This window comes from Doryrhamphus excisus, linkage group LG2 (genome assembly GCF_037039965.1).
Source record: "Doryrhamphus excisus strain RoL-2023G ecotype Guam linkage group LG2, RoL_Dexc_Guam_v1.1, whole genome shotgun sequence".
NCBI lineage: Eukaryota > Metazoa > Chordata > Actinopteri > Syngnathiformes > Syngnathidae > Doryrhamphus > Doryrhamphus excisus.
The window spans coordinates 25,154,819-25,281,366 of NC_136358.1; the positions used below are offsets into that span (position 1 = coordinate 25,154,819).

At 40.3% G+C, this 126,548-nt stretch overlaps 5 protein-coding genes across 11 annotated transcripts; 2 read left to right on the forward strand and 3 right to left on the reverse strand.

Moving 5' to 3' along the window:
* Positions 1-1,544: 1,544 nt before the first annotated feature.
* LOC131109346 (myosin-1B-like) lies at positions 1,545-24,255 on the forward strand. The gene is made up of 39 exons (XM_078788907.1): positions 1,545-1,678; positions 3,448-3,665; positions 3,737-3,880; positions 5,316-5,472; positions 5,540-5,567; positions 5,652-5,766; positions 5,849-5,941; positions 7,051-7,114; positions 7,189-7,287; positions 7,362-7,465; positions 7,528-7,666; positions 9,298-9,416; positions 9,644-9,793; positions 9,869-10,039; positions 10,112-10,418; positions 10,497-10,582; positions 10,660-10,747; positions 11,740-11,857; positions 12,046-12,169; positions 12,644-12,780; positions 12,853-13,108; positions 15,304-15,546; positions 15,616-15,792; positions 15,862-16,007; positions 16,079-16,169; positions 17,934-18,323; positions 18,413-18,539; positions 18,606-18,724; positions 19,997-20,193; positions 20,268-20,451; positions 20,523-20,688; positions 20,799-20,923; positions 21,996-22,304; positions 22,379-22,582; positions 22,681-22,806; positions 22,884-23,054; positions 23,123-23,323; positions 23,396-23,527; positions 23,617-24,255. Exons 2-39 carry the CDS (start codon positions 3,462-3,464, stop codon positions 23,632-23,634), a joined length of 5,829 nt encoding a protein of 1,942 aa, XP_078645033.1. The 5' UTR covers positions 1,545-1,678; positions 3,448-3,461; the 3' UTR covers positions 23,635-24,255.
* Positions 24,256-24,423: 168 nt separating this feature from the next.
* On the forward strand, positions 24,424-62,104 carry gas7b (growth arrest-specific 7b). Its single transcript, XM_058061268.2, has 14 exons — positions 24,424-24,778; positions 36,144-36,261; positions 43,509-43,586; positions 44,333-44,409; positions 45,876-45,929; positions 49,890-49,979; positions 51,586-51,701; positions 51,903-51,977; positions 56,350-56,428; positions 58,231-58,359; positions 58,682-58,805; positions 61,027-61,106; positions 61,396-61,494; positions 61,590-62,104. The coding sequence occupies exons 1-14, from the start codon at positions 24,599-24,601 to the stop codon at positions 61,701-61,703; spliced, it is 1,413 nt and encodes a 470-aa protein (XP_057917251.2). The 5' UTR covers positions 24,424-24,598; the 3' UTR covers positions 61,704-62,104.
* Positions 62,105-62,740: 636 nt separating this feature from the next.
* LOC131109347 (putative uncharacterized protein MYH16) lies at positions 62,741-95,561 on the reverse strand. 4 transcript variants are annotated; one of them, XM_058061262.2, is made up of 23 exons: positions 95,377-95,561; positions 91,036-91,194; positions 86,264-86,491; positions 85,261-85,347; positions 85,031-85,176; positions 82,610-82,700; positions 76,939-76,995; positions 74,861-74,947; positions 73,199-73,444; positions 72,971-73,088; positions 71,409-71,536; positions 71,090-71,286; positions 70,883-71,015; positions 70,589-70,805; positions 69,267-69,403; positions 69,069-69,172; positions 68,667-68,859; positions 68,393-68,596; positions 67,289-67,414; positions 67,041-67,211; positions 65,331-65,531; positions 64,141-64,287; positions 62,741-63,759 (listed from the first exon to the last, which is right to left on the reverse strand). In XM_058061262.2, the coding sequence occupies exons 1-23, from the start codon at positions 95,443-95,445 to the stop codon at positions 63,607-63,609; spliced, it is 3,399 nt and encodes a 1,132-aa protein (XP_057917245.2). In that variant the 5' UTR covers positions 95,446-95,561; the 3' UTR covers positions 62,741-63,606. The 4 variants fall into 4 exon arrangements, with proteins under 4 accessions (XP_057917245.2, XP_057917246.2, XP_057917247.2 ...); XM_058061263.2 differs by lacking the exons at positions 91,036-91,194; positions 95,377-95,561 and adding an exon at positions 89,009-89,554; XM_058061264.2 differs by lacking the exons at positions 91,036-91,194; positions 95,377-95,561 and adding an exon at positions 87,842-88,521.
* Positions 95,562-97,268: 1,707 nt separating this feature from the next.
* Positions 97,269-102,381, reverse strand: pts (6-pyruvoyltetrahydropterin synthase). Of its 3 annotated transcripts, none has more exons than XM_078788908.1 (6): positions 102,163-102,381; positions 99,943-100,022; positions 99,401-99,442; positions 98,886-98,942; positions 98,618-98,688; positions 97,269-98,099 (listed from the first exon to the last, which is right to left on the reverse strand). In XM_078788908.1, exons 1-6 carry the CDS (start codon positions 102,323-102,325, stop codon positions 97,976-97,978), a joined length of 537 nt encoding a protein of 178 aa, XP_078645034.1. In that variant the 5' UTR covers positions 102,326-102,381; the 3' UTR covers positions 97,269-97,975. The 3 variants fall into 3 exon arrangements, with proteins under 3 accessions (XP_078645034.1, XP_078645035.1, XP_057917254.2); XM_058061271.2 differs by having other exon boundaries at positions 97,274-98,099; positions 99,401-99,423; positions 102,163-102,359; XM_078788909.1 differs by lacking the exon at positions 99,401-99,442 and having other exon boundaries at positions 97,270-98,099; positions 102,163-102,379.
* A 1,377-nt stretch (positions 102,382-103,758) lies between these two features.
* On the reverse strand, positions 103,759-111,826 carry glp2r (glucagon-like peptide 2 receptor). 2 transcript variants are annotated; one of them, XM_058061267.2, is made up of 13 exons: positions 111,640-111,826; positions 110,401-110,497; positions 109,521-109,625; positions 109,258-109,379; positions 109,054-109,160; positions 108,299-108,455; positions 106,762-106,921; positions 106,341-106,401; positions 106,200-106,266; positions 105,539-105,603; positions 105,024-105,162; positions 104,911-104,952; positions 103,759-104,498 (listed from the first exon to the last, which is right to left on the reverse strand). In XM_058061267.2, exons 1-13 carry the CDS (start codon positions 111,730-111,732, stop codon positions 104,133-104,135), a joined length of 1,581 nt encoding a protein of 526 aa, XP_057917250.2. In that variant the 5' UTR covers positions 111,733-111,826; the 3' UTR covers positions 103,759-104,132. The 2 variants fall into 2 exon arrangements, with proteins under 2 accessions (XP_057917250.2, XP_057917249.2); XM_058061266.2 differs by having other exon boundaries at positions 105,539-105,627.
* Between the last annotated feature and the right edge of the window lie 14,722 nt (positions 111,827-126,548).

The window sequence follows — 126,548 nt, forward strand, 5'->3', positions numbered from 1 at the left end:
ATTCACATGTGTGGTTTCATGTTTTTGGAATACTAAATACAAATGTATATGTATACATATGACTTTTTGTCTTTGTTTATTCGTCACAGGACGGAACAATATGAAGCATCTGGAATAAAGTAAGTTCATACAAATAGCGTGCTCGAGGAATTCAACCATTCATTTTCACCTAAAGGAATCTTGTTAAGTCAGATTCAAATGGGAATTTCAAGGAAAACTGAACATATTTCTCTTTTCTGTGCTTTCTAAAGATATAAAAAGAGATAAAAATAGGCAGCTCATTAATGCACATAGTGGGACACACCTCTAATACAATATGAAGCATCTGGAATAAAGTTAAGTTCATACAAATAGCATGCTCATGGGTTATATAAGAGCCGGGAGGAATTCAACCATTAATTTTCACCTAAAATAATCTCGTTAACTCAGATTCAAATGGGAATTTCAAGGAAAACTGAACATATTTCTCTTTTCTGTGCTTTCTAAAGATATAAAAACAGATAAAAAATAGGCAGCTCATTAATGCACATAGTGGGACACACCTCTTCTAACCTATAATAGTGGACCTATACAATTATAGGTTAAAGGTTTTATCCTTTTATATACAAGCTGTGAGCATGTAGTAAAAAGTAACATGTAATACTTGCAATATTTTGCTGTATTTGGTTTGTATTTTTGCTGGCTAGTAGCTTGCCAGTGTGGCGTGGTGAGGTGTCACTCTGCCGACAATATTAATAAAATTATAATAACAATGCGCCGCACGGTGGGTGAGTGGTTAGCATGCAGGCCTCACAGCTAGGAGACCAGGGTTCAATTCCACCCTCGGCCATCTCTGTGTGGAGTTTGCATGGGTTTTCTCCGGGTACTCCGGTTTTCTCCCACATTCCAAAAACATGCTAGGTTAATTAGCGACTCCAAATTGTCCATAGGTATGAATGTGAGTGTGAATGGTTGTTTGTCTATATGTGCCCTGTGATTGGCTGGCCACCAGTCCAGGGTGTACCCTGCCTCTTGAACGAAGACAGCTGGGATGAATGAATAATAACAATGTCGCTGTAGAGTGGTCAAAGTGGTCATCAGCAGTGTAGTGCATCAACGGTGACAAACCGCAAATTGAGCCACACTTTGGACACCCCTCCTGCAGACACAATATGATGACTTGGAACATGGAATGTAATAGTTGGATTATTAAAATAATAGTTTCATTCTAGCAAATATAAAGAAGCACGAGGAGGAACTATTGTTGTGATAAAACGCAATCTCAGACAGAAAATAGACTCGGACCTCCGCTTAGCACCCCCTTATTTAGACAACTTGAACTGGACTTGACATTTACTCATAAGCCGTGAGATTTAGCCATCTGTTACATTACAGATTACAATGAACTCTGATTGCAATCCGTTGCATTCAGCCTGGATTTCTAAGACTCACGAGGAGGCGGGCGTTCAAAACCATTCCAATCAATAGAAACACACACACACACTTACACACCTGTTAAAACAAGGGAAAGTGATTTGTGGCTGCGGTGCTAATCCCCTTAGTGTCACACCGCCTTGCATTGGGCAGCACTGTCCCCTTGAGGACGGTCCCTAAGAATATCTGACTTGATTGAGTCCCTAAAGTACCCCGTAGCGAAGATGGAAAGTATGCAAGATGAAGGTTCATCGCCTGCCTGTTGGTGATTTTCCTCACATGACGCTGACAAGGCCTTTTAAAGCCAGTAAGTTCAATCAAACCGTATGGAAGATCGTCTTATGCTGACAGGATGTTTTTTTTTTTTTTTTACACATAATTTTTTAAACATAAAGAAATGGCCACAACACTTGGGACAAAGAATACAGGACAAGTTTCCAAAAGGTTCTACAAAATATTAAAGACTGATAGATAATATTGTGTGGAAATATGGGCTAATAACTAAAAAAAACAATCTTCATTCGCTAAAAGTACTGCAAAAAAGGTCGGTAAGGATAATTCATAATGCCGCCTACTTCTTATTTCTAAAATCACAAATACTTCAACTTGCTGATATAGTTCATCTTCAAACAGCTAAAATAATGCATAAGGCTAAAAATAACCAATTCGCTAAAAATGTCATCCAATACTTCTCTACAAGAGAGGAGAAATATGATCTCAGGGAAGAACTACATCTGAAACAGTTCTAAGCTAGGACTACGTTAAAAAGCCATAGCATTTCAGTATGTGGAATCAAACTATGGAATGGATTGAGTAAGGACCTCAAACAATGCACAACGATGAGCCAATTCAAGAAACAATACAAGCAGTTGATGTTTGCTAAATACAAGGATGAAGAGTCTTGAACCAGTCATGATGTGCTATATATATCACTATATTGACACTTACTATGGTACACATTATGTTTAATTAATGTTTAAAAAATTTAATTTAATTTAATTTAATTTAATTTAATTTAATTTAATTTAATTTAATTTAATTTAATTTAATTTAATTTAATTTAATTTAATTTAATTTAATTTAATTTAATTTAATTAAAAAAGTATATTAGGAAAGCAGGAAGTGAACAAATGTAACAGTTACTGATTGTAAAAGTGGAGGGTTAATGGATTGGAGGGGTAGGATTTAATAAGCTTTGCTTCTTCCTACTCCTTTTGGACATGTGGAACTGTGAACTTATTATGGGATGCACTCAAAAGATAGATAACCCTATGCTACTCATAGATCAACTTTTCCTTACATGTTCTTTAGGAGATATTTTCAAGTTATCAGAGCTCATTCTTGGCTTCTTATCTCAACAAGCATCCTGCGGGGAGATTCAACAGAGGGATTTGTGGGTAATTCTTTTATTTATACACCAGCCACACCAGTCACAAGGTCACATGCATTTATATCAGTATAATATCTCAAATCAGACCAAATTCCGTGGAGCAGCATGCCAAACGTCCTTTAAGTGATGTTGATGAATATCAACACCAAACCAGTCATCCCAGTCATCCCAGTCATGAGTGAGTGGGGCAATGCCTCCACAAACTCTTATATTGTGTTATTTCATGGTTAATCATTAAGAGGCCTTATGTGTTATGCTCGTTACCGAGGTTCAATCATCCGTGCCTTAATTGTTCCAAGAGTCAACATCCTAGATTTGTTTTTTTTTTTTATGCCCTAAGCCCAATCGCTCCATTCCTTGGGTTTATAACAAAAGCTCGGTGACATGCCCATCATATCCCACACCAAAGTCACCCCCACCCCAACATTCATTTGAGGCTTTGTCCTAAATATAGGTGTTTGCTTTGCCTCAATTGCTGAGGAGACCTTATAAAAAGCCTTAAGCGCTAACGCAGTCCACATTTTTGGGCTCAGACTTACCGCTGGTAAGGATGTTGGTGTGTTATTTATTGTTTTCTTCTTGTGATGTACCCTGAGATAATTGTTCAAAAACAATATTCGCTCTGATGTGTACTGTGCCTTTAGAGTGAACTGCAAAGATGAGTACAGATGCTGAAATGTCCGTGTTTGGGGAAGCCGCGCCTTACTTAAGACGACCCGAGCGGGAGCGGATCGAGGCCCAAAACCGGCCCTTTGACGCCAAAACGTGTGTATTTGTGGTGGATCCCAAAGAGCTGTTTGTCAAAGGAACCATACAGAGCAAAGACAAGGGGAAGGTGACCGTTAAAACCGACGCCGGAAAGGTAAGGAGTAACATTTGGAAGAGTCAGCTTCATATTATATCGCCTGTTCCTCGTCTTTGTTGTCTTTGCAGGTGGTAACAGTGACGGATGATGAAGTCTTCCCCATGAACCCGCCCAAGTTTGACAAAATTGAGGACATGGCCATGATGACCCACCTCAATGAAGCGGCGGTGTTGTATAACCTCAAAGAGCGCTATGCAGCATGGATGATTTACGTGAGTAAAGGCATGTTTAGACAATACTGATATTACTACAAATTAGTATCAGATCAGTCCAAATGTTCGAGAATATTTTTTTTTGAAGAATCAGGCTCCAAAGTAAAAAAAAAAAAAAAAGACAAAAAAACAGTCGGTAGGACTAGGACTAGGACTAGGCTGAAAACAGTTTCTGTCCTCAAACCATCATCTCCCTCAACAAGACCATGTAACCAATGCAACCAATCGTCCTCTACAATGTAGACCCTTTGTTATTTATTATTATTTATTCTTCTAATTTCTATATTTTGTACTGTCATACTGTCTCGCACTGAAAATGGAGCTGCTGCAATTTCATTCTACTATATTTAAAATGACAATAAAGGGCATTCTGATTCTGATTCATTGCAGGCAGCTTCCCACTGGTTCAAGACTCTTCATCCTTGTATTTAGCAAATTTATTTTATTTCTTAATTTATTTTATTAATTTTTATTAATTTTTTTCAAGTTTTTTACAATTTTTTAATTTTTTTTATTTTTTTGATTTTTTGTCCTTTCCCGAATTACGAGGTGATATGAGCATCCAATGACATAATGGGTACCATAGTAAGTGTCAATATAGTGATATATATAGCACATCATGACTGGTTCAAGACTCTTCATCCTTGTATTTAGCAAATTTATTTTATTTATTAATTTATTTTATTAATTTTTATTACATTTTTTCAAGTTTTTTACAATTTTTTGAATTTTTTGAATTTTTTTTTTGTCCTTTCCCGAATTACGAGGTGATATGAGCATCCAATGACATAATGTGTACCATAGTAAGTGTCAATATAGTGATATATATAGCACATCATGACTGGTTCAAAACTCTTCATCCTTGTATTTAGCAAATTTATTTTATTTATTGATTTCTTTTATTAATTTTTATTAATTTTTTTTTAGTTTTTTTGAATTTTTTGAATTTTTTTATTTTTTGTCCTTTCCCGAATTACGAGGTGATATGAGCATGCAATGACATAATGTGTACCATAGTAAGTGTCAATATAGTGATATATATAGCACATCATGACTGGTTCAAGACTCTTCATCCTTGTATTTAGCAAACATCAACTGCTTGTATTGTTTCTTGAATTGGCTCATCGTTGTGCATTGTTTGAGGTCCTTACTCAATCCATTCCATAGTTTGATTCCACATACTGAAATGCTATGGCTTTTTAATCCTACCCCTCCATCTGGTACTTTTACAATCAGTAACTGTTACATTTGTTCACTTCCTGCTTTCCATAATATACTTGACTGTAAGCCCCAAAAATAAAATAGAAATAAAATATCTATGTCTAAAATGAATAGATAGTGTAACTCAAAGTGGGGAAAAAGTGGTGTGAAGTGGAGTTTAAGAACAAATCAAACAAAAAAAAGTTTCAGAATCTGACCCATTATGTGATTTCAGACCTACTCCGGTCTCTTCTGTGTCACTGTGAATCCTTACAAGTGGCTCCCAGTGTACAACCAGGAAGTGGTGGTGGCCTACAGGGGCAAGAAGCGCCAAGAGGCCCCCCCACACATCTTCTCCATATCTGACAACGCTTATCAGTTCATGCTCACTGGTAAACAATTAACTCCAGTATGTCTCCTCCTTTGGCTCCCTTCTAACTATGTCGCTGTTTCTTCCAGATAGAGAAAACCAGTCCATTCTTATCACGTACGTCACAGCTTCTTTCAAACTCATTTTTTACGTTTCATAAAAAGAACACCGCAGCAACAAATTATTTTTCTTGTCCGGTAGTGGAGAATCCGGTGCAGGAAAGACTGTCAACACTAAGCGTGTCATCCAGTACTTTGCAACAATTGCAGGATCTGGGGACAAAAAGAAAGATGCTGCTTCCACGGGCAAGCTGCAGGTAATATTATCATTATACTTTATACATAATATTGTCTTAAATGCATGTATTGATCACTTCTATTGATCATTTCTATTTGGAGGGTAATCTGGAGGACCAGATCATCTCTGCCAACCCATTGCTTGAAGCTTTTGGAAATGCCAAGACGGTCAGAAATGACAACTCGTCACGTTTTGTGAGTGATTGGTCTTATTTCATGAGATACAGTACAAGAGCTACGGCAAAATTCTGCTTTTGTAAAGATAACCACAATGACCTCTGCCAAAAACATGACCTTCTGATTGGTCGTTTTTGTGGAAATCAGTTGTGTAGTTTTCACTAAGCAAACAACATGCTGTTGCCACCAAAAAACACAAAGATGTAGTGGTTCCTGAAGTGGTTCCTGTAGTGCAGGGGTCTCAAACTCAATTTACTTGGGGGCCACTGGAGCTAGGGTCTGGGTGAGACTGGGCCACATGAGGTTTTCAAAAAAAAAACAAAAAAAACTCCGCATTTATTAAAAACAGAAAAATATACAAACTTTTTCAGTGCTTTGGTTTCGATTTTCTACAATAAAAGCTCTGATAAAACATTCCTCTGTTCTTAAATATCTTAATTTTTATTTTTCTGCACAAAATAAGATGAAAAATAAACAAATCAAGAATAAAGAAAATCAATCAATCAGTAATAAATAAATATAATAATAATAATAAAACAGCAAGTAATAAAAACTTAAGAAACCACATATAGTTGGTGGGTAGACAAATTATTTTTTTCAGATTAAAATGAACAAAGCATTATTAGAGCCCTGTAGACATGACAAAACACGACTATAGTCACATTTATACTCTTTTTATTTACAACATATTGCGCAACTGCAGGGTCTTGAGACACATGCTAACTTGCAAACTAGAGAGCTAGCGACCTAAACGGTAGCCTTCAAGTTATTTCCTTTAAACTTAAATAGCCAAAAACTTACCACTTCCACACGGATAGGGAGGATAACAATTAACAGTTATTTAACCTTTAACATGAACATTAATCAAACGTAATAATTTTTTCTGGGTACATGATACCATACAGCATCCATATCAAACTTGCACAGGCCGCACTAACATTAAACTTTCATATCAAGGCGGGGGCCTCAAAGTAGTGTCCTGCATGCCACATTTGGCCCACGGGCCACGTGTTTGAGACCCCTGCTGTAGTGGTTCTTGTAGGACTAGAGGAAGATCATGCTCCTCATAAAATCATCATATATATAAAATATTCATCATAATAAAAACATATTTTTTTATCTCTCAGGGCAAATTCATAAGAATCCACTTTGGAACAACTGGGAAACTGGCCTCTGCTGATATAGAAACTTGTGAGTTTGAATCAAAATGAGCCATATGTAATTGTTCTTCAGCTTTTAATTATGATGACCTCACGTTTTGGTAGACTTGTTGGAAAAATCCAGAGTTACGTTCCAGCTGGCCGCAGAGAGGAGCTACCATATTTTCTACCAGATCATGTCCAATAAGAAGCCTGAGCTCATAGGTGACTTGGCATGACAATCATTAAGTCAATATTCAATATGAAGTAGTTACATGTCATTTCAATTCACCTTGCAGAGACTCTCCTCATTACCACCAACCCCTACGACTACCCCTTTGTCAGCCAGGGGGAGATCAGCGTGGCCAGCATTGACGATAGTGACGAGCTAATGGCGACAGATGTAAGAAAAATAAGAAAATGTCTTATCAACATGCAAATATTTGAATATATTCTGTCTTTCAGAGTGCCATTGATGTCCTTGGATTCACTGCAGAGGAGCGCATCGGTATTTACAAACTAACTGGCGCTGTGATGCATTATGGGAACATGAAATTCAAGCAGAAGCAGAGAGAGGAGCAGGCAGAGCCAGATGGGACAGAAGGTAGGCGGGACTCTTATGATTCAGTTACATTGGAGCAGTGATTTTCAACCACTGTGTCCGCGGCCTTGAGAAATTGTCAGGTGTGCCGTGAGGAATTATCCAATATCACTTTTTTATAATTAACATTTATTCATCATCATTTGCAAATATGTCAAAATCCACGTATACGTGGACCCAAATATTCCAATTGCATTTGGTTTATTTGCTCAAACTGAAAGAATTTAACCTTTTGTATACGCCTCATTCCGTAAGAATAGTGCCAATCCCAATGAATATACAGTAAAGTCTCATTATATCGATATCGGTTATAACGAATTACTACTTATTACGATACTATTTTCATTTTCCGGCAAATTTCTAGTCTTTTATGATATAATTAGTTCCGTTAGTACAATACCCGGTTATTATGATAATCCGGTTACTAGGATGCCCTTTTCATCTCCCGCCAGCCAATTTGGTCTGCTTATATCGATACAAAAGCAGCTTAAATCAATCTTTGCTTAAGGATTTCAATACCAAAAAAGAACACGGCGAACGGCTGCTTCCAGTCAACTTTATTTTTCACACTTCCACCACCAGAGCACAGCACACACACCGATTCCCGCACTTCCTGGTTCACAGGTCATGCTCAACCCGCTCCACATAGCTGACCAAACACATGCCTGTATAGAATCTATACACACGAGAGAAACCACGAACGCAGTTGGTTCTTCTGTTGCAGGTTGTTCTATGCTATAGAACAATGTCGAGTGCATTATTGCCCACTTTTACTGCAGTTCGGCGCAGGATCGGATATATGGATAGTCCGGTTATATCGATATTTTTTCCGACTCCCGAGAATATCGATATAACGAGACTTTACTGTATAATCGGATTAACAGTTGTGGAATATTCCTTTCCCCAATTCGATTGAGGTATTTTGTCGCCGCTCAAACGGAAAGTTGTCATGGGTGCGTTTTTCTTCTTCTGTTGTTTATTGGCGGTTGGCAAGCAGCTTTCGTGTGCGTTAGCGCCATCTGTGGAACAGAATCTAAACCCTTATATACGCCATTCATAAGTCCATAAGTCAAAAGAAAATATATATCTATATAAAACATGTACCAAGTTTAATTATAAAATATTAGCAAGCTTGAATTTGAATCTTTCCTGGTTAAATTGATCATATCGCATGCTCAGATATGACGTAACACGCAGCTCCAAACTAAATTTCAAGACTGGACAAACGAAAAAACTGGCAATACGGAATTATTCCAACAAGTGAAAGAACAACTCGTGGAAGTCGGTATCACGTGATGTTGGTGTTTACGTTTTACTGGGCATGCCCTATTGACTATTATGGTTGATTATAGCGACGCATGTAGACAAGAGATTGGAATATTCCTTTCCATGGGTACCATTGTTTCCGGAAAAAAGTCATTCGGAAAGTGTCTGTGGTGTAAAGACTGGCAGAGCAATGTAATATCGGTCCGTGTGGCAACAACTAGCTCGTTCCTCCTATAGACTTAGTGATGTTTTCCAATGTAAAAAAAACGTGCCGTGGCTCAAAAAAGTTTGAAAAACACTACATTGGAGAATGTAAGAAATCAAGTCTAATTATAGCTTTCTTTGTTTTTTGTTTAAAATAAAATCAGTGGCTGACAAAGCAGCTTATCTGATGGGTCTCAACTCTGCGGACCTGCTGAAAGCCCTGTGTTACCCCCGAGTCAAAGTTGGAAATGAGTATGTAACCAAAGGACAGACTCTGCAACAGGTACATTTATGTTGTCAATCATAGCTTCTATCATTCCAATGCAATCGATATTCCAGTGCCAAACCTCCTAGAAACGCTAAGACATTGGTCCCACTTATCTTGTACATCTTGTCCCGGGCATGCCCATATCAGGAAGTCTGGGTCGTTGTGACATCACAGTGTCTCTGAGCGTTCAGAGGAGCTCCGCTGTCCAATATTTGGTCACACTGTGGAATATCATTGTGCAGGTCTACAATTCCATTGGTGCTTTGGCCAAATCCGTCTACGAGAAGATGTTTCTGTGGATGGTCATCCGCATCAATCAGATGCTGGACACCAAGCAACCACGTCAGTTCTTCATCGGAGTCTTGGATATCGCTGGATTTGAAATCTTTGACGTACGTCAATGGTAACATTTCTCGGACTCAGAACGGAGTCCTTGTAAGTCCAAGTCCAATACTTGTGTTTTTCAGTACAATAGTCTGGAGCAGCTGTGTATCAACTTTACCAACGAGAAACTGCAACAGTTTTTCAATCATCATATGTTTGTGTTGGAGCAAGAGGAGTACAAGAAGGAGGGCATTGAGTGGGAGTTCATTGACTTTGGGATGGATCTGGCTGCTTGTATAGAACTCATTGAAAAGGTGGGTTCCAAATATTAGCTAATATTCTCGATAAATTCTAACATTGTATATTAAAACCAATGTTCTCCGCAGCCTATGGGCATTTTTTCCATCCTGGAAGAGGAATGCATGTTCCCCAAAGCGTCAGACACCACCTTCAAAAACAAACTGTATGACCAACATCTTGGAAAATCCAACAACTTCCAGAAACCCAAGCCTGTCAAAGGAAAAGCCGAGGCTCACTTCTCCCTGGTGCACTACGCTGGGACCGTGGACTACAGCATCACGGGTTGGTTAGACAAGAACAAGGACCCGCTCAATGAAACTGTAGTTCAGCTCTACCAGAAAGCAGGACTTAAACTACTGGCATTTCTCTACTGCAGTTATTCTTCATCAGATGGTAAGGCCTTGAATTAGGAAGACCTTCTACTGATGTGCTTTGGTTGTAGAACGTTTACTGTAAGACCTTGGTTATCAGACAACAGTGGCGGATCTGGAGTTGCTGCAAAGAAAGCTGCCAAAAAGAAGGGCTCATCCTTCCAGACGGTTTCAGCTCTCTTTAGGGTAACATTTTTAGAAATTTTTGAATATTTAGAATCAAAACTTATAATGGCGGTCATTTTTTTTTTCATTTCCAACAGGAAAACCTTGGGAAGCTCATGACAAATCTGAGGAGCACCCATCCACATTTTGTTCGGTGTCTCATTCCAAATGAAACTAAAACTCCAGGTAATTCCGTTTCCGTTATTCGGTGAATATGCAATATCTAATTTCCCTTACCCTTCAGCTACATGGACTGTGTGGTGATATCATGCGCTATAGACATAGACACAATAATCCATATAATAATAATATCTATAATAATAATATAGTCATTGCACAATAGCACAGCAGTGAAATTGCCAACGAAATGTCGTTGCCTGGCTCCCGTGTAATAATAAATAATAAATAATAAATAATAAATAATAAATAATAAATAATAAATAATAAATAATAAATAATAAATAATAAATAATAAATCATAAATCATAAATCATAAATAACAAATAACAAATAACAAATAATAAATTAATGAAATAATAAATTAATGAAATAATAAATAATAAATAATAAATAATAAATAATAAATAATAAATAATAAATAATAAATAATAAATAATAAATAATAAATAATAAATAGAAATAATAAATAATAAATAATAAATAATAAATAATAAATAATGTGGAGAATAAACAATAAATAATAAATAATAAATAATGTGGAGAATAAATAGATTACATCAAATATGAACAATGTACAGAGTAAACAGTAATTTGTACAAATAATTTAGAATAAATAACAATAATTTAAAGTTGTGCATGTGGGCAGGTTGAGGGGCTTATTTGGCATTGAGCAGTCTGATGGCCAGGGGGAAGTAGCTGTCTCTAAATCTGGTTGTTCTACAGCGGATGCTGCAGAGCCTTCTCCCCAGTCCATGCTGGGGGTTTGTGGGGTCAGAGTAGATCCGACAGGGCTCTTGATACGCAGCAGGTGTTTGCTATGTCCTTAATGGGGGGGGGGGGGGGGGCGGGGTCCCAATGATCTATGTGTCCTATGTATCACAATCGATATCATGGTGACTTGATGCTCGATGGATGGACAGATTGTGACCGCTCTGATTGTACAGCAACAGTGTCAGTGAAGGCAACATGCCTATAATCTAACTGTGACTGTCATTTAGGAATTATGGAGCATCATCTGGTCATACACCAACTACGCTGTAACGGTGTGCTGGAGGGAATCAGGATCTGCAGGAAAGGGTTCCCCAGTAGGATCTTGTATGGGGATTTCAAGCAAAGGTAAGTAGTGGTACCTCGCTTTTCCTCCTAAGATTTATTTTTCTAGGAAAATATTGACAAAAATATGTTCCTGGTTATTGTATGGCCAAACTGTGTGTGCATTAAAAATGCCCAAATGAAGCATCCATGGATCCTGGTTCTTTTAGAGGATGTGACGAAATGAAATGTCATATTGTATTTTTCTGTAGGTACAAAGTGCTCAATGCCAGCGTGATCCCTGAAGGTCAATTCATTGACAACAAGAAGGCTGCTGAGAAACTCTTAGGGTCTATTGATGTGGATCACATACAGTACAGATTTGGCCATACAAAGGTGCTGCATCCCCGTCAGGCGAAGACACCGTAGCTGGTGGCTTGTAGATCGGATTTTTGTATATGTATTATACCGTATTTTTTGGACTATAAGTCGCACAAGGCCAAAAATAATTAAGTAGAAAAAAAGTCGCACTTTAGTCGCAATTTATTTTCCAAACTACTTGACCAAAACAGACATTATGTCCTCTTGGAAGGCAAGTTCTAATAATAAAAGAATAGAGAACAGGCTGAATAGGTCTAAGATATGCTAACATGCTAATGGTTATTCAGCTACACAAAAATAAACATGAACAGAAAAGATGTCCATTGTTTATGTAACATAAACAGTTGTTTCATTTATAAGGCGCTCTGGAGTATAAGTCGCAGGAACAGCCAACCTATGAAAAAAAGTGCGTCTTATAGTCCGGAAAATACGGTATATGTATTATATATGTTTTATATATGTTTTTGTATATGTTCTGGGCTCCTGCAGGTGTTCTTTAAAGCAGGACTTTTGGGTCTTTTAGAAGAAATGAGGGATGAACGACTTGCCTCTCTCATCACCATCACTCAAGCTTTATGTCGTGGTTTCCTACGGAGGAAGGATTTTATGCAAATGATGGCAAGGAGGTAGGAAGAATTCAGACTGCGTGCTTTTATTAATGCTGCTGCACAAATGCATGAATTCCATGATTTTTGTAGAGAATGCATTTACACCATCCAGTACAACATTCGCTCCTTCATGAATGTGAAACACTGGCCCTGGATGAAGCTTTACTTCAAGATCAAGCCGCTGTTGCGAAGCGCTGAAACCGAGAAGGAAATGGCCATCATGAAGGAAGAATTTGCAAAGTGCAAAGAGGATTTAACCAAAGCCGAGGCCAAGAAAAAGGAGCTCGAGGCCAAAATGGTTTCCCTCCTTCAAGAGAAGAACGACTTGTGTCTGCAGATCCAAACTGTGAGTAGAAACATTGTACACTGCAACAATGGCCGCCTCACGTTCGGTTGTGCTTGCTTAGAACATAGAAAACAATACTTAGGGCTGTCAATCGATTAAAAAATTTAAATCTGATTAACCGCATGTTAATCCATGGTTAACTTGTAATTAATCACAATTAGTCGCAGATAGAAAAACTTTTCTATCCATCAGATTTTTGTTTATTAAACAGCTTAAAACTAAATTGACCTCAATCTATAAAAAAATGTATAAGTAGACATTAGTAAAGTAAACTGTCCATCACTGAAATATCATTCAAATCATCTCACAAAATATGACTAACATCATAAATAAAGGTTTGCAAACGAAGTGAAACCAAATAAACCTGATTAACTGCATGTTGTCCATGGTTAACTTGTAATTAATCACAATTAATCGCAGATAGAAAAAAGTTTCTATCCATAATAAGTGTACCTTTGAAAGATTTCACACTTTTAAATAAACCTATACAAATGAGACTGGATCATATGTTTGTGTTTTTCAGATTTTTGTTCATTAAAAGGCTTAAAACTAAATTAACCTCAATCTATTAAAAAAATTATAAGTAGACATTGGTAAAGTAAACTGTCCATCACTGAAATATCATTCAAATAATCTCACAAAATTTGACTGACATCACAAATAAAGGTTTGCAAACGAAGTGAAACCAAATAAACCTGATTAACTGCATGTTGTCCATGGTTAACTTGTAATTAATCACAATTAATCGCAGATAGAAAAACGTTTCTATCCATAATAAGTGTACCTTTGAAAGATTTCACACTTTTAAATAAACCTATACAAATGAGACTGGATCATATGTTTGCGTTTTTCAGATTTTTGTTCATTAAAAAGCTTAAAACTAAATTAACCTCAATCTATTAAAAAATTATAAGTGGACATTGGTAAAGTAAACTGTCCATCACTGAAATGTCATTCAAATCATCTCACAAAATATGACTAACATCACAAATAAAGGTTTGCAAACGAAGTGAAACCAAATAAACCTGATTAACCGCATGTTGTCCATGGTTAACTTGTAATTAATCACAATTAATCGCAGATAGAAAAACGTTTCTATCCATAATAAGTGTACCTTTGAAAGATTTCACACTTTTAAATAAACCTATACAAATTCGACTGGATCATATGTTTGCGTTTTTCAGATTTTTGTTCGTTAAAAAGCTTAAAACTAAATTAGCCTCAATTTATTAAAACATTTCTAAGTAGACATTGGTAAAGTAAACTGTCCATCACTGAAATATCATTCAAATCATCTCACAAAATATGACTGACATCACAAATAAAGGTTTGCAAACGAAGTGAAACCAAATAAACCTGATTAACCGCATGTTGTCCATGGTTAACTTGTAATTAATCACAATTAATCACAGCTAGAAAAATGTTTCTATCCATAATAAGTGTACCTTTGAAAGATTTCACACTTTTGAATAAACCTATCAAAATGAGACTGGATCATATGTTTGCGTTTTTCAGATTTTTGTTTATTAAACAGCTTAAAACTAAAATAACCTCAATCTATTAAAAAAAATATTATGTACACATTGGTAAAGTAAACTGTCCATCACTGAAATATCATTCAAATCATCTCATAAAATTTGACTGACATCACAAATAAAGGTTTGCAAACTAAGTGAAACCAAATAACCTGATTAACCGCATGTTCTCCATAGTTAACTTGTAATTAATAACAATTAATCGCAGATAGAAAAACAGTGAACAGACGTCAGTCATTAAAGCGGCACCACTGAGGGATCATGATGTCACCCATACAGTGCTTGCATGCCAATCATTACATGCATCCCCTCAAAGCCATGCTTACATCTGACATAAAACCTTCCAAATACCGGAATGTCTTCTTCAGGGGGTGGAAGGTATACCATATTTACACGATATTTCGAAACTGAGGTTTGACTTTAGTCTGTGCTTATATATTTTAGTGGAAAGTAAGCCTGTTTAAATTGGAATCATAGGTAATGTATTGAATTGGCTTTGTGTCTTGTCAAAGGCCATCAATGCATGAAAGGCAGTTAGCACAGATAAACAGATGGGAAGGATAGACAGACTTTATGAATTAAGATATTAAATATTTGGATAAATACATTTGTTTTTGCATTCTGTATTGGTATCATTGTTGCTTTTTGGGTGTGATCTAGGAAAGTGAAAGTCTGGCAGACGCGGAGGAGAGATGTGAGGGACTCATAAAGAACAAGATCGTACTGGAGGCCAAAACCAAAGAACTCAGAGAAAGACTGGAGGATGAGGAGGAAGTGAACGCTGAGCTCACCGCCAAGAGGAGGAAGCTGGAAGACGAATGTTCGGAGCTGAAGAGAGACATTGACGACTTAGAGCTCACCTTGGTTAAAGTCGAAAAGGAAAAACACTCCACTGAAAACAAGGTTTGAGTCTACTGGTTTGATTTACGGCCCACTGAAAAAGCAGCCATTTAATTTGAAACGGTCCCTCAGGTGAAGAATCTGACAGAAGAGATGTCTACTCTGGATGACACCATTGCCATGCTATCCAAGGAGAAATCCGCCCTCCATCAAGCACATCAGCAGACCCTGGAGGATCTTCAAGCAGAGGAAGACAAAGTCAACTCTTTGAGTAAAGCCAAAGTCAAGCTGGAGCAACAAGTTGATGATGTACGTCGAGGTTCTTTCCATGGCGTCCAAATCCACGCAATGATGACTGAAAAAGTATCTCTTGGTTAGCTTGAAGGATCTCTGGAACAGGAGAAAAAGAATCGCATGGATGTGGAAAGGTCCAAGAGGAAGATAGAAGGAGATCTTAAACTAGCCCAAGAAGCCATCATGGATTTGGAAAATGACAAACAACAGCTGGAGGAGAACCTTAAAAAGTATGAACTGATGAAATATTTCAAGTCAGCTGCTTATGAATGTACCACTTCAATACTTTTGGTCTTTTCAGGAAAGACTTTGAATTAAGTCAACTTACATCCAAAATTGAAGATGAGCAGAGTGTGGCTGGTCAGTCTCAGAAGAAGGTCAAGGAGCTGCAGGTAATGCCCAAATCATGAAGAACACTTGTGGAGGTGTTCTGTGTGGAGGACAGGAAGTGATGTCTTGGGTTCAGAGTTGAGGTTTAGCTTGTCGTTCGTTAGGCCACGACTTGAGGCGTTGTGGTTAGCATGACTCATGTGTCATTCATACTTTTTACTGGGTACTGTTGGTACTCATGGTACTCATGGTACTCATGGTACTCATGGTACTCATGGTACTCATGGTACTCATGGTACTCATGGTACTCATGGTACTCATGGTACTCTTTGTACTCTTGGTACTCTTGGTACTCTTGGTACTGGGTACTCTTGGTACTCTTGTTTTCCTGGTACTGTTGGTACTCTTGGTACTGGGTACTCTTGGTACTCTTGGTACTCTTGGTACTTGGTACTCTTGGTACTCTTGGCACTTGGTACTCTTGGTACTGGGTACTCTTGGTACTCTTGGTACTCTTGGTACTCTTGGTACTGGGTACTCTTGGTACTCTTGTTTTCCTGGTACTGTTGGTACTGTTGGTACTGGGTACTCTTGGTACTCTTGGTACTCTTGGTACTCTTGGTACTTGGCACTCTTGGTACTCTTGGTACTCTTGGTACTGGGTACTCTTGGTATTCTTGGTATTCTTGGTACTCTTGTTTTCCTGGTACTGTTGGTACTCTTGGTACTGGGTACTCTTGGTATTCTTGGTACTCTTGTTTTCCTGGTACTGTTGGTACTCTTGGTACCGGGTACTCTTGGTACTCTTGGTACTGGGTACTCTTGGTACTCTTGGTACTCTTGGTACTCTTGGTACTCTTGGTACTCTTGGTACTGGGTAGTCTTGGTACTCTTGGTACTCTTGGTACTCTTGGTACTCTTGTACTCTTGGTACTCTTGGTACTGGGTACTCTTGGTACTTTTGGTACTTGGTACTCTTGGTACTTTTGGTACTCTTGGTACTGGGTACTCTTGGTACTTTTTGTAGTTGGTACTCTTGGTAGTCTTGGTAGTCTTGGTAGTCTTGGTAGTCTTGGTACTCTTGGTACTCTTGGTACTCTTGGTACTGAGTACTCTTCGTACTGGGTACTCTTGGTACTCTTGGTACTCTTGGTACTCTTGGTACTGGGTACTCTTGGTACTCTTGGTACTCTTGGTACTCTTGGTACTCTTGGTACTCTTGGTACTCTTGGTACTCTTGGTACTGGGAACTCTTGGTACTTGGTACTCTTGGTACTGTTGGTACTCTAGGTACTCTTGGTACTGGGTACTCTTGGTACTCTTGGTACTCTTGGTACTCTTGGTACTGGGTACTCTTGGTACTGGATACTCTTGGTACTCTGGGTACTCTTGGTACTGGGTACTGTTGGTACTCTTGGTACTGGGTACTCTTGGTACTCTTGGTACTCTTGGTACTCTTCGTATTCTTGGTACTCTAGGTACTCTTGGTACTCTTGGTACTCTTGGTACTCTTGGTACTGAGTACTCTTGGTACTGGGTACTCTTGGTACTCTTGGTACTCTTGGTACTCTTGGTACTCTTGGTACTGGGTAGTCTTGGTACTCTTGGTACTCTTGGTAGTCTTGGTACTCTTGGTAGTCTTGGTAGTCTTGGTACTCTTGGTACTCTTGGTACTGGGTAGTCTTGGTACTCTTGGTAGTCTTGGTACTCTTGGTACTCTTGTGAGGGTTTCACTACTATGTAATTGCTACCCAAATGCTACTTCGTACAGCTTAACCAGTGACAGCAGTACTTTCGGATTATTTTGAACCGTTTTTTCCCCTCAGGCACGCATTGAAGACCTGGAAGAGGAGATCGAAGCCGAGCACGTTGCCCGAGCCAAAGTGGAGAAGCAGAGGTGTGAACTGTCGAGGGAGCTTGAGGAGATCAGCGAGAGGCTGGAGGAGGCCGGAGGAGCCACGGCAGCTCAGATCGAGATGAACAAGAAGCGAGAGGTGGAATTTCAGAAACTGCGACGAGACCTCGAGGAGTCTACCCTCCACCACGAGGCCATCGCTGCCTCCTTGAGGAAGAAACACGCGGACAGTGTGGCCGAGCTGGGCGAGCACATCGACAACCTGCAGCGCATCAAACAGAAGCTGGAGAAGGAGAAGAGCGAGTACAAGATGGAGATTGATGACATGTCTGGTAACGTGGAGGTTGCGGTCAAAGCCAAGGTAATCTGGGATTGTATAACAACTACACGATGTACATGTAAAGCATGCGTTCATGAAGTCATCAACAGTTTTTTCATCCCTGAATATAGATCCAGTATGAGAAGCTGTGTCATTCGATGGAGGACCAGCTGAGTGAATACAAAACCAAACATGACGAAGACTTGCGTTTGATCACCGAATTAAATGGCCAAAGGGCACGACTTCAGAATGAAAACGGTAAAGTCATCGAATTTTGTCAAAATGACCTTTTTTGTTTGTATTTAAACGTTACCTGTCAATCAGGTGAGTTTTCTCGTCTTCTGGAGGAGAAAGAAGCAATCCTTTCCCAAATGTCACGAGCCAAGCTGGCTTTCGCTCAGCAAATTGAGGAACTCAAACGGCACGTTGAAGAGGAAACAAAGGTTTGTGACTTCACGGTTCAGTCTTCTCTTTTAGAGGACAGTAGAAGGTCATAGCACTTTTGTGGAAGTAATATACAACGGTCCTTCATCCAAAAACGGACACCATAGCACATGTCAACGTGATCGGGGATTAGACTTGATGACCAATGAAATGACACTTCTGGAATTAAACCTTTAGTTGCTCACTGAGATGACATCTTGCAAGATCAACTTATGCAACTTCTATGACATTTCCCCCCAAAATTGTGTTTGAAGTCAAACTTATCTGAATAAATATAATTTATTTAGGAAAATTTAGGAGAATACATATCTGCAAGTTCATATATTAAGTGCGGAGTACCCCAGGGGTCAATACTGGGACATCAATGATATCTCCAAAGTCACAAAAGACTTAAAGCTGGTATTATTTGCAGATGATACCACTGCTTTTTGTTCTGGAGGGAGTACAGACGGAATCATTAGAAAGGTCAGAGAAGAAATGGTCACACTAAAAAGATGCTTTGATGATAATAGATTATCCTTGAACTTAAATAAAACTAAAATCATGCTGTTTGCTAACAGCAGAAAGGACACTTACCAACAAATCCAAATAGATGGTGTAGACATTGAAAGGTTGAAGGAAAATACATTTCTGGGGATCACAATAGATGGAAATATTAGCTGGAAACCTCATATTACAAATATACAACATAAGGTGGCCGGAAATATTTCAATATTGAACAAAGCAAAAATTGTTCACTCTTTATTGCTCTCTGGTTCTACCATATCTTACTTATTGTGTGGAAATATGGGCTAATAACTATAAAAGCAATCTTCACCCGCTAAATGTACTGCAAAAAAGGTCAGTAAGGATAATTCATAATGGCGCCTACAAAGAACATACTAACTCCTTATTTCTAAAATCACTTAAACTTGCTGATATAGTTCATCTTCAAACTAAAAATAATTAAAAAACTAAAATAAAAACTAAAATAATGCATAAGGCTAAAAATAACCAATTTCCTAAAAATGTCATCCAATACTTCTCAATTGTAATCTGATGCATGTTCAAATGAAATAAAACCATTACCATTACCATTACCATTACCATTACCATTACCATTACCATTACCATTACCATTACCATTACCATTACCATTACATTACCATTACCATTACCATTACCATTACCATTACCATTACCATTACCATTACCATTACCATAAAAACATGAAGTATTACTGGTATCAAACAAGCCCAGACGGATGACATTGTTGTTTGATTCCCGGCCAGGCTAAGAGTGCCATTGCCCACGCTCTGCAGTCTGCACGGCATGACTGCGATCTTCTCCGTGAGCAGTTTGAGGAGGAGCAGGAGGCCAAGGCTGAGCTTCAGAGAGCCATGTCTAAAGCCAACAGTGAGATAGCTCAGTGGAGGACCAAATACGAGACCGACGCCATTCAACGTAACGACGAGCTGGAAGAAGCAAAGTTGGTGTTCGTTTTCAGGGAAGTTTTTAGGCTACTGACCGTCGTGTCTGATTCCTTTCATTTGTTTTGGTCAGGAAAAAACTGACTCAACGTTTACAAGATGCAGAAGAAGCCGTTGAGGCTGTGAATGCCAAATGTTCCACACTGGAGAAGACAAAGCAGAGGCTCCAAGGGGAGGTGGAGGACCTCATGGCTGATGTGGAAAGAGCCAATATGCAAGCAGCTGTTCTGGATAAAAAGCAGCGAAACTTCGATAAGGTCAGAAAGACGGACTGCACGGATAAACTGCAGAGATTTGGAGAATGACGCAACCCAAATCATGTTTTTAGATTCTGTCCGAGTCAAAACAGAAGTATGAAGAGAGCCAGGCTGAGCTGGAAGGCTCGCAGAAGGAGTGTCGTTCCCTCAGCACAGAACTCTTCAAAATAAAGAACTCTTATGAAGAAGCATTGGAGCACCTTGAAGTCCTCAAACGAGAGAATAAGAACTTACAACGTACGTAGGTTCCTGGAAATCACCAATCCTTTTATACATGTGTTCATTAGCCAGTCTTTGAGATTATTATTATTAAACATGCACATCTGATGATGAAACTGGACTTGCAGAGGAGATCTCCGACCTGACTGATCAGCTTGGTGAAAATGGTAAAGCCATTAACGAGTTGGAGAAGACAAAGAAACATTCAGAAAGCGAGAAGACTGAGATCCAGACTGCTTTGGAGGAGGCTGAGGTAACGCAAAGGAATATAGAATGAAAACATGTTGTCTTCAATATTTCATCACTAAAATGACAGTTCCCTTAAATCAGGGGTCTCAAACTCAATTTACCTGGGGGCCACTGGAGCTCGGGTCTGGGTGAGACTGGGCCGCATCAGGTTTTCAAAAAAAAAACAAACAAAAAACGCATTTATTAAAAACAGAAAAATAAAAAAAAAACAATTTTCTACAAGAAAAGCTCTGATAAAACATTCCACTGTTCTCAAATATCTTACTTTTTATTTTTCTACACAAAATAAGATGAAAAATAAATAAACAAATCAAGAATAAAGAAAATCAATCAATCAGTAATAAATAAATATAATAATAATAATAATAATAATAAAACAGCAAATAATAAAAACTTAAGAAACCACATATAGTTGGTGGGTAGACAAATTATTTTTTTCAGATTAAAATGAACAAAACATTATTAGAGCCCTGTAGACATGACAAAACACGACTATAGTCACATTTACGCTCTTTTTATTTACAACATATCGCGCAACTGCAGGGTCTTGAAACACATGCTAACTCGCAAACTAGAGAGCTAGAGAGCCTTCAAGTTATTTCCTTTAAACTAAGATAGCCAAAAACTTACCACTTCCACACGGATAGGGAGGATAACTATTAACAGTTATTTAACCTTTAACATGAACATTAATCAAACATAATAATTTTTTCTGGGTACATGATACCATACAGCATCCATATCAAACTTGCGCACTAACATTAAACTTTCATATCAAGGCGGGGGGCCTCAAACTAGTGTCCTGCGGGCCACATTTGGCCCGCGGGCCGCGTGTTTGTAACAGAGCTCCCGTAAATGAACAGTTAGAACCCCTCTGCTATAGTGACTAAGTGGAGTAAATACAGGTTATAACATTATTAGAGCCTGCTGGGTACGAAATAACACCCCTATAGTCACCTTACTATCTTACTACAAGGCACCTAATTGAGAAAATAACTAATAATGTTCATTCGGGCAAGCTTGCCACACTTGTCTCAAATGACAACATCAATCATCAATTCCCATTCGTCTTCCAGGCTTCTCTGGAACACGAGGAATCCAAAATCCTCCGTATCCAGCTGGAACTCACTCAAGTCAAGGGAGAGGTGGAGCGCCGGCTGACTGACAAGGACGAGGAGATTGACCAGATGAAACGCAACCACCAGCGCATGATGGAGACCATGCAGTCCACTTTGGATGCGGAAGTTCGCAGCAAGAACGACGCCCTGCGAATCAGGAAGAAGATGGAGACCGACCTTAACGAGATGGAGATGCAGTTGAGCCATGCCAACAGACAGGCCTCCGAGGCGCAGAAGCAGCTCAGGAGCATGCAAGCCCACCTCAAAGTGAAACAACTTGAATCCAAATTGAATTCTCACTTATTAAACACTGTCATCACCTCGGTTTATCTCTCCTTCAGGAGCAAACTCTTCACCTGGATAATGCATTGAGGAACCAGGAGGACCTGAAGGAGCAGGGGGCCATGATGGAGCGCAGGAACGTCTTGATGCAGGCAGAAGTGGAGGAGCTAAGAGCTGCACTGGAACAGTCGGACAGAAGCCGCAAACTAGCCGAACAGGAACTGGCTGATGCCTGCGAAAGAGCTGGGCTGTTCCACTCTCAGGTGAGGAGCACGGATGAAGAAGTTAGCAGGAACGCTTCACTTTTCCATCATGCTGTTCATAGTACTCATTTCCTTTGATTTGCTTACAATCAATGTAGAGCACCAGTCTTCTCAACTCCAAGAAGAAGCTGGACGCAGATGTCAGCCAGCTGCAGGGTGAGCTGGAGGACGCGGTCCAAGAAGCTCGCAACGCTGAAGAAAAAGCAAAGAAAGCAATCACTGATGTAAATATCACATGCCGTCTTTTGCTGTCAGCGTTCTCACGATAAAACCTTCTCTTGTCGTGCGGTGTCAAACGCAGGCAGCCATGATGGCTGAGGAGCTCAAGAAAGAACAAGACACCAGCAGCCACCTGGAGAGAATGAAGAAAAACCTGGAAGCCTCAGTGAAGGACCTTCAGCATCGTCTCGATGAGGCTGAGAGTCTCGCATTGAAGGGGGGAAAGAAACAGCTCCAGAAAATGGAGACCCGGGTACTGATTAGGTTCTCATGAGTCTGGAAAGTCCACAGAACGGAAAGCTGACGTGACATTTGTTCCAGGTGCGTGAACTTGAGGGTGAAATGGAGAGCGAGCAGAGAAGAGCGGCTGATGCGGTGAAGGGAATTCGTAAATATGAGAGGCGGGTCAGAGACCTGACGTATCAGACAGAAGAAGACAAGAAGACGGTTTTGAGACTGCAGGATCTTGTTGATAAGCTGCAACTTAAAGTCAAAGCATACAAGCGGCAGAATGAAGAAGTGGTAAACTTTTTATTTGAGACAGAACATTAAAAAATGAGATTATATCTGAATAACTGAATTATTTCTCTCCAGGAGGAGCAGGCCAATGTTTATCTTGCCAAATTTAGGAAGGTCCAACATGAACTGGAGGAGGCCCAAGAGCGAGCAGACATGGCTGAGTCTCAGGTCAATAAGATGAGAACCAAAAGTAGAGAGTTTGGAAAGGTAACTTTTTGTTCAACTTCATCCTTCCTGTTCACAATTAATAATAATAATAATAATAATGTATTTCCTGTCTGTCTTTCCTGGCCCAGGCTGCTGAATCTGAGTAGAAGATCCTCTGTGGTTCTGCAATCCCAATCCAAATAACACCTTCAACATACTTGATTGTTTTGCTGTGTGGTGGATTCAAGTGTTGTGGCGTAGATGGCGTGATGATAGGTAGTTATAGATACATATGTCCATATACAGTAGCGGTTCTTGCTGTGGACCATATGGGCAACTGCCCGTGGCGGTATTCTCTATTTATAAAAAAAATCTCTTTATTAATATTCAGCACTCACCACATCAACATTTATGTAGTTTGGTTTCCATATTGTTTAACAGCTATTCTTCCTGACTCAAGGCTCCCTCTGTTGGTAAATTGCGCCCTCTGGTGGTAGTATTGAAATAATGACATTGCTTTTAACCGTCAAGTAGAACTAACAGAAGTAAAATGATTAGAAATCACTTCATATTGAACATGAAGTTACATATTATTTGACTTGATGATGTAATGAAGTTACTAGTTACACATACAGTATGACGAGCATACAGTAGTACAAATGTTATATACTATATTGAATACGAAAACTATGCAGTAAATGGTCAACTTCGAATCAAATTGATGTGTTGTGCTGTTTAGATGCTGTCATTTATTATATAGTAAAAGTAAAAATTAAATTAAAATATACTGCCCTCTGTTCCCTTTCCTGAATTATGTTGAACTTTACTGTATTTCCAATGCTGTCCCCAGTGAGTGTTTTAGTCTTCGGAACCAAAACAAAAAACTTTTGTTTTGAAGTTGCTCCGGATTTCCGGTGTGACTCCCCTGCCTTCACACGTCTTGACGCCCTCAAACGGGAGTGCAGCCACTGGAGGAGCAGAACCGCGAGGGGCGTACTGGCAGTAGTCCTCCAGAGAACCTGCACAACTACTTTAAAAAACCTTTCATTTTTATTTTGCTACAAGCGGCGGACTTATACCGTCGCCATCACCAACGCGTTGGCTGACTTTGTTGACAAGTTTTGGCTAGCGATGTCTGGATCGTATTGCAAAAGTTTGTACCCTTTCAGTGCGGAGCAGCACCAGCAGGGGCTGAGCTTCGATGCCGGGGAGATTATCAAGGTGGTGCAGTCTCTGCCTGGAGGCTGGTGGGAAGGAGAGAAAGATGGATCCAGAGGATGGTTCCCCTCAAGTTATGTACAGGTGCTGGAGGTAAGATGTTATGTTTGTGGAAATACAAAGCATACAGTGGTTTGTCACTTTTGTTGACTATTGACTATTGACTACCTCAAGAATTGGTATTGTAAACCTCCTTGTTGGTCCTCTTCTACGCTTCCTAGCTGGTGGCTCTAAACGCAGCATCCTTCTACCAATATATTCGCTATCTCGGCTCTGGACACGTCCCAACCATCTCCGTCTGGCCTCTGGAGACTTTATCTCCAAGGCCTCTAATATGAAATTTCACTCTGATGTATTCGTTCCTGATCCTATCCATCCTGGTCACTCCCAATGAGAACCTCAGCATCCTCATCTCTGCTACCTCCAGTTCTGCTTCTTCACCTCCTTTTCACAATCTTCGTGGTTTTGGACTGTTGACCCCAAGTACTTAAAATTATCCACCTTCTTTAGCTCTTCTCCCTGTAACCTCATTCTTCCACTTGGGTTCCTCTCATTCTCACACATATACTCCGTCTTGTTGCGGCTAATCTTCATTCCTCTCTTTTGCAGGGCAAATCTCTGCTCTTCTAGCATCTCCTCCACCCATTCCGTACTCTCACTACACAGTAGAGACGGTGTCGGTGTTAAGTAAAAACAGGTTCATGGATGTTTTTGCCAGCCAGAATCAAAACCGCCTTAATCAAACACAACATGATTATCTGATGTCCAGCGTGACTTATCACAATCTCTGCAGTTTCACAGTAGCCTGACTGAAACCGTTGTTGGATATTTGTGACGTTTGAGTTCAAATCCACATTCTAATGACTCACCCACCTTACGTTCTTTGAATGGGAGCTACCTAAAAATATCTCTGGAATGGGGAAAAATGTTCAGTGCTACTTTGTACCATATGGAAGCTTTTTCTCAATGGATTTATAAACGGATGTGTTCCAACTCATATGCATGTGATTGTCGGAGTAAGTCCCTGCGGTGAGGAAGGCTTTTGCACCAATCCCATATGCTGGGACTTTATAAACGCTTTAACATGTACATTAGGGTGCATCAAATTTGAATGGGAAATTTTAAATTCATAATATCAATTTGGCTGGCATTCCATTTTTTTCTAATAAAAATATCTTTTGCAAAGTTTTGAGGAAATCCATTGAGATTTAGGGGTGCCACCTCACACATAAACTTTTGTAAAATTTCAGAAAATGTGCAATTTCTAGTCCAATTGCCAAAAAGTTGACGTGGAAATGTTGAGTACAATGAACGTCTATACAGCATCATTTTCTATAGGGTTATCAAAGGGGGCCCAGACCAAAGACCAAGCTGCGACTGCTAGTCTGAAAGGAACTAGTTGTTGTGTGCCTAAAATAATAAATGGACAAGTGTATATCACCTTATGTAGGACTACAGTACTACTCTCAATAAATATGAGGCATCAGTAATACTGTCTACTCTATATTACTGTTGTTGATGTTATGCTTGCTCAGCTATTAGCTAACTGTCATTAGCAAACTGTAGCTAGCTAATGTTAGCTACAGTAGAGGCAATGAGCACTAAATAACTATAAATATGACTACAAATCCTTCAAATTACAAAGACAAAACCACAAATTTGCTAGTAATATGTAATAGGAGTATAAATACCATCATTTTCTATAGGGTTATCAAAGGGGGCCCAGACCAAAGACCAAGCTGTGACTGCTAGTCTGAAAGGAACTAGTTGTTGTGTGCCTAAAATAATAAATGGACAAGTGTATATCACATTATGTAGTACTACAGTACTACTCTCAATAAATATGAGGCATCAGTAATACTGTCTACTCTATATTACTCTTGTTGATGTTATGCTTGCTCTGCTATTAGCTAACTGTCATTAGCAAACTGTAGCTAGCTAATGTTAGCTACAGTAGAGGCAATGAGCGCTAAAGACCTATAAATATGACTACAAATCATTCAAATTACAAAGACAAAACCACAAGTTTGCTAGTAATATGTAATAGGAGTATTAATACCAACAAAAACATAAATATCACCGTAGAGTTCTTGAGCTGCAGTCTTAGCTGACCTCAAATCTCCATGGCGACCATTGAACTGTTCACCACTTTATTCCACAAAAACAGATGTATAAATAACACCCTTAAATAATCATGTATTGGAAAAATATTTTGTATGTGTTGTTTCTACATATATTGGAACACTTTTAGTACCCGGCCATATCAAAATTAAATAATTGTGTCTTTTGATGCACCCTAATGTACACGTATGTCAGACATGGGAGGGAATACATAGTTGGTTTATTTTATGACACTAGCAGAACCCAGGTTAAAGAAATGTTTCATTAATGTTTACTCATAAATGCATATACAGACTAATGTTTCCACTGACTTTGTGTTATTAGTGTTGTTGTTAAAATAGATTTGATCTGTTATACAGAGGCAATGACCGTTTACAAAAGTGAAACCATATATTTATTTCATCATTATGGGAAAAATATTGAAAAAGATCCTCTTTCACTGTCACAGATGTAGGCAGCCAGATGGTAACAAGGTTTCGTTCCTCAGTCCAAGAGAGGTCAAGAGATACTCTTATCTCCTTACTATAATATTTGCAAAGCTCTGCAATCACCATCATCGGTATTGCGGCTTTATGTGACAAATGACTCATTCATGTCCTTCAGAACCTGTTGCTGCCTGTTACATCGCTCCAAACTATTTCTCACAGATCAACACTTGCTTACAGTTTAATTCCAGAAGATTAACACAGTAATCATTGAATCAGAATCAGAAATCAGAATCAGAAAAGGTTTATTGCCAGGTATGATCAAACACATACTAGGGATTTGTTTTGGTATAGTAGGTGCAGACACATGTATTAAAAAAGAATGAAAAATACAAAATATACAGAATAACAGTATAAATATATGTACACAGTCTGTTTTTTGTTTGTTATTCCGGAAGTGCAGTCTGATTGTTTTTCCTAAAAGTCCAAACTGGGCATTAATGTAACGCATATAGTGAAAATATGTGATAGTGATTACTCATTGCAGCTCTAATTTCATTGATGACTAAAAAATTTAAAAAATATGACTGCTCAAAAATGTCAAATAAATGTTAAAAAAGGATTGTTCTGTAAAACCTTTTTTGCTGTATAGTTTTCATGTGACTGGCATAGCTTTCAGGCTTGAAACTCTATTTCCCAATCATTGAAGAGGAAACGAATGAGTTGCTAAGACGGTACATGTTGGATTAAACATCATTTCCTGTTTGAGACCACCAAGACAGGCGAGTTACATTCATTGAACTTATGACATACTCGTTTTCTAGCTTTACAGTTTTAGGCTCCTTTCACACAGCAGGTTGGTACAGTCATAGACTACAGACCTCCCCGGTTGGTGTCTTAATACCACCATCAACCACCAACTCCTTCATGTGGCTTTAGTTTACCGCAACAAACCAACTGTGACCTTCTTTGGATGCCAAGAATTAAAGAAAATCCTGTAATGTTGGTTTTCAATGATATTAATACTCACTCTTGGCATAATGTATTTTTGTCTCGTGTGAATGACAGCCTGTCATTACACTGTTGTGTTGCCAGGGGAACTAACGCAATTTGCAACGAGTTGTTATGTTGAGCCACTTTGTCTCCCAAATTGCTTTTCCCGGCGGAGTGTCAGCTGTGTTTATTATGAAACCATAGAGTGAGGAGTGGGCTTCTAGCAGAGGCTTTAGTGGAATTCCTGGGGTCAGATCTTCGCTGTAGAGCAGACAGCAGACAGCCAGGTGCTTCCCCTGGATAGTCGAAAAAAAAAAAACCAAACACCCCCCTTTGCTTACGTCATACCGAAATACATTTCTTGTCATCACATCGATACATCAGCTGTTTGGGTGCAACACACCCCCCTTGACTTTACGCTGAAGAGGTTGAAGTTTTGGCATATTTTGTGGTAAAGCTGGCACTGCACTGGAGGGGGCTTGAAACGAGACGCTGTGCATGGTCCCACCACCGCTTCTAACTGAAACAAGTGTGTTGTGTTGGGGTAGGACTCAGAAACCTTTGAATTGGGAGATATTTGAGCTACCAATTTTGGGGGTTTTGAGGTAAAAGAGCCTATTTTAAGACCGTCAGTGTTGCTATTTTGAGTTGTGTCTTGAAAAACATTAGCTCAGCGTAATTATAGTTATTTTCATTTGGCCTGGTTTTGCCATTTTGTTCCCAAAGATACCAATGGATTATGACCAAAACAAGTACATGGCCTCGGTCAGTATTTTGTATCTCTGCTTCACTAGGGCCTTGCAGAAATGTGTAGTCTATGGGAAACGGTAACCTGGATTACTTTCTTTGTGTCGCCGAATTCTAATAATGTTTTCCTTTGGACAACTGTAGGAACAAAACTCCACCACCTTGGAAATCATACCTTTAAAAGAACCTCAGACTTTTAGATGTTTTCCATTGTCCATGCTTGTCCATGTATTTTTTTGAATGTTTTATTTTGAACGACTGCTTTGTAAATTGGGGAATTATTGGTAGCGCAGGTTAGGCTGACATTTTTATCAAATGACTGAGACCTGACTGGTGAGTCAAGTCTTTCCTGTATGTTTCTACAGTTGCCTAGCTACTGAACGTGAGATAAGGATCAGCTTTTCAGCTGGTTTGGCTGCCGGACCCACCGGCAACTTTTAAGGACAAGCGATAACTCAAAATGTGGAAATCGTAAAAACGGCCACAGGTTGGCAGAAGTGCATTTGATAAGAGCTCGGCATGCCTCTTTCCCATGTATTAAACACTCCACAGGCAGGAGGAAGTGGAACACCGTGGAGGAGTTTAGCATGTACAAGGTTACACATTTTCACACACGCAACCCAGTTCATTCATTCATTCATTAATTTTCTACTGCTTTTCCTCACAAGGGTTGCTGGAGCCTATCCCAGCTGTCTTCGGGCGAGAGGCGGGGTCTACCCTGGACTGGTGGCCAGCCAATCACAGGGCACATATAGACAAACAACCATTCACACTCACATTCATACCTATGGACAATTTGGAGTCTCCAATTAACCTAGCATGTTTTTGGAATGTGGGAGGAAACCGGAGTACCCGGAGAAAACCCACGCATGCACGGGGAGAACATGCAAACTCCACTCAGTTCCAAATATGAAAATTGTAAATAGTTCATAGTTTTATGAAGATATTCAGGCTGTATGTGGCTACATTTGTGTCCAAGGGAAAGTGATTTTTGAAATGTAACTTTTCACAAGAAGCTTTTTCTCCTTTTTTTTTTGCTGAGAACTGATATTTTGCTGAAACTTAATTTTCTACTAAAGTAGAAACAAACTTTTCTTCCTGACGGACAAAACCGTCATCGTCAGCTGTTAAGCTCCACGCTGATCCCAGGCAGACAATACTTAGTCTGAGCATATGTGTAAGCGTCAGTGTCTGAGAGTGTGCATGTGAATTCTCAGCCGCCTCCCACTTTTCCCCAAAGCCAAACATATCTCTAAAATAAAAACAAGGTCTGAAACCCTTGTTGAAGTTGTGATTATCGGTTAATTTCTTCTTCTTCTGCACTCACATCGACTACTTCCTGTCATATCTTGAATACATTTATCTGTCTAGACCACGCAGTGTACTCGGTGTACGGGTGAGGAATTTCTCTCTGGCTGTTTTTTTTGTCACATGAGGTCCAAACGCCTGCTGAGTGATCCCAAAGGAGATCTGCTCCAGGGAGGGGTTACAGTACATTCTCCGCAGGGGCCAGCTGATATCACCGTTGATGACATAGAGTTCTGACTCCCTTGAGAGGTCGCGTGGGAGTTTGTGTGAGAGTGTAAGCTTGTTTTCTCTTGGTTGTTACATTGACCAAGCTGTAATGTGATGGTACTTGGAATGAAGATGCCTCTGAACCACCAAAGTCAATGCAGTCCACTGTAGAAAGTGAAGCTAAGGTCACAAAATACTAATAATAACAAGAAACTTTATTATACTATGAATAAGTACAACCTGTAAACCAGTGAAAAGACCAGTAACAAACACAAAGTCCCATTTCTATCAAGCAGTACCATTAGCATTAGCATTAGCATGTTTATTTTTGTGTAGCTGAATAACCATTGTGTTAGCATAGCTATGTTTTTTCTAACAAAAGTGTAAAAAGGTAGCACACTATTAGGTCAAAGTAAATCAAGTACCGTATTTTCTGGACTATAAGTAGCACTTTTTTTTTCATAGGTTGGCTGTTCCTGCTACTTATACTCCAGAGCAACTTATATATGAAAAAACTGTTTATGTTACATAAATACTGGACACCTTTTCTGTTCATGTTTATTTTTGTGTAGCTGAATAACCATTGTGTTAGCATAGCTATGTTTTTTTTAACAAAAGTGTAAAAAGGTAGCACACTAGTAGGTCAAAGTAAATCAAGTACCATATTTTTTGGACTATAAGCGGCACTTTTTTTCATAGGTTGGCTGTTCCTGCGACTTATACTCCAGAGCGACTTATATATGAAAAAACTGTTTATGCTACATAAACACTGGACACCTTTTCTGTTCATGTTTATTTTTGTGTAGCTGAATAACCATTGTGTTAGCATAGCTATGTTTTTTCTAACAAAAGTGTAAAAAGGTAGCACACTATTAGGTCAAAGTAAATCAAGTACCGTATTTTCTGGACTATAAGTAGCACTTTTTTTCATAGGTTAGCTGTTCCTGCTACTTATACTCCAGAGCAACTTATATATGAAAAAACTGTTTATGCTACATAAACACTGGACACCTTTTCTGTTCATGTTTATTTTTGTGTAGCTGAATAACCATTGAGTTAGCATAGCTATGTTTTTTCTAACAAAAGTGTAAAAAGGGAAAGGTAGCACACTAGTAGGTCAAAGTAAATCAAGTACCTTATTTTCTGGACTATAAGTGGCACTTTTTTTCATAGGCTGGCTGTTCCTGGGACTTATACTCCAGAGCAACTTATATATGAAAAAACTGTTTATGTTACATAAACACTGGACACCTTTTCTGTTCATGTTTATTTTTGTGTAGCTGAATAACCATTGAGTTAGCATATCTTACACCTATTCAACCTGTTATTTTATTGTTAGAACTTGCCTTCCAAGAGGATGTAATGTCTGTTTTGGTCAAGTAGTTTGTCAAATAAATTACCCGCAAAAAATGCTTATAAAAACTTATAATCCAGTGCGACTTATGTATGTTATTTTCTACCTAATAATTTTTGGCCTTGAGCGACTTATAGTCCAGAAAATACGGTATTGGCACACCCACTATGGGACGTTACACTTCCCACTCCACATGTTTTTCTACATTTTTATTTACAGTAGGTGAAATAATTATTTGATCCCCTGCTTATTCCCTTGCAAAGACACGAAGAGTGCATGAAAGTCCATGATCTAATGTAGAATTACTACATCTTCTGATTGGATATGAACATGGACTGCAGCTGTTCAACTCCAATGGAATAAACATCCACCCAAAAATGCTAGGACTACATTAAAAAACTATAGCATTTCAGTATGTGGAATCAAACTATGGAATGGATGAACTGTTCAGTTTGGTTCAATGTCCTTAGAATGATACTGCGCAGATTGGATGCTGCCCGTCAGGCTTGTGTTCCCACGGTGAATTATGTGGCTGGGAGGACGTAAAAACAAGATAACTTGAAAATGAACAAAACAAGCAACACAGTCTCTGTGCTGTGTGGCAACATTGTTGATTTTTGCCATTTACCAACTTCCCCATAACATTTGAAGCACATATGAAGTGCATGCTGAGTTGGGGCAATTCAGCCATGTTGGCAGGTCTGCACTGATAATGAAAGTCCTCCCTGCCGGGGGCGTTTAATCATATTTTTCCTGCACCCTTTTTTGCATGACATCATTGTATTGCAAGTGTTTCTCAGCTGACTGAACTTTTTTGTCAAGTAAAGCCGCAAATTTTCTTTGTGTTATTTCTTCTAGTCGACAAAGTGATTAATTATATTACGCAGTACTGACTGTACCTCGTCTGTCGTCCAAAGACAGCCGGGGTAGAATCCAGTATCTGAAAACAATCGGATGTTGCCCATTGGGATACAATGCGTCACGGATTGCTAGTTTTAGCTTTGAATTTGTATCGGACTGACATTTAAGAATGTCGTTTTGCTGCTACATTAAGAAGTCCATATACTGTAGCGGTCCCAGACCTTTTGATGGCATATGTGTAGCTCGTGTATCCACTCAGGATCTCTTGCCGAAAAGTGAGCAGCTGTTCCGACAGACCTTAACCTCCCTTAACACGCTCGTCTTTCCAAGTCCAGATGTTTCCACTGAGAATCACCAGAGGTCAGATTTAGTTTTTCTTAGAAGTGACATCCAGGACAACACACACACACACACACACAAACATGCACATGTCCCATGTCAACTAAAAGTTTAGAATTGTTCAGCTTTTGGGTCTGTGGGAACCATGGATCACAGACGCTTCATATTAATTTCCTTATCCCAAGCCATCGAGTGGGTGATCAGCTTTAAAAATAAAACTAAATATGTGATTGCAGACGGTGACATTTGCAACAAGATGACTCACCTCTTCAGGACAATCACCCAAAGTCTGTGCACAAACGTTGCTAAGCTGCTGACCAATGCATTAGTCACTGCAAAGCCTGGAAAACCTTTATCTGTTGCTAAAGTTGCTAGTCCTATTCAGAGAATTTGAACGCGTCACTATTATAGTAATCCCTCTTTTTTTGCGGTTAATTGGTTCCAAAACCTGGCTGGGATAAGTGAATTTCTACAAGGCATGATTCAGCATAGTTTGTAACATTTTTAGACATGAACTAGCCAGTATCCTTGATATAATAACAGTAAATAAGCCATTTATGTACCGTAATGTTGGATGTGTCTCACCCAGTTTGATGACTTTAGACTCGATTGGCATCAAAGATTTACTTGGACTCAGACTTTAGTCTGATAACTTGACAGATAGTATTACTATTATACTATTTCATTGAGTGTGTTGAGTAAAATGTTGAAAATATTCAAGTAACGTGATCGTTATATGTAATTTCCAGCCAGATAAGACATTTCCCACAGAAGCTGGCGTATTGAATGCATCTATTTAAGCCAAATCAGCTTCAAGAGCAAACAACAAATGTGCAAATTACATAAATCCTGAAGTTTTTCCCAGCATGCTTTGTCTGTGACTAAGTCTTGTCACATTGGTCTTTTTATTTTAAATAATGATAAATTCAAAATGCATTTTGTACCTGTCAAATTGAACTGGCTTTTCCAGTGTTAAAATGGTCAACACTAAACGGTGCTTATGACTTGCAAGGACTTCAAGTCTATGACTTCAGACTTGACTGGACCAGACTTGTCTTGGACTTGCATGTCAACTGTGGACAGTTTGTCACCAAATGACTACATGACCACTTATTGTTCCACCACACGCACGTCACTCATTTCTTTTTCATTGTATAAATAATTTATGGGAGTTCATTCTAGCCACAACACAGCTTGGCTATAGTGCTCTTGTGGGTCTGTGTTCACGGTTCGCCATACGAGGAGTCTGCTACTGGCGATCTTATTGGCACTTTTTGAGACAATATAGGTCAAGTGGAATAAACCCAATACGAAAAGGCAAAATGTGGGAGAAGTGCCAGGTTTCTACTCATTCGATTCCAAATAGTGTGATTTATCATAGCAGTCCAGCATTAGCTCTAATGGTACCTATACACTGTTGATTTAAAAATCTAATAATATGGATATTCTACAACTCTCAGTGATATAAAACTTTATTAAGCCACATATCATGAGTCCATAATTTAATCCCACTCATTTGTGCATTTTTGTACTGACTACAGCAACATGGAATGTTCTAGTGAAGAATGCGAGTGCATGCAGTGCTTGCTGACAGCAGCCGCGATTGTTGTGGTCGCTCCTCAGTCTTTGCAGCCTGCATGGATGAGCTCTTGTGTTGTCTGCCAAGGGCTCTTCTGGCATGCTGTGAATGTGGAGCCAAAGGCAGTCTGGGCTATAGAAGGTTAACCATCTGGATTGGTGCATTATTTAATGTTGCATATGCTGAGTTTAAGGTGGCTCCAAGAGTTGGCATCCCTTCCTGTTGTGTCCCAAAGGTGTCGAGGGCAAGAAGGGGCGTAACAAAAGGGTAAAAAGGGAAAGGTAGCACACTAGTAGGTCAAAGTAAATCAAGTACCTTATTTTCTGGACTATAAGTGGCACTTTTTTTCATAGGTTGGCTGTTCCTGTGACTTATACTCCAGAGCAACTTATATATGAAAAAACATATGGACACCTTTTCTGTTCATGTTTATTTTTGTGTAGCTGAATAACCATTGTGTTAGCATATCTTACACCTATTCAACCTGTTCTCTATTCTTTTATTGTTAGAACTTGCCTTCCAAGAGGATGTAATGTCTGTTTTGGTCAAGTAGTTTGTCAAATAAATTACCCGCAAAAAATTCTTATAAAAACTTATACTGCAGTGCGACTTATGTATGTTATTTTCTACCTAATAATTTTTGGCCTTGTGCATTTATACTTCGCAGCGACTAATAGTCCAGAAAATACGGTATTGGCACACCCACTACGGGACGTTACACATCCCACTCCTAAGGTGTTCATGTTTTTCTACATTTTTATTTACAGTGGGTGAAATAATTATTTGATGCCCTGCTTATTCCCTTGCAAAGACACGAAAAGTCCATGAAAGTCCATGATCTAATGTAGAATTACTACAGCTTCTGCTTGGATATGAACTTAAAAAACAACTTAAACTATATTAGGAAAGCAGGAAGTGAACAAATGTAACAGTTACTGATTGTAAAATGGAGGGGTGGAGGGGTAGGATTTAATAAACTTTGCTTCTTCCTACTCCTTTTGGACATGTGGAACTGTGAACTGATTATGGGATGCACTCAATTGTGTTCTGATGCATGTTCAAATGAAATAAAACCATTACCATTACCATTTCCATTACCTAAAGGCAAGTTACAGTCACTAATTGTGTGTCCAAATACATGAAAACATCCTACATGTACTGTCTCCATGCGGAGAGTCACCTCCTGTTGTGTATTTGTTGTTGTTTTGGTTGTATGACTTAGGAATTAGACCAGTGACTACATTGTGGTCCCACACAGCATCTTTGTAGTGATCAACAATTAAAGCAACAAAAGCCTCTTTCTTTCAATAGCTGTAATCCTGCTAATCATCTGCAGATGTACGTAGTTTGCTCCTTTTGTTTTGTGTTTGTCAAGTTCCATGCAGAGATGCTGATTCAGGCAAGAACGGTCGTGGAGTGGCTCTGATGTTACTTGGGAAATACTTACTTGTACTGTCTGAATACTTATAATATCTTTGTTGGTGTTTTTCCCCTCTGATGTTGTTCTTTATTCTTCATTGCTAGAGAACAGCATCGCTGAGTCAGCTTTCTGTGGAGGACCTAAGAGATCCTCTGCCTCCTCATTGGAAATGCTACATGTCTCCACAAGGCCGCCACTACTATGTCAATACCACAAGCAATGGTAAGCCAACAGGAAGCACTTTAGGAGATATTTTAATGTATATAATATATATATATATGTGCAAAAGATACAAAAAGATTGTCTAAATTTTGCAAGAAAATATCTTGTTGATTTGGGAAAATACTCACAATTGAATTTCGCCTTTTTCTCCAATTTCACTTGAAATCATAACAAAGATCTCTTTTATTGGATGTTGCAGTTTCACCCCAAAGTGGCTTTCACACGTTCCTCACAAAGTCAATTGAACACCTTAGTAATATTGACACTCCACTGATTTTATCTATCAACACTGTATCCAAGCGCACACACACACACACACACACACACGGTGAGGCATCTTAATGCCCTCCTCTGTTCCGCCAACATTTCCTGCTTTTTACTATCCCTGAGTGAACTCACTGTGGAAGGTGACGGATGGTTCTAATAACTCGTGTTGGTGAGTTGTGAGCCTTTGCGGCTCTCATAAAAGATGTGCGTCTTGTTTGTGTACTGTATACTGTGTTTGAGGTATTCTCGAGATGGTTGTGTTGTTCAGTTGTTGCGATTGGCTGGATGACACTTGCACACACTTGGTCTCTGCAGTGGTGCGCGATTTTGAGTGCCAAGGGCTAAGGTGATTGCTAACAGGTGCCAGTGTGCAAAGAAAATTGGAAATATTCCAAATGCTACAGCTACTTACCATTGAGACATGTTGCCACGGTAAATTGGGGGACAATGCCGAGGTGCAAGGCATGCATGTTCTTACGTATCACACTGCTTCTGGTGTGTGACAGTTCCCTTGGAAACATCTTGTTTGGTATTGCGGGTAAACAGACAATAGCTTTTTAAATGGCTGCGCTCTCTACTTTGCTCCAGAGAACACGACTGCCTTTGGTTAGTTAGAATAAAGTAACTGTTACGCTCCGTAGTGTGTGGGAGGCTTTTGTGTGTTTTTTTTTCCTCCCCCCCTTTTCTCTGCAGAGTAGTGACACACCTGGAAGGTCCATCCCAGGTGTGCCTGATTGCCAATCAGGTGGAGCTGGCATACAGGAGGCAGACAGGAAGCAGTGCTCTCTCGCTTCTCTATTTCTGTCATGCTTCTCTCCTGGAAGTGTTGCTGTGTGGGTGACCAGGTGTCCATGCTGTGTGCCGTTTGCTGTGTGCCGTTTGCTGTGTGCCGTTTGCTGTGTGCCGTTTGCTGTGTGCCGTTTGCTGTGTGCCGTTTGCTGTGTGCCGTTTGCTGTGTGCCGTTTGCTGTGTGCCGTGTGCCGTTTGCCGTGTGCCGTTTGTTCGCTGTGCGCCGTTTGTTCGCTGTGCGCCGTTTGTTCGCTGTGCGCCGTTTGTTCGCTGTGCGCCGTTTGTTCGCTCTGTGCCGTTTGTTCGCTCTGTGCCGTTTGTTCGCTGTGCGCCGTTTGTTCGCTCTGTGCCGTTTGTTCGCTCTGTGCCGTTTGTTCGCTCTGTGCCGTTTGTTCGCTCTGTGCCGTTTGTTCGCTCTGTGCCGTTCGTTCGCTCTGTGCCGTTCGCTTTTGTTTCCGTCCCCAGTTTTGTGGGGATTGTTTTCTGTTGCTCCTGGAATTAAATACTTTATTTACATTGACCTTCTAGTGTGCTACCTTTCCCTTGCCCGGTATTTTCTTTCTACACTTTTGTTATGCCCCATTACTGCCCTAGACACCTTTTGTTACGTAACATTAACCCTGAAGATTTTATTCTGCTTCATTGAAATTCAGCCTTTCTATTCATGTTTTAAATCATGGACACCACAACGCACCACTGAGAAGCTCTTAAAGAGGAAATACAATAATAATAAACAGTTGATTTTACGGTACGTGGCCACCGTTGGGGACTAGCTGTCACACCAAGAGAGAAACCAGTTTCCCATCTAGTATGCCTTTGATCATCTTTCCAGTGGGGGGGTGACAGGAATGTTTTGCTTTACTCATAGTTGTGTCATTCTTTCAGCTAACTTCCCAGCTTCAGCAGCGATGTTTAGTATTTCTTGCTGGTGAACTTTATGATGACGACAGGTGTCTTCTTCTGTACATCAATGACGTTCACATCCAAAAAGCCCCCCTTGATGTAGCCACCCCTTTCATGCCCGCCAAAACACCCTGAATGACGGTTTGCAGCCAGGACGGTTGGTGGGCAAGCTAGTAGCAGCAGAGTTCCTCCTTTTGACAAACTATGCTGCATGATGGAGAAGGTTATGATGCCGCAATGCGCGCCCCCGCGCCTCTGCAAATGTCAAGGGGTGTTGCATCAACTTGCAAGTTGTGCCGAGTACCCTCAAATAAATTTGGTGTCAATAAGTGCACAGTAAAAAAAAAATGTTTACCTTGCCTATCATTGCATGACAGGCTTTTGTTATCTCTCAGCTGATTAATTAATTGCTGATTAATCGTTTTTTTTTTTAAATCTAAGCTTCACTTGATCAATGATACCGACTGGAAATGGCTTCTTTGGAGAACATGCAGTTAGCGTGCAGCCCAGCATATTGCAAGAAAAACTATAAAACACACAAAAAGACCCATCTTAATAATACAAAATGGTCCAATCTGATTGTGTTTAATGTTTATTAATTTCCAACCATTTACAGTGAAACAACATATGCTGATCTTGATGCCGGTCCTGACAACGATACCATTGGGGTTAGTTATAACCGTATCCATAAAGAGCTGGACACTGGTTCCTGTGGTGTAGCGTGCGTATAACAGCACTCCGATGGCCCAGAAAACCTCTAGGATTCCCTCTTCTTGGTTTTTACACGCATTCTTGGGGATGACATAACTTCAGGTGTGGCCTCCTTTTAAAATGAGCAACGCTTATCCGATTACATTTTACTGAAACAATCCGTATTTATAGCATGTCTGTTATCTACGCTGGCCCCTTTTCAGGACAGTGTGATATGCCGCATACCGTCCTGTGTGACTTTTTATGTCGTTGTGTGTGTGTGTGTGTTTCATTGCCATAGTAACGGAGCTCCATGCGTGGGCGAGGTCAGCTTGTCCTTGTGTCCTGGCTTGTGTTTCGTAGGTTTTTCCTTCCTGCCTTGCTGGGTGCCGGGTGCTGTAGTTTGTTTCAGCCATGTCAGTATCCCGTCATCCCATCTGGTCAGTGGAGTGCGTCAGCAAATACTTCTCGGATCCCCCGAATCCTTAAAACAAGTCTTAAATACAACTTTTGTTTTTCAAGACACTAAAAAAAAACATTAAATTCAGTTTGGAATGTCGAGATTTATCAATGGGGAAATATTACATTTAATACGGGACCAAGGTTTTTGGGACTTACGTAAGTAAAAATAAACATGTCATATCCTTCCCCTCCCAGAGGGTGACCAACAGGCCTGCCAACAGGAACAGGTTTTTACCCCACAACACGCCTGCACGCCTCACCGCTCCCCAGGCATGCACCTCGTCTGCCCCGAATAAAGATCTATGTTTGGTTATACTGGCAATTGTTTTTTTTTTTTTATTGTATCTATCAAAAGGACAGACGGACAGCCCAGACATAAATAGACGAAGACAAAAAGAGGGAAGAACAGTGGGCTGTATCATCATCATCATCATCACACCATCATTATTACTATGAGTATTCATTTTCTACCGCTTATCCTCACAAGAGTCGCGGGGGTGCTGGAGACTATCCCGGCTGTCTTCGGGCGAGAGGCGGGGACACCCTGGACTGGTGGCCAGCCAATCACAGGGCACATATAGACAAACAACCATTCACACTCACATTCATACCTACGGACAATTTGGGGTCGCTAATTAACCTAGCATGTTTTTGGAATGTGGGAGGAAACCGGAGTACCTGGAGAAAATCCACACATGCAACTCCACACAGAGATGGCCGAGGGTGGAATTTAACCCTGGTCTCCTAGCTGTGAGGTCTGCGTGCTAACCACTCGTCCACCGTGCTGCCCATTACTATTATTATTCATTCATTTATTCATTCATTTTCTACCGCTTTTTCCTCACGAGGGTCGCAGGGGGTGCTGGAGCCTATCCCAGCTGTCTTCGGGCGAGAGGCGGGGTACACCCTGGACTGATCGCCAGCCAATCACAGGGCACATATAGACAAACAACCATTCACACTCACATTCATACCTATGGACAATTTGGAGTCGCTAATTAACCTAACATGTTTTTGGAATGTGGGAGGAAACCGGAGTACCCGGAGAAAACCCACGCATGCACGGGGAGAACATGCAAACTCCACACAGAGATGCCCGAGGGTGGAATTGAACCCTGGTCTCCTAGCTGTGAGGTCTGCGTGCTAACCACTCGTCCACCGTGCTGCCCATTACTATTATTATGATCTTTATTATTATCTTTACATTTTAACATCAAGTACTAGTCAGTATTAGATTTAAATTGAGATTTTATACGATTTCTTCATGTAATTTATTGTATGTGGGTGTAGTACATTATATTTTTCATATGTTTACTGTAATAGTAGTTTCATCACAGCATATGAACAAAAATAACAAATAAACTGAAAACCCTGGTTATATTGTTTTCCCCAATGAGACGTCAATATATTTCTCGTGTTGCAAAATGGAGCGCTGAGAATCTTCTACTGGAACAGGAGGTGGCTAATGAATGAGGGACAAATGTCAGATGGTTATTAATAAAATATAGCCATGTCAAACCAAACTGGGACACTTCCATTTTCCTCTGGGAATCTGCATCCTGACATAAATTTGGTGGTGGATCTCATACCCACAGCTGAGTTGCTGCTCGATGCTTTACTTGATGTTGTCAGTGAAAAATGCAGATGCGTTTTTATTTTTTTGGCACGGCATGCTGTCAGTGATATGGAGAATCCACATAATTAAGACTTGTGCTAGGTCTCAAAAGAGCAGATGGAAGGAACTGAGTTGTGTGAGCCACCATTAAGCCTATTAAGGCAATTTAGAATGATTGACATGTTTTTGACTTCATTTGATTGCTGATGAGGCAGCTGATGAGATTAGCTCCTAGTGCTGCTGCATATGTATGCAGTTTATTGAAGCAATGAATGAAATCCCAATAACCACTTAATAACTGATAAATCACTCAACTGATAACTCATAAGTAAATGGTACAATGCATATAGCAGAGGTAGGCAACCGACGTATCGGGAGCCAGTTGTGGCTCTTTTGATGACGGCATCTGGCTCCCAGATATTTTGGTAGCTTTTTAAAGTAAAACATCAAGAAAATCACAGTGTTAAAAATTAACGTTCAAAGTATGAAACATTTCTGCCTTCACAGAAAGTCACCACAGAAGAAATGCTGCTCTTTAACACTGTTGAAAAGCCAGCATTTCAAGAAATGCTGCAAATGTTAGACAGTACAAATAACCTGTGAGAAAACACACACAATCACAAATGGCCTACCTTAATTCCACAACTTTACAGAGTGCAAGATGAAATATTAACGGAAATGTTGCATCATTATGATACATCATTATGTATTATTATATATCATAACATTAGTGGTTTATTTGGTCTCCAAAAATGTTGACAATATTGTTTAGTGTGAATTTGTGGGACAATACACATACCACACCTGCATTATTTTGTGATGCAGTTAAATAAACATACAAACCTAAAGTCACAGAAAGTCACCACAGAAGAAATGCTGCTCTTTAATACTGTTGAAAAGCCAGCATTTCAAGAAATGCTGCAAATGTTAGACAGTACAAATGACCTGTGAGAAAACACACAATCACAAATGGCCTACCCTAATTCCACAACTTTACAGAGTGCAAGATGAAATATTAAAGGAAATGTTGCATCATTATGATACATCATTATGTATTATTATATATCATAACATTAGTGGTTTATTTGGTCTCCAAAAATGTGTGAATTTGTGGGACAATAAACATACCACACATGCATTATTTTGTGATGCAGTTAAATAAACATACAAACCTAAAGTCACAGAAAGTCACCACAGAAGAAATGCTGCTCTTTAATACTGTTGAAAAGCCAGCATTTCAAGAAATGCTGCAAATGTTAGACAGTACAAATGACCTGTGAGAAAACACACACAATCACAAATGGCCCACCCTAATTCCACAACTTTACAGAGTGTAAGATGAAATATTAAAGGAAATGTTGCATCATTATGATACATCATTATGTATTATTATATATCATAACATTAGTGGTTTATTTGGTCTCTAAAAATGTGTGAATTTGTGGGACAATAAACATACCACACGTGCATTATTTTGTGATGCAGTTAAATAAACATACAAACCTAAAGTCACCACAGAAGAAATGCTGCTCTTTAATACTGTTGAAAAGCCAGCATTTCAAGAAATGCTGCAAATGTTAGACAGTACAAATGACCTGTGAGAAAACACACAATCACAAATGGCCTACCCTAATTCCACAACTTTACAGAGTGCAAGATGAAATATTAAAGGAAATGTTGCATCATTATGATACATCATTATGTATTACTATATATCATAACATTAGTGGTTTATTTGGTCTCCAAAAATGTTGACAATATTGTTTAGTGTGAATTTGTGGGACAATACACATACCACACCTGCATTATTTTGTGATGCAGTTAAATAAACATACAAACCTAAAGTCACAGAAAGTCACCACAGAAGAAATGCTGCTCTTTATTACTGTTGAAAAGCCAGCATTTCAAGAAATGCTGCAAAGGATGCAGTTAAATAAACATACAAACCTAAAATGCTACTGCAGTTACCTGAAAACAATGTACTCTAAGATGAATATGTACTTCATAGGGAACCATTCTTGCAGAACAACTTCTTTCATTTCAGCAGATTTTTAAAAATCAGCAAAAAAATCAATTTGATTTCAAAATGGTGTTTGACAGCTTCCTCTCAAAGAATACAAATAGTCACTATAAAATGATACTTTTGCTGCACTATAAGTAAAGTATAGCTATTATTCTGCTTTGAATGGCTGTTTTCCCACAGTATTGATTTGTTCATGATAAGCCCAGAGAGAAAATAGAAGCTTTTAAAGAGGCTTTTAGGCAACCGGTTCTCTGTGCTCCATGCGTATCATTGGAGCTGATCGGCTTGGCTCAGCTGTCTCCTGTTCAACAGCCCCATACAGAGCTGAGCCAAAAGGGGGCCACATGGGAAACGAGTGACCAGGAACTGTGCTAGAAGTGTTTTATGCTGGGTCTTAAACAGCCAAATATGAATATGTATGTTATATGTTAAAAAAGTGAGTTGTCTTATGTTATTGTTGTCATAATGTGATTGTTCTTCTTGTTTACTCTCCGTTAGAAACAACATGGGAGAGACCCTCCAGTGCACCCGGGACTCCAAAATCCTCCTTGCGACACAAGAGCAGCCTCCAAGCAGGTATAGAGCTCCTATGCATTTTATATCCTTGCAGCTTCCACATCTTTTTGTGACCCCGGGGGGATGAATTGTAGTAAAATTCCACAGTGGCACAAAGCACCCTCTCATGCACAACACACAAACACACACACACATAGAAACAGACGCTTCCTGGAACAAATTTTATCTTGTAGAACTAAGGGCTCCTCTGTCAGTCTTTTGCCCCCCCCCCCTCCTCCTCTGTTCCCCCGAAGGCTGATTAACACAGAGACCCTGAGAGGACTGTAACATGGTTCCCACTCCACTGTTGAAAGACGCGTCTGTATCAGCTTAGAAACCAGGATTTAGGGACTGGTAGTGAAAATTCAACCTGTTTAGGTCTCCAGGGGGTTGTTCAGTGTTTAAAATGATTTTGTGCCACCATTGAGTGGTCTGCCCAGTAAATATTTATACACATAATCACAGCATTTATTCATCTTATACATACAGCGGTTCACAGTCCACTTGGTTTGTTTATGTTTATCATTTATACCGTAGCGGTATGTATAAAATATATCACCCAACCCTAATTTAGATTTGTTCATAAATCGTATGATATTCATTTCAGAACCAAATAAATACCAACACAACTCATGAATAGAACTACACTTATAAATAAAGATGAAAATGTCCCCTAACAGGGTATAAATTTGGACTACGTTGCAAGGCAAGAATTTTGGAATTTAAAAAGAAGATTTAACTGACATAAACGTGTCTCGTCTCCACAGTGAATGGATTAAATGGTGGGAGTCCCTCGCATCCTTTGGAACATCCTCACAACAGGAAAAGCAGCGTAGAGCCACAGGTAAAACATGATATCAAGGTGGTGTGAGAACGTCTTTGGCCCCTTTCCTGATGACTTATATTTGCATGTTTGCCACACTTCAGTGTTTCAGAGCAAAACAACTAAATAGTGGAACTGGGCTGAACAAAACCGATGAACATAATATGAACTGGACTTGATGCAAGTTTGCTCCAAATGTCATTTTTGGAAGCCAAAAAAAGGATGTAAGAGCATCACCGCCAACTAGCATGTGTTATCCTTCACTCCTTTTTTTCTGGGGGGGGGACACAACCACCTGTTGACGTTGAGTGCTGTGTTATTTATAATTTTATTTTTATTATTTTATTATTATTTATTATTATTTTTATTATTTTATTGTTTCATTGTTATTTATTATTTTTATTTTATTTTTATTATTTCATTATTATTTATTATTTTTATTTTATTTGTATTTATTATTTATTTTATTTTATTATTTCATTATTTATTATTATTTTATTTTTTATATCTCACTATTGCTTACACATTTTAAACAGTGTTACAGTCGGCTATTATGATGAAATCATATTAGATGAAGATAATGATTGGTAATGTGTTTCCACATTAACCCCACCCTGCACCCCCCACCCCGCACTTCTTACCTTCCTCGCCTCACAGAGCTGCTGATGGCAATTAAAGCAGATGAATCCCTCCTACAATATCTGGTCCCGTGTTCCTAATTAACACGGCAGGGGCCATATAAGATCCGCCCACCACTTTGGTTCTTGTTGTCGCTTCATTTTACTCCCTTCCAGCACGGCACACCCATTGAAACAACAAAAACAGTTTTCTGGTTTGTGTTTTTTTTAATTGAATATTTGCACGATGAAAGCTAAGTCATGATTTTGGATCTTACTTGCTTCCACAAAGTTCAAGTCTTGTTTATAACCAGTGTGGCCAGATGGGAAATGATGCGTTATCGTAACAGAAGTAAAATGATTGTATTTGGGTGTTCCTGTTTGTATTCGCCATAGCAAACTGAATGACTCACCTTATTGTGCATTATGGATTGTTGAAGTTATTGATGCTACATCATATCGAGCATAGGTTTAAAACTTAAAGCCTGCGAACCAGATTCAGCCCTTCAGTCAGATTCATTTATTTAATGTGGCCCACCAAAGCCTGGAAATAATGCACGTACAAAAAATGTCATTTTAATATTAATTTCAGTTTTTCATTTTACTTTAGAAAACAAAAACTATATTAACACTCAAACACATAACATGAAAAAGCTTTTCTCTGCTCCACACTGTCCCAAAACACACACACACACACATATGCATGTCGAGTACACGGGAGCAGCGAGAGCACCAGACAGACGTGAACAGAGCTCACCGCTACTTGTGTTTGTGTGTGTCTGTGTGAGCGTGACAGCGTATGCATGCGTTGCAATCATGGCTGACATGGAAGATGGGGGGGTTGACCGACTGTCCTTCCTCTCTCTACAGTGCCCGGGATCCACATCTCCCACCAGGAAACAGAACAAGGAAACCACAGTGACGGTGAGTGGGAACTCCTTCTATGAACTCTCTTGGTCTCTCCAGGAGATGTGAAAGGTCAACTGGAATAGCAGGAGGAGACTATGTTTCATTTCATTTCACATTCTTTGAAAAGGAATTCAAGCAGTCCTGTTGGGAGCTTTTTTTTCCCTTCCGAACAAATACGTCTGTACTCCACGACGTCAGATGTAGAATCCAAAACATCTGCGTGAGCATCTTTAAAACGTAACCATTGGGCTGGTATAGAAAGTCATTATGTATGGTATATGGTATAGGGCTTATGGTATATGGTATAGGGTATATGGTATATGGTATAGGGCTTATGGTATATGGTATAGGGTTTATGGTATATGGTATAGGCTATATGGTATAGGCTATATGGTATAGGCTATATGATATAGGCTATATGGTAAAGGGTATATGGTATATGGTATAGGGATTATGGTATATGGTATAGGGTTTATGGTATAGGGTATATGGTATAGGACAGGGGTGGGCAAACTTTTTGACTTGCGGGCCGCATTGATATGACAAAATTTACGGGGGGGGGGGGCAGACTATATATTTTACACGTAACAGTCCACCTGGTATTATTGTATCTGTAAAATTGTCATGCAATCTATTATTATTTATTATTTTATATTTATATTTAAAAAATAATAAAATATTATAATAATCACAATAAAATTAAAATAATAATTATTATATTATTATTATGTAAAATATGCAAATATAACAATAATATTATATATAATTAATATAATAATTAGCATTAATATAATAATTATAATAATCATAATAGTTCTAATAATAATTACAATAATCTAATAATCTAATAATAATAATAATTATTATTATTATTATTATGTGCTTGTGTCCCTTTTTTCAGGAGCACTTTGTAAACAACAGACCATGTCAAAAAACGAAATTGATAAAACCATCAAAAGGTTGGCTCAGGCCATGATGCCAGGTTGTATGTTGAGTTTAAATGAAATACTTTGGAAAGATTGGGCGGGCCGTATTCAAACACTTGGCGGTCCGGATGTAGCCCGCGGGCCGTAGTTTGCCCACCCCTGGTATAGGATCTAGGGTATAGAGTTTATGGTATATAGTATCGGGTATATGGTATAGGGTATAGGATTTATGGTATAGGGTTTATGGTGTAGGGTATAGGATATAAGGTATAGGGTTTATGGTATATGGTATTGGATATGGGGTATATGGTATATGGTTTATGGTATAGGCTTGGGTATAGGGTATAGGATATAGGGTATGAAGTTTATGGTATAGGGTATAGGGTATACGGTATACGGTATAGGATATAGGGTATAGGGTATATGTTATAGGATATGGGGTATAGAGTTTATGGTATAGGGTATAGGGTTTATGGTATATGGTATAGGGTATAGGATATAGGGTATAGGGTATAGGGTATAGGGTATAGGGTATAGGGTATAGGGTATAGGGTATAGGGTTTATGGTATAGGGTATATGGTATATGGTACCTTAACTTCATGTATTTTCCAGTTAACAAGCATCCATAGTGGCATCATTCAATGCAGAGGATTTTTCCACTGTGGTGAGGTTGTACAGTTCTCCTTCCTGTGCTTCCTTTCTTATCTAGATGATCATTTAAATGCACGTCTGTGCTCCCATAGCAACCAGGGCGATGGTATTGATAGCACTTGGTTATAATCGGAGCCATGAAAGAAGCCGGGATGAGGGAATCGGGCCAAGTTGACCCTGATATGGTTGTTATTTCACATATCAAGTTTCAAACCTAAGGATATGAAAGAGATGACCGACACGGCTTCATAGAATATGACATCAGTGTCCCGTTATTAACTGCCTCCTGCTTAAAACAAGATCATGCCTTGGAAAACAAGGAGCGGAGCCTGGACTGAAGCTACAAATCTGAGGCAGAGCATCCTTTGATGTAACAGACATGGCAGTAAATCAGCAGGCCTTTGGCGGAAAGTCAACATATGCATCAGACAAACTCCATGTGGTCAGCCCGCTGACTGAGGGCGGACTCACACTCGGCCGTTTGTACCGTGCTGGGCTTGGTTCACGCTCCCTCTCCTGGCACCCCCGGCAGTCGTGCTGCAGCCCGTCTTGGTCTTCCTTTGTATTAATTAATGATTCATTATATTAGTAATGATCTATTTGGGTGTATATTTACATATATATACCGTGACACCTGGGAATCGACAGCATCAAACCCTGATGGGAGCGTCCCTGATATTAAATACACAATGTATATAAGAGAACTATACTGCTGCTTTAGTTACCTCATTTAGTTACATGAGGTGGATATGAGTGCTCTGATGCAGACGTGTGATGAGTTCGTGTATCTCTAGTCGAATCTGACTTGATGGGAATCGGATACTCTGACTACAAGGCCCTGACTCTTAAGTGTTATGACACAACCGTGACTGTCAATCATTCTTGTCTCCTTCCGTGCTATAGATCACATACTGTGTTTTCTTTTGCAGGAGCCTTGTCTACCTGTGTTCCGTGTTCTAATTGTTCAAAGTAGAGGTTGAAGTGTTGTGGTAGAAGGTTGAGTGATGAATCCTAAGAGGCTGAGAGCCACAAAAGGCCTTTTACGTTCTCCAAGGACAGAGTGGAGAGAGAATGGAATGTTCACTACCGACCAAAGTACATTGTCAGAGCAACAAAGTGGCGTTTAGTTGGAAGTATTGTGGTTGGCACAGTATGTATTTAGGCCAGGTGGGTCAAACTACTTGTTTAATTCATTTAATGGTCCTTACACATTGAAAAAGACCATGAATGAAATGAATCTGCATCGCGCGCCCATCAAGAAGCAGTGGCTTTTTGTTGATACGACACCCGGAAGTGCTGACACTGCAACTAGATAAAGTACATCTCCCGGTGTATCATGGTTTTTCGTGCTGCCCTGAGTTTATCCGCGGAAACAGTTGGGCCCTTTTCTGTAAGTCTCGCTCCGTCCTATCCTGCACTGTAGCTACTTTTAGTTGCTAAAACGACGCCATAGCTCGTCTCCGTCCATCACTTTCATTCTCTGTTTATCACATCCAGAATGGACTACTGCAACAGTATTCCTTAAGGTACAACATCCAAAACCCTCAACAAACTACAATATATTCAGAACTCAGCTGCCCGCCTCCTCACCTCCACCCGCTCCCGTGAACGCATCACCCCTGTCCTTAAAAACCTCCACTGGCTTCCTGTTCCCCAACGTATCCATTTCAAAGTCCTTCTCATCACCTACAAAGCTCTCCTATAATCTGACCCCTCCGTACCTCACAGACCTCCTTCATCCCCTTCGCTCCTCAGACTCCAACCTCCTGGCACTCCCCTGTAAGACCAAGCTCCCAACCTGGGGAGACAGAACCTACTCCATCGCTGCCCCCACCCTCTGGAACTGTTTGCAACATTCACTCCGTGCTTGCCCTGACCTTCCCAGTTCCAAAAAACAACTAAAAACCTACCTGTTTAAATTTGTTTTTAATGTCTAACTTTTGATACCTGACTGCTGTGCCCCCGCCCCCCTTTTAGCCTTGTTTTAGCTTTGAATTAATGTATTGTTATTGTGTTTTAATGCATCGTTTTACTCAACTCTATTTTTATTTCTTTTTTTTTTTATCCACTGTAAAGCATCTTTGAGTACTCTGAAAAGCGCTATACAAATAAATTGTATTATTATTATTATTATCATTATATTCTTACCTTTTGGCACAAATCACATGATTTATGGAATTCTTTCATTTTCACTGCCAGTCCCTCGGTTTCCCCTGGTCTATTTTGGGAACGCCATACCAAGCAGGAAGGAATGTGAATAAAAGAAAAGCTTTCTTTTGTAATTAGCATTTTAGCAACTGTCTCAACTTTTTTCCAAGTTGCATTTGTATAAAATGCACATTCATCTTGCCCTCTTTGTAACACTCGCTTTCTCTCTCCTTCTCGCTCTCTCTGCAGATTAATTGTGTGACTTTTCCTCTGCCGGCCTCCATGCCAGAACAGCAGCTGCTTAAACCAAACGAATGGAGTTACTGTGACTACTTTTGGGTGAGTGTACCCTCCTGTCTGAGAGCATCGTTTGTGGACCATGATGGTTGCTGAATTACTGAAGCAGTATAACTGAAGTTTGTGAGGCAAATAAATGTTCAATGCAGAACGCGATAGTCCAATGCTGGTGCCAGGAACTGCAGAAGAATTTTATAGAATAAGAATAAGTGATAGAATTGACTTTAATATCCTCCAATCTTCCAAAAATAGGTACAAAATATTCAATTATAATGGACACAAGTGGTGGAGGACAAGGAAGGAACAATATGGCGACTTCCTGCCGCAGCCACTGTGCTTTTGAGCATCACTTATTGGGGAGTGGCTGCCGGTGTGTCTCATTGCTAGGATCTGCAGAGGAAAAACAAAAACAAATCAGTTGCTTGAATATGTTGTATATTATTTGTAATTATTTGATTTTTGAAAATGAATGAACTACTCTCGCAGTTGAGCGCTTTTCCGGCAGTCAGGTAAACGAACAGGACAGCAGAGGATGACCACAGCGATTATAGCGAAGATTGCAGCAATGTGTCAGAGGAGGAAGAAAACATTTTAAGATGAACTTGAGAACCTGCAGAACTTGGACTTAAGCCTTAAGGACGGACTAGGTTGTTAACTGAAGCTCATTTTCCCAGCTTTCTGATGTAATATGATGCTATCTTAAGGAGCAAAAAAAACATCATGTTAGCAATTCATTTGTTGAGTATTCCACTTTTACGCAGCTTTTAGTTAGGCCTAAAGTTCGCCCTAAAGTTAGACCTAAAGAAACAGATCATTGCTGGTCACCACACTGCATCACTAAATAATACCGTATCCTTGCCTTATATTGTTTCACCTCGACTTCATAGTCCTGACCATGATGCATGCTGAGAACCAGCAGTGGATATATATTCAACAGCCTTAGCAGGATAATAGATGGCATCAATCTAGCAGGACAGTAAAGTTCCAGGTGGCCCCTGCCTCTCCGTGTGTGGAAGTCGCCATTCCCTGCCGCGTAATCTCTTCCATGTGTGATGTGTTGTGCAAACACTCTGCAGCCATGAACATGGAGCGGACAACACACCGTGGCCTACATGCTAAGAGTATCTTAAACTTCTATTTTTATCAACTTCATGTTCTGTGCAATTTGATATTGATTTGCTGCATTCATAATTTAAAACAAATGTCAAGTTAAAGAAACTCGATTCGATGATTTTGATCCATCTGGATGCTGGACTTGTAATAATGATAAGGGATGTAATACAATGCTAAGTACATTGTAGTGTATCACATCGCCCTTTAGTTTAGCATGTCAGTCAACTAAACTATGTTATGGATACTTCTTCACCAAGTACTACCTCACATTATGCCTTTGGGTGAGAGACGGGGTCCACCCTGGACTAGTCGCCAGCCAATCGGCGGGCAGGATCAAATACAATACAACAAATCATTATTTCCATAACTGTAACCAAAGAAGCCTTGAACCGTCTGTGAGGCCTGGAAGTGGGTTTGTTGGGACACTGCCCCCTATTTGCACACACTACCACAGCCCGAGGTGTGACATTCTCATGATTGCCGCTAAGTGTTTGATGAACACTTTTCTTGTGTGTTTGCTGTGTTGATCCTTTAGACCGATAAGAAGGACCCCCAGTGCAATGGCTACATCACCGGCTTCGAAGTCTTACTACAGAAGCAATTCAAAGGGAAACAGATGCAGAAAGAAATGGCCGACTTTATCCGAGAGAGGTATCGCCTTTTTCATCCACCACATTTTACCCATTTGGGGGGGGGTTTACTGTTGTATTCTGAGGTTACCATGACAACTGTACAGCGGTTTCCCCTTTCTGTGGTGCTTCACTGTGTTGCACAATATAGGAAATGCACACAGTCATGGGTAGTGTTGTGCAAAAGCTGTGAAATAATGAAACGCTTTACTTCCCTTCTCAGGATAAAAATAGAGGAGGAATACGCCAAGAATCTTTCCAAGCTTTCCCAGATCCCTCTAGCGAGCCAGGAAGAAGGGTGAGTGACCTCCTCTATTGGCCCACAGCACATTTGATAAATACAATTTAACAAGGAAAAAAAATACAATTAGTTGTCGTCATTTTACAATAAAGTCAACCATTTAACCATTCACACTCACATTCATACCTATGGACAATTTGGAGTCGCCAATTAACCTAGCATGTTTTTGGAATGTGGGAGGAAACCGGAGTACCCGGAGAAAACCCACGCATGCACGGGGAGAACATGCAAACTCCACACAGAGATGGATGAGGGTGGAATTGAACAGACAAAATACAAATAAAACTAAAACCTCTGTAATGAGAGCTTCACCAGTCTTGTTAATCAATTCAAAAATTGGGTTTTGGCATCGTCTCCACATAGCCAGCTGCCGTTTGACACCCATGCACAAGGATCTCCTTGTCATGCCGGTAAGGTTGGAAGCCATCAGGACTGTCACAAACTCCACACAGAGATGGCCGAAAGTGGAATTGAACCCTGGTCTCCTAGCTGTGAGGTCTGCGTGCTAACCACTAGACCGCCGTGCAGCCCGATTTTACAATAATAAAGTCAAAATGAATATAATGAGAATAAATCATAAGTTTACAATGTTTTTCTACAAAGTTTTTAAGAATATTTATATTTCCTAAGCATACTTGTGTTGCTTTACAAAACATCGAAGTGGCCCTCGCTCGAATAGTCGTGGACACCCATGGTTCACATGGAGACATTGAACTCGGACAGCGGCCATTGCTACAAAACAACGCAAAGGCAGAAGTGGGTCTTAGATGTTGGACGTTATGCTCCTGTTTTGGTTTCCTGCTCCTGCCTTTCACACGGCTCTTTCTCATGCCACTCAAACCGCCTCAGAAGCCAGAAAATTCAATTCCAGGTCAAACGCGTCTTGGGGCTTTTCACGGTAGTAACCACTTGTGTTGCAAAGGCTTGCCATGAAGGAGTGCGAGTCCGGGTCAGGAAGACCTGTCAGTAACCCAAACCATGATTGAATTCCTCTTCTGAAGAATCACTTAACTATGAATTGAGATCTATGAATTGAGTCGATGGGGCAAGATGTCAAATCTGCGCTTTATTGGTGTGGAGGGAAATCTATTGGCCAAGAAAATGTCTTCCAAAGAAGTTTCCTTCCTGCGGTCCTGACAGCAGTGGGATATCACGCTGAGGGCTGCGTTGTTTTTAGTTCTCAGAGGGGACAAAATAACATGGAAGCAGCGGGACCAGGAATCTCAGGGTCATTTTAGGGCAGACAGACTGAGCTGGGATGTTAATTGTGGCTGCCAACATGGCCAACTGGTAATAAACTCATCATTATCAAGATAATGTCGACTGTCAAAATAAATGAAGCAATGTTTCCCGCAGTCAAAGTACAAGAGGACATACTGTACCTCTGCTATTGCATCATAAGCAATTCAATGAAGAATATCAGATATTACAGTACACCACAAACCCCCTCGCATATCAGCTCCTTTGGACACTCTAGTCAACTCGATGCCAAGAGAGTTGGGAGGTGCTGGGATTGACACCCTGGGCCCAATTTGGACTTTTTTAATCAAATCAACTTTATTTGTATAGCACTTTTACAATTAAAAGGAAAAACAAATACTAAGAAAGCCCCTCCCTCCCACCCTCCATACTAGACACACACCCACACCCACCCCCACACACAATCACACACAGTAGAGAGACATGGCATGGCACTGAGTATCAAGGAAACGCCACCTTAAAGGCCGTCCACACTGGGAGGAGCCGCAGGTCGTGCCATCGGGGGACCAGCACCCAGGCCCCCCCGACTCTGACAGATGGACGGATGCCCACATTAAAGGGACGAACCTCCATCCGGCCGGGTCGAAGGGACCCAAGGATGGCACCCCCTCAGCAGACCCGACACAGCCCCCAGTGTGGAGGACCCCCTCTGAGGAAATAACGGAGTTAAAAGCTAAAAACTAAAAGCATAAAATAGAGAAACGAGAAAAGTTTAAAAATATTAGTTAAAAGTAGAGTTATACAACGTGTACACTGAACGCTTTGACGTTGTACCAAAGTGCCATTTATTCAGTGTTGAATGAAGTATGGCATCAGCCTGGTTAGGGTTTGGTTGGAGGATCCAGGACACCAGTCGGAGGCTGATTTGGTACATCCTTTACTTCTTACTTCTTACTTTTTTGTAAATTTGGGTCTATGTCATGTGTCCTCTTCTGGGCTTCTAAGCCGACATGGAATATGCTTCATTTTCAACGACATGAAATCAGACATACGAGAGCGTTTCCTTGGCAGCCACAGCTCATAAAATGTGATAGTCAATGCGGGAAATTATAGACTCTCATTCTTCAGGAAGAAAAGTGCAAATGGGGTTTGATTTCCAAAAACCTTTCATGGGAGTATATTGAAGGTATTCAGTACCCCCCACGTTTCAGTGGAACTAGTTAGAAATATCATATTGGCTATGGTAACCTCATATTCATCATGCAGGGCTGCAAGACAGGATGTGCATGTAATGAAGGACTGCATGGTCCATGCAGGATGTATGGCCGTGCATTAAGGACTGTCCTGTGTGGGGGTCTGAATAATGAATAACGCAGGCTAGAAATTCATCTGGATTTGCATCAAATCATATATTACTGCAAGAGGTTTTGTGTTCTTTTTTTTCCCACAGACGTTGCAAAGAGCACATCAAGAGATGCACCCTCATCCACGTGTTGTTTGCATGCATAGACTTCCAATATTTGCAGTGGGATGAAATGGTCCCATATAGAATTGAATTATACCAGCCGGGTCAGTCAGCCCACACTCCAAAAAGTGCAGTACAATCCTTCCATTATGCCCCCCCCCCCTAAGGCCCACTCTGTTGTCAGGCAAGACAATTGCTGTTTTGTTGCTTAGGATCTGCTACCCGAGTGGCTCCAGCCCAGCACCAGCCCTCTGTTTTTTCCTGAATTTACCATTTGTTCACTCGAGATGTGACCACACGGCATGTGAGCACTTTACTGCCCCAATCATGCACTGTATATTCATGCATTTATGAATGGCATAAAGATGATTAATGGACACAGGGTTAATAGCAGAGTAGATGAAGAACGTAGTTCCAGATAGTCGCTGGGGTTTGTGGTTGCCCAACCTAATTCATTCATTCATTTTCTACTGCTTTTTCCTCACAAGGGTCGCGGGGGTGCTGGAGCCTATCCCAGCTGTCTTCAGGCGAGAGGCGGGGTACACCCTGGACTGGTCGGCAGCCAATCACAGGGCACATATAGACAAACAACCATTCACACTCACATTCATACCTATGGACAATTTGGAGTCGCTAATTAACCTAGCATGTTTTTGGAATGTGGGAGGAAACCGGAGTACCCGGAGAAAACCCACGCATGCACGGGGAGAACATGCAAATTCCACACAGAGATAACCGAGGGTGGAATTGAACCCTGGTCTCTGAGCTGTGAGGTCTGCACGCTAACCACTAGACCGCCGTGCCGCCCGCTTCTTAAAACATTCATTCATTCATTCATTTTCTACCGCTTTTCCTGGAGCCTATCCCAGCTGTCTTCGGGCGAGAGGCGGGGTACACCCTGGATTGGTGGCCAGCCAATCACAGGGCACATATAGACAAACAACCATTCACACTCACATTCATACCTATGGACAATTTGGAGTCGCTAATTAACCTAGCATGTTTTTGGAATGTGGGAGGAAACCCGGAGTATGCACGGGGAGAACATGCAAACTCCACACAGAGGGTGGAATTGAACCGTGGTCTCTTAGCTGTGAGGTCTGCACGCTAACCACTCGTCCACCGTGCCGCCTGCTTCTTAAAACAATAAAATATTAAATAAAAGAGTCATGAATTTGCAACAAAAGTCACCTGGAGATGTGTGACCATTTAAAGTTGTATTATTTCTATAAATCTTATTAGTTGCAATATAAGTAATGAATTAAATTAGCATTTCCAGATGCTACTGTACTGCATTGATATTGGCAATGAATGAATGACAGCTACATCATGTGACATTGTGGAAAGTAATCGGAGTGAATTAAGAGCTCAACTTTGAAGCAAGCTGCTTTCCCTGGAGTCTCTGTGGTTCTAACTAAGAATCACCCACTTTCTTTCGGTCCTGACACGTTTCCAGTCCCGCTGAAGGATGCTACACTTCTTCCATAACATGCATTAGTTGACTTAACACTGAAGTTTGAGACAATACAAGCCCTCTTGGGTGAAACGGCCCCTGCTCATTTTAGCAGAGCCGTCTGTCTTGAACGCATCACATGTCCAATCCATCCTAATTATATGCTGAACTGCATTTGGACCTCCAGTTCTCCGGAGTTCCCAGTTAGTGGTGTTGACTCAAATGTCTGTGTGGTCTTTTTCTCCTCGTAGGACTCTTGGGGATGCTTGGGCCCAGTTGAAGAAGAGTCTTGCTGATGAAGCGGAAGTTCACTTGAAGTTCTCCTCCAAAGTAAGTCTCACTGTTCTCAAACAGCCATACATCGATGTGTTGTGACGATGAAACAATGAAAGACGTGATGCACTGTAGAATATACGCTATTTAAAATGGCGGCTTTAGCTCTGAAGTTGGTTTCTGAGGGCCCTGGTAGTGTTTAGTAATAAATCCATAATGTGTTGATAAGCAAGGGGCAAGAAGTAGTGCTTAATCGATTTGTGGCGGTCCAAATGTATTTGTGTCAGCATGCCAAAACAATCCCAGGCTAAGCTACTGCTACAGGAAGTGGATATTGTTACGTTTGCGTTACGGAAGCGGAGGCAGGTTTTAAATTAAATAAATTTTATTTATTTAAATTAAATTAAATTAAATTAAATTAAATTAAATTAAATTAAATTAAATTAAATTAAATTAAATTAAATTAAATTAAATTAAATTAAATTAAATTAAATTAAATTAAATTAAATTAAATTATTTTCTACCGCTTTTTCCTCACGAGGGTCGCGGGGGTGCTGGAGCCTATCCCAGCTGTCTTTCGGTGAGAGGCGGGGTACACCCTGGACTGGTCGCCAGCCAATCACAGGGCACATATAGACAAACAACCATTCACACTCACATTCATACCTATGGACAATTTGGAGTCACCAATTAACCCAGCATGTGTTTTTTGGAATGCGGGAGGAAACCGGAGTACCCGGAGAAAACCCACGCATGCACGGGGAGAACACAATTGATGTAATATATCCTTTAATATACAGAAGCTTGATGTAAACGGGGTTTTTGGATATGAAACGACTGGGAAACGAGGAAGGTTGCAGTTCTGCAAAGCGTTATTTTTAACAGCTGGTTCAGTATTTAAAAGGTCCAGGTTCCTAATTCTGGTTGGAAGTCCACGGTTCGCTTTAAGCTCATTTGCATCTCAATTTTTAACTTCAGTCTCATTGCTCTCCTGCAGCATGAGATGTTTATGGTGCAAAGGAATGAAGAATGTTGAAGTGATGTAGTCAGATTTCACAAATCCCTTTAGCAAGTCAAAGTGTAATTATATTAAAAGCCTGTATAAACAGCCAGTAGTACATTTCAACATTTATACTGCATAGGTAAATGATTGTTATCGTTATTGGACAATTTCACTCATGGATGATATATAAATATAAAACCCTGATGGGAATATCCCTAATTATAATACATAAAGTGTTACATGGATAAATATTCACCATTCAGCATTCACGATCCTGCCTTTTTGTGTACTTTTTACTTGAGAAAATCTTAAAATTAGTCAGCTCGTTGGTAGAATAGCCATCTCATGAACCCCCCTTCGGCGATAATGTGTATAAAAAAAATATATATATATATATATATACTGTATATATATTTTTTTTTTAACTAGTAAAAAAATAGCAAAAATTGCACAATCAGCAGAAATTTGCTGGAGAATAACGTCCGGGTGTTTGAATATCATTTCATAATTTTCATCTAGGGCTGCACGGTAGATGAGTGGTTAGCGGGCACACCTCACAGCTAGGAGACCAGGGTTCAATTCCACATTTCCAAATTGTCCATAGGTATGAATGTGAGTGTGAATGGTTGTTTGTCTATATGTGCCCTGTGATTGGCTGGCCACCAGTCCAGGGTGTACCCCACCTCTCGCCCAAAGACAGTTGGGATAGGCTCCAGCACCCCCCACGACCCTCGTGAGGAAAAAGCGGTAGAAAATGAATGAATGAATATCTATAATATATATATATATAATATATTGGATGAATTTATGAATGTAAAATGTAGATGTAAATGTAAATGTAAATGTTTTTTTTCAGCTCCAGAGTGAAGTGGAAAAGCCTTTGCTGAGCTTCAGGGAGAACTTTAAGAAGGAGATGAAAAGACTTGACCATCATGTCGCAGACTTACGCAAGCAGCTGGTTGGTCGCTACGCATTGGTGGAAAAGGTACGCTCACCTTTTACATGGCCGTCGTCTCCTAGCAACAGAATGGCAGCTTTTACTTTTGTGCATTGTGGTTATCATCCTAGCCATGTTTCATGGCTTTTACAAGTTGTCCTCATCTTGCATCATTTGTCGTTTTACCGCTGTAGAGTAGACGAGATTTGTAGCATCTAACTCTCTCACTCGTGCAGACAAACAGAAAGAGGAATTGATGTAAAGTGGATCAAAGCAGACCAGAAAACTTCAAAATGTCATTTCTTCTTGCTTTGCATATGCGACACGTTTAAACACATGTTGGAATAAATACATATGCTATCATTTTCAGGCCCGGAAAGCTCTGGCTGACAGGCAGAAGGAGTTGGAGCTGAAAACTCAGCAGCTGGAAATCAAACTCAGTAACAAGATAGAGGAAGACATCAAGAAAGCTCGAAGGAAATCCACACAAGCAGGTCAGAGTCAAGACTACCATAGTCCAATGTCACTATGGTAATGGTTTTATTTCATTTGAACATGCATCAGATTACAATGGAGTGCATCCCATAATCAGTTCACAGTTCCACATGTCCAAAAGGAGTAGGAAGAAGCAAAGCTTATTAAATCCTACCCCTCCATTTGGTACTTTTACAATCAGTAACTGTTAAATTTGTTCACTTCCTGCTTTCCTACTATAGTTTAGGGTTTATTAAATTAAATTAAATTAAATTGAATTAAATTAAATTGAATTAAATTAAATTAAATTAAATTAAATTAAATTAAATTAAATTAAATTAAATTAAATTAAATTAAATTAAATTAAATTAAATTAAATTAAATTACATTTAAACATTACATTTAAACATTACATTTAAACATTACATTTAAGCATTGCATTTAAGCATTGCATTTAAGCATTGCATTTATGCTTTAAGCATTAAATTAAATTAAATTAAATTAAATTAAATTAAATTAAATTAAATTAAATTAAATTAAATTAAATTAAATTAAATTAAATTAAATTAAATTAAATTAAATTAAATTAAATTATTATTTTATTTAATTCATCATTTTTATGGAGTCGTGACACATGGCGGAGAGAGCTGACATCTGCTTTTTGTTTCAGGGACAAACTATTCAAAGCACCTTAAAAAACTGGACTGTCATGGCAAAGTGGTCTTTTTAGCAGGCCGACAATGAATGGAATTGGAATTGGAATTGGAATTGAATTTAAATGAATTGAATCGAATTGAAATTAAATGATATTAAATGAAATTAAATGAAATGAAAATAAATTAAAAGGTACACTCAGCTTTACGTGGCAGTCATTAAATTAAATTAAATTAAATTAAATTAAATTAAATTAAATTAAATTAAATTAAATTAAATTAAATTAAATTAAATTAAATTAAATTAAATTAAATTAAATTAAATTAAATTATTTATTATTTAATTTAATTTAATTTTTTAAGGTGCTTTGAATAGTTTGTCCCTGAAACAAAAAGCAGATGTCAGCTCTCTCCGCCATGTGTCACGACTCCATCACATGCTGTCACACACAAGTGTCAAGCCTCCTCTCTGTGTGCGCGGACAAACGGGGTGAGTGTTGTTTTCTTTGCGCCCACAAAACTCGCTCACCCCTCCTGTGTGGCGCTTATGCAACCGAGGCGAAAAAACAGCAGCAGTTGTTGATGGTGCTTATGGCGTCTGTTGGCCTGACATCCATGGAAGCAGAGAGCACCATGATGCCAAAACAAGTCTCTGTATGGTCCATAACAAAGACTCTCATTACATTACACACGTCATTTACTTACTCACTGTTGCCCAACATCTTTTAAGTGTTTCGCCCATTGAAGCATTTTGTTCCTACTTCCTTTTTTTTTTTAGAAGCGGTTTCTCTTGGTCACAATAACTCATCCAAAAGTCACATTTGTTTGCTAATCTTGTAGTTAAATAGCAACAGAACCTTCCTGTTTTGGTCAAGGACAAACTTTTTTCCACCAAGCCCCCCCCCGCCCCCCCGTACTGAAAAATCAATAATTGTTATATGATACCTGATTTTACTTTCATCAACCTATCAGTGTTAGTAAATTCATATCACTTTGTGAAACGTGGAAAAACTACAAGGCTTGTATTCTGTCTCCATCTAGTGGACAATGCATCACATTGCTGCGGTTTAATACACAGAATATTCACAGAGAATGTTTATAGTGGAACGTATGACATTCAAATACAAGTTTTAATGCACAAGATTAGACACATGCAATTCAGAAAATGATATGTAAATGTCACAAAAAAGTGGGCTAATCAATTGACAATAAAAGCACAAATATTGCGGATTTCGGAAAATAACAGATGGAATGATACAGCACTCTACGAGAAGCAATGAAGTCTCTAAAATCAAATAATAATTAAAAAAAAAATCAAAAAATTGTTAACTATAATGATGAAAATGGTAATATTAATGATGGTAATAATGATAAAGATTATTGCAAGATGAACAATAATGATAATAATAACAATAATAATATTACTATGATAATAATAACAGCTGAATACAGATGTAAATATTGAAGAGTTGTATTTTGATTGGTGTGGGAGATGCACTGTGGTGTTTCGTGTATTTGCCCAAATAAAAAAAAAAAAGTTTATTATATGAATATAAAAAAAAATTGACGTTTTTTGTTGTTGAAACAGGAGATGATCTAATGCGCTGTGTGGATCTGTACAACCAGTCCCAGTCCAAATGGTTTGAGGAGATGGTTACCACCAGTTTGGTGAGTTACCGGATGTCTTATTATACTTTGTGGACAGAAAATATGTTCCCTTAATGTCAATTGAAATATTTGCATCAGTTCTCAGTATATCATATATTATACGTAGTTATACACCACTGTCACCATAATAAGCATTTGTAAAATGCAGCTTTATCTTGGGATTTTTAAAGACCTATTGTCCCCATTGAGTGTATAAAAATGTAACATTCTCATGCGTTATTGATCCAAAATGAAAAGGGGCTGGTAAAAGTCTTTATGAATAAGTCTGAGTGATTGTGTACTCTTGCAGGAGTTAGAGCGACTGGAAGTGGAGCGGGTGGAAATGATCCGGCAGCACCTGTGTCAGTACACCACCTTACGGCACGAGACAGACATGTTCAATCAAAGCGTAAGTACATTCAAGTACCTTACGTCTTGCTCCATGTGAGCTGGAATACGACTCCAGCTCACCCGTGAAATGAATAACTGCTTGTGTTTGATCAGACGATGGAGCCGGTGGACCAGCGACTGCATTGCGTGGACCCGACCAAGGACAGAGCGCTGTGGGTGCAAGCGAATAAGACTGGGGACATCCGGCCTGTGGACATAGAGATATGAACTATACAGGACCGACATTCAGACCTTGCACACCGACTTGAAGACAGCAGACATGGATCTGTGTGTGATGGATGAGTCCAGCAGCAGCAGCGATCCACTCATGACCGAAGTGTTGTGTGATCGTTCGACAATGTGAACATCACCCGTCCACATGGATGAAGGACATTTGACTCGTCTATGTGGAGCCGCCCAATGTCATGCTGCAGTGTACATCTGCTTTTGCTCTCTGTGGACGTTCTCTGCTCACGGGACTTCAGACACAAAACCATTTTAACAAATGCTGCTCAGCAAAATGCATCATTATGAAAAAGTGTTGTACTACTGTGTACTGGCATATTTCACTGTACACGTACACGTGTGGCAATGACTGCAGCAACTAACCATAAAAGTGTTGAAAGCAAGTTTTGATCTTGATGTTATTTGGAGCAAAGCCTCGTCAGTTAAAGCCGACCAGCGATTGATTCCTGATTTCAGATCATCAAACTAATTGAAATATTCATTCATTTTCTACCGCTTTTTCCTCACAAGGGGTGCTGGAGCCTATCCCAGCTGTCTTCGGGCAAAAGGCGGGGTACACCCTGGACCGGTGGCCAGCCAATCACAGGGCACATATAGACAAACAACCATTCACACTCACATTCATACCTATGGACAATTTGGAGTCACCAATTAACCTAGCATGTTTTTGGAATGTGGGAGGAAACCGGAGTACCCAAAGAAAACCCACGCATTCACGGGGAGAACATGCAAACTCCACACAGAGATGGCCGAGGTTGGAATTGAACCCTTGTCTCCTAGCTGTGAGGTCTGCATGCTAACCACAAAAACAACATTAAGGCAACACCTTGATGATCCCTTGATGCTGTAAAAGTAACACCACATTTCATAAAAACATCACACAGACAGTAAAATATGGTGGTGGTAGTGTGATGGTCCGGGTCATGAATTCTGTTGAAACACACCAGCAAGATAAGAAAACATCAAACAGTAAAACGGCTCTGCCAACCTTTCTTAAAATCAAGAAAGGTTGCCCTAAATAACACAAATGTTGAGCTTTTATTATGAAGGGCTGCTTACCAGCCATGACTTTGATTGAGGCAGATAATACATACACTGGCCAATAGGTTTCATTGTCAAACACATAATAATAATAATAATAATGAACCTGGTTATCCAGACATGGTCAGTAGCATGTTATTACATTATTGAAATAAGTGAATGTAAAAAAAAAAAAAAAATCATAAACAACATATGTGATAAATAGTTCCTAGCTGATGTGAAGTGCTACTTTTCAATGTCATCTAGTAGTCATGGGCATCTATTTACTCAACTGCAGAGGGTGTTTACTCATCTTATGTATTCAGATTGACGCGGTGCAGTGAATTTGGAATGTGGGAGGAAACCGGGAGTACCCGGAGAAAATCCCACGCATGCACGGGGAGAACATACAAACTCCACACAGAGATAGAGGAGTGTGGAATTGAACCCTGGTCTCCTAGGTGAGGTCTGCGCGCTAACCACTAGTCCACCGTGCCGCCTGCTTCTTAAAACAATAAAATATGAAATAAAAGAGTCATGGATTTGCAACAAAAGTCATCATGGGCATCTATTTACTCAACTGCAGAGGGTGTTTACTCGTCTATGTATTCAGATTGACGCGGTGCAGTGACTTACGTATATTAGAGTGGAGACCACTAATCGAAGAAACGCGGTATTGACAAGTACAAATATATGCAGTATTGTGTAAGAGGAAGTGCGTGGATAAAAGGCGTGGCTCTGAAAAAAACACTCATGTTTAAAAATGTGAAGTAAAAATCCCATTTCAATTCCACTAATCTCTCTCTACCCACGCTAGATTTCATTTTCACGTCACTAAGCGGCAAAATGGCGTCACATCAGAAAATTAGTCGATCATAAGCTTCTTAAGCGAGTTGAGATAAGCCGGGATGAGGGAGCTGACAGACTCGTGGTCGTCGCTGAGGATCTTCTCTCCTCGGCCCTCCGAGCCCACGGAGCTGGGTGACCGCGCCAGGCTCGGGTACGGCGTGCTGTAACCCTGCAGGGGCACCACAAACGGCCATCATTTTCATATTCATATGTTTTATGTTCTGTAATCCCAATAAATCATGTTCGATTTCAAGTGGAGTAAAAGATACTACAACGGCTACAAATAAATGCACGATACCATACCTATGAAATCATAATAATAATAATAATAATACTGGAATAATCATTCTGAAATAACTTTATTACACCATTAACATTAACTTTATTCTTACCTCAGGTTCAAAACCGTACAACAGTTTATTAAGGTACCTGGTTAAGGTTTTATACGTGAAAAAATGGCAACTGTCTTTGGTAACCCATGAATATGACATATTCCCACTCTGGTGGAGCGAATACTGTAGTAGTACAACAAGAAGTAGTTCATACTTACAGAGGAGTATCCCTTGCTGAAGCTTCCTCTGTTCTTGGTTCTTATCTTAGTGAGCGCCGACTCAGCAATGTCTGCTCTTTCTTCAGCATCGTCCAACTCATGGACCGTTTTTCTGTACTTAGCTAAGTTCATGTTAGCTTGTTCCTCCTGCGGTATTATATATAAGAGTAACAGAAACATAATATTAGCCGACGTTCCGTGCATCCGCTAAATTTAGAGGAAAAAAACATATAAGTCAGAAAATGGCATACTGTGGTCTGCACAAGTCCACAAGTGAGGACCGGGAAGTTCTGTATTCTACAAATTGCAGGAGGTCATAATTTAATATAATACTCTGACTCGCTTTGTCATCTGCAAAGTACATTGAACCTATCACACAGCAATGTAACACTCAAAATGATATACAACAATGCATATACAAACATGTACTAATATGAGTTTAAAACCGGGGGGTTCAAACAAAATGCATTTCATCGGACAGGCAGCATAGACATGGTGCTGTAATGCTGAATCTGTCCACTAAAGGGAGCCAAAGGAGCCCAGAGGGAGGCTGATGTCATTGCAGTGCCCCAATTAATCTTAGCAATGCATTAATTGCATTAGCAATTAGTATTAGTATTAGTATTAGCAATTAGTATTAGTATTAGTATTAGTATTAGTATTAGTATTAGTATTAGTATTAGCATTAGCATTAGCATTAGCAATTAGCAATTAGCATTAGCATTAGCATTAGTATTAGTATTAGCATTAGCAATTAGCATTAGTATTAGTATTAGTATTAGTATTAGTATTAGTATTAGTATTAGCAATTAGCAATTAGTATTAGTATTAGTATTAGCATTAGCATTAGCAATGCATCAATTGGGGCACTGAAACATATATATAGAAACATTTAAGAGTTGTTTATATTGAACTCATATTGGTACATGTTAGCATTACCATGTTAATATTATCTTTTCAGTGTGATGTTGCTGTGTGATGAATTAAATATTCTTTGTAAGATGACACTATGAGTCAGACTGTGGACTGATGTCACAAGATTAGAACTTGGCTATAAATTAGCCGCACCTCCGTTTAAGGTCTAAGAAAAAAAATTGCGGATAATACAGTGGATATGACAATAATAATAATAATAATAGTCACATGATAAACGGAACATAAAATAGAGGTGTAGAAAAGAGGAGACATACGGCCTCCTCCACTTGTCTCTTGTAAGCCTTCATCTTGTTCTGCAGCCTCTCGACCAGCTCCTGCATTCGCTGCTGGTTTTTCTGGTCCTCCTCAGACTGGAAGAGCAGCTCCTTGAGGCGGCGCTCGTTCTTTCTCAGCGTTTTCACCGTCTCCGCGTGTCGCTTCTGCTCCGCCTCCAGCTCCAGCTCCAGCTCCTTCACCTGCACGGATCACATCATTTTGAATTTTCCTGATGAATAACACAACACATGAAAAACTATTTAGTCTGTTCCGATCATCTCCCGCCTCCAAGAAGGCAGGAGTAACAGTAATTAGTAGTCAGAGCTCCATGTTTCTACAATTTTAAGACGTGTAGTGAAGTCTGTTTTTTATGTTTTACCAAAGTCAAGTGGGTGCGTGCATACACAAAGTGGGCTTGGAGGATCGTATAATATTGTCAAAACATCACTAAAAAAGGCACATGTTGCATAACAGGGGACCTTTAAGGTTTACAGCAGGGGCCAAATGTGGCCCGCAGGACACTAGTTTGAGGCCCCCGCCTTGATATGAAAGTTTAATGTTTGATATGGATGCTGTATGGTATCATGTACCCAGAAAAAATTATTACGTTTGATTAATGTTCATGTTAAAGGTTAAATAACTGTTAATAGTTATCCTCCCTATCCGTGTGGAAGTGGTAAGTTTTTGGCTATTTAAGTTTAAAGGAAATAACTTGAAGGCTACCGTTTAGGTCGCTAGCTCTCTAGTTTGCGAGTTAGCATGTGTCTCAAGACCCTGCAGTTGCGCAATATGTTGTAAATAAAAAGAGTATAAATGTGACTATAGTCGTGTTTTGTCATGTCTACAGGGCTCTAATAATGCTTTGTTCATTTTAATCTGAAAAAAATAATTTGTCTACCCACCAACTATATGTGGTTTCTTAAGTTTTTATTATTTGCTGTTTTATTATTATTATTATATTTATTTATTTATTACTGATTGATTGATTTTCTTTATTTTTGATTTTTTTTTTATTCATGTTTCATCTTATTTTGTGTAGAAAAATAAAAAGTAAGATATTTGAGAACAGTGGAATGTTTTATCAGAGCTTTTATTGTAGAAAATTGGAACCAAAGCAAAGTTTTTTAAAAAATTTTTGTTTTTAATAAATGCGTTTTTTTTTGTTTTTTTTTTTGGGAAAACCTGATGCGGCCCAGTCTCACCCAGACCCGAGCTCCAGTGGCCCCCCAAGTAAATTGAGTTTGAGACCCCTGCTTTACAGCCAATAAGCAACAGGACACATTGATTGCTTCTGCAACTAATTCTCCCATCTCCACTTTTCGGAACGACACCACAAAATCCAAGTCATTCCATCAGAGGAATTTCCTTACCAGCCTGGCACAAAAGTACTGAATCGGCACATCTGTTTTTTCTCTCTTTTTTGGAAGGACCATCGTGTGTGGAACGGTTCTGGGTTTTCAATCAATGTCAGCTTTTAGTGGAAGAACCAGAATTTAGGACTGCACCATATGAATGATATTTTCCAAAAATCAAATTTCTCCCGCTTGTACGATGCTTCCTGGAAGTCAATTCAAAATTAGGGCTTAGAACCAGACTGGTTACTGGAGAAAGGTCAATGTGCTTCTCCACCATGAAGATCTTGAAGGTGTTGTAGAAGAGCACATGGATCAATAAGTGGTTGATTGGCGGAAGCTAAGAGTTTGGGTTACCTTTGCTTCCAGCTTCTGGATGATTTTCTTGCCCCCTTTAAGAGCCATCTGCTCAGCTTCATCCAGCTTGCTGCTCATATCTTTCACCTGGGCCTCGAGACCTTTCTTCACCCTCTCCAGATGGATCACGTGCTCCTGCTCCAGGCGGAGCTCTTCCCCCACTCTGGCCAACTGCACACATTCAAGAGCTTTTTGATAACTTCATGTCAGCATGACTTCCTGTAGTTTTGTGTGGGGTTGCATGTTACCTCACAGTTGGTCTTCTTGGACTTCTCTGCAGATCCTCTCATCTCTCCTTGGAGCTCCTCGTGCTCCTGCTGCAGAGCTTGGAGATCCACTTCTAGCTTCCTCCTTCCACTCAGAGCCGACTGGAACTAAAAGTCATACGTAAGACGTAAACTTTCGTGTCGACTAGGTCATGTCAAACAGGAAGTGCTATAGCAGGAGTGTCCTCAGCGCTCAAGGTCATTTGTGACATTTTTATTGTCCCATTGAGAAAATATCATTTTAACAACTAGTAAAAAAATAAAAAAAAAATGTTCAAGAGAATAACGTCCAGGTGTTGAATATCATTTCATAATTTTCAAATAGGGCTGCACGGTGTATGAGTGGTTAGCGTGCAGACCTCACAACTAGGAGACCTGGGTTCAATTCCACCCTCGGCCATCTCTGTGTGGAGTTTGCATGTTCTCCCCGTGCATGTGTGGGTTTTTTCCGGGTACTCCGGTTTCCTCCACATTCCAAAAACATGCTAGGTTAATTAGCGACTCCAAATTGTCCATAGGTATGAATGTGAGTGTGAATGGTTGTTTGTCTATATGAGCCCTGTGATTGGCTGGCCACCAGTCCAGGGTGTACCTCGCCGCTCCAGCACCCCCGCGACCCTCGTGAAGATAAGCGGTAGAAAATGGACGAATTAATGAGTTCTTCTCCTATTTTGTGTGGAAGTGGTCACTTTTTGGCTTCTTATTTTGTCTTTCCCCACCGTCGGCCATCTCTGTGTGGAGTTTGCATGTTCTCCCCGTACATGCGTGGGTTTTCTCCGGGTACTCCGGTTTTCTCCCACATTCCAAAAACATGCTAGGTTAATTAGCGACTCCAAATTGTCCATAGGTATGAATGTGAGTGTGAATGGTTGTTTGTCTATATGAGCCCTGTGATTGGCTGGCCACCAGTCCAGAGTGTAGCTCGCCTCTTGCCCATAGACAGCTGGGATAGGCTCCAGCACCTCCACGACCCTCGTGAGGATAAGCGGTAGAAAATGAATGAATGAATGAAATTTTCGAATAATTTTAGAGGTTCTTTCGCGCACCCTGGAAGCACACAACGACGAGCAGAAGACCAAAAGTCACCTGATTGTTCAGGTCGTTGTATTTTTCATTGGCATCCTGAAGCTCCACCTCCAAGGCTTTGCGAGTCCTCTCTGTGCTCTCCAAGGCGGAGCGAGTCTGTTCGCCGTCGGCGACCAGCAGAGCACAACGTCGCTCTAAGGCCGCCAACTCCTCCTTGCGCTCCTCGCTGCCCTTCACCTCCTCCTCCAGCTGAGCCTGTAGCTCCTGAAGCATAGATATCGTGTAGGTGTCTCTTTGGAAGCAGCAGACCACCAATAGCATGCTGGCATCAAACCTTGATCTGCTGCTGAGTCTTTTTGCTGCTTTTGCTGAACTCGTTGTTGCTTTTGGTAAGCAGTTCCACTTGGAGCTCCAGTTCGGCAACATCAGACTCCAGTTTCTTCTTGAGCTTCAGTCCCTCCGCTCGACCTTTAATCTCCACATCTAAAGTGGCCTGCAGGGACTCCAACGCCCTTTGATGGCTTTTTCTGACAAAGAAGCAAAAGATGGAGAGCAGTGAGGTGAAAGTTGCATAAAATGGCAGCCGAGTTGTTCAGCAAAGGAGGAGAGGCTGGATGAGACAGGTCTTAATAAATAAAAGGTGAAATTAAAAGCAGAAATGTGAACAGAATAAGTGGGCGTGGTAGTGCCACAGATGTGAAGATGTGAGAAGATACGTATCCACATAGGAGGTTACCGAGCAGCTTCAGTCTCTTCTTCTTTCTCCTGAAGTCTGCGCTCCAGATCTCCTTTGGCTTGGGACAACTCCAGCTGCAGCCTCAGCACCTTGGTCTCCTCAGCCTAAACGAGAAGACATTTGCAATGCAAAAACTGTAACATGACGTGGAGGAACAATGTGAAGGTGATCATTTCCACTTCCGTAGTATGGTCATACCTCCAGAGCTCCTTCGGTCTCTTCCAAGGACGCCTGCAACTCTTCTTTTTCCATCTCGATCTTCTTCTTTGCTTTCTGAAGTTCGTGGACATTCTTACCTCCATCCGAGAGCTGGTCTGTCAGGTCAACGATCTCCTCTGCACAACAGTACGTGTTCGGTACGTGACAAAAAATAAAATAAAATAAAATAAAATAAAATAAAATAAAATAAAATAAAATAAAATAAAATAAAATAAAATAAAATAAAATAAAATAAAATAAAATTAAATTAAATTAAATTACCCCTCCATCTGGTACTTTTACAATCAGTAACTGTTACATTTGTTCACTTCCTGCTTTCCTATTATAGTTTAGGTTTTTTAAATTAAATTAAATTAAATTAAATTAAATTAAATTAAATTAAATTAAATTAAATTAAATTAAATTAAATTAAATTAAATTAAATTAAATTAAATTAAATTAAATTAAATTAACCCTCCATCTGGTACATTTACAATCAGTAACTGTTACATTTGTTCACTTCCTGCTTTCCTAATATAGTTTAGGTTTTTTTAATTAAATTAAATTAAATTAAATTACCCCTCCATCTGGTACTTTTACAATCAGTAACTGTTACATTTGTTCACTTCCTGCTTTCCTAATATAGTTTAGTTTTTTTTTCATTCATTCATTCATTCATTTTCTACCGCTTTTTCCTCACGAGGGTCGCGGGGGTGCTGGAGCCTATCCCAGCTTTCTTCGGGCGAGAGGTGGGGTACACCCTGGACTGGTGGCCAGCCAATCACAGGGCACATATAGACAAACAACCATTCACACTCACATTCATACCTATGGATAATTTGGAGTGGCCAATTAACCTAGCATGTTTTTGGAATGTGGGAGGAAACCGGAGTACCCGGAGAAAACCCACGCATGCACGGGGAGAACATGCAAACTCCACACAGAGATGTTTTTTTTTTTTTATTAAATTAAATTAAATTAAATTTAATTTAATGAAGAATTTAATTAATTTAATTAAATTTAATGAAAAAAACCCCAAACTATATTAGGAAAGCAGGAAGTGAACAAATGTAACAGTTACTGATTGTAAGAGTATCAGATGGAGGGGTAGGATTTAATAAGCTTTGCTTCTTCCTACTCCTTTTGGACATGTGGAACTGTGAACTGATTATGGGATGCACTCAATTGTAATCTGATGCATGTTCAAGTGAAATAAAACCATTACCATTACCATTACCATTACCATTACCATTACCATTACCATTACCAAATCCCTGCAATTTCTCGGCTATTCTTAAACTGAGTGAATGAATATGGTGTACCTTTGTAAGTCTTGTTCTCCTTTCGAAGAACCTCCAGTTGCTCCAGAGACTCTTCATGAACCGTCTTGACTTTAAACAGCTCGTCAGTGTGTTGTCTACTCTCCTTTTGGCAACCCTCCACCTCAGCTACCAGTTCCTCACACTTTTGCTTCCAGTCTCCCAGCTGCTTCTCCAGGACCCGCTGCTTCTTATCCAGCGCTTGTCCACAACTTCTGGCCTTAGAAGAGAGAACATACTCTATGTTTAATTTCCACAGTCACAGGTTTTATGAGGCTGAAGGACCCCCTGCTTTACCTTCTCCAGGTCTATGCACAGCTCCTCCACCTCTCCCTGGAGCCTCTGTTTGGTTTTATCCAGAGATGAGCACTTGGCCTGGGTAGCTTCCACTGCCTCCTCAGCCTCTTGCAGCCGTAACACCAGCTTCTTCCTGCAGCACAAGCATCAGTTGAACCCCTGCTCTCCCTCCAACGACCAGGACTGCCGGGATCCACTTTGACCTACTTGGTTTCCTCCAGCTCATCAGCATACTGAATGGCGTCCGCCTCGTATTTTGTCTTCCAGTGTGTCACCTCGCTATTGAGTTTGGAGATGAGCCTCTGGAGTTCCTGCTTGCTCTCCTGCTCCTCCTCCAGCTGCTCCTTGAGCACCTCACACTCCTGCCGCACTGAGCTCAGACTTCCGCCGACGGCCTGCTTACACTGGCAACCACGGGATAGCACGTGTTGGTATTTCTTTCACTTGTCATAGCGCCACGTTAAATACTTCATTTCCTTTTATTTTCACATTTTCAGTTTTGTATCTCTGGACTGGGAACACTAACTTTGACCTCCTCATCCAGCTGTTTCTTCAGGTCCTCCTGTTGAGATTGGAGGAGGGTCTTGGTGCGGCTTAGCTGACTGGATTTGCTCTCGGCCTCCTCCAACCGTCGACTCAGGTCTGTGTTATCAGCTAAAGGGAACACAGACGTTCGGAATCGGAAAATCGGAAATGCTCCCAACAGCAGGTTATAACAGGGCGGGATCAAGAAGAAGAAATCATGTGACACCCCCAAGTAGCTACCGTGCATTCTTACAGCGGACGTCAAATTAGAAACCACACTGTCATGTTCAAAGTACTTAAATAAATGAAGTTATGCATACTCAAAGTTCTCAAAGTATGTCAAGTTCATTTAACATGTTGAGTACTTTTAACTAATATTTTTTGATTAAATTGAACTATGGCTATATTAATTAAGATTAACTTAACTAAAACATACTTTACATACAACTTAAATCCGAATGCTCAAAATAATTAATTGGTATAATTATAGTTAACTTAAAAATTTCTTAAAAGTTCTACTTATAAATGTTGGTTTATAAGTCTTGTCAGTTTATTTAACTTGTAATTTTTGATTAATATGAACTTTTTTGCAGATTTGTGTAACCTACTTAAAATAATTTGTATTTACTTTTCATGGCACAGAGAATGCGAAAAAAAATTTCTCTTTTAAGCCCAAAATTTAAAAAGTATATGTAATATCAACTCCAAATATTAAACCTCTGATATACTAAAATGTTTGGGTTTATGAACTAAAAAAAAAAAAAGGTGGCAACTGATTGCCTCACTTTTTTTTTTTAGTTCTGCTAACTTATTTGGGTTTAAATTAAATTAAATTAAATTACCCCCGCGACCCTCGTGAGGAAAAAGCGGTAGAAAATGAATGAATGAATAATTAAATTAAATTAAATTAAATTAAATTAAATTAAATTAAATTAAATTAAATTAAATTAAATTAAATTAAATTAAATTAAATTAAATTAAATTAAATTAAATTAAATTAAATTAAATTAAATTAAATTAAATTAAATTAAATTACCCCTCCATCTGGTACTTTTACAATCAGTAACTGTTACATTTGTTCACTTCCTGCTTTCCTAATATAGTTTAGTTTTTTTTTATTTAATTTAATTTAATGAAAAAAAAAACTAAACTATATTATTATGTTGTGACTTTTTAATTTAATTTAGTGAAAAAAAAAACTAAACTATATTAGGAAAGCAGGAAGTGAACAAATGTAACAGTTACTGATTGTAAAAGTACCAGATGGAGGGGTAAGATTTAATAAGCTTTGCTTCTTCCTACTCCTTTTGGACATGTGGAACTATGCAGGATAGACTAGCTGCTGCTGAAAGCAAGAGTTTATGTGCTAAACAAATACAAACCCGTAAAATATGACATATAAATAAATAACTAACACCATCAGAGGTCATATTTGCCCTTTCTGCCCCCACCACTGGTAAAAATATTGACTAGTTCCCTTGTGGGATTATTATTTGTATTAAAAAATAGCACGCAAGCTATTCTAGAATATGTCATAATTTGAATAAAAAAATGTTGGTGTACCAGTGAGTCTGTTCCTGATCACAGTGAGCTCAGTGAGCGTCCTCTGCAAGTCATCTCCTCGCCTGTTGGACTCGCAGAGCTGCTCTTCCAATTTCTTCATCTGGCCATCCGAGGACATCTGCAGCAGCGCATGAAAAACCAACATGTGACATTCATTTGTCACACAGCCGCATGGCTTAGGTTAAGTGGTGGAAACACTTTCTCCATGTCCCCCCCGAACATCCAAACCTTGGCTTTCTGCAGGCTGTCTAGAGAAGTGGCGAGGTCGTCTACTTCCATTCTCAAGTTCTGCTTCTCTTTCTCCAACTTGGCCCTGGTCCTCTGCAGAGCCTCACACTGCTCACTGAGCTCTGCCATGACGTCGCCGTGACGTTTTCTCAAGGTGGCGGCCAGCGCCTCCGACTGGACTGACGACTCCTCCAGGTCTCGCCTCAGACGCTGGAGCTCTGCTTCTCGCTTCTTGTTCACCTCCATCTGTTGATCAAACATAAGTAGAAGTTTTTTTATTGCCAGTATCGATGCAGCCAAAGCTCAATCACTAAACTGTGACTTTTTAGTGCTTCTTCCTGCTGTTCTGGGAAATGCTGTGCATTTGTCGCTTCTTTTGAGAAAGACATTCTTTTGCATGTTTGACTTGGAAAATAAGAGCAAATATAATACATGTTTCTTGAAATCATTCATTCATTCAAGCATACAGATGGACTACTGATGGCCTGGATATCCTTAATGGACTCCAGGGTGACCAACCACAGGACTAAGAAATAGCTTCAAAAAGTCCAAGGATAATGATTAATGTTCATATGAAAATACATTTGATGCAAATACTTAGCACTCAGCGTTTTACTCAGCTGATAAAGTAATAGCAAAAATGGATGCATTCACAGTAGAGGTCTACACGGCTGTGCTTTTCCTTGGCCGCCCCACCCCGCCCCACAGCGGTGGCACGACAGCCACAGCCGTCCACAGCTATGGTGAGATTTGAGTGACTCTTTTCAGCTCAAAATAGTATAAATTGTGTGAAAAAGATAATATAAGGAAGGATTATGGACAATATAGGTGACCTTCCAAGAAACAAATGAGGCTATGAATATTTTTTTATATTAGTTTTCCACAGCCGTGGCCACAGCTGTGGCCATGTTCTTGAGATTTCTTCAGCCTGCCCCGCCCCGTTAGCCGAAGTCCGGCCAGCCGTGGGGCCAGCCGCTCCGTGTAGACCTTTAATTCACAGACAATGTTTAGTTTGCGTGAGTGTGAATGGTTGTTTGCAAAGAATGCGGCATTAATAAGCCGTACAACGGCAGCAGACAAACATGCAGACCCATTAAAAAGGGGACACCACATCACGGACAAGTCTACCGCCGCCTCCCCGTCTAGTTCCTGGTCGGACATCGGGGAAAAACCAAGCAAATCAGGTCAGAACAAGTGGATCCAGGAGCTATTGTATCGCATTGTGAAGAGGGTGAATTGTATCGCCAGAAAATTCCATGTATCGTTAAAGTATCGTATCGCTGGCAGTGCATCGAGATGTGTATCGAATCGTCCACAGTGCTGAGATTCACACCCCTATTGTCTATATGTGCCCTGTGATTGGTTGGCGACCAGTCCAGGGTGTACCCCGCCTCTCGCCCAAAGACAGCTGGGATAGGCTCCAGCACCTCCCGCAACCCTTGTGAGGAAAAAGCGGTCGAAAATGAATGAATGAATGAATGTTTAGTTTGCCTTGCCGGGCATAATATGATGGACTAGTACTTCAAATATCATGCACTGTAAATAAAGCTTTTTCGTCACAATTTATATTTCCAATATGGGAACCTAGATTCCAAATTCAAACCAAACCGCAGGTGATCGACTTTGACCGTAATAAAAACGAGATGTTTTTTTTTTTTTTACCTGAGAGGCGGTGACCCCTCCTGCTTCCTCCAGTCGATCTGTGAGATCTTCCAGCTCTCTGCTTAGATCTGCTCTCTGCTTCTCGACCTGAAATGACAAGAAAAGAAATGACACCCCACACAACATTGCGCTCATCACATCCTCAAACTCAAAGCTGACTTATGGAGCCGACTTCCGACTCAGCGATTGTGTGACGTGGGAGTGCTCGACTCCAAGGTGTGATGACCAACTTGGATTGTTTTGTTCAAATCCATGGTCTAAGTCTCTTAGGTAGAGATGCTTTCCATGAATAATCTGCTCTTATGAAATAGACAGTTATAACTAAGAATATTCCATTTCACTTACAAACAAAAACAACATTCTGTCAATGAACTAATGACACAAATATGCCAACTTACACAAATACAGATGTTTTTGTCAGTGTGTCTACTCCCAGGCCAAGTAGTGGAAGGTATCCTTTACATGCTCTAACATGTACAAGTACATCACACAGCACACATGGAGAGAGTTTATGGTCTCGGGCCATTACTTGCACAAACAACTAGCACTCTCTAGTTAAAAGCTCTCCTGTCTTTAAAGTGATATTTTACAGCTGCTTTCAAGACAGTAGATTGTCAGAACTTCAAGCTCCATAACGTCCGTAATGTCAGTAAACATTCAGAAAAAGGCACAAGGAGTGAAAACAGATGATCACCCACGGGTCCTTTTTTTTTTTTGGGCTGTACCACCCCCTAAGGCCCCCCTGTCTATGTCTATGGCCTGTCTGTGTGTGAGGGACTCAGTCATCACTATCCTCTGGGTAAACAGTCCTGAAGGACAGCAACACTCGCTGCTCTTTACATGCTAATGAAGAACCACCTCACAGCTAGGAGACCCGAGTTCAATTCCACCCTCGGCCATCTCTATGTGGAGTTTGCATGTGTGTTTTTCCGGGTACTCCGGTTTCCTCCCACATTCCAAAAAACATGCTAGGTTAATTGGTGACTCCAAATTGTCCATAGGTATGAATGAGAGTGTGAATGGTTGTTTGTCTATATGTGCCCTGTGATTGGTTGGCGACCAGTTCAGGGTGTACCGCCTCTCGCCCGAAGACAGCTGGGATAGGCTCCAGCACCCCCGCAACCCTCGTGAGGAAAAAGCGGTAGAAAATGAATGAATGAATGAATGAATATGGAATTCAATTGAAAGTCTAGAATAAATTAAATAATATTCATTACATTTAAATGAGGGCTGCACAGTGGTCGAGTGGTTAGCGCGCAGACCTCACAGATAGGAGACCCGAGTTCAATTCCACCCTCGGCCATCTCTGTGTGGAGTTTGCATGTTCTCCCCGTGCATGTGTGGGTTTTTTCCGGGTACTCCGGTTTCCTCCCACATTCCAAAAACATGCTAGGTTAATTGGTGACTCCAAATTGTCCATAGGTATGAATGTGAGTGTGAATGGTTGTTTGTCTATATGTGCCATGTGATTGGCTCTTGCACGAAGACAGCTGGCATGGCCTCCAGCACCCCCGCGAAAATGAATGAATGAACATTTAAATGAAATTTAATTTAAATGTAACTCATTCAAACTAACCATCATTCCATACAGAACATATTCACAATTAAACCAACATTTATGTGTGTGAACTGGACAGCCAATCCATGTGGGAGAAGACTCCATGGTGAATAGTGTTGTCTTGTCAGTCTCCTGATGGTATCTCCTTGCGAGGCACGTCTTAGGCGGAGATATGCTCTATTTGAGCTGTGGAACAGATAAAGACGGACATGTCCGTGCCTGCCTCTTTCATCGTCTGTACGTCTTCAGGGAGCTGGTATCCCCCATTAGAATGACGACCCGGAGTGGGGAGAAAGGAACAACACACACCCTCGGGGCTACTGTCATTCTTTTCAACAGTTTAGATATGGACAGGTTCTCGTGTCCTCCAAGAGCATCTTGGTCCAAAGTAGTAGCACCTCCACGCAAACCTCGAGAAAGGCCTGAGCGTCATCGACTTATCTGCCTTGCAGCCTGACAAACACCTTAAATGTATCTGCTCTATGTTCCACGTGTGGTCGTGATGTCGTTTTGATCATACCTTTGCTCTGATGGTTCGCTCTGCTTCCAGCTCCTCTTCCAGCTCCTCAATGCGGGCCTGAGCAGACACACAGTTGGAATGGGTTTAAGTGCAATAAAAAGGAGAATGTTCTCTGAAATGCAAATATGAGAAGAACATCAGAAGTTCAACGTTATCTTCTGTTTTGACAAAGAGCAAATTGGGCTTCAGCTCAGCAGATTGTTTTCTATTTCAGGGCAGTTCTTGTGTGGTCAGCCTGTTTCAGTCTGGTGTCTCTTGGGATTCGGCATGCCGCTGGATTTTTCCTCAGGTAGCAATTTAGAGCAGGAATGTCTGTAGCCACAGTCATTGTTGGTATTCCGACCGAGGGCAGGGTCTACTATGTCCGGTCTGGAAGACGCTTCTAACATTTGAGGAATGTTGCTCTTGGGTCGCCATTCATTATTCTTATTGAGGAACAGTCTGTGTAGATCATAATCACTATATTAAGATTTTCACACAATTCACTGGACGACTTCACTAACTTATTTTAGGGTCTCTGACCTTTGACATTCAGACAAGTTAACCCCTTAAGGACACTCATCGAAATGCTTACACTTTGAACCCTAGAAAAGGTATTATTTCAGTATTATTTCCAATATATTCCAGCACATTATAGTTATAATGCAATCGTATTTCTGTTTATTTAATCATAAACAATTTGATTTATATTTTCTTATCATAATTCTAAATCTAGTTCCATGATAATTTGAATTTATTCTCAAAATATATCTTTTTCCACAACCTAATTTTTCAAAAATTACAACTTTCCTTTTTTTTTTTTTTTTTTTGCTCGTCATAATATTGATATGACATATGACATTATTTATCCTCATAATATTATGATTTTATTCTTGTAAAATAATGTTGTGACTGGCTCCCGGGCTGCACTTTGAACACCCCTGAAGTTATTCAATTTATGTAAATGCCCTTTTTGCGACTATGCAGTATAGACTAGCTGCTGCTGAAAGCAAGTGTTTATGTGCTAAACAAATACAAATCCGTAAAATATGACATATATAAATAACTAACACCATCAGAGGTCATATTTGCCCTTTCTACCCCCCACCACTGGTAAAAATATTGACATGAACCATTAAGAGTGCAACTCATCAACTCAATGGTTGTTTTCAATGAAAGCGTATGAATGAACCAGCAATCAAACAACTGTAACACGTTGCTTTAATCTACCATTAAACTCAAGCTACAATTTGTTTGGCTAATAGGAGTGAATTACGAGCCCCCCCAAACCCCATGGGCAAAAATAAATGGCAACTAGTTGTTGTAGAGATGCTTGTCTGCTTACAGACTACTGTTAAGGTGCCCTTGAGCAAGGATCGCAGTCACTTTTTGTACACCCCCGTCACTCTGACAACTCCTTGCATTGATGTGTGTATGTGGTGTGCAACACCCAAAGTACATTACATTTGAACTTGGGGATTATAATGAGCATAATACATTACAATGAAATAAAAACTCTGCAGCCACATCAAGGAGATGTCTGACATTCCCGCTACTTTACCCAAAGGTACGGTGAGAGCCGACTGGTGAGTCTAATACATAACAACCCCAAGGAAAGATTTTTCCAAGACACCCAAAAAAGCTATCCTCATGCTCACCATGTTTGTAATAAAATAAGAAAATACGAAACTCACGTGCCAGCGAAGGACCTCTGCAGAGAGAACAGCCATGGTGAGGCAGGAACAGCTTGACTGACTGACTGACTGACCGATTTGCCTCTCTCTCACACACACACACACACACACACACACACAGGCATGCACACCCAAACCACACACCCTCGTTAAAGCCCTCCAGCACTTTACTGTCCACACCCCCTTGTGCGTGCACGGCCTGTCTTCACACACACAAAATAAGCGTCCTCTTCATATCTGTTTCTGGTTACATTTGTACGCCCCAAGGCCTGAATATAAACATTGTGGTAAACCCCCCCCGGAGTTCAAGATTGAAGACTCCATTGACAAATCCAATTCTGACTACTTGCTACAATTAAATCGAATGATTTCAATAAAAAAGAGCCCATCATTGAGTGACAATGCTTGCATAGTCGTCTTCCCTGGCAACGCGCCATCGTAATAATTGGCCGTGGATTACAGTCAGATGTGGCCCCACTGCAGCTAAAGGTCTCGCCTCATGTGTCTGATGGAATCGTCAGCAGGCGGGGGTGGTTACATCCTCTGTGATTCCCCTCGGTCGATCAAAGAGGAAAAACACAAGCCAAACATCTTCAAGTAATGCTCCCGAGTCATTTAAGCCGAGCCTTGCAGACCTCCAGCAGAGCAAGACAAGAGATCACCATACTGTCCGCACATGTTCATACAACTCAAGGACCGACAACCAGATCTGCTCCTGTTACTGTAGTACTGATAGATGTTCCATCGAAAGAATACATAGTTGCACGTATGTACCTTTTGTACTGTTTATCAATATTAGATTTGCTGCACTTAACAATTGAGTTGAATGCAAACGGATGGTTTAAACCAGGGGTCTCAAAAACGCGGCCCGTGGGCCAAATGTGGCCCGCAGGACACTAGTTTCAGGCCCCCGCCTTGATATGAAAGTTTAATGTTTGATATGGATTCTGTACGGTATCATGTACCCAGAAAAAATTATTATGTTTGATTAATGTTCATGTTAAAGGTTAAATAACTGTTAATAGTTATCCTCCCTATCCGTGTGGAAGTGGTAAGTTTTTGGCTATTTGATTTTAAAGGAAATAACTCGAAGGCTACCGTTTAGGTCGCTAGCTCTCTAGTTTGCGAGTTAGCATGTGTCTCAAGACCCTGCAGTTGCGCAATATGTTGTAAATAAAAAGAGTATAAATGTGACTATAGTCGTGTTTTGTCATGTCTACAGGGCTCTAATAATGCTTTGTTCATTTTAATCTGAAAAAAATAATTTGTCTACCCACCAACTATATGTGGTTTCTTAAGTTTTTATTATTTGCCGTTTTAATATTATTATATTTATTTATTACTGATTGATTGATTTTCTTTATTCTTGATTTGTTTATTTATTTTTCATCTTATTTTGTGTAGAAAAATAAAAAAATAAAAAAGATATTTGAGAACAGTGGAATGTTTTATCAGAGCTTTTCTTGTAGAAAATCGAAACCAAAGCAAAGTTTATTAATTTTTCTGTTTTTCATAAATGTGTTTTTTTTTTTTTTGGAAAACCTGATGCAGACCAGTCTCGCCCAGAACCTAGCTCCAGTGGGCCCCAAGTAAATTGAGTTTGAGACCCCTGGTTTAAACCCAACACCCAAAGAATAGAAAAGAGCTTGATGTTCTCCGACCGTGATGACCCTTTAGAACCTTGGCAGTGTATACCTGCTTTACAACCACGTAATAAAACCACTATGAGCACAGGTTTGTTGTAAGGAAACAACCATGAAAACATTAGGCCTTTGACCTTTGACATTCTTTCAACCTCTTTGAAAAGTAGCTCAGAGTAACCACATGGAGTCAAGCAGTTTCCTAATGAAGTGGAGGTTCAGTTAACATGTGATGGATTCATTGTCCAATGCAAAATATACTGTATTTGCAGATCAGTATCAGGGTGAAGGAGATTCATCTTCATAAAAATGTTTTAGAGAAAAAACACAGTCTCCTAAAACATAAATGAAATGTTCCTGGGTTGATCTTTTTGGACGTTTGAAAAGAGATTTTCCCAATTGTACAGTGATGACAAGTCATCGTGACAAAATGTCTAACAAGGAATCGGAAACACTGGAAGCAGACTAATGCAAGCACAGTAGCGAATATTAATAATTGAAATATCTACTGTATATTCTGTATTTATTGACATGTGAGCATGAAAATATTATGCAGAAAAGCATGGAATTTTAATTTGCATCATCTTTAGTTGAAGACAGTCTTTGCTGTGGGGATTTTTCCAAATGAATGAATGAATTCTGTTAAAATTGCATTAAGAATGTGAAAGAGTCGCTGAAGAATGTGGTAGAACAAAAAAGACCAACTGACCTCCAACATTAGATGCTGCAAGGCCTTAAAGCGACGTGACATGTTTTTTTTTTCAAATGTTATAAAAAAGTTATATTTGATGAGTCCTTTGTTTGTCCAGGAAATCCTAGCAAAGGTAGAGCATTACAATGGAACACTCCAATTCTACTTTCAGAAGATACCAAGAAACAAATTGTAGGCCTTAACAAAAGAAAATAAAATTCCGGCCCCATTCACGATGCCCCGTATTAGGGACGGTAGATCCTTATCACTTTCCATTTGTGTTTTAGCCTTCTCTGACAGGCATGGATCTGTGAAATAACTTGACCAATCACAGCAGCTCTGTTGAAAACACAGGAATGCATCACGTCACCGTTCTGTAAGCTCCAGCGATAAGCTACCTGCATTCTATTGGCGAAAGTGATCCTCAGCTATGTACCGATTCAACATGCAGGTTAGGCCTTAAACATGAATTAGGCCTCAAGCAGGGTGAGAGTTGAATTGGGAGAGATTCTTTGTTCCTGATAAACCATAAGAAGTCATGGCACCTGTATTGGAGAGGACATGCCTTTTTTACCCAACCCTTCACATTAGTTCCTAAATCAGAGGCTGCAGATAATAAGCACTCACACACCAAATATGAAATAATATATATTGATAGTATGCCAGTCAAAATAGCTGAACATAGCGTTCATTCGCATACACAGCATTTGCGTTTATGTACAATGTATGTTTTTTTTATTAATCAAACCATCAACATTATTATCAATACCAGGGGTGGGCAAACTACGGCCCGGGGGCCACATGCGGCCCACTAAGCGATTGAATCCGGCCCGCCTGTTGCTTTTTAAGTATTTCAAATTTTAACATACAATCTGGCAACATAACTTGCAAGTCGGACGTCTTATTTAGTAAAAAAAAACCAAAAAAATTACAAATTAAATGAAAATAAATAACAAGAAAAAATATATATATTAACAATATATATATATATAAATAAATGTAGGATATATTAAATGACTGATGTTTAAAGTGCTCCTGAAAAAGTTTTACAGATAAAATTAGACCAAAAAAATCTAGAAAAATTATAAGTATAAAATAGTGTGTATGTTAAATATATGTTATGGCCCCCCCGGACAATTTTGTTAACTCAATGCGGCCCACCAGTCAAAATATTTGCCCACCCCTGATCAATACTGATGTTTGAGAAGTAGTAGGTTTAGGTAGCAATTTTAAGCCACATTATAAGCCACAAAGTGTTTTCCAATTGTGCCTTGCTATACGGACTTGCCCTAAAATAAATCCAAAACTTTCATACCGTACAGGACAAAGGTTTTGGACACACACAACGGATGGTCCGAACCCCGCTAATCAGGCAGGTAATTCCACTGAGGAACCCTGACAAGGAAGTGAAAACCATTTCAGGTGACATGAAGCTCATGATGCTCTTTGTATTGCTTACTTGTATGCTCTAAAATATAAGACATACATAGTAATTTCCCATTTGTTTGGTAAGTTCATAATTCCACGTGTTTCATTAAGTCCAAAAGAGTATCGTTTATCTGCAATTAAACTCCCATGGAGAAAAGTTTTATTGTTGTCATTTTTCTTCACTTCTCAATAAAAAAGTGGATGTGGGAATAAAATGATGACCTGAGTTCATGGCTTACCTGCATTTCTTGGCTTCTCTTCTGCAGTCCGTTGGTGAGGGCCTCTTCGGCTTCTAGACTGGAGATGATGCTGCTTATCTCCGCATCCTTCCTGTATTGGGAAATATATATTAGTATTCATCATTGTGCTCTGATAAAACGATATTGGAGTAAATGTGTCCTCTTCAACAAAATGCTCAGATTAGACAATAATCCTGTTTGTATGACATCAACAATCATCCACATCAAGTTCACATGAAGCCTACAGCAACATTCCCTATGGAGGAGAACGACACGGCATCAATCTGGCTCCGTCTTCACCTGACAGTCCTAGGTGATATGTTTAGACCTGTTCCGTGTTGGAAGTGATGTAGAAATGTTGCTACACTGATAAACCTGACACAAACCAATATGTAAGATAGAGATCAATTTGTGCGGTGATTGACATGCCATAAAGGGATCTTTTATTAACTTTATAAAGTTTTATTTCATTTATTCATTCATTTTCTACCGCTTTTCCTCACGAGGGTCGCAGGGGGTGCTGGTGCCTATCCCAGCTGTCTTCGGGCGAGAGGCGGGTTTACACCCTGGACTGGTGGCCAGCCAATCACAGGGCACATATAGACAAACAACCATTCACACTCACATTCATACCTATGGACAATTTGGAGTCGCTAATTAACCTAGCATGTTTTTGGAATGTGGGAAGAAACCGGAATACCCGGAAAACTCCACACAAAGATGGCCGAGGGTGGAATTTAACCCTGTTCTCCTATCTGTAAGGTCTGCGCGCTAACCACTCGACCACCGTGCAGCCCTTGTATTTGCTTTTAAAGAAGAAAAAATATTCAGCTGAAACCACTAAAACCAGAACCAAACCAGCCATCCATTTTTTCATGTGGGTTGTCCTCACCAGGGTGGGGGTATGCTGGAGCCTATCCCAGCTGACTTTCATACCTATGGACAATTTGGAGTGGCCAATTAACCTAGCATGTTTTTGGAATGGGGGATGAAACCGGAGTACCCGGAGAAAACCCACGCAAACCCAGAACATGCAAAGGGTGGAATTGAACCCTGGTCTCCTAGCTGTGAGGTCTGCGCACTAACCACTCGACCACCGCATTTCAGTTTTAAGTGTTCAATAGTGCTGGCTGCAATACTTATATATGTTTGTAATATTTTACATATACACATGTAAAAGTAATTTTTATAGTATTTATATTTGGTCTCCTTGTGCAGATGTACCATCATATTGTGTATTTCTTTCTCACACAGAAACTGTACATGTTCCAAAGACCAACATGCAATGCTAATACAATGGAACAAATTTGAAATGATTGACAGTTTTTATATTAACTTAAGCTATGGGCTGTTTGAAAAACATTGTAACTCAGCAACGGCGTGACTCATGGACTTTATTAATGAGAAGAGTGACAGAGGATCTTTTAACAAAATGACCTGCAGGTTTAAACATCATAAGCCAGATTATACTGTTCATTGGTGTGCACTGCGTGTGTCAGAGAAGACACACAGTTGTTACAGTGGCTGACTCTGTTTGCTCTTATTAGTGAGTGCATGTCGGGGGCAGGACGTCTGAAAGGGCCAAACATCTTCCAACCTGCTTTGGGAAGACGTGCATGATAGAAAAAAGGATGAGTATACACGGTTCACTGGTTTGGAAATATTTCAAAATGAATACGATGGCAGCAGTCCTCGGTTCAATGGAACATTCAATGATGGATGAACGTGTATAACATGGGATATTTAGTATATGGAAAGATATTTTTGACTAAATTAATAGAACAGTATCTGCAGTAATCCAAAAGCTCCTTGGTAGCAAAGTTTCGCCCCTTCTTTCCTCAAGACTCTGGATGTCCTGGGACTGGGACGGTCTTGGTTAACACATGCAAGGAAGTCGGGACCAGTACCTCTGGATTGGACAACCTCTCTAACGAGTGTGAATCTTCTGGGTGAGATTCAGCACCTCCTAATCTGAGATTATGTCTCACAACTGGTCCCCGTTTAAAATATGTATCTGGAGAGCGGCACGGTGGTCTAGTGGTTAGCGTGCAGACCTCACAGCTAGGAGACCGGGGTTCAATTCCACCCTTGGCCATCTCTGTGTGGAGTTTGCATGTTCTCCCCATGCATGCGTGGATTTCCTCCCACATTCCAAAAACATGCTAGGTTAATTGGCGACTCCAAATTGTCCATAGGTATGAATGTGAGTGTGAATGGTTGTTTGTCTATATGTGTTCTGTGATTGGCTGGCCACCAGTCCAGGGTGTACCCCGCCTCTCGCCCAAAGACAGCTGGGATAGGCTCCAGCACCCCCCGCGACCCTCGTGAGGAAAAAGCGGTAGAAAATGAATGAATGAATATATCTGGAGGTTGACCTTCATAAAAAAGGTCTGAAGAACATGCATCGATTTCAAAACTGACCTCTGGATGATCTCTTCCAGACCACTCCTCATCTTCTCCATTTCGTCAGCGTTCTCATGAGTAAATACGCCGTCACCTTCCATTTTCCTCTTGTTCTTCTCCAGCTCTTCACGCTGATAGCGCTCCTGCTCCAGCTCATACTCCAGCTAAAAGCACACCGTTTTCGGTGGCGTCCCATTATAGAAATCGGCTGAATAAAATGTATCGCTACCATTACACTAAGTACCTACATCTTCTATTTGCATCTGTAGCTGGGTCTTCTCTTCGGTTAACACGTTCACCTTCTCCTCTTCACTGTGGAGGTCCTCCATCGCTTGCTGCAAAGTGTCAAGAATTATTTGGAGAAATAATCTGTCAGCCTTGTTCGCTGTACTTTTCTGTGACCGAATTAGCAGAGAGCAGACGAACACAAAAACCTCAGCAGTGACACAAAATACTCGTTTATAATGAGCCTAATAAATAGAAAACATTTTAAATAGTGATTTTAAATGGTGATTTTGCCGTACTTGTTATTTTTCCATCCAACACTGTAAAGGCTCTTATTTTGACATTGTTTGTGGATACTTCCTTTTTGACTCTGTGCCTGCATACTTTGGGGAGTTGGACAGTGGGTACAGTAACAAAGCTGGTTCTACAGTATTTACATACGCTATCCTCATGCATATGGTTGCTCGACTTACCGTATGTCTTCTTCTCTTGACTGGTTGCCAGTTCCAGGCGTATCTCAGTAGGCTTCCTTGTCCTCTTTTTTATTCTTCTCACCTACGCTGTGCTCTAATTTTCTCCTGCTTGTGATCTCGCCCCGGCAGGGCTTTGGATGTTTTTATTTTTTAGTATTTTATTCCCAGTGCACCTTTTGTTTACTTTTTTGCCATGAAGACTCGAAAACTCTGATCTTTGGTTTCTTCTTCTGGGACTCAACAATGTTTCAACATTACAGTTGATGATGACGAATGTGAAGTCTTTGTGACTTGTGTCTTTTATTTTCCTTGTCGTTGAGATGATGTCATCACCAATAATTATGATGTCAACAACAAGTCCGCCTACTTTACCTCCATTTTAATTTGATGGAGATTTTGCAGTTGATGATGGTTGGTGATGTAACTCCTTTAAATAACTCCTCTAAAATAACTCCTCTGTCAAATCTTATTCACTTTGAACAACATTTGGATGATGTGTAGAACTTAGTGTACCAATGTCTTTCCTCCTGGCGGAAGTCCCATCATTCCGTACCTGTTTATCCCGTTCGGATGCAATCAAGGCACCCTCCAGTTGGTCCAGGTCTTGCCTGAGGCTGTCACACTCGGCCTCCAGCTTGTCTCTGTGGATAGCCAGCCGAGTTGAACGGGTCTCCCCCTCCTCCAGACGGTCCGACAAGCCTGATAGTTGTCGCTGGAGCTCACGTTGGGTGTTTTCCAGCTGGACGCAGCGTTGTTCCGACACCCGGCAAGTCTCCTGATCCTGGAGGTCAGTGCACACAGACAATTGATAGCACTTTGATAGTGGCTGTGTTATAGGTTAGTATCCCTTTAAGACAAAGGAATCTTAATGCAGATTAAGTACACTTGTCTTGTCCCAGCACGGTGGGAACACAGTACACTTGCTCGTACCCAAACATATGCAGGGCTGTCAAAAAATTGCATCGATCCATGTCTTTGACTATAGTTCCTTCTGCCATGTTTTGGTAGACAAAGTTTGGCCCCTCCCAACAACTAAAAGCCAATCAAGTTATGCCAAATTTAAACCAATGGAACATTTTTTTTCCAAGTGTTTTATGCATTTTCTTTGGATTTTTGTGTCTCTTTACATTACGCCTTAAGATCTATTTTGTTTTTGTTTTGTTGTCGTTGAATTTCATTCCTAAAATGTGTAGTGGGTCAAAAATGTGCTTATAAACATGACATCAACCTGCATGCTGGGGAGCCAAATGAGTAAGAACAATGAGTACATGTTGGCAGGTCTGCTACTGTCATACTCGTACAATGACAATGACAGTTAACAGTTAACTTTACATATACACTATTTCATGTTTTACCGGTTTGACCACTGCAACATATTTTATTTCTATTATTTCTTATGATGATCCTCAATTCAAAATCAGAACAAACTTTTTGACTCGCGGGCTGCATTGATATGACAAAATTTACGAAGGGGGGGGGGGCAAACTATATATTTTACACGTAACAGTCCACCTGGTATTATTGTATCTGTAAAATTGTCATGCAATCTGCTATTATTATTTTTTATTTTATATTTATATTTAAATATTTTAAAAATAATAAAATATTATAATAATTACAATAAAATTAAAATAATAATTATTATATTATTATTATGTAAAATATGCAAATATAACAATGATATTATATATAATTAATATAATAATTAGCATTAATATAATAATTATAATAATCATAATAGTTCTAATAATAATTATAATAATCTAATAATCTAATAATAATCTATTATGTGCTTGTGTCCCTTTTTTCAGGAGCACTTTGTAAACAACAGACCATGTCAAAAAACAAAATTGATAAAACCATCAAAAGGTTGGCTCAGGCCATGATGCCAGGTTGTATGTTGAGTTTAAATGAAATACTTTGGAAAGATTGGGCGGGCCATATTCAAACACTTGGCGGGCCGGATGTGGCCCCCGGGCCGTAGTTTGCCCACCCCTGAACTAGAGCCTAATTCCTACAAGATTACAATTATTAATATGATAAATGTGACATGCCAACTTATAAAAAGATGCAGAAGACCAAGGTCACATCCCATGATTCTAGGAAGACAGAACAGAGGTAAAAGTCTTACCTCAAAATATGCAACAAATTGTGAGTGTTCCTCCCTGCAGCAAGAAGAAATCCTTGTCTTTGTTCGTGGAATCTCTCCCTAATATAGCTCAGCTACAAAGATCAACAGAGTGACGTGACGAGCTGACCGGATAGACGAGTTTAGCCTTGCGCTAAAAGCTCACGTCTAGCGGCAACCATCCATAACAGGAGTGAAAATGTCTCATTGTCAAGTCTGCTCTGGTCAGCATTACTTTCTACTAAAGTAGCCATCACGGGCAAAGTATTAGGAACAATGAAGGGTACCCAAAGTGACCTATTTTCCAAGTGCAGTTTTTTTTTCCCATAAAAGTACTTGTTTCTGTGCTCTGATGGCTTTTCTACATGGAAGCTCACCAATGTCTATTTTTAGAAAATGATACAAGGGGGTGCCGACTAAACCCATTAGTAGTAGGTTTAGGTAGCTATTTTAAGCCACATTATAAGCCACAAAGTGTTTTCCAATTGTGCCTTGCTATACGGACTTGCCCTAAAATAAATCCAAAACTTTCATACCGTACAGGACAAAGGTTTGGACACACACAACGGATGGTCCGAACCCTGCTGATCAGGCAGGGAATTCCACTGAGGAACCCTGACAAGGAAGTGAAAACCATTTCAGGTGACATGAAGCTCATGATGCTCTTTGAGAGAACACCAAAAAGACATCAAATATAATCTAAAATATAAGACATATGTAGTTATTTCCCATTTGTTTGGTAAATTCATAATTCCACGTGTTCATTCTACAATGTATATAGAATTTTTTGTATGTTTCATTATGTTGTTTATTGGCAATAAAACTCCCATGGACCAAAGTAACAACAGTTGCATATTACTGCTGTAGTACTGTACTGTATATACTGTAGGTCAAGGGTCACCAACAGTCCCTCATTATTGTACAGAGCTGAACTCATGTTTTTTCACATGAATCCCCGTAGGGTACTTAGGGGTCCTCCTTGGAGGAGGATTGGTCTTGTCTATAGTCACGGCTGAGACCAGGGATGGTGGCAAATTCCAAAAAACACAAGTTGCAGTTTAAGACCCTGGCATTCAAACCCTCGCCCGAGGAATACAATCCAGTTATTGCATCGTAGCAAATGACTGGTTTGCATATTTGAGATCAACAACTCAATGTAGCGACACTTACTATTCTGTTCTCCAATGCGGTGCTAAAGCCATCCCAGTCCAGTTCATCCGGGTCTGGTCCCATTCCAGGGTCGGCTCGACTCCTATTGGTCTCTTCGGCATCAACAAAAAGGAAGTGGCAAGGCTGAGTGCACCTTACAGACATAACCTCCCCTTGTTGATGCACTGCCTTGCTCAGTAAGGGGGTAGCCTCATCCTCATCCCAAAGGCCTAATTACTTCTGTCGCTCTCAGCTGATCTTCTTCTGGATTCTAGCAGAGGAACCATAATAATTCCCTCACTGATGTTGATTAACCCATACACCCTAACCACACAAGGACAGAAAGAAGAATCCAAGGTGAAAAATGTCCGTCCGCCTCCCTGGTCGGGATGACAACAGACCCACATGGCCTCCCACTATGCTCCAGCATTCCACTCGGCAACAACAATGAGGGCTAGTGTGCTTTTGCAAAGGGCGGATCAGACCAAACGTTGACTTCTATTTCTTTTCGTTTGCCTTTCTTCCTGGTTCTTTGGACCACGTTGCTATCGGGGAAGTACTCGATTATTATACAATTTAAATATTTTGAAATTATATATGAAAAAATAAAAAGCAATATATTATGTTACAGTGCTAGAATGTGGAAGATTGAGGAAGAGCCCATAATTAAAGTACATAGAGTACATAGAGTACACACTTTTGAGCAAAATGTTATGACCAGTTGAAGAATTTACATTTTTGTTCGATCTGAAAAGTAGAGCTTCAAGTGGTTAGCGCGCAGACCTCGCAGCTAGGACACCCGAGTTCAATTCCACCCTCGGCCATCTCTGTGTGAAGTTTGCATGTTCTCCCCGTGCATGCGTGGGTTTTCTCCGGGTACTCCGGTTTCCTCCCACATTCCAAAAACATGCTAGGTTAATTGGCCACTCCAAATTGTCCATAGGTATGAATGTGAGTGTGAATGGTTGTTTGTCTATATGTGCCCTGTGATTGGCTGGCCACCAGTCCAGGGTGTAAATGAATGAATGAATGAAAATATAACCTACAACAAACTTCATATTAATATTTGTTTTTAGTTGTTTATTATTATTGTAATAGGTCAATTTCTCTGCGCTGCAGGGGAGGGGGGAGGCGGGGCGGGGGCTAGCATCCAGCACAACCACGGAGGTGTGAGTGGAGCTGTCTTAGGCGTCATACTTAACATTCAGTCAGAAGATCTCGTCAAGTTCTTCAGACAATGAGTTCACTCATGAAGTTTGGTTCTCCAAGCATCCCTGATGTCCATCATAACCTGACTCATATCAGACAATCTACTCTTGGTGCCGACTTCATGGATTCTATGATAAAACTGCAATGTTTAACGCTATTTCTTTCATATTCTTTGGTCTGAGGGTCTCTTTTTGCTCTTGATGCCAAAGGACAAGGTTGCTTTGACTGCAAGCATGACAAGACATGACAATTCAAAGTGCCTCCATAAAGAAGAGAGCCTTTTATTGACGGCTGCTTCCACCCCAAAGGCAAGTTGAGTCACTGCCGGGAAAAGGGGGGGCGAGGGGGGGTAAAGATTCACCTGCTGGTACCCTTTTATTTGTGATGTCTTATCACTTGTGGAAAAACATTATACACATTTGGGACCGATTTCAAACCTTTCATTCACATTTTCCTACTAAAAATAAATCCATACAAAGCGAATCAGATTCAAGTCAAATTTTCGTATCACAATTCAAGAAATCTAGAACTGTTTTCACCCATGGATTCCCCTTAATAGAAAATCAGCACAAGGTTTAATGTAAAACAGAAAATGTGTCACTCAGGGAACCGATCTGTCAGACTGTGTGGCTGTTTAAAGTACATGCTGTCCCAATAAAATGGTCAGAAAATGGCCGACACAGCAATAAAAACCCAAAGAGAAAGGTATCATTATCCACTCAACATGTGTCGGTATAATGACCATGCTGAAATTCCCTTATTAAGCACAATCTCATCCCCAGTGAGTGAAAGAAGAGAAAAGGGAGAAGCTAAATCAAGTAGAAGGACAGCCGACTCACAGTTTGGTATTTGGACACCACTTGGCTCTTTTCCTTCTCAAGCTGAGCGTTGTCCTCCTCCAGCTTGCGGACCATCAAGACCAGTCGGTCACTCTGCTCCCTAGCGATCCTCAGCTCCTCTCTCTCCTTCATGCCTTCTTCTGGTGTGTGAATGAGCGGCTGCAATGATAAGGACATATGAAGACCACAACCAGTTACTTATAAACGCTATTGGGGTTCTTTCTGTATGTTTGCACATAGAACAGCTAAAGTTGCTGTAAGATGTTCTAAGACAGGGGTCTCAAACACGCGGCCCCTGCCTTGATATGAAAGTTTAATGTTAGTGCGGCCCGTGCAAGTTTGATATGGATGCTGTATGGTATCATGTACCCAGAAAAAATTATTACGTTTGATTAATGTTCATGTTAAAGGTTAAATAACTGTTAATAGTTATCCTCCCTATCCATGTGGAAGTGGTAAGTTTTTGGCTATTTAAGTTTAAAAGGAAATGACTTGAAGGCTACCGTTTAGGTCGCTAGCTCTCGAGTTAGCATGTGTCTCAAGACCCTGCAGTTGCGCAATATGTTGTAAATAAAAAGAGTATAAATGTGACTATAGTCGTGTTTTGTCATGTCTACAGGGCTCTAATAATGCTTTGTTCATTTTAATCTGAAAAAATAATTTGTCTACCCACCAACTATATGTGGTTTCTTAAGTATTTATTATTTGTCGTTTTATTATTATATTTACTTATTACTGATTGATTTATTTTCTTTATTCTTAATTGTTTATTTATTTTTCATCTTATTTTGTGTAGAAAAATAAAAAGTAAGATATTTGAGAACAGTGGAATGTTTTATCAGAGCTTTTATTGTAGAAAATCGAAGTTTTTAAAAAAAATTTGTTTTTAATAAATGCGTTTTTTTTTGTTTCTCACCCAGACCCGAGCTCCAGCGGCCCCCAAGTAAATTGAGTTTGAGACCCCTGTACTAAGATGTTCTGCTCTGGTGTTTGTGCTATTTAGTATGTGCTGGTTATCAGAAGCAAAGAGCTAAGTTTCACTATGGCGCTCTATTGACACAGGCTGCTAAAGCAGTCAATCCTGAAGTTGTTGGCCACAGCACTTCCACTCGAGGCTGGGACATTTCCATCATAAATAAAAAGAGTCCATTTTGCTCTGATGTCCCGTGGTTGGATAGCAATTTAACGACGTGTCACGATCTGTGCATCCAACATTGCTGCAGAGCTTTTGGCTTTGAGATGATAGTGATTCCATGGAGGCGCTTACGTGCCCCCCCCCCCCTAAAAAAAAGGTAAATCTATGCCAACATAGTTGCCAAATCTTGGGGGGGCACTATTATTTCAGTTAGCCTGACTGTTACTTTTGTGACATGGCAGTTCACAACCAAATGACTGCTGTGTGACAGTGTACACTTTTCTCTTCGGATGGATGGATGGATGGATGGATGGATGTTCAGTCCTTGTTCAGACTTTTTGGTGTTGGGTTTTTTTTTTTTTGGACCTCTGCATTTTTTTGCATTTTATTTGATCTTGGGTTTCCTGTTTAGGGAATTTAACCTTTAGTTTGAGTTACATACTACGGTCGCTTCTCCTTGCTTCTTTGCATTGGTGTCCACCTGCCATGGTGCCTCACTTGAACTGTAACAGAAGAAGCAGACCAAACATGGACATAGCAGGAAGCACACACTCGGTGCCATTCTGCCTCCATCAGCCTGCCCAGCACCCCTCTACTGTTCAGCCAGTAAGGTTCCTGGTAATTTAGTCTCTGTCCCTTGGTTCCACATCTCCATGTCTGGGACGTGTGAAGTCTAGCTGCCCTTGTGTATCTCCGGGAACTCAATTTTGTCACACTTTCTAAAGCAGGGGTCTCAAACTCAATTTACCTGGGGGCCACTGGAGCTAGGGTCTGGGCGAGGCTGGGCCGCATCAGGTTTTCCCAAAAAAATTCCACTATTGTCAAATATCTTCCTTTTTATTTTTCTACACAAAATAAGATCAAGAATAAAAAAAATCAATCAGTAATAAATAAATATAATAATAAAACGGCAAATAATTAAAAATTAAGAAACCACATACAGTTGGTGGGTAGACAAATTATTTTTTTCAGATTAAAATGAACAAAGCATTATTAGAGCCCTGTAGACATGACAAAACACGACTATAGTCACATTTATACTCTTTTTATTTACAACATATTGCGCAACTGCAGGGTCTTGAGACACATGCTAACTCGCAAACTAGAGAGCTAGCGACCTAAACGGTAGCCTTCAAGTTATTTCCTTTAAACTTGAATAGCAAAAACCTACCACTTCCACACGGATAGGGAGGATAACTATTAACAGTTATTTAACCTTTAACATGAACATTAATCAAACGTAATAATTTTTTCTGGGTACATGATACCATACAGCATCCATATCAAACTTGCGCGGGCCGCACTAACATTAAACTTTCATATCAAGGCGGAGGCCTCAAACTAGTGTCCTGCGGGCCACATTTGGCCCACGGGCCGTGTGTTTGACACCCCTGTTCTAAAGCAAAGAAAGTACTTTCCTTCCCTGTAAAAACAGATGTGGACTGATTTTCAAGCGCAATATTAAAAGAGGTTTAAGAAGGAAGGAAAACGTGTTCGTGCTTGTGGTAGCTGTACTTTTGGAAACAAGCTGTTATTAGCGGAACCTTGACAGTGGGTTCTTTTTTTTTTTGTCAGTGGGAAATTAGATGGGGAAATATAGCATCATCTTCCTCACGTGTGCGCCGGTAATTGCCATGGTGTCAGAATAAGATTTAGGATGTGTATGTTAACCACAACTGATAAGCCACAACTGAAACTGCCTGCCTGGACACAATGTTTACCTGTCAGGATTTAGCATGGCGTTCAACATCAGTCTCGATGCAAAATGCAGAGAAACGGAGGAAGTGGCAGCTTGTTTTTTCGATGTTCACCTTTTGCAGATTGAATAAAAATACATATTTGGAGCACAATCTCTTTGTGCATGAGGAATACACAATAAAAAAGGATTTTTTAATGGAAGCATCCACTTAAAGGGGTTAAAGGGTTAAACTTTTTTCCACTTTTCTCATCTATAAATGTAAGTAGAATGTTGTATTCTCGTGTTAAACAAGGCTAACGTTTCACATAATGAAGTTTCTCATTTGGAAGTGAGCCCCGAAAAACGTTTGGGATGGCACAGAACGATCGGTTTGAAAGGGTGTGGTCAAACTGCCTCTTTGTGATGTCACAGAGGGACAGACTTCCTTATATGGGCATGGCTGTAAGCCAGATAAAACTCTCCGCCTTCCCCCATGCTCTGCTACTCTGTTTAAAGAGTAGCATCATTTAAATACATTTAAATGTGTATTAAAATATATTTTTACATGATATATATTTACAAAATATATATTTTACATGGTCAAAAAACTATGGTCAAACTCAGACAATGGTGTAGTATTTTGCAGCTTTTGATGAAAAGACTCTGTAGAACGGTACTCCGACGTAGACGCATCATATGGACCACCATAAATATACTAGTAGTGTTTATGTTAGCTGTTAGCACATATATCACTAATGGGCCTCAGGTGAAAGAACGGCAGGCTGAGGCCCGGCCCCTGGCTGAACCCCGGGTCAGGAAAAACGCCCCGGCTGACTTTGATCACCGACACATGTCACATTTCTCTAAAAGTCATGCTGCTGACAGGCCGCAGGTCAGGTCCAATAATAAATCTCATCGTTGTGAAGTCATTATCAAGAAGAGATGACTGTTGACATTATACAAGTAGTTTATTGTCTCCTGGGCATTGGTTATTGCTCAGGAAGGACTGATTGAAATAGCCGACATAGCTGAATCAAAGGAGGCTGTTGGTGCTTGGGACGATTAATTTAATAATAATAATAATAATCTGTACTTTGTCTTGATCCTTTCACTTCAATTTTTTACCTCCAATAAGTGAGCAAAAATCAGAGTGAGAGGTTGTTATTGCTAAAAAGATACACAATCTTTGTTTGCGACCAAATGAGCTTCTGAAAAGGTTTGCTACTACTCAATTCCGAATGTGCAAACGCAAACAACAACTGGATGTTTTCATGTCTTGTTGTTTGCATTTGTGTGCGATGTATGTGGGACGGAGACTGAACACCTACAAGACCCTGCTCTCTGACGCCCCCTATTGAACAAAGACACGCCCCCCCCATTTAGGTTTTCAGCCCACAGCAAGGAGGAGTGCTTCTGTCTGATGACAGCAATGCAAGACACAAAAAAACAGGCGGCAATAACAGAAAAGCACAGTGGAAGCGTTTACCCTGCATTCGAGAGGGACGAAGAGGAAGAGGAAGTTTCTTACATGCGCCAGAGGTTTGATGGTGGCTCGGTATTGGTGGAAGTCCGTTTGGATCACACACACTCTCTTCATCCTCACAGCTCCCAGGAGCCCATCCTGTCCTTACCCAAGCAGCCTTTGGGGAGGAAATGAAGTGCGTATTCTCTCTCAGGGTTGTGGGAGAGAATACGTGTGTTATAGACAGAGCGAGAAGGAACAAACTGTAAGGGAGGGGGGTGGGTGGGGGGGTGTAAAGGTGTGTGTGTTACGTGTGTTACGCCTGCTGTCTGACCCCAAGAGGGAGGGTGATGAGCAAAAAAAGAAAACACGAACCAACTTGTAGGCCTCCAGTCTTTATCTCATCAGCCAACACACACACACACACACACACACACAATGCAAACTAACAGACAGACTGGCTGCCTCTGCTACTACACAACCTAAAGTAGGTTTTGATTTTTGACCCCCCCCACCGCCCCCCACCTCACATGTCCAAAAGGAGTAGGAAGAAGCAAAGCTTATTAAATCCTACCCCTCCATCTGGTACTTTTACAATCAGTAACTGTTACATTTGTTCACTTCCTGCTTTCCTAATATATTTTTTATTTTAGTCACGTACCAAAGTACGAGGTGATATGACCATCCAATGACATAATGTGTACCATAGTAAGTGTCAATATAGTGATATATATAGCACATCATGACTGGTTCAAGACTCTTCATCCTTGTATTTAGCAAACATCAACTGCTTGTATTGTTTCTTGAATTGGCTCATCGTTCTCTGTAGGCGCTATTATGAATTATCCTAACTGACCTTTTACTTCTTGGGGTTCTATTTGTAAAAAATGTCATTTCCGACCATTTTGCGTGTTATGTTGTAGCATGGTTGTTTATACAGTTTGGCTAAATTTGTGTCAAAGTTAATGCTTTTTCTTCCTTTTTTTGTCGAGAACTGATATTTTCCTGAAACCTATGTTCTGCTGCAGCTGACAAAAGAACAGAAAAAGGTAGACACAACTTTTTTTTTTTTTTTTTTGCTGAAATAAAAATTTTAGACATATTCATCAATGGTTCTGGGGTGAGTACCGACTATTTTGTTAAACCCTGAAAGAACATGTACGTTCCATAGAATGATCATCTTTCAGGAAGGATTCCCCAAACATTTTCTGTTCTCCTCCATAAATACCCTTTGGTGCTTTTCTGCCTACGATGTCTGCAATGGCTGCAAGTCTGTCAGTAAGTCATCACCTCACACCCTCATCTGCGGCATCCGCTGGCCGCAGGCAGCAGGAAATCATGTTTACCTTTCAACATTGGAACATTGACAGCACGGGGCTGATCTTGTTTTATTAAGCAGGTGTATGGAAAGAACGACTCATTTTCATTTTAATCACTCTGCCCATGTAAACGTTGTCTTTTAGTCCATTATGTCTATGATTATTGTCTGACAAAGGATCAGTCGGCAGTTTCTGGCTTGTGTAGGCTGCCAGGTTGGACGGATGTCAACATACGTGCACGCAAGTTCAAGAATGTAACCTTTTGCTCTCAGTGGTTAAAAAAAAAAAAGAAAAAAGAAGCAATTTATGAACATAAATTTAACTGTGGGTCATTAAAACAGCACCAGCCAGTACCATGCAAACACGTTAATTTTCAAGTTTCACATTAAGATGGAGCCAAACACATAAGAAATCTGATAAGCTCTCCCCAAGTACTAGCTTCATTGTGATACCAAATATTTGTACATATTAGGAATTACAGAGACACTGTATTCTAAACTCGTTTTAGATATTGGGCTTTTCAAGGAGGAATACATTAAAATACAATATCCATACATTCATTCAGAGCTAAAAACAAGGCTAAAAGCGGGGCGGGGCACAGCAGTCAGGTATAAAAAGTTAGACAGATTTAATATTTATGTTAATTATTATATATTAATTAATAATATATATTTCAAAACATAATGCTGTGGGGTCTTGGTTAGCATCCTTTTAAAATAGACTCAAAACCAAACTATAACCAAGGCAAGTTTTGAAGAAATGTCTGGAGTAGGATGCAAGGTCATATCAACAATGTCTGAATTAAACTAACTTTGGGATGTGTCGCCACCTAGTGGCTAAATATAAACAGTGGTTATGACACTGCAAATGATGGTATCAATTCAACACTATGTAACTTCTTTTCTGTCTATTTTGGCAATTGTGACATTTGGCACCTCTCCATACAATGTATGTATAGGTCAGTTATATGGTCCGAAAATAACAATTGTGACAATATACACACGTTTAATGATGTATTTTCAGTATTAATACATACTGATACATGGAGACACACACAAAGAGGTCAATAATCCCTAATCACAAATGAATTGTACATGATTAATATTGGTCTATTTAAATTATATTTAGTATAAAAGTGACAATAGAACTGTCATGGTGGAAATTAAAAAAAAAAAAAAAGAAAAATAAGATCTGTCTTTTATAGGATTTTCTCTGCGGAAGGGGGGCCACGAATCTTGTTAATCTGCAACTAGTACCAGACTGAAGACACCCGTGCCGGTCTGGCAAAGATTATTTTCAATCCACAAGACATGAAGAAGATTATGAACAACACGTACATATGATTACTACTCTCCTCTGTATATAACAATGTTCTTATCTGTCTCGTGAATTTTTATTTCATAGAGTTTACTTGGTGCGATGGCCTTGGCCATGTTGTCCCATATGTAGACAGCCAGGTTTTCAGTGGTGCTGGGGGAAGAACAAAAAGGGTTAGTGCAAGTAGTAGCAGTAGCAATAATGATCAAATTCATTTCAAATCGAGCATATGTCCACACCGTTAAGAAAAAAAAAAAGCATAGATGTCAACAGTTGTGGTCATTAAGCACATGAATGTCATAAAATTTATTAGAACTGTTCTTCATTCAAGATGTAATGATTAGTTGTCTTTTTGCTACATCGCAGCCCCTCACTATAAAAAAAAAATATTCATGAATAAATGATCCCGTTTTTTTTTTTGGTTGAATATGGTCTATTTTTAGAAAAGTATTATAAATTATTAGAAAATTGTACATATTCTTGGCCCAAATGTAGTAATTTGTGGGAGGAACCCAGGGATACACAGGAAGAACATGCAAATGACATCATCAAATATTAGGTATGTTTTGCCTTCCAGGAAAAAGAACAGTTCCAATAAATCATGAAAGCCCAAACTGATGATGAGTAAATGCAAACTTCATACTATGACTGTATTATATAGATACGCCTACCTGGCAACATTGGCAAAGTATGGGACGTCCTTGTCTAGGTTCTTATGATCCAGTGGATTCATGATGACTTCCTGTAGATGAGTCAATCAATCAAGTGTCTTATTTTTCATCTTATTGTATTGACTTTAGATTTCAAATTAAATAGATAATAACAAATAATGCTAACCAGAATTGGATATGATTACCTCTCGGACACAATACAATTTTGCTTATTCATTCCTTTAGGTATAATCTTGTTGAAAAAGCCAAAAAAAAAAAAAATTCTTACCTCTATAGACCTCTTCAAGTCCGTCAGGTTCATTACCATACCGGTGATGCTATCAATCTACGCAGAAACACAAAAAGTCAGGCATCAAAGAGTTAAGCATAGACTTATATGAAAATATATACTTGATATTTATCTCTTAAATGTCCTATTTACTCTTTTTATGGCGCCAATAATGTGTAAATGAGTGTACAGTTGACTATAGGGGTGTTATTTCATGTTTAGAAAGCTCTAATAATGTTAAAAAAACTGTATTTAGAAGCTCATAAACAAGTTTTCTTTGCTCCAACTACCAAAACATTCCATTTAGAAATAAGGAATCCTACTTCATGGAAATGGACTTATCATTGTTAGGTCTGGAAGCAATTCAGCATCTAATTTAGTCATCTAATTTAGTTGCGTACAAACACACATTTGCAAAATGTTAGTTAATGTGGCTCAAAATGACGCCACAGTCAAAGCAAAATGGATGTTTGTTGTTTTTAACAATATTAGACAAAGCAAAGCCTGGTACTCACCTTTCCACACACGGTTATCTCAACTGTGGACAGAAATGCACACTAAAAGTTAATGAATGGAAAAAGTGCAGCTCAACATCAGGCTCGTTGTTTGTGTAAGAAAGTGTGTGATGGTTTACTAGTTGGTGGAGAAAGGCTTGTTGGCAAGCAAATCCTGCAAATTTTGAGGCTTGACAACTGGAAGTTTCAGCTCTCGATGGGATTAAAAGGGCCAAAGACTGGCTAAACCGCTCCGGAATGTTAATGTGCTTCTTCATGAGCCGTTTCTTTGCGGCTGGAAGACCGATCTCCATCTCGTTTTCAGTGTCTTACCATAATGGCCGGTATATCACTAGAAAGTGCTGAAAGTCTGTCGCTTCAGAAACCATTGGAATAAATGAGATAGTTCAAGACTTCATTACAAATGCTTTGTGGTTAAAGGTCAATAACACCCCCCCGTCCCCGTCCCCTCTCTGTTTCACATCAATTGTGAAAATGGTGAAATTAATTATATGTTTTCACTCACGTGTCATTTCCACAAGAGAAATGCAAACTCCACCAACCTTTGTAGTTGTGTCCATGGCCGTTAGGATTGTTGCATTTCCCATAGACCTCTTTATTTTCTTCTTCGCTGAGGTGAACGCTACAAAGCAGATGAAGAACCATGATGGACATTGGCGTGATTAAACACACCGCCCTATGTTAACGATTAAAACAAACTAACCCTTCAGACATACGTACCTCAAAGCTAATAAGTGACTTTAATACCACTTTAATGCCAGAAGCTCCTGTTTTAGGCAGGCGTGTAACCAAACGGCTTAGTCCCATTTCGGCACGTACCTCGGGTTTTAAAGTCATGTTTGATCATTTTCAGCATCGTAACAAAATGCAAAACATGGAAAAAGACCTGCCGGCGGGTTGTACTTCATTTCGGTTACCGACATCATCATGCCAAATTAAACACACCTGTGGGTGTGCACCACACCCAATAAGAGTGCTACACGTGCACACGTTTACTATCTTTCTATCCTCCCCGTCATCAAGCCCTTGGGGACAACATTTCCTCAAGTGCTATTTGGGCTCCTGGTGGTTTATTCCCATAATCGGCCGCTGTTTTCTTATTTGAGGATGCGTGTGTGTCTCTGTAATGCCGCGCTAATGTTGTATATGTAGGAGAAGATGTGTAGTACCACCCCTTGTTGTCAACTCCTCTTTAGGATGTAATAGAAGATGCTTGATGATGTCATCGGATAGTTTGCATGGTATTAATGTTATTCATTCATTTTCTACCGCTTAGCCTCACGAGGGTCGCAGGGGGTGGAGGAGCCCATCCCAGCCGTCTTCTACACCCCGGACTGGTGGCCAGCCAATCACAGAGCACATATAGACAAACAACCATTCACACTCACATTCATACCTATGGACAATTTGGAGCGGCCAATTAACCTAGCATGTTTTTGGAATGTGGGAGGAAACCGGAGTACCCGGAGAAAACCCACGCATGCACAGGGAGAACATGCAAACCCCACACAGAGATGGCCGAGGGTGGGATTGAACTCTGGTCTCCTAGCTGTGAGCTCTGCACGCTAACCACTCAACCGCCGTGCAGCCCTTATTTATGTTATATGATAAAAAAAAAAGAAAACATAACCTCTTGGGAGAGTGAGTAAACATACCCTAATTAAGTATACAACTACAAATAAACTTGCGTCTTGGTTTGGCATGAGGAGAATGACAATGATAAACTTTTAGCTTAAATCAAGGTTGCCGGAGGAGTCTCCGATGATGACAGAAGGAGCCGCTAGATTTGTCAAGGTTTGTTTGTATTTGCATTGAAGTTGTATGCTTAGCGCTTTAAAAGTTGTAATCGGTGCACCTGCCAGTGAAGCTACACCTGCGGCTTCAGTGGTTAAAATATTTATCATTCATATGAAAGTAAATAGAGCGAGTTTGCATCTTCTCCCTGTGCATGTGTGGGTTTTCTCCGGGTACTCTGGTTTCCTCCCACATTCCAAAAACATGCTAGGTTAATTGGCGACTCCAAATTGTCCATAGGTATGAATGTGAGTGTGAATGGTTGTTTGTCTATATGTGCCCTGTGATTGGCTGGCAACCAATCCAGGGTGTACCGCCTCTCACCCGAAGACAGCTGGGATAGGCTCCAGTACACCCACGACCCTTGTGAGGATAAGCGGTAGAAAATGAATTAAAGTAAATAATATTTTGTTATAAATGTACGTTTGTAGTCCATAATAAAGTCTAATTGTTTGTTTGCAGACAACATGACAGTCATCCCTGCTGAACCAACTAGCATAGACCAGCATATATTGTATTATACCAACACAAAAACACAACATATGTACCAAACGTATGCTGGTCTATGCCGTTTTTTCCAGCAGGGATGGTCTCATCCGGGACAACAAGGAGTCTGTATACAGACGGGAGGTGGACCATGTGGTTCAGAAAGCAGCAATACAACCGGGCGGTGGAGGCAATTTGCCGTAGCCGGCGAGGGTCACTGGGGGACGGTGAGAGTGAGGAGGAAGTGCCGGTGTTGTGCCGCCAACGGCAGTTCGGCGTACGTCCGTTAGCTAGTTAGCAAGTAAGCTAGTTAGTTAGTTAGCTAGTTAGCAAGTTAGTGTTTACGATGTTTTAGTGCAGTCTTTGATACCGCCGTCGGATGAACAACGAGGATAAAATACGTTTGTGTTCATTACAGCGGCGACATCAAACTTTCCATAGAATATCCGCACATCGATACCGTAAAATGACGCTAACGGTACCTATGCAGACGGTGACAGGCGCTGAAGCTCTGGACCCGGGTGATGTATCCGACGCGCTCCCCGACGGTGGATCCAGCCATGGCCGGCAGCCGACTGTATAGTGGAGCCAGGAGACAGCGGCTGCGGATAATAAAGGCTTGGGTTGGAGCTCCAGGCCTCTCATGACTCACCCAGCCATTGGCTTAAAGAAAGGGGCGTGCATTGACTCACATGGTATCTGACACGCACATGAGCTTCCATCGCTCACAATGTGGGAATCATCAACTTCATGGTTGCCTTTCTAGAGAATAATGATCTTTTTCAAAATAGCTTTTTACTCTTAACCCCTTTAGGAAACAGTACAAGCAGTATTAATGAATAAAGAAGAAGAGGGATTAGAATCATACTATTTAATTTACCCTGAATTCCATTCATTTACTATCATTTAATGTTACTCCGTAGTCTATATTACTATATTGGACTACATTGTGTAAAAATAACAATAAACATGAAGTTCCTCAGTGTTACTTGTTGACCATGTTGGAAACAAATCAATCACAATCAAAAAAGGGAAGCCAATTATGGCAAAAAAAGAACAGTGATGATAACCATAGAGCTACAGTGTCAGTATAATATGAGCTGTACAATTAATGAAAATATAAATTACATACGGTTGTTTGTCTATATGTGCCCTGTGATTGGCTGGCGACCATTCCAGGGTGTACCCCGCCTCTCGCCCGAAGACAGCTGGGATAGGCTCCAGCACCCCTTGCGACCTTGTGAGGATAAGCGTTATAAAATGAATGAATGAATGAATAAATTACATAAAAACCAAACAGATGCTAACATAAATAGCATAACGCCAAAAATACAGTGGCTAATGACGAATGGTAATGGTAATGGTAAAGTTCAGTACAAGTACATCTACCATCACTACCTGTAGAACGCCACATGGTGACAGTATTGTTCTGCAAACACCTTCCTGTGCTCCGTGTGTGTCTCCATATTTAGATTTAAACTTTAAAGTGTAAACATAAAACTGCATTAAATGTTCATGAGCATATGCTTAATTTCAGGAGTTTTAATCTGAGTTCTAATCTCTTAAATTTGCTCTCTGACATCATCGCTCTTCCCTCCGCAGCAGCAGTTGGCGGATAAACCGTCCAAAACATTTCAGGACATGAAGGAATTTCCTTGCCTGCTGCACTTCAATGGTCGAGACCCTCCACTTCTGGCCAAGATTCATCCCAGAGAGCGAAAAGGTTGAAGTTAGTTTTAATTTGTTCATACGTATTCCATAGCTGGACTGCAAATACAATTCATATTTTCACTGTGCTACAACATCCATGAAAAAAACGACTTAATATAAACATGAAAAGCCTGTACAAAACTTTGCGTTTGTTTATAATCACAATCCAAAACACAAATACATTGTATTCATAATGACCATTTCAACCCAGATGTTTTGGCATATGGATATTTACGTATACAGTACGTGGTCTGCAACAACAGCAATGCTATATTTTACATGGTAAATGCAAATGAATAGAAATAGGCAATTATACTGTATGCAGTTGATGGGTTTTGAACTGCACGTTGACATTCGTAGTGGTGATGTCAAACCCAAATACTTTCAGTTTACAACAAAAAATAAGAAATTGACTTCACTGTCTGTCTGTGGCATATAAAATGTGCTTATGTACAAAAAGAAGTGTTGGTGAATACATGAGAAAGTAGATTAGAGTAGATTAGGATTCTGAATCAGAGTCACTGCATGGTGTCCAAGTGGTTGACTTCAGTTTCAGACAATGTGGGATTGGTCCCAACTCAGTGATGGTGTAAATGTGATTGTGAATGGTTATCTCTCCATATGTGCCCAGTGATTGACAAACCAGTCTAAGTTGAAGTCAGTTGGGAAGGCTCGACCTCCCACGACCTTGAACAGGATAATCAGTAGAAAATGTTTAAATAGATAAAGAACCCAAGTGCATTCAAAACTCGCTCTCCTCTAAAATCTCCTCCATGGTCTCCCCGAGCGTCATTTCCCCGTCGCTACTAGATAAGCTCTTCCGGGTCAGCAGCGCGAGGCCTGTTGTGTCACATCCTTTCACGCCATGACATTTAACCTCTTTTAGTCTATTCACTCCACCTCCCTCTTGGCCAGCCACCTGAAGCAGGTGTGGAAGCCTGATGGGAGTCCCATCCTCCTCACAGGATCCCCTCCTCTGGCACTGCGGGCCGTGGCCTCGAGTGCACTTCCAAAGGTGCTTGAGCGGCGCACCCTGAAAACAGCTCCTTAACTGGAAGTTGTTAGTGACCGTGAAAATCTGCCAGCGCTTCTTCAGCTCAGCTTGAACCTAAATGCAAACAAACAGAACATTTTTAGATAGAAAGATTCCTGCAGTAATAACGGCCGTGGAAGGCCAGGAGAAGAAACTCTTATTGCAGGAAAGTAAGTCTGTATTGTCTCATGCAGACAGAGAAAGAGCAGGAAAGAGGCACAAACTAGAAGAAAGAAGGCATGGACGGTGTGGGAGACGGAATTGCTGACCAGAACTTCTCACTTTGTGTATTATGGTTAAATACTACAAGAGAATCTCAGTGAAAATCCAAGAGTCAACAGAGATAACTCCAAAAAGTTTATTATTATTAACACATAGCTTGCGGTGCGTTTATGGCACATTCACAAAAATGACGTGTTCCACAAATTTCAAAATTTGACCAGTTTAGTGTCTTTAATAATCTGTAATTTAGTGTATGGAACCATACCTCTCCGTTAGCGAAGCAATACAACACTCCAACCAGGAAACCCTGAATAGAACAGATTGACTTGTAATTACTAATAAAACAACCAGGTACACAATCAGTTGTAGCATTCTTACCTGGAAAGAACTGATGGTGAGATTGATAAAGTCCCGAGCGTATCGACTGCTCCCTGTCATACATTCATCAACGAGCACTGTGAAGACAACTTCATGGATTCCCAGCAGAGGAATCAGCACCAGCGTTGCTCTGGCTAAGCTGACAATGAATACAACCAAGTTTAATTTATACAAAATTATTGGAATATCTACACTGATATGATTGAAATAATGCGGAATCGGATGATCCAGAAGCTCTTTATTGCAAAGAAATGACTACCGTCGGCAGTAACCAAGTAACCATTAATGATTATTATAATTTTTTTAATCCGTCAATGTTTTTTCTCCATGTCCCCTAGCGGGCACCATAATTTATCACAAGACTAAGAGGGCAAAAATAAAACAAGGACAGGCTGACATTTGAATTAGGGCTGTGCATGATCAAAACTTGAAGGTTAAGTCCCGTGCTGCTTAGGGTTACCCTTCTGCGCTAATGTAAACTGGGAAGTTGTTGTCGTCCATTTCTGAGCACATACCTGTATCTGTAGTCGGTAAATTTCACCTGATGCGCCCTCAGCTTGGACAGCAGCAGCAGCAGAATCTTGATGAATATAAAGAAAATGATCTGCAACGCAAATTAAAGCTGTTTTGACATTCTACTTGTAGAATATCCAATGCTTTCCATATCACAAGGACTCACATGACCCAAGTGTTAAACGCGGTGTGAAATCACAGTGAAATGAACTTGATGTCACGCACCGTGGGACGTAAGTCACATGGAAATGTTGAACATTTCTCATCAGATTGGAGGTTTTCGTAACACGACATGTGACGTTGTACTTTTATCATTACGAGTTAATACTCTCGATATACGCAACCGATAACATTTGTGGCGTTATGACTTTTTGACCTTCATAAAATAATGCAAATTTAATTCTTATAAAATTGACAATTTATTTTTACCCCATGATGTTAATTTGTTATTGTCTCACCATTATAAGTGTATGTGACCTTTGACATTGCTGTTTATTTTTTATCCCTTTACCAAGTTTATGATGCTTAAAATAGCATTTTTCTTTTTAGCATTACTGATCCAGGTATTAATTTGGCTTTGACACCCTCCCCCTCCTCAAACACCCCAGATACAAAATTAAAACAATTAAGTAAACACAATATGTGAGATAAACCAGGACATACCAGCACTGCTAACGTAATGGGGCCTTTTATTATCCACCAGAACCATCTGTTCACAATGGACCAGCACCTTAGAAATAAAATTGGCTCTTAATCTTTGTAGAATTTCTAGCTTTTCCACAAAGCAGGTGACTAAGCACTTACTCTGTGTTTTCATATAAAATCTTCACAACCGTCCATGGAGTCACAAAGAAGAGAGGTGTTCCTGAAGGTCAAAAAAAGCACAAATAAAAGTTTCAATGACAATGGAATTGAACATGCATTGATAAAAGTATGAATATATCATTGAGTGATTAGAATGAAGGGTCCAACATTACTGCATCATATTGCAATACCGAAAATGACCCGAAAATTGTGAAAGTGTCCTTTAAAGTCAAAGGTCCAAAGGTCATAATGCCTAACATCAACAAATTCAGCCAGCATTAAAATGTACAAATCTTATTCAAAAGAAGGACTAGTCTGAACATGACCTTTAGGAAAAGAAGAGCAAGTTCCAGGAAATGATACTGACTTCTAGTTCTAGCTGGCAAAACCTTCAAATAAAATATAAGCCAAAAGGTCATACCCCATCCTAACAGCATGTAATTCTTTAGCAGACGTCGTTTGGTCATCACAGCGGTGAATAGCAGCGTGTGCAGAAAAATAGCTTCCACCAACAGCCAGAAGTAGTTACAGGCCACAAAATACTCCATGGCCACTTTGGAGAGTTTGCACATGAGAGCTATCTGTGGAGGAAAACGTTTAGGTTGAGCCAAAAAACATGGAAAGCAGTTCTCATGGGTGTCTGATGCAGGGGCGTCTGATGCAGGGGCGTGTAATTCAGGGGCGTGTAATGCAGGAGCGTTGAATTCAGGGGCGTCTAATTCAGGGGCGTCTGATGCAGGGGCGTCTAATTCAAGGGCGTCTAATGCAGGGGCGTCTAATGCAGGGTGTCAAATTCAAGGCTGTCTAATGCAGGGGTGCCTGATGCAGGGGCGCCTGATGCAGGGGCGTCTGATGCAGGGGCGTCTAATTCAGGGGCATCTAATGCAGGGGCATCGAATTCAGGGGCGTCTAATTCAGGGGCATCGAATTCAGGGGCGTCTGATACAGGGGCATCTGATGCAGGGGCGTCTGATGCAGGGTGTCTGATGCAGGGGCATCTAATGCAGGGGCGTCGAATTCAGGGGCGTCAAATTCAGGGGCATCTGATGCAGGGGTGTTTGATACAGGGGGTCTAATGCAGGGGTGTCTGATACAGGGGCGTCTGATGCAGGGGCGTCTGATTCAGGGGTGTCTGATGCAGGAGCATCTAATGCAGGGGCGTCTGATGCAGGGGCGTCGATGCAGGGTGTCTAATTCAAGGGCATCTAATGCAGGGGCGTCTGATGCAGGGTGTCTAATTCAAGGGCGTCTAATGCAGGGGGGTCTGATGCAGGGTGTCTAATTCAAGGGCGTCTAATGCAGGGGAGTCTGATGCAGGGGCATCTAATGCAGGGGCGTCGAATTCAGGGGCGTCAAATTCAGGGGCGTCTGATGCAGGGGTGTTTGATACAGGGGGTCTAATGCAGGGGTGTCTGATACAGGGGCGTCTGATGCAGGGGCATCTGATTCAGGGGCATCTAATGCAGGGGCGTCAAATTCAGGGGCGTCTGATGCAGGGGTGTTTGATACAGGGGGTCAAATGCAGGGGTGTCTGATACAGGGGCGTCTGATGCAGGGGCGTCTGATTCAGGGGCGTCTGATGCAGGGTATCTAATTCAAGGGCATCTAATGCAGGGGCGTCGATGCAGGGTGTCTAATTCAAGGGCGTCTAATGCAGGGGGGTCTGATGCAGGGTGTCTAATTCAAGGGCGTCTAATGCAGGGGGGTCTGATGCAGGGTGTCTAATTCAAGGGCGTCTAATGCAGGGGGGTCTGATGCACGTGCGCCTAATGCAGGGTTTTATTGGCACCATCACATTCTAAAAATAGCCATTAACAAGAAAACCAAAACAACAGCAAAAATGGGAAAATCAGGAGTAAATTTACCAAAATCAAGTAAACATAATAAGAAAAAAAAAGCAATTTAACAAAAAGCAATAATAATGTTTTGTCTGTAAAGTGTGAAGACGTGATGGGTACCGTAGAACTTGAATAGGAGTTCCATCCAGGGTCGTCTTTGGGTAGGTTGGAATACATAATGTAAAGTACAATTTCCTTAGAAATGACGGCAACGGCTCTCAGGATGAATGACACAAACAAATTCATGTGGATGTAGTTCCTGGTACAGTGGAGCTTCCTGATAAACACACAAGCCAGACACTCTTTCATTGTTATGCAACAGGGAAGTCAGTGCTGAAGGTAAATGCTGCTATTTGGAGGAGAGATGATGGTTAGCTTCCTGCTAACAGTGAAGTCAATTCTTTTTTTTTCCGTAGGCTGACCTGAGATCTTATGTCCATGTATTTACATATATTTACAAGCGAATAAAAGTACTGGGGCGGCACGGTGGACAAGTGGTTACCGCACAGCCAGGAGGACCAGGGTTCGATTCCACCCTGGGCCATCTCTGTGTGGAGTTTGCATGTTCTCCCCGTGCATGCGTGGGTTTTCTCCGGGTACTCCCACATTCCAAAAACATGCTAGGCTAATTGGCGACTTCAAATTGTCCATAGGTATGAATGTGAGTGTGAATGGTTGTTTGTCTATATGTGCCCTGTGATTGGCTGGCGACCGGTTCAGGGTGTACCCCGCCTCTCGTCCAAAGACAGCTGGGATAGGCTCCTCATTCATGAATGAATGAATAAAAGTACTGCAGTAGATATGAAAAGAATGAATGAGGGGTTGATGGAATAAATAAAACTAAATAAAACTAAACCATTCCCATCGCTACTGACCTCAACATAGCCATAAGGAGCGTTGCTAACGTGAGGGAAGACAATGACAGAGAGTAGCCAATAACGGAGATTAGCCGCAGGGCAGTTTGCCGAAGCATTTGCTCTTCCTGGATAAAACACACACACGGAACAAAAAGACAGAATAAACACAAGCCGACCTTCAGCTCAAGGTCATCCTCATCAGTCATTTTAGTCCTTCCTCACCTTATCTTTGAAGTAATGGTCCCCCTGACATTCCGAGTCATCCCTCCAGGGCTCGGAGGAATTCCGCTTCTGTCGCCATCTCCCATTTTCCAAGCATTCTCGATGCGCCCTCCTGGAATTATCTGCGACAAATTACCATCAAAAAGCATCTGTTGTTATCTTATGATCAGTACTCATGACAGAGCAGTACACCTCATGTGAGAGGAAAGTCGGTGGCAACACTCAGCGGGGCGTTCACGTCATGCGGTGATGTTGAACATTACCCTTGTTGATCCACGGTAAGTAGGCAGGGCAGGGGACCGACACGTTCCCAGGACGTGAATGTGGCCAACACACAAACGTGTCAAAGGTTCCCCTGCAGTAGATTCCTGCATGACATCATCATTATTGTCTATTAGCAGTAATAAACACACGGTGATTTATATAAAGAATGTTTCAAGACAATTGCCGTAACACTTTTTTGCAATACTTTGCTTTTTTTTGCAGTAAAGCGATGTATTTCTGCACATGTTTTTACCACAAGACTGTTGATAAAGTATTATTGTTGAAATATTTTTGCAATTATTGTGTTTACACTGTTTAGATATAATACATGTAATAAACTGAACATTTTCTGGAAACAAAATGGTCTTTTGATTAAATAGTATGTGATAATAAGCTCATGATTAAATAGTATGTGATAATAAGATGTTATTATCATACTGGCACACGGGGGCATGATACTGGGCATGATACCAGACAAACCATGTGATAACCTGTAATTATTTATCTATTAATTATAACCGTTAAAGCATGTTTAACATTCTTAACTTACGTTTTACACTTCTGTGACAGATCAAAGTACTAGTACTAGTACTACTACTGCAGTTAAGACTAGGGATGTCCGATATTTTTGCTTTTTGCCGAAAACCGATATGCCAATATCTGATATCGATATGGCATTAGTATGCTGATATTGCGCAGTTTGATCGAACATCCCTACTTGAGACATACTACAGTGTTTGATGCCTTATACATTAATAATAACAGTCTTTGACTAACTTTCATGGCGGTCATAAAGTCTGGACTTGAATATTTTCCATTGTTTTCTATGAAGCAATGAAGATAAAATAAAGACAGCATGCTATGAAGTGTCAAGCTCACCAGTAGTGGGTAGTGTGCTTGATGTCAGGGTTGTATTGCAGGCCTCCCAGTAGTCGGTACGCTTCGCTATAAGATTTTGGAGCATTGAGCATGTTATCTTCCATGTGCAGCAGTAAAAAAAAAAAAAAAAGAGAAAGAACAGAATCATACAGGGAATCTTTGCCATGTGACCTGCACAGTTTGTGCCACTGTAAATGACCTATTTGGATTTGCTTTCACTTGACGTCATGCTATGATGTTTATTTAAAGATTCAACCACTGTGGGTTTACAGGGCAGAGAAGTTAGGTGCAATGACCACATGACCTAAACCCTTTGTTTGTTCACTGTAAATAGGAAAATGAATAGCCGACAACACAAAACAAGAGTCCCCATCACAGTGCTGCAGCATCATAAATTATGTAAAGGCTTTAATAATATCAAACATTTGTATCATAATAAGTTCATTCTTTAAAAATGCTACTTTTACTTCATTTACTTTTTTACTGTTAAAAAAAAAAAGACATTTTGCATTTATTGATCAACCCATCCTGCAGCACTACACACAGTGGCCTCCATGTCTAAGTAGATGTTGAAATATTACCAGTCACCACTAGATGGCGGTAGTGCCCTCCGTTTACTACGCATCTGCCACCTCATGACCCTTTTGATTATTGGCATTTTCACTTTATATTGTTTTACCAGCCAAATTGCATTGGAAGAAGCCAACGTGCAACTATATAACTATTGTACAATTAGAATGTTATATTAATCAGGAATACATTAATTATCTATTAATAAATTGTAAAAAAAATAATAATTTGGAATGATTTATCGTTTGGAAACTTTTCTGCTCTGTCAAAATTGCTAACATTAAAAAAGTACAAGTATAATAAAAAGTTTAAACAAATAATAACATGTAAATATATGTTTTTTACACATTAATATGGGGGAAAAATTCACTTTTGGGAACATTTGGGGAATAACATGGAAAATATGATGAGAATAAATTCATAATATTTTGAGTAGAAAATTTGCAAGAAAAAAACAACAGCAGAAATGGGAAAAACTATACAAATTTTGAGAATAAAGTCAAAATATAAGCAAAATAAAATGTAATTTAAGAAGATTTGGAAAATAAAAAAACATTAAAAATGAGGAAAAAACACTAGACTGGATTTTTCACCTACATCACAAAGCTGGGATGCAGTTTTCTTTAAATATTAACAAGAAGCAACAATAAGTTGGAGAATTTGACTTACTTGGCGGTTGCAGATTATAAAAAGGAGCACGAGGAGTCTCCCTCTCGCTGTTGCCCAGGTCCTCCTGTTCAGGCTCCACAGCAGGGATGGCATAGCGTTTGCGTGGTTACATTTAAACTGTTTCCATTGCAAATATTTTCCCACTTTCCAAAGTCACGAGACTGTCACTCATCTCCTCGGAATGTCACCATGACTCTTCTGAGCACTTCATGTCCAGTTAGTCTGATGTTGCAGCACATGCATGACGTTGCAGCAGCATTCATGGTGAAATGTACATAAACTCTAAGATGACTCATCTGATGAGAAGAAGATGTCCATATCCATAATCCTCTTCCCCCCGATGCAAGTGGACTTCTCAGGCTGAGAAGACAGCAAGTCTGCTTCTCATTTCAGTTGAGCGAAAAGAGTGCGTGTAGATCCAACAGATGGCCTCTCCCAAATGTCCTCCTCTCACCGATCACGATAAGGCCCAGGAGATTCAGGAACTAACCCTGTTGTCCAGGGTGGGGGTGCACATTCTAATATTCCAACTTGTAGCCCGATATAGGAGAACAAGCCACCTGCACTAGAAGAGAAATAGCCCCTCCCCTTGCACACAGAAACTGGACATCACACAGAAATTATGCCAATAAAGGGATATGAATGTAAAGTAACTAAAACTATAACTGATTTATTATTGGCCAACTTCAGCTTCTTCATATTTCTAAATGTCTTCATAGCATGAAATTGACAGACTCCATCGCTGATATAATATTCTAATTTTGTTCCAGGACTGTGTGCACCAATCATACCTTAACTGTGATGCATGAAGGCACCATTGAAATCCAGTTATTTCTGGCTCTATAAGCATGACAATCCCTTACGAAAAGAAAATATATTTATTAATATATTACTTTAAATATATTGTATTATATTATAATATATTATTTTTCCAATACATTATATATTATAAATACATGGAATAATATATTTTTGTACATATATTATACAATGTATTATATATTCATGTAATATATGGCAATATATTGCAGAATATACAAATGATTGCCGCTTTCAATATATTGAAATATATTAAATCCAAATATATAATATATGAGTTTATATATCCCAAATTATATGCAATTTTATATATGTAAAAATATAATCCTTTTTTGGTCTTGATCGCAGGATCTTTTTTATATGTATCAATATATACACATATATGATCTATGCATATATTGCAATATATTGGAAAATATGAACATAAGATCCCATATATGGAAATATATTTCCTAATACATTGCATTATATTTGCCAATATACTGCAATATTTTTTTTTTCCATCAGGGATATACCACTGTAATGGAGCCATATGTCCACATTTGGGCTTCTCATGAGAGACAATAAAGACAATGATCTGAACGGGGGAAAAAACATACATCAAGTATATTGGATTGCAGCGTGGGATGAACCAATGCACAATAAAGCAGGTGGAAACAGACATAGCTTCAGGGTGGAAGGTGTGTGGAGTGGGGTTCCCAATAAATGGGCGTTCTAAGTGCAGTGAATTTAAGTGAAGAAGACATATTGGGACCCCCCAACTGAGAAGGTGCTATTCAAATTTTTATGCCAAAGAATGTAACGTCATCTGTAATCGTTATCAGAAGAGACTGTAATATACAGGTATATAGCCATATGGATTTCACCCCCCCCACCCCCCCACACATAATAATGATTTATACTTGCGTGCATACCAGAGGATAACCGTAAACATCAAATCTTACCTCACTTGTCTTGATTTACTTGACCTTCCAAGAAAGTGTGGCGCTAACCCTAGACAAGTTGTAAATATGTTGTTTTAATGACCGGGTGTTCCTTCATTCGGTGCCTCTTCTTTCTGCCTGTTCTGCTCGCTAGACGTCTAGCTACCATGCACTTCTTTGGGTATAGTTGGACGAATGAACCTATCCCACCTTTCTTTAGAGTCGACTTCGTTTTTTTATTGGTGGTCTCTCTTGCCACATTTTCTTCTGGTTTGGATTTTTCCTCTGCTTTTATTTCCTGATCCTCTGTTATGGTGTTTTTTCTCCTTTTGGATAGTTTCGTTTTTGTATTATGGACTATAAAGTCGCTGCTGTGTGACTCCTCCACTCTGGGGTCTGACCTCATAAATAAAGGTAGTACTCCGGTTGGTGTACTACCTTAAAATGAAATATGGTCAGCACTCTAAACCAGGGGTCTCAAACTCAATTTACTTGGGGGGCCACTGGAGCTCGGGTCTGGGTGAGACTGGGCCGCATCAGGTTTTTAAAAAAACCCCAAAAAAAACGCATTTATTAAAAACAAAAAAATTAAAAAAAACTTTGCTTTGGTTCCAATAGAAAAGCTCTGATAAAACACGACTATAGTCACATTTATACTCTTTTTATTTACAACATATTGCGCAACTGCAGGGTCTTGAGACACATGCTAACTCGCAAACTAGAGAGCTAGCAACCTAAACGGTAGCCTTCAAGTTATTTCCTTTAAACTTAAATAGCAAAAACCTACCACTTCCACACGGATAGGGAGGATAACTATTAACAGTTATTTAACCTTTAACATGAACATTAATCAAACGTAATAATTTCTTCTGGGTACATGATACCATACAGCATCCATATCAAACTTGCGGGGGCGGCACTAACATTAAACTTTCATATCAAGGCGGGGGCCTCAAACTGGTGTCCTGCGGGCCACATTTGGCCCGCGGGCTGTGTGTTTGAGACCCCTGCTTTCGGATGATCTAAAATTACGTGACTCACTAAAATCAGTAAAGATTTTTGCACTGTACTGAAGGGCGGCATCTAACCATTACAGCGGTGCCTTTGTAGCAATTTTTTTTTAGTTTTTTTGGTTAGCATCATTACTCCGTTCCAAACCAAAACGGTCTCAATCCAAGGCGCATTTCCCATAAAATATTTATAAAATATATAAATTTGCTCTAAACTAAATTATTGGTTACAGATAAATCAATTATTACTCATATATGTAAATAAGAGTCTAACATTCCGATAAAGTTTTATACAATTTAAGAGGAATTCATGAAGCGCACTTTTATTCTTACAATATGCTGGTTCACATAAATTTCACAAATAGATGTAAGTTCAGTGGAGTCAAAGGTCAAAGGGGTCGGCCTCAGAGACACACGCATCTCATGTATCTCACCTTGTCGCTCAGCTGGACCTTCTCACGCAGCTGCAAGTGTTTACCATCTTCTACGAATGTGTTAGGAAGTGTTTAGCAGACCTGGCCGGCGCTATGTGGAAGGCTAAACATGTTGTACTGCAGATGCATAAACTGTTTGGCTCTCCACTGCTGCTTTTGGGGAGCGTGGCCGTTTCCTCTTTTTTTCTGATGAATACAACACAAAAGTGATGAAAATTGCTGCTCAAGCCCGTGTAGTTCTAATTGCAGTTCTAATTATGACAGTACATGAGTGTACCGCGTACATGTAACATGTTCATTCTAAGTGATAATGGAGGGGAGATCCTGGGATAATTGCTCCCTTCAGTCGGAAAAACAAACAGGCGATGGCCGCTATCAGCGCCTATGGATGCTCAGGAACATCTTGCCTGGGTCAACAACGAGCACAGCTCAAGGCGCCGCATCGCTTGGTCACCAAACAACAGCATCAGCACCACATGAAGCCCGAAAATCGAATCACTGAGTTTCATCTCCTCTCAGCGTGGTCAGAATTCAAGGAAGTGAGCCCTTTCGGAAAAACATGTTAGCTGTTTATGACATTTTTCACTCCTTATAATTATGAAGCGGGCGGCACGGCGGTCTAGTGGTTAGCGCGCAGACCTCACAGCTAGGAGACCTGGGTTCAATTCCACCCTCTGTGTGGAGTTTGCATGCGTGGGTTTTCTCCGGGTACTCCGGTTTCCTCCCACATTCCAAAAACATGCTAGGTTAATTAGTGACTCCAAATTGTCCATAGGTATGAATGTGAGTGTGAATGGTTGTTTGTCTATATGTGCCCTGTGATTGGCTGGCGACCAGTCCAGGGTGTCTCTCGCCTGGAGATGGCTGGGATAGGCTCCAGCACCCCCCACGACCCTCGTGAGGATAAACGGTAGAAAATGAATGAGTTCTCCTCCTATTTTGTGTGGAAGTGGTAACTTTTTGGCTTCTTATTTTCTCTTTGCCCACCCTCGGCCATCTCTGTGTAGAGTTTGCATGTTCTCACCCGTGCATGCGTGGGTTTTCTCCAGGTACTCCGGTTTCCTCCCACATTCCAAAAACATGCTAGGTTAATTAGCGACTCCAAATTGTCCATAGGTATGAATGTGAGTGTGAATGGTTGTTTGTCTATATGTGCCCTGTGATTGGCTTGCCACCAGTCCAGGGTGTACCCTGCCTCTCGCCCGGAGACGGCTGGGATAGGCTCCAGCACCCCTCGTGAGGAAAAACAGTAGAAAATGAATGAATGAATGAATAATTATGAAGCCAGAAAGAATTGAAAGATACGTACATTATACTGCAATAAAAATGGCTCCTGCACTGTGGGGGGTGCATGGCTTTTTTACGAGAGGCTGTATCTTCTTAAACAGGACTATATAAGGAGCACGTACTGTAAAATGTGTTGATGAGCGGTGCAAGCGTACAGAAGCCAGACGTTTGTGAGATGTTTAGGGGGAAAAAAAAAAACGTCAACTGGAACGTGAACCAGTGAGACGATAAGAGGATGAAGCGGTGTCCCCAATTCCAATTCATACTTATTCCAGTTCCAGTTCTTCCAATTTGCGTAATGCAAATGTGCAATATTTCCATCACTGCCTCTGTTACTACCTCAAACATATTTATTTATTTAACAACCCAATACAATACACTCATATGTGACTTTACTCATTTATCATTGCACTAAAATTAATATATCTGCAATATGTCTGCTGTGCAATACTATGTGTATATTTGGATATCTTGTATATATCTTGTTAAATTGTCTTTTTTACTCTACTTTTTGTATACTTTTTTTTAAACTGCACTGAAAGGAGAAGCTCTCCAATCTCGTTGTATAATGACAATAAAGGCCATTCCATTCCATTCCATTCCATTCCATGACAGAAAGATCATGGAGGGTGTATTATTTTTTGACCTAGTTGCTTCCTTACCGGGTTGCTGCATGGGCTTCACAATAAAGTCATTCAGCACACAAAGCTATGGTGTGATTCACAGGAATGGTTTGTTCAAAACAAACACAGGTATCCTTGACGTGCACACCGTGTTTCCTGGTGTGACTCATTAGACTGGGGGGGGGGGGGGGGATATAGGCCCGAATCAGAACAAGAAAGATGGAGACTACACCAGACTTTTCAAGTAGACATCAGTTACATGTAAGCGGCAGACAAGTCATTTGTCTGACTCGAGACCCCATAACAGGTTATTATATACCCCATTATATACCCCATATAGGTATATATATTATTAGGTAATTTTGTCTTATCTTTGTCCAAACCGACTTAGCACAGCCACTTTTCAAACATAGCCAAAGGACAATAGCTGGTGAGGAACTTAACAGGGCTGTGACACAGGACTCAACCCTATTAACTCCGTTCAATAGCTCTATTTGTTCTTAAAGGGGGGTGGGGAGGGGGGCTTGAAAATACAGCCCAACCTGCATGCAACCCCTCTTTACTCTGCTGTCCTCTTTCATTTTCATTGACCAGACTTCTCGTTGTTCTCATGCATATTTAGGGGGAGACCTTTTAAATGGGATTATGTGATTGGGTACCATGTAAAAAATGGCGGTTAAAGCTGCAAGGATGCATCTTCAAGTCCAAGTTTCAGCCCGTCAACGTCACTGTAGTTTAGTATGTAAACGGCCATGTCTATAATTTGCAGCAGTGATATTTGTACTGCATGAAATATATAAGCACTAATAATACATATAAATACAATGTGGGGAAAAAGTGTTTGCCCCCTTCCTCATTTCTTTTTGGAAGGTGTGTTTCCCATTACATCATATTTCAGAAACAGAAATATCATATCACAATGGCACGGTGGACAAGTGGTTAGTGTGCAGACCTCACAGCTAAGAGACCAGGGTTCAATTCCTCTGTGTGGAGTTTGCATGTTCTCCCCGTGCATGCATGGGTTTTCTCCGGGTGTTTCCAAAAACATGCTAGGTTAATTGGCCACACCAAATTGTCCATAGGTATGAATGTGAGTGTGAATGGTTGTTTGTCTATATGTGCCCTGTGATTGGCTGGCCACCAGTCCAGGGTGTACCCCGCCTCTTGCCTGAAGACAGCTGGGATAGGCTCCAGCACCCCCCGCGACCCTCGTGAGGAAAAAGCGTTAGAAAATGAATGAATGTATGAATATCATATCATCTGTAAAATATGGTGGTGGTAGTGTGATGGTCTGGGGAAGTCCACAACTTAGCACGGTTGCAGGTGATGCTTCTGGTTGGGTATATAATATATATGAATAATAGGGCTGTCAATCGATTAAAATATTTTAAAATAAAATAGAATATCTTTTATCAATCTAACACTGCAGAGACTCTCCTTACCGAGCATTTTTGTGGCCCCCGGTGAATAAAACAAAGGAATTACCATTCCAGATCTCCGATAGTAAGAGACGTTTTGAAAATGTTCAATTGTCCATGAAAAAAAAGACAAGATAAATTTAATGTGGCCATAAAAGAAAGTTTCCCCTAGAATAAAACAAGCCAAATATGTTATTGTGTGGCTGGACCACACGTGTCCTTCTAGGGAGGCCTGCATCATATAAAGCTGTTGCCCTGAGCTAAACATACACAAACAGTAGCCGTATACGATGTACACAGAGCCCCGGCAGATGGTTCCATGCTAATGATTAAAAGCATCCCAGACACACAGTAAGGATGGAACCGGAGCGTCACTATGGAGCGTCACTGCTGCAGTAGCTTTTTACAGTGACATGGACCAGAATGACAGTGGTGTCGTCTTAACGTCCAGCAGGGTTGGAAGGGTTGTATCTCAGAGTTTATTTTCAAATCACTAGAAATGGCGGTGGGGCGGCGGGGAGGGAGCCAAGTTTACTGAGTTTGCTTTTATTAACGTTTTATTAACGTATTAAACAATTCAAATAAGCTTGAGATAATAAAGCTACACAAGCTGCTGTATCGCAGTGACGGAGCCAGAGAGATGAAGTTAACGGTGCTGTTTATGAGTTTTAATGGATGACACGGAGCAAAGCACAGACATGAATGAGGTCATTTTGACTGCACTGAATGAAATCGGGGCGGCACAGCAGTCGAGTGGTTAGCGCGCAGACCTCACAGCTAGGAGACCAGGGGTTCAATTCCACCCTCAGATGGACGGACGGACAGAAGAATTCATGGTTCCATTTATCATAGCAAGGTCTTCCAGGTCCTAAAACAGCAAAACAGCTGCAGACCATCACACTACCACCACCATATTTTTGTGTTGGTATGATGGTCTTTCTTGGCTGCATGGCGGTCTAGTGATTAGCGCGCAGACCTCACAGCTAGGAGACCAGGGTTCAATTCCACCCTCGGACGGACAGCAGAATTCATGGTTCCATTTATCATAGCAAGGTCTTCCAGGTCCTGAAACAGCAAAAACAGCCGCAGACCATCACACTACCACCACCATATTTTTGTGTTGGTATGATGGTCTTTTTTGGCTGCATGGCGGTCTAGTGATTAGCGCGCAGACCTCACAGCTAGGAGACCAGGGTTCAATTCCACCCTCGGACGGACAGCAGAATTCATGGTTCCATTTATCATAGCAAGGTCTTCCAGGTCCTAAAACAGCAAAACAGCTGCAGACCCTCACACTACCACCACCATATTTTTGTGTTGGTATGATGATCTTTTTTGGCTGCACGGTGGTATAGTGGTTAGCGCGCAGACCTCACAGCTAGGAGACCAGGGTTCAATTCCACCCTCGGATGGATGGACGGACGGACAGCAGAATTCATGGTTCCATTTATCATAGCAAGGTCTTCCAGGTCCTAAAACAGCAAAACAGCTGCAGACCATCACACTACCACCACCATATTTTTGTGTTGGTATGATGGTCTTTTTTGGCTGCACGGCGGCCTAGTGGTTAGCGCGCAGACCTCACAGCTAGGAGACCAGGGGTTCAATTCCATCCTCGGATGGACGGACGGACAGCAGAATTCATGGTTCCATTTATCATAGCAAGGTCTTCCAGGTCCTGAAACAGCAAAACAGCTGCAGACCATCACACTACCACCACCATATTTTTGTGTTGGTATGATGGTCTTTTTTGGCTGCATGGCGGTCTAGTGGTTAGCGGGCAGACCTCACAGCTAGGAGACCAGGGTTCAATTCCACCCTCGGACGGACAGCAGAATTCATGGTTCCATTTATCATAGCAAGGTCTTCCAGGTCCTAAAACAGCAAAACAGCTGCAGACCATCACACTACCACCACCATATTTTTGTGTTGGTATGATGATCTTTTTTGGCTGCACGGTGATATAGTGGTTAGCGCGCAGACCTCACAGCTAGGAGACCAGGGTTCAATTCCACCCTCGGATGGATGGACGGACGGACAGCAGAATTCATGGTTCCATTTATCATAGCAAGGTCTTCCAGGTCCTGAAACAGCAAAAACAGCCGCAGACCATCACACTACCACCACCATATTTTTGTGTTGGTATGATGGTCTTTTTTGGCTGCATGGCGGTCTAGTGATTAGCACGCAGACCTCACAGCTAGGAGACCAGGGTTCAATTCCACCCTCGGACGGACAGCAGAATTCATGGTTCCATTTATCATAGCAAGGTCTTCCAGGTCCTGAAACAGCAAAACAGCTGCAGACCATCACACTACCACCACCATATTTTTGTGTTGGTATTATGGTCTTTTTTGGTTGCACGGCGGTCTAGTGGTTAGCGCGCAGACCTCACAGCTAGGAGACCAGGGGTTCAATTCCATCCTCGGATGGACGGACGGACAGCAGAATTCATGGTTCCATTTATCATAGCAAGGTCTTCCAGGTCCTGAAACAGCAAAACAGCTGCAGACCATCACACTACCACCACCATATTTTTGTGTTGGTATGATGGTCTTTTTTGGCTGCACGGCGGCCTAGTGGTTAGCGCGCAGACCTCACAGCTAGGAGACCAGGGGTTCAATTCCACCCTCGGATGGATGGACGGACGGACAGCAGAATTCATGGTTCCATTTATCATAGCAAGGTCTTCCAGGTCCTGAAACAGCAAAACAGCTGCAGACCATCACACTACCCCCACCATATTTTTGTGTTGGTATGATGGTCTTTTTTGGCTGCATGGCGGCCTAGTGGTTAGCGCGCAGACCTCACAGCTAGGAGACCAGGGGTTCAATTCCACCCTCGGATGGATGGACGGACGGACAGCAGAATTCATGGTTCCATTTATCATAGCAAGGTCTTCCAGGTCCTGAAACAGCAAAACAGCTGCAGACCATCACACTACCACCACCATATTTTTGTGTTGGTATTATGGTCTTTTTTGGTTGCACGGCGGTCTAGTGGTTAGCGCGCAGACCTCACAGCTAGGAGACCAGGGTTCAATTCCACCCTCGGACGGACAGCAGAATTCATGGTTCCATTTATCATAGCAAGGTCTTCCAGGTCCTGAAACAGCAAAACAGCTGCAGACCATCACACTACCACCACCATATTTTTGTGTTGGTATTATGGTCTTTTTTGGTTGCACGGCTGTCTAGTGGTTAGCGCGCAGACCTCACAGCTAGGAGACCAGGGGTTCAATTCCATCCTCGGATGGACGGACGGACAGCAAAATTCATGGTTCCATTTATCATAGCAAGGTCTTCCAGGTCCTGAAACAGCAAAACAGCTGCAGACCATCACACTACCACCACCATATTTTTGTGTTGGTATGATGGTCTTGGCTGCACGGTGGTCTAGTGGTTAGCGTGCAGACCTCACAGCTAGGAGACCAGGGTTCAATTCCACCCTCGGCCATCTCTGTGTGGAGTTTGCATGTTCTCCCCGTGCATGCGTGGGTTTTCTCCGGGTACTCCGGTTTCCTCCCACATTCCAAAAACATGCTAGGTTAATTGGCCACTTCAAATTGTCCATAGGTCAATTGTCCATGACAGACACATTTTTGCAAACAAAAGAATTGGAAGTGGTTGTGGAACAAAGACATGCATTCTGTGATATATGGAATAATTACCAACATCACTCCTCACGCTCACCAATCACGCGTCGATACGAAAGGACAAAAAGACATATAGACAAATCAAAACGGAGAAAAGTATCAAGTTTGATGATGGATGATGAAGTTGTCTTTTTGACAGTATTTGGACCTTTAAGATTAAGATTAAGATATGCCTTTATTCGTCCCTCAGTGGGGAAATTTGACCTTTACCTGTCCATCCATACAATCCAAAACTGTCTAATTTTAGCCAAATGAATACCAACGGGCTGCTGCTTTCGAAAGTCAATAGTCCCAAATGCGGCATGTTTCCGAATATGCCTATACCAGATGGACCCAACAATGTGAAAAGAAGTATTTTGGAAAAATGTTGATACTTATGAATGCACATCCCAGATCCCCTTGGAATGGTTCAAAGTAAACACCATAAATTTTGTTTTCAGGCTGTGGTCCAAACTCACAACCCCCAAAGTACCGTTTGTACCGTTTGTCCTGTCCCCGACCAGATTTGGACACAAGTGTCTCCGCCTTCTGCTTCCTCCCTTCATCTTTTTCTAGTCACCCCAGAACATGGCCTCCAGCGCACACATGACTAACAACATGTCGTCCTGCAGGAATCCTTCCATTTACACTAGAAGGTGGGATTGCACTTCAGTCGACTCCACATTCTTTTTCCTTGAGGGATTACAAACCAGGCTCTAGTCAAGGGTCTTTTTCCCATTACATAATGGCAGGCTTAAGATAAGATCCCACGCCAAAAAAAGACGATGTGCAGACCTGCGTTGGTGTCCAGGACGTCAAATAGACACGATGTGATGTGATGCCTCCTGCATCACCGCCATGTTCACATGACGGCGGGTTATATGCAGCACGTTTCACACGTTCTTGTGTTTCTCTTCTTTCAGTAGAACATGAGTGAAGGTTCCCATGGCATCACTTAAAGGTCAGCCAGATATGTCCTGTTTACTTCATGCAGCTCTTCTTCTCTCTACATTGACATGGTCGATCTATGATGGTCGGGAACGTAGCATCACCCACAATCTTTGTACTATTATCTTCCCATTTTTAGTTCCACGCTACATGATCAGACTATCCATTCACACATTTTCTACACCACTTAACCTTTATTTGAGATGTTTTTTTTTCTTCTTCTTAAAACTGAAAAGATGCAATGAATTCAACAAACTGTAGGGGGCAGTGTTGTACTTGCTAGGAAACCTAGCAGTGAAAGCGTTTGTGCTGCAGAGCACAAATGCAAAATAAATAAATGCATGTCATGCCTTCCCCATCTACTTTATTTTGACATTTAAATTACCAATCATTTTAATTAGCCAACTTAACAAGCAATTGATGGGGAAGGTTAACGAAGAGAACGGCATCACCGACAGACAAGCAGCGTGAAGTCATTCACCTGCCTTTAATTGCAGCAATTACAATTAGAGGCAAGGGTCTGAAAATAGCAGCAATGGCTGGTAAATAAGTATAAATATGCACACGGTAGTTGGTTAAGGAGAAGCATGGGGATGCAATTTTCATGATAAGCTCACCAAATGACAAGCACCGACTGAGCCGGCAGCCCTGGGAGTGTGCAAAGTGATGACGTGTATCTGCCATGTAAGTGTAATGAGTTTTCACAGAGCCATGCAGAGGCCCAAAGGTTAAAGTTCAACGCCGTAAGTGAGGCTGAAGTAACAGTTGCCGGGGGTGGGTGGGGAGTGGGAGTTAGCACATTGCCCCCATTGGGTGTAATGACTTGATCTCTGGATGACGACTGGGATAATGAAAGTGATGATGGATGAAAGAAGATGTACATGATTGTGTTTAAGTGCTCACATCGTCAGCATGAAATGAGCTGTCTTGTCCTGTCACATGATCTTGTATTATTTCACCGCGTGATTCACGCTCAATCATGAACATTTTCAGGTCATCTAGCACAGTTTGTAGTCCATATAACTTTTAAAGTGAAACTCTTACCCATTCATGAGTGAAATGTTGTCCGTCGGCCATCATAACACAGAGCTTGGCTTGACATAATGTTAATTGATAATGTTAATTACGCTAAGAATGGCAACGTATTGGGGACCAATTGAACCTACATTAGTTCTTTTTCCGTTAGCGTCGGACCTTCTGGAACAAATCAGTGACGCTAACCAAGGTTCTACTATGTTTGCTGTAATGTGTCTTTACTTTTATGGGATTGTTGCATCCACTTTGTAGCATAGAGGAATGTAGCATTGTAGCATAGAGGAATGTAGCATTGTAGCATAGAGGAATGTAGCCTTGTAGCATAGAGGAATGTAGCATTGTAGCATAGAGGAATGTATCATTGCAGCATAGAGGAATGTAGCATTGTAGCATAGAGGAATGTAGCATTGTAGCATAGAGGAATGTAGCATTGTAGGAACGTAGCATTGTAGCATAGAGGAATGTAGCATTGTAGCATAGAGGAACGTAGCATTGTAGCATAGAGGAACGTAGCATTGGAGCATAGAGGAATGTAGCATTGTAGCATAGAGGAATGTAGCATTGTAGCATGGAGGAATGTAGCATTATAGCATGGAGGAATGTAGCATTGTAGCATGGAGGAATGTAGCATTGTAGCATAGTGGAATGTAGCATTGTAGCATAGAGGAACGTAGCATTGTAGCATAGAGGAACGTAGCATTGTAGCATAGAGGAATGTAGCATTGTAGGAACGTAGCATTGTAGCATAGAGGAATGTAGCATTGTAGCATAGAGGAATGTAGCATTGTAGCATAGAGGAATGTAGCATTGTAGCATGGAGGAATGTAGCATTGTAGCATGGAGGAATGTAGCATTGTAGAAGGGAGGAATGTAGCATTGTAGCATAGTGGAATGTAGCATTGTAGCATAGAGGAATGTAGCATTGTAGCATGGAGGAATGTAGCATTGTAGCATGGAGGAATGTAGCATTGTAGCATGGAGGAATGTAGCATTGTAGCATAGTGGAATGTAGCATTGTAGCATAGAGGAATGTAGCATTGTAGCATGGAGGAATGTATCATTGTAGCATGGAGGAATGTAGCATTGTAGCATAGAAGAATGTATCATTGTAGCATAGAGGAACGTAGCATTGTAGCATAGAGGAATGTAGCATTGTAGCATAGAGGAACGTAGCATTGTAGCATAGAGGAACATAGCATTGTAGCATAGAGGAACGTAGCATTGTAGCATAGAGGAATGTAGCATTGTAGCATAGAGAAATGTATCATTGTAGCATAGACGAATGTAGCATTGTAGCATAGAGGAATGTAGCATTGTAGCATAGAGGAATGTAGCATTGTAGCATAGCATAAAAGATAATTTTTTATGCTAACCTGAAATTCCTACCATGTATTTACACATTAGAAATATACTGAACTTTGTATATGGCACTGGCATCTGGTTGGTTAAAAGAGGCGAGAAAGTATTGGATATTATGAGATATAACACTTTTATGAAAGAGTATAAATCCTGTCACAAATTCATTTCCGGCCCTTAAAGTCTCTCCTGATTATATTGTAGCCGTCTTCTCCATTATCCTTTCAATTGTATGCACTTGGATAGATGAGGAAATGAAATCACACCCGATTGTCCTGGAGGCAGGGAGACAAAGAGAGTGGCTTGCAGAAATTAGACGGGAGAATAGGTCATTTGTTCATTCGCCATTAAGTTTTTCATAGCCGCACCGACGACTGTCTCTGCAATCTTGACTCATTTCTGACTGAAAGTGACTAAAGACGATATCATCCTGAACTATGTCTTGACCGAGTAGGAATATTCAAAATATTCCAAATATTCCAAATATAAACCCCTTGCTGTATCCTGTTTAAGATATGCCTTTATTCGTCCCTCAGTGGGGAAATTTGTACAATGCTACATTCCTCTATGCTACAATGCTACATTCCTCTATGCTACAATGCTACATTCCTCTATGCTACAATGCTACATTCCTCTATGCTACAATGATACATTCCTCTATGCTACAATGCTACATTCCTCTTTGCTACAATGCTACATTCCTCTATGCTACAATGCTACATTCCTCTACGCTACAATGCTACATTTCTCTATGCTAAATGCTACATTCCTCAATGCTACAATGCTACATTCCTTTTTGCTACAATGCTACATTCCTCTATGCTACAATGCTACATTCCTCTACGCTACAATGCTACATTCCTCTATGTTACAATGCTACATTCCTCTATGCTACAATGCTACATTCTTCTATGCTACAATGCTACATTCCTCTATGCTACAATGCTACATTCTCTATCCTACAATGCTACATTCCTCTATGCTACAACGCTACATTCCTCTATGCTACAATGATACATTCCTCTATGCTACAATGCTACATTCTTCTATGCTACAATGCTACATTCCTCTATGCTACAATGCTACATTCTTCTATGCTACAATGCTACATTCCTTTATGCTACAACGCTACATTCCTCTATGCTAAAATGATACATTCTTCTATGCTACAATGCTACATTCCTCTATGCTACAATGCTACATTCCTTTATGCTACAATGCTACATTCCTCTTTGCTACAATGCTACATTCCTCTATGCTACAATGCTACATTCCTCTACGCTACAATGCTACATTCCTCTATGTTACAATGCTACATTCCTCTATGCTACAATGCTACATTCTTCTATGCTACAATGCTACATTCCTCTATGCTACAATGCTACATTCCTCTATGCTACAATGCTACATTCCTTTATGCTA

Bases quoted from the DNA above. Each gene is read 5' to 3' on its own strand.
- LOC131109346 (XM_078788907.1), top strand. From the start codon at position 3,462: ATGAGTACAGATGCTGAAATGTCCGTGTTTGGGGAAGCCGCGCCTTAC. The intron at 20,689-20,798 runs GTACGTAGGTTC...CTGGACTTGCAG, and splicing joins AGAGAATAAGAACTTACAAC to AGGAGATCTCCGACCTGACT. The intron at 20,924-21,995 runs GTAACGCAAAGG...TTCGTCTTCCAG, and splicing joins CTGCTTTGGAGGAGGCTGAG to GCTTCTCTGGAACACGAGGA.
- gas7b (XM_058061268.2), top strand. From the start codon at position 24,599: ATGTCTGGATCGTATTGCAAAAGTTTGTACCCTTTCAGTGCGGAGCAG. The intron at 51,978-56,349 runs GTGAGTGACCTC...TTCTCCTCGTAG, and splicing joins CTAGCGAGCCAGGAAGAAGG to GACTCTTGGGGATGCTTGGG. The intron at 61,495-61,589 runs GTAAGTACATTC...GTGTTTGATCAG, and splicing joins CAGACATGTTCAATCAAAGC to ACGATGGAGCCGGTGGACCA.
- LOC131109347 (XM_058061262.2), bottom strand. From the start codon at position 95,445: ATGAAGAGAGTGTGTGTGATCCAAACGGACTTCCACCAATACCGAGCC. The intron at 91,195-95,376 runs GTAAGAAACTTC...TTATCATTGCAG, and splicing joins CCATCAAACCTCTGGCGCAT to CCGCTCATTCACACACCAGA. The intron at 67,415-68,392 runs GTGACTTTTGGT...TATGACTTTTAG, and splicing joins ACAACGACCTGAACAATCAG to TTCCAGTCGGCTCTGAGTGG.
- pts (XM_078788908.1), bottom strand. From the start codon at position 102,325: ATGAGAGGCCTGGAGCTCCAACCCAAGCCTTTATTATCCGCAGCCGCT. The intron at 100,023-102,162 runs GTACCGTTAGCG...TCTGCTTTGTAG, and splicing joins GCCTGTCACCGTCTGCATAG to CGTTCACCTCAGCGAAGAAG. The intron at 99,443-99,942 runs GTTGGTGGAGTT...ATTAACTTTTAG, and splicing joins CCATGGACACAACTACAAAG to TGTGCATTTCTGTCCACAGT.
- glp2r (XM_058061266.2), bottom strand. From the start codon at position 111,732: ATGCCATCCCTGCTGTGGAGCCTGAACAGGAGGACCTGGGCAACAGCG. The intron at 109,626-110,400 runs GTGAGCTTGACA...GATGTCATGCAG, and splicing joins AAGCACACTACCCACTACTG to GAATCTACTGCAGGGGAACC. The intron at 109,161-109,257 runs GTGAGGAAGGAC...TGTTTTATCCAG, and splicing joins ACCATTACTTCAAAGATAAG to GAAGAGCAAATGCTTCGGCA.